The sequence below is a fragment of the Mirounga angustirostris genome, unplaced genomic scaffold (genome assembly GCF_029215605.1).
Source record: "Mirounga angustirostris isolate CCGP_5_RB_7025 unplaced genomic scaffold, mMirAng1.0.hap1 SCAF_4, whole genome shotgun sequence".
Taxonomy (NCBI): Eukaryota; Metazoa; Chordata; class Mammalia; order Carnivora; family Phocidae; genus Mirounga; species Mirounga angustirostris.
The window spans coordinates 92,348,647-92,471,661 of NW_026991712.1; the positions used below are offsets into that span (position 1 = coordinate 92,348,647).

Sequence of the window (123,015 nt, forward strand, 5' to 3'; positions counted from 1 at the left end):
AACATGAGGTTCTCTTGAGTGATTTTCCAGTTTAAGGGTATCATGATCCTTCTCTGGCCGTCATTTCTCTTAACTCTTCCACCCCTCCTTCTCTGCTCCCTTGCTTCTTCTTTCCTGGTTCAGGTGCTCTAAATATTTGGAGGAGAATAGAAGTCATAGAGTCATGGGTTTTTTTTGTCAGGTCACAGCGCCTCAGGACGGGTGGGCTAGGAGAAAAAAGGAATGTGAACGAGATTCTGAGATTAAGAGGAAGACCTTAATTACCTGCAGCTTGACTAATCACAGCTCTCTATTACTGAGAATGTTCTACCACATCTTTAGAAAGAAGAAAGCTGCAACCAAATAAGGTGTCATGACGGATTCACTCGAAAAATCATTTTCAGAAGCCTGCGACAGAGTGTCAGCCCGTTGGCTACTCTCTCAAGGGCATCCGGATACAGCCAGGTGTGATGGGATGGGTATTTCTCATAACGGGTCTGAGGCTGTCCTTTCGAACCTGCTCTACTTCTCCTTTATCAAAGTGGACACTTTCATATTAAGGGCAAATGGACTAAAATGTCCATTTTAAGGAACATATGCTAAAGAAATATTCTACAAATGTGCAAAGCTACAGGCATAAGGATGTTCTTTTTGGTGTTGTTTGCATCAGTAATAAAATTGGAAACAACATAACAGGCAGCAATAGGAAGAGGATGGAATAAAAAATATATAGCTTATCCGGGCACCTGGGTGGCTCAGTCGTCAAGTGTCTGCCTTCGGCTCAGGTCATGATCCTGGGGTCCTGGGATCAAGCCCCGCATCGGGCTCCCTGCTCCGCGGGAAGCCTGCTTCTCCCTCTCCCACTCCCCCTGCTTGTGTTCTCTCTCTTGCTGTGTCTCTCTCTGTCAAATAAATAAATAAAATCTTAAAAAAAAAAAAAAAGACTTTCTCTCCCTCTCCCTCTGCTCCTCCCGGCCCCCACACCCATGCATGCGCACGTGCTTGCTCACTCTCTCTCAAAAATAAATAAATCTTTAAAAATATATATATAGCTTATCATATGATAGAAGGAAAAGGTAGCCACTTCAAAGGAGATAGGTCTGAATGGATCGACCAGCAAAAATGTACATGATATTTTGTTAGCAAGATGATTGTATTTTTTACAAAAATGAACAATGGTGCTTATATATTTTTTTTCATATGCCTAGAAAAATAGTCTGGAAGGTTACAAATGAAATGATTAACAATGGTTGCCTCTGGGAAGTAGAATTAAGAGAGATGGGGGTAGATTTTCATATTTTATTTTATAGAATTCTATAGTGTTTGACATTTTTTTATAATCGTAGGAATCCACCGTGAGACAGGGATCTTCTTATCTTGCTGGTTGCCCTTTGATGAATAAAATATCGGAGCCATCAACAATAATAATATTAACAGGTATGTGCTAGGCACTGTCCTTTGGACTTTACGTATGTAAGTCTATCAAATTTTTGTAAATATGCTATGAAATAAGTACCATTACCATTTCCATTTTATAGATGGGGAGACAGAAGCACTGAGAGGGTAAGCAAGCTGCCCAAGGTAACCAAGTGATGGAACTGGGGTTGCATCCAGGCAGTTTGGCTCCAGAGACTGCTCTTACTCCTGTTGTACATTGATTAATTGGTGGAATGAATGAATGAATGAATGAATGCTAAAAGTAAAAAAAAAAAAATTCTGGCTCAGTCTTCGATAAGTAGAAGAATCAGTGAACCAGTAAAGCTCATTTCCAGAGCATTCTGCTTAATCAAGGTTCTACAATTTGTCTTTCATTGCAAGGTAATGGGCTGTTTATACTCAGAAACTTCCAATGCTGAAAAGACACTGATGTTAACAGTTGTTGATGAGTGGCTGGGAAAGGCTGAACATTTTAATTTAAAGTAAGTGAGAGAATTAATTGCCGGCAAATTAAAAGGCTTCATCTGCCATTTCTCTGCTCCTTGGTCTTCTGCCTTCCACCCAGAACAATAACAAGGGCGTTGTTGACTACAAGTGTGGGGGGCTGGTGTTTCTTTTCCAAGCCGCCTGGTTTTGCAGTTTGTGCTTACACCTGGGGACCTGGAAATGTGATAATGAATTCTGCACTCCAGAAGCACCTCGATTCCTTGAGGGGTGGTTGGGACTCCTCCCTCCGGGAAAAAGGCTAAAGTGTAGACAGTGAGTTCCTGCAACAGAGGAAGTAGATTTCATCCCGTTTATGTCCTCAGCAGCTGGAAGAGTGCCCGGCACATAGTAGGAGCTTTGCATAGGACCGGCTATCAGCACTGTTATCAGACATTTGGATGGTATAGAAGTTCTACGAAGAATGATAAACACTCCTTAATTGACATAGTGTTTTCTAAATTTACAAATTAACATTCATTCAGCAAATAGATACTAAGCATGTACTATGTGCAAAGCCCTGTGGGAGATACAGGTGAATACAAAATAGTCCCAGTCTTCCAGAAGCTTATAGTAGAATCTGAGAGATACATATACTATGTCAGCACCGTGACTTTAGAATAAGAAGAAGAATTTTTTAATCTGAAGTCAAGGAAAAAGAGCATTTCTCTCTCTCTTTTTCTCACACTCTCTTCCTCCCTCCCCCCGGCCGTCTGTCCCTAATCTTAGCTATTATACACGCGTCATTGTGTGGGTTACGCAATTTGTAAGCTTGCCTAAACTGAAGTTTTGTGGCACAGGGGGAACAAATAGAACCATTTCCCTAGGACAATCGAATGTGGTATCCTGGCAGAGTGGAGGCTGATTGGTGCACAATGGAGTTGAGGGTAAGTTTGCACATAAGCCAGGCACTCTTCCAGCTGCCGAGGTTACAAAAGGGAGGAAATCTACATCCTCTGTTCCAGGAACCCACAGTGTATTCTTTAGCCTTTTTCCCCAGTGGGGGAGCCTCAGCAGTTCCTTAAGAAATCGAGGTGCTTCTGGAATAAAGAATTCTTTCCCACATTTCCAGGTCCCAGGTGTGTAAGCACAAGCTGCAAAACCAGGCGGCTTAGAAAAGAAACACCAGCCCGCCACACTTGTAGTCAGCAACGCCCTTGTTATTGTTCTGGATGGAAGGCAGAAGACCAAGGAGCAGAGAAATGGCAGACGAAGCCTTTTAATTTGCTGGCAATCAATTCTTTCACTTACTTGAAATCTCTTCCGTGGGAAGTCGGAAGACAATCCCACAGGAAAGACGTTATCAACCTGTTTGATGGGACAAATGATCTATTTGGGGGAGAGGATAGGAGAGGATGCTTAAATGAACAATCGTGCTGGCTACCTGATCCTTAGCAGTCTTATAGAAAGGGTATAGAGCAGTGAGTAACTAAGACTCATAACTGCGGTGGAATTAAAAAGATACTTGGCCCAAATTTGGACTACACACACCTCTGTCTTTCTCAGAGTGGATGTGCTCAAGTGCCAAAGTCCTGAACTACAACAAGCCAGGGATATTGCAATTCTCCGTTTGTTTCCAATCCAGAAATCGTAACACGTCGTCGAATATTTCTGATGAATGTTTGCGTTTTGGGGAAGACGGTATAGCACAGTGGTAAGAAGAGCAAGTGTTGGTGTCGGGCTACCAGTGTTCAAAGTGCATCGTCTGTGCTACCGTGGATAAGGAGACCCTATGTGGACAGTAAGAAGGTCAAAGAGGACTGGCATTAAGCTTAAATGAGATAACATTTGTGAAATACACAGTACATCGCAAGCACTCAATAATCGCTAGCTATTATCATGTTCCATAGGAACAGCAAGAAGGGAAGCGTGCAAAACCCGAGTTTGCCAAGTGTTTTCACATGCATGTTCTGGGGTGAAGCATGGTTCTTAAGAGTCAAGCTTCTGGGATCATACAGATGTGAGCTCAAATACTGGTTTCCTTCTCACCAACTTTCCAAACACAGGCAACTCAGTTAACCTCTGAGCCTCAGTTTCTTCATCTATAAAATGGGATAGTAGCGGCACGTGAGGAGTATAAGAGAGTAGTGAAGGTGAAATTAAATAATGTAGGTAAGTTGTTCAGCACATATTAAGTGCTCGGTAAGTGTTAGCAATTATTTATGATCCTATTTCTCCTCCTAACAGCTTTAGTATGAGGAACCTTAAACTCTGTATGTCAGAATGTCTCATGTTTAGGGCACCTGGGTGGCTCAGTTGGTTGAGTGACTGCCTTCGGCTCAGGTCATGATCCTGGAGTCCCAGGATCGAGTCCCGCATCGGGCTCCCTGCTCAGTGGGGGGTCTGCTTCTCCCTCTGACCCTCCCCCCTCTCATGCTCTCTCTATCTCATTCTCTCTCAAATAAATAAATAAAATATTAAAAAAAAAAAAAAGAATGTCTCATGTTTAGCTGGAAGCATTCCAGATCAGGACTGAGATCACACTCCAGTGCAAGCAGAACACCTGACTGAGAACATTTTCCAGTGGTGACATAAGGGAGGTGTTTCAGAAAAATGAGTTAGAGGCTTCAAATAGACGCACCCTGTACCTGAGCCAGGAATGAAGATTCTAGCCCCAGAAGCCTTAAAGCCAACAAAGGAAATCTGAAGGGAGGAGTCCCTTTGAATCTGGCACAGTGCCACAGTGACCCCTTCACCTCCCTAAATGGGGTCCTTACAGTGCACATTCTCTTCTGGTCTTAGCTCTGGTTATCAGGAGTAAAGGGTGGAGAGATCCCGATAGGTCTTGATGTGCCCAGAAGGGTTTTGGCTGTCCTCGGAACTCTGCGGATGTGCTTCACATTGAAGAGCATGCAGAATGTGGACTCATCCGGGTGGGGCCGGCTGGGCACTCTTGGATGAGCCCCCACGATGCTGCAGAACCGGGTGACTCCCCTCTGAGATCTGCTGAGTCAGAGAAGATTGTCTCCTTGCAGGCACCGGCAGCAATTGTAGCAACAGACGTGAAGGGACAGAATCCTATTTCCATTGAGCCCATCCTCCCCCGGCCTGTTCACCTTCTCTTTTCTCTCCAGTTACCTCCCAACTCACACTTCCTCAGACCCCGCATTCTTCCTCTGTAGAGATGCCCACTCACTCAACTCTATTTTTGAGTTCTGTGTATGCGACCTCGATGAGTGTCTACACGTGTTGATGTATAGTATCTACCCCCATGTGCTTGTTAATATGCGTATCTGTGTGGTCTTAAACCAAAGTCATGAAGCCAAACCTAAAGGAAACATGCTGGTTTGCTGAACTAAGGCAAATCTGAAGATTAAATTCTTCTTAGAAGGAAATAACTTGGTTTGGTTTAAGACAAGCAATAGAATTTTTCAAAAATCAATCTTGTAAGTAGATGATACATTTATAGGATTCAAAGTTAAATAAATATATATACATCAATGTCTGTGTTCTATCCTTGTCCTCAATGTATCCAGTTCCATCCCACCTCTCCAAACTGATAACCATGTCAATATTTCCTATGCATTATTCCAGAGATTTTAAATACAAGCACAAGCAAATACAAATTTACAATGCATTCTCTTCCTTTCTACACATGAGAGCATGTTCTACATATTATTTTGCAGCTTACTTTTTATTTTTCACTTCAGAATCCATTTTGGAAATCTTTTAACTCAATTCACAAGAAGGGCCCACATTCTCTTTTTACAACTACACGGTATTCCACTGTATGGATGTACCATAGTAGATATAACCAATCCCCTATTGCTGGACATTTAGGTTGTTGCCAATTTCTTGCAATAGCAAACAATACTGCAATGAATAACCAGTTCTGATGGTTATTACTAAATTGCCCACCTATGGGTGGCACCAACTGAAGTTTGCAAGAGCAGCATAAGAGAATGCCCATTTCCCTTTTCCTTGCTAATACCAGACATTAATACACTTAGATTTTTACTAAGTTGATAGTGAAAAATGGTATTTCATTGTAGTTTGAACTTGTGCTTCTCTTAAAACATGAAGGACATTAAACTTTGTGAAATGAGTACCAAATAATTCGCTCCCAATTTGTTATCTGTAGTTTAACTTTGTTCAAGGAGTTTTTTGCTAAGCAAAGTTTTTTACTTTTATGAAATTTAATTTTTAAATATTTTACTTCATGCCTTCTAGATTTTGTATCATAGTTTAAAAAGGTCTTCTCTAGTCTAAATTTATACAGGAACTTTCCTTTTAGGATTTATTTTTTTACATTCAATATTTGATTCATTTGGAATGGATCCTAGTATAATGCATTTCACAAATTCAGTGTAAACCTGAAGGACAAGGAAGGAAGTCAGAAGGATGTTCCCATGTGGGCTGAAGGCTGGAATCAAAAACATCCAGAAGATTCTCATAGATTCGTCATGTTTTTCATGTGTCCCTGCCCTTCCAACCATAATTCTTTGGCCCAGAGGTGAGTATCTCACCCAATACAGGTCAATCCAAGCCCTCCTTAGGCATATTTGAACTTGGGAACAGAACAAGAATCAGGCAGTTCTTGGTGGAGATAGCCATTAAAGGTAAACCCTGGGACTTCCACAGGCCAGGCTTCCTTCCACAGGAGATAGCAAGGTAGTAGTGAAAGAGTAAAATTAACACAGAGGAAAAGGGCAGAGATGATGGAATACTACTCAGCAACAAAAAGGAATGAACAATAGATATACGCAACAGCATGAACCAACCTGAGCGAAAGAAGCTAGACAAAAATAAGAACCTACTATAGGATTCCATTGACACAAAACTCTTAAAAATGTAAACCAATCTAGAGTGACAGAACTTAGATCACTCAATGCCAGGAAGAGGAGGGTGAGGAGAGGCAGAATGGGGTGGGAGAAAGGAATTACAAAGAGGCATACGGAAAACTGGAGAGTGATGGATATGTTACTATATTAATTGTGGTGATGGTTCCATGGGTGGGTACATACTTTAAAACGTTTCAAATAGTACATTGTACACTTATGCAGTTCATTCTCCCAGTGATACGTCAACAAGGGTGTTTTTTAAAAAGCAGAGATGAGAGGAAAAATTAACACAGAAAGAAGCAGAGAGTATGTGTAGGAAGGAGGGAAAACAAAAGAAAGAATGAATTTAGATAGTATCTAGTTGTCCTGTTGGAAATGCCCAGCTGCTTTCCAGCTTGCTATCTTAACCCGCTTGTATTCTTGGGGTAATATATTTATCACTTTGCCCAAGCTGAGTTTCTATGCTCTGCAGACAGAATAATAGAACCATACCCTCCTTCTTCCTGAGAAATAACTCAAAGATTCCACTTTGGCCCATTTTCTTCCTTACCTTTTACATCCAGTTTAGCACCAAGTACAACCAATACCACCTGTGAGCATTTCTTGACTTGTTCTCTCCCATCCAGACCTGCTGAGAGTCGAAGCTCTCATTCTCCAGTTAGACTCTTCACGTCTCTCAACTAGGCTCTATCCTCCATATTGTTTCCAAAGTTGCATATTCAAAGCATGGATCTGATCCTTCCATCCTCCCTTCTTAAAATGGTAGTATCAACAACTGGTGATGACTTAACATGTTGCCCACTGCAGCTCCCAGCCTGGCCCCAGTGTCCCCCGCCAGAGCACCTCTGCCATTCCCCACTTCCTGGCAGGCAGCTAACTCCAGCGCCACCAGGCATGTTTGCCCTTGAGTGCTCCTATCCTGTTTGTCCACCTGACAAACCTCTAACAGACTTAAAGTCTGACTCAAACGTTACCTTTTTATAGCTTTATTTGGCTATCTCAGGCTGAATTAATTGCTCCTTCATCTGTGTTCCCATAGCTCTTATCACCTCTGCTGTGGTGATTGATGAGTCTGTCTTTCCTAGAGGATGATAAACTTCTAAAGAGCAGGAAGTATGTCTTATCCATCTTTATAAACCCGGAAACTAGCCCAATTCACAAAATTGTAGCAGGTGCTTAATTAATGTCTTTTAATTGATTTAAATTGAGGGAATCAAAATAGATCGGTGGTTTTCAAGTCTTTTTGAACACTCCTCAATTCAGCTCTTATTAAAAACAAAACATTACAAGGAATCTCAATTTATAATTTGGATAAAGGTGGAAGTCATCTGGTTGAAGAGTAAATTAATGAATTTGATCCTGAGGCTATTTTGGCATTCAAGTTTTCTTTCTATCTGCATTCATGCATAAGAGATTTGCTTTTCTGCCACCTTCCCCTGTCTCTACATCTTTTCCACCACCTGATGAAGACTCCACTGCCCTCTCTAGAAGTATCCTTGACCTTCCTCTATCACAAAAAGACCCCCAAAAGACAACTCCCCTGTGTTACCAGGTGCCCCTGCTCAACAGCTTTCCTGTGCCATAACAAATTCCCAATTATGGGGGGTTAGGGGTGGAAGATGTTTTTGGACAATGAGATTCCTAACCACAAAGAAAATTCTTACAGAGAGGTCTCTCGCTATTCGCTCAGATTACTAAGCTAGTTTCCAAAAAGTTACATGAAAGAATAAGTGTATCTCCAAAGTGCCAAGGAGTCTGGGAATTAAGCCATTTCTGTTGGGTCATCTCCCATTTATTCTTCCGGTATGCAGAGTCTTAATTTAAAATTTGGAGTCTCTGGTCTTTTATTTCCATAATTTCAATTTATAGAGTTGATTCCCATACCATATCAGTCTAGTATTATTTAAAGAGTTACCATGTTTTAATCCCCCCCACAGTTTTATAAACAAAGCTGGTTCAACATAAAAACCAATAGTCTACAATTGGAACCCAGAGGAAGCATTCAGAACATTTGTGGCATATAGAATTTATGATAAGGATAAAACTGAAGCAATTTCATTGTTTGTAGGCAAAGTGAGGGCATTGGGCCAGATGATCTCTGAGGGTTCCTCCAACCTGTGAGTTTATGACTTCTGGGCAGATGAGAACAACAACATAGGTTTCAAGTGAACTGTGTAAGAAAAGAATTGTTCATTGCACAAACAAATAGCATACAATGACAATAAACCTCAGAAAGAACATTTTGAAAATTATCTTCAGTGCCTCATTATACGTACAGTTTCATTTTTGTCTTACTTTTCTTACTTCCTAAGAAATGCCACTTGTATGAGGTCTCAACTGTGATTCAGCAAACGGTATGTGTATTTGTGATATCTCCCACACCCCAGGATAGAGGCCACAGGATCTAGAGCCATTTTGCAAGGTCAATAGGACTAAATTAAGAGAGGAAAGGACTCTCTCAGCTGCTTAAAAATGTGAAGAAAGAGGGTCTTTCAAAAGTGGATATGTTGGCAAGAATTCAAAATCCATTTGCCCAAACCATTACATGGCTAGTTTACCAGGCTAAACCCCAAAGGCTATTAACCCAAAATATAATACAAAAGGACCATTAACAGCCTTATTTTGATATACTTAGCTTCATTTATAGAATTTATAGAATCATTTTCTTAGGGGAAAAAAAAACCCATCCTGTATTCCCTGCTGCGACACCGTGGACATACCTCCCTCGGTCCAGTGGTTGAAACAGACCTGCTGCAGTGGGGACGATCGTGGTGGTGGTGGTGCCATCAGCCACCCAGAGTTCATTCAAGCTTTACATCTGCCTAAGAGAAGGTACAGTTGGTCCAAACTAGGGAATAAGGAAAAGGCATCTAGAAGGACGGAGTTGTGAATGTCAACTCTCCCCATTCTTATTGCGTAAGTTCTTCCATAAATTGAATATTCACAACAGACTGCTTGTCTTTGCTTTAATTCAGAATCCTGTTTTGTGACCATGATTGAGAGCTTAAATGCTCTTTGCTATTATTAGTAAATGGTTTTATGTACCTTGATTATAATAAATTTGTTTTTGAATTTCATTATAATACCTAAATTGATCATTATCACAAATGGATGTCAGTATTTGGCTGTCAGTGTTTTTCTTCTAGCAGAAACGAATGATACACATTTTTTGAATTAGTGTGTTGTGGGTTTCTTTCTTAACTACTTGAAGAGGAAAAAAACACATAGTGATAAAGTGTATTTTGAACCAAACACGAGATCAGTCATTCATCCAACAAACATTCATTGAGTACCGACTATTGGGCTGAATCCTCTGGAGTATACTAAGATGAATAAATCACATTTCCTGGATTCATGGAACTTATGAATTACAGCAAATAACACAGATAAATAAATAGCCCTACTAAAGGTAAAATGAATAAGTATTGTAAGAGATGACAGTTCTTTGGGCAACAAAAGAGGGGGAAAGGATATTCAACTGAGACAAGAGAAGTTTCTTGGAGAAATTGGTGCATAAATTGATCCTTGTTGGAGAATCAAGACCCAAAAAGTGATGAGAGGGGACCCCAAGGAGGAGGGAATGGAAAACCACTGATGGTTCTAGAAAGGGGAAGTGTCGTGGGTTAGCTGAGTGGTTTCGAAAGCAGACAGACACTAGCTCAACAAGGATTGCAGTGATTCAAATGAACTTTACATGCCTGGACCATATGAAACTGGTATGAACAGAGCACACAGATTCAAGAGATGCTAAAGAAGCCAAGTCAACAAGCCTTGGGGATCCTTTAGAGACAAGTGGAAACACAGATCTGGAAATCAGTAAAGGGAATTACTGAAATTATAGAATAGTGGTTCTCAAGCTTATTAAGCAGAAGAATTACCCAGAAAGCTTACTTAATGCAGGTTTCTGGCTCTGCCCTGTGGATGTAGAAATTGAGTAAGATTTAAGTTTGGGCTTAGGATCTGTGTTCTTAAGTAGCATCCCAGATCATTTGGATGCATGTGGTGCACTGATCACACATGAGAAAACAGTGCTATGGACTTAGGGATTTCCAAGAGAGTGTACAAAGAACAAAAGGTGGCTGAGGATGGCTATTTAAGGAAATGAGGGAGAGAATCTGCCCACTGGCGCTCCTACCATGTGCCACATGTTTCTCCATGTCCTGGGATCAAAGATCTTGCTTCCTTGGAGCTTCTAAAGTAAAAGAATACATACACAGAAATTAAATGGCTTTAAATACAGCCATGGAGAAAATAAAGCAGAATAAGGGCTAGAGAGTGAGGAGGTTTGGGGGAGTGAAGGGAGGCGGAAAGGATAGTGTGGGAAGCACTTTTTGATTGAATAAGGAAAAGCTCTCAGAAAGTGACATTTGAGTGGAAAGCTGAGAAGAGAAAGGGCCATAAGAAGGTCTGGGAGGAGGGGCGCCTGGGTGGCTCAATTGTTAAGCGTCTGCCTTCAGCTCAGATCATGATCCCAGGGTCCTGGGATCGAGCCCCGCATCGGGCTCCCTGCTCAGCCAGGAGCCTGCTTCTCCTTCTCCCACTCACCCCTGCTTGTGTTTCCTCTCTAGCTGTCCTTCTCTCTCTGTCAAATAAATAAAGTCTTTAAAAACAAGAAAAGAAGCTCTGGGAGGAGAGCATTGCAGGCACATATGTAAAGCTTATGATGTGTAAGGCAGATGTGTCAGGATTAGGAGTTGGAAGCAGCTTGGTGTGTTCAGAGAATGGCTGCGGGACCAGGGTGCAATGTGGGCTGGCGCAGAGTGAGTGAGTGGAGGAATGGTACGAGATGAGGACAGAGAAGCCAGCAGGAGCCAAGTCATGCCCTTGTAGACTAGGGCAAGGATTTTGGAGTTTAAGGTTGTGTGGCGAATTCCCTGGAAGTTTCGAATAGGAGAATGACAGCATCTGACTTGCTTTTTGGAAGGCTCACATTGCTTTTGCCATGAAGTGTAGAGAGCAGGTGTGGAAGCAAGAGCCCAGTGAGGAGGCTACTGAAGGGGTCCAGGTGGTGGTTATGGTGGTTGGGACATGGATGGTGGTGGCAGAGATGGTAAGAGGAGGGCAAACCTGACATCTGTTATGAAGGTAGAAATGACATAATTTGCTGATGGATTAGCTGCGAGATCTGAGGGAAATTTCTAGGTGTTTTTGCTTGGTTTTTGGTAGAAGGAACAATTAAACATTTAAGAGATGAAGACGACATAGTATGAAAACAAAAGGGAAGTGGGCTGCCGGGTCTCTTTGGTTTTGGTATCCCTAATGCCTTGAACCATGATGACACAGAGGAAGAGCTTAACGAAAGTTTCTTGAATGAGGGGCACCTGGGTGGCTCAGTAAGTTGAGCGTCTGACTCTTGGTTTCAGCTCAGGTCATGATCTCAGGGTCGTGAGATAGAGTTCAGCATCAGGCTCCATGCTTAGTGCAAAGTCTGCTGGAGATTCTCTTTCCCTCTCCCTCTACCCCTCCCCCCACTGAAATAAATAAATAAATAAAATCTTCTTAAAAAGGTATTTCTTGAATTACTGAAAGACTCAACGCTGTAAAATAGCTAAGAAAGTGAGGACTAGAAAAAGCCATTAGATGGTATAATTAAGAGGTTGCTGGGAGGAAGGGCAGAGGGTGGGTAATTAACATAGAGGAAGTTGCAGTTTGGGGGCCAGGAAATAACAGTAGTTGGAGGCAATGGGGAAGGTCAGCGGTGGAGAATGGACGTTGGTAGGGCTGAGCCAATACAGATGACAGAAAGGAGGAGCTTGTGCCTTGGGTGGAACCAAGACAGTTGAATAATGACTGACATCTGAAAGAAGTGCCATAATTACGTGTTAAATGATTCTTTTTCAATCTCTTATAGGGATGTGTGTGAGTATGTGTAGATGAATGTTCACGCTTACACAGTTGTGGGGGTTTGGACTCACAAGAGTAGCATCTGTTAGGAGGAAAGCATGCTCATATCTACAGGGATATATAGCTGTGCCAGCAAATTGCAGTTGCTTAAACAGCTTTCTCCCTCATTCCCTTCCTCCCCTCCTCCCGTCCCTCTCTTCTTCCTTCTCTCTTTCCTTCCTTTCTCTCATTCTTTGATGCAGGTTTTTATTTTATTTTAAAGATTTTATTTGGGGCGCCTGGGTGGCTTAGGCGGTTAAGCGGCTGCCTTCGGCTCAGGTCATGATCCCGGGGTCCTGGGATCAAGTCCCACATCGGGCTCCCTACTCAGCAGAGAGCTGCTTCTCCCTCTCCCTCTGCCTGCCACTCTGCCTACTTGTGCTATCTCTCTGTCAAATAAATAAATAAAATCTAGAGAGACACAACGAGAGAGGGAACACAAGCAGGGGGAGTGGGAGAGGGAGAAGCAGGCTTCCCGCTGAGCAGGGAGCTCGAAGCGGGACTCGATCCCAGGACCCTGAGATTATGACCTGAGCCGAAGGCAGACGCTTAACCGCCTAAGCCACCCAAGCGCCCCAAATGCAGGTTTTTAAGGACCTTGAATAGATGAGCTGAGATACTCCCTTGAAAAAAAGATTCTAATTTAAATATCCTGGTAATCAAGAACAGAATAAAGGAATTCTGACCAATGTCATACCTTAACGAATGAGAGGGGACATTATCTTTCCAACCTGAATTTGTGATGTAAAGTGTATTTCAAAAGAGCCTGAAGCTACTTTCTAACTGATATGTTGGTGGACTGCTCTTCGCACAAGTGTGTTTCTAGGTGGAGGTGAGCCTTACGTTCCCTCCCACCTGTGCCCTCTTTGAACTATTTTGGTCAGAAAATGTGGTTGTGAAAGGCTTGAGTTATCACTTGATGGATAAAATCCTAAAGAAGTAGTTCAATATGTGTAACATTTAATCTTTTTCAGAGTGGTCCATGAAATTAGTTTTAAGCATCTCATAAAACAGGGACACATTCCAAGTTTGTATTGTTATAAGATTATCTTTAAATAAAATATCATGAAGACGTTTTATCTTGACATAACAAACTACCTTCCACCCATATTTTAATACAATTTCCTGATTTTCAGTACATGCCATACCTAATAGAGTAATAATTTCTAAGCAGTCAATCTGCCTGTTCTTTGCAGACTTACGATAGCACAGCTAATACTACGCTAGAGTAATGCCCTGCCTGTTTTTAATGACCTTGAGCCAACTAGCTAAGATCCTCCTTTGGAAAGAAGTTCTAATTTAAATACCCTGTTAATCAAGAAGGGCGTATTTACATTTAATTTAGAAAGTTCTTAGCAACCTTAAATCGCAGTTCTTGACTATAGACACAGCCCCTTGGGGTTGGGAGGGGGGGTTGGAAATGCATAGAGGCACTTTTGGTTGTCATGATGACTGGGAGATGCTATTGTCCCTAATCACCTCCAATCTCCGGAAGGCCCCTACCAGGCAGGTTCAGGCCTGCATGTATTTGTGTGTTATTCCTTCTTCCTGCAATGATCTGCCCCATCCCTGCGTCAACTGTATATGTGTGTTTATTATTGACTATTTGTGCAACCATTATCACTACCTAGTTCCAGAACATTTCCATCACCCCAAGAGGAAACCCTGTGCCTACGAAGCAGTTACTCCCCATTTCCAATCACCAGCCCCATCCCATGGAAACCACTAGGCTTTCTGTCTTTATAGATATTTCTTTTGATGGAATCACACAATCTGTTACCTTTGTGTCTGGCTTCATTCATTATGTTTTCAAGGTTCATCCACATTGTAGAATGTATCAGCACATCATTTCATTTTATGGGTAAATCATATTCCACTGTATGGATATACGATATTTTGTTTATCCGTTCACCTGTAGATGCACATTTGTGTTGTTCCTACATTTCTGGCTCTTGTGAATAGTGCTAGTATGAATATTTGTGTACAGATTTTTGTTTCCACCTGTTATCAGTTTGGGGGGCTATACACCCAGGAGTGGAATTGCTGAACCATATGGTGATTTGATGTTTAACAATGGATTGAGCATCTTCTAAGAAATCCCCTCTGAAGTCTTTCTGGGCCTGTCTATTCCCTTCACCCAACTTATCCTTCCTTCTGTGTATGACCACTGTTGCCAATGTATACACCTCTCCTGGCGCCTGAACTTGAGGTTAACAATCTTATATTTCCTGCCTCCTGCTAGTAGATTATAAACTCCTGAGGGCAGAACCCAGGTCTTATTTTTCTTTGTATTGCTTACTGCAGCTCCATTTATTTTTGGTGAATTATAAGCTGTTGATCTTTGCTGGGAAAATGACTGTTTTCTGGGTGCAGAAAAAACTTAGCTTCCAACAGGGTGACTTCTCATTTGGAGAACCAAGAACTTTAGATGCTATAAAGTAGTAATTGCTGTTTTTAACTGTAATTGCTTGGGCTGTGCTGGCACACCCAGGTTGCTATTATATTTATTTAGGCAAAGAAAGAGAGGGCGTATGTGTGTATATGTGTGGGGAAGAAGAGGCTATATTCTTGATGTTGCAGCTTTTTGACAGTAAGCTACATTTGCAAAATCTGTCTACCAGCCAATGACCTCAACCAATGTAGGAGGAACTTCTCAGAACTTCATCTCTGAACAATTCTGAATTGCTGGGCTCCTCCACTGTTATGCTGATATCTGAAAATGCTGCGTTTTATAAGTCACAGGTCTGCCTAGAGCTACTAGCATTTTTGGCAATCTTGCAAAATCACAAGGGTTTTAATTAAATAGCTTTCAGAGTAGCTTTACTTAATGGGTCATAGGACGAAATGTTGAATTAACACAAAGAATTTCCTAATGGAGTGAAAACAAATGGGGGGTGGCTTCTCATGTGAGCTTCCTGTAATTGGAACCACCAATCAGAAGTGTCGCATGAGGGCTCCCTAATGGAATACGTTTTGTCTCTGAATCAGCATTCAACATTAAATGCTGATAAAGCGTTGACTTTCCAAATGCAAAAGCACTGAGGGTCAGACAGAGGCATGGCATGGCTTCTTCTTACTAAAAACATATAATCTAGCTGGAGAGGTGAGAAATAGACACATAAAAGATAATTAGCCAGGTAGGTAACATGTAGGAGCTAGAGGAGCAGTATAAACACTTGGCAATATTAGGTGAGGCAGGGGGGTAAGGAGAGATGCTACTTGAGCAGTCCATGAAGTGTGGAGAAGTGCTTAAGATAGGCAGAGAGGTTGTGTGTTCCAACTGAAGAGCATGATGCATGTCAAGAGCATGCAATGGTTAAGGACCACTGAGCAAATTAGTCTAAATGGAGCAGGATAGGGAATAAAGGGACACAGGAATGGCATGGGTACATTGGGAATCAGATTGAAAAGAGCCTTGAAAATAAAAATAAGTTTAGACTTGATCCTGGAGGGATTGAGAAGCAGTTTGGGCTTCTGAGCAGGAGAGTGACACATTGACGGTTATATTTACAGAAAATAATCTAACGAGGTTTTATAGACTGGCTTAAAGGGAGAAAATAATGGAAAAGAGAAATAAGTCAAGAGACTCTTGAAATAGTCCAGCCAAGAACTGAGAATTTGAACTAGAGCAGTGGCAACGGTGATATGAAGAAGGGTGTGGGTAGGAGGTAGATTCATAAGTAAAATTGGGTTTTCTTTTGTTTAGACAGACATTAAAAAGTGTTCGTTTTATGTTTAATTTATCTATTCCTACTTTATAGTTTCCACACACCGCTCTGTTGGAAATCAGGACCTCCTTAACTGATGAAGGAGATCAGAATATGACACCCTAAAATATGCCACTTTGGTTTAAGGATTATTTTGAGCTGAAGGCAATTAAAACATTGCAGACACAGAAGGAACTCTGCCCTCCCCTTACTGCCTAAAAGGAGGGGATAAATTTTCCTTTGCAAAGGAAGCACAAATTTCCGTTTGTAAAGATGTCTCCCTTTCTAGCACCAGGAAGAGGAGAATACTTTTAATCACTGGAGATGACTCTTATCACCGGAGACAGCACTAACTTCAATCTTCATAACAAACCTTATTGAGTAAACAGCTTTTATCTACCATGCATTTCCTAGTTAACTTCCGACAATTTACTGCGCCTAGAAGCCCAAACTGCCCCCTTCTTTCCTTTGTCTAGTCACTTCTCCACCATTTATCACCCTTTGTTAAAGTGGTATATAAACCCCAGGGTCTAACCTGTTTTTTGGATTTTCACTTCTTTTCTGGAAAACCCCATGGGCAGACTAAATAAACCTTTCTCCTGTTAATCTGTCTTTTTGTCATTTTAATTTGCAGGCTCTGCGAACTGAATCTAAGAGGGTATAGGAAGTTTTTTTGTCCCCTACACTGACCATTCAATGATGCCCTTGAACAACTGACCAATAATCAGTCATGTGACCTATTTTATTTATAGTACGATGCCAAATCTCAGGTGGATTTTAAGTGCTGCCTGACAATCTGAATATATTTCTCTAGTAAATTTACTGGAGTGTGAGCTCTAAGTAGGCAAGGATTTCTGTTCTGCTCACTGGTCTATCGCAAGAGCCTAGAACAGAGCCTGGTACATAGCATGTACAGTGAATGTTATGGACAAGTATTTCACACTTTCTTCTCTTTTCAAAGACCTCAGACCCTTTCAGTGCAATTCACACTGAGCTTTTTAGTTCACTGAGAAAAGAGAATTGGGGCACCGGGGTGGCTCAGTCGGTTAAGCATCTGCCTTCAGTTCAGGTCATGATCTCGGGGTCCTGGGATCGAGCCCTGCATCAGGCTCCCTGCCCAGCAGGGGAGTCTGCTTCTCCCTCTCCCTCTGCCCCTGCTCGTGCTCTCTCTCTCATTCACTCTCTCTCTCTCAAATAAATAAATAAAATCTTAAAAAAAAAAGAGAGAGAGAATAGAATTAATCTGAGGAGAATATCCACATACTCCTACAGCAAAGGCAGCCACCCCCTTGTAAACTTACCCATATTTGCTCCTTTCCACTATCACAAAGAACAATTTCTCCCAGCTTCTATCCAAGGCTGACTCTTCCAACTGTACATGGTACCCTGGCCCCTGGGATAGACTTTGCTCCTGCAGTTGGCTCTTCTCTCTCCTACATCACCAGTTTTTCCTCTCAGCTGGATGATTCCCAGCAGCATTCAGACTGGGTTAGGAGAAAGCTCTGAGCAGAAAAGCAAAGAGATGCTTTGGCATGTGCTGGGTGCTAGCAACCTGCACAGCACAGTCCAACAAAACTGCCTTTAGGTGGCCTGCAGGCACCCAAAGCATCTGTTGAAGGAGCTGACTACAGTTTTTCTAATGCATAATTTTGTACCTGACAATTAGCAGGTGTTAAATAAATATTCACTGAGGAATGGATAATATCTCCCATCTTAAATTGTCCCTCTTTTGGCTATAATCCCTCCAATTACCACCTCATTCCTCTTCACTTTTTTTTTTTTTTTAAGATTTATTTCTTTGACAGAGAGAGAGCACAAGCAGGGGGAGTGGCAGGCAGAGGGACAGGGAGAAGCAGGCTCCCCGCTGAGCAGGGGGAGCCGATGTGGGACTCCATCCCAAGACCCCGGGATCATGACCTGAGCCGAAGGCAGTCTCTCAACCAGCTGAGCCACTCAGGTGCCCCTCCTCTTCACTTTTATAGCCAAATCCACAAGAGCATTGTTTATATACTTGTTGTCTCCACTTCCTATCCTCTTTGTCTCTCTTGATCTCACTCCAATCCTACTTTCATCTCTACCATTCTACTGCAATTTTGAGATCACTAACGACCTCCATTTTGCCAAATTCAATTCTTAGACCTCATCTTACCTGACCTGTCGAGCAATCATTTGACCCAGGGAATCATGCCTCCTTCCCTTTTCCTCATTGGCCCCTTCTTTTCAATCACATTTGCTGGTTCCTACTCAGCAATTAATTTTGGAATATTCCTTCTTCTGCCTTCAGACATCTCTTTTCTATCATACTGACTCCCATACTTTATGTCCTATCTATATGCTGATGACTAAAATTTATATCCAGGCCCTAAATTTGAGACTCATGTATTCAACATCTCCTCTTAGATTTCAAATAGACATTTCTTTTTCTCTCTCTTTTTTCTTTTAAATTTTAGGTGCATAGAAATGAATTAATCACAACCTTTGGTTGATGAGACACTCATTTTTGGTCAATGTTTGGTCTTCTTTAAAATTTTTTTATTAATTGTTTTAAATAATATAATAAATACCTATGAATTCACAGCCCAATACAGAATATAGAATGTTGACAATAATGTAAATCATACTCTATGGTCTTCCTCCATCCCATCCCTGTACCGCCCCACTCCCCTTGAACCCCTTCTCACCATCTCCATCACTATAATTGTCCCATATGTCATCAGCTGTCTCCTGGACTTACACAGTAGTCTTCTAACCAATCTCCGGGCTTCTTCTTTTGCATCTCACTCCCACCCCCAGCCAATCAATTCTTTTTGTTGTATCTGGGGTGATTCTTCATGATCTGCTCACATAAATTCTCTCTTCATAACTTCCAGTGGCTTCCCATCTCATGCAGGATAAAATCCAAAATCCTTACAATGAATTACCAGGACCTGTTTGACCTGACTCTTGGTTCTGATCTGCTATCATCCTCCTCACTGTTCCTTTGGCCTAAAGTCTTGGAAGTTGCTGTTCCAACTGCCTAGAGTACTCTTTCCCGAAATATCTTGTCCCTTTCTCTTATTTTATTCAGGTTGTTGCTCACCAGTTACTCCTCAGTTTTCATTAGGAACAGTATTCCTCATCCATTTCCCAAGTCATTTTCCAACTCCCTTATTCTATTCATGACACCCTTTAGCCTCTTATATGCATATTTGTTTATTGTCTGTCTTGTCTCCTTAGAGTGAATGCTCCATGAGGGCAGGGGCCTGGTCGTGTTCACCACTCTAATCCCACCACCTAGAACAATATCTGGCACTTGTTATAGGCTGGGGTCCCTGGAAAGCAGACTCTGAGATAGGTTTTGGTGTGCATGACTTCTATTAGGGAGTATTCTTGGGATGAACAGCTATAAAAGGGAAGAGAAAGAAACAGAATTGGTCAGAGGGAGAAGTTGGGCGATGATACAGTCTTCATGAAGGCCTTAGCCAATCCCACAGGAAACTCTCAAGCTGGGATGGCCTTTTAGAGTTGTACCAAATTGGGGTGACAAACCTGGGCCTTTGTAGGCCCATGTAGATCAGTCGTTACGGGGGTTGCCCTAGGAAGGGGGCATGACCTTGGAGGAAGGGCTCTCTAGCTAGGCAATTGAGTCGTGGGCTGACAGCTGAGTGTTTACTGCCAGCAATACTGCCAGGAGCTGGGGAAATAATTCCTTTATTTCTAAAGGAAGATCTGGGTGGCATATCACAATACCCACTATAGCACTCAATAAGTTGAACAAATAAACTTATTGAGATCCAAGAAGAGAACAGATGGGGTGAGGGTTCATGACATGCAAAAAAGGAAAGAAAGGAAGACCAGGTCAGTGAATCCTCATGCCTAAAGTCCCCCATTTGCCTACTCTGGGGAAGGCCCTGTGCTGGCACTCTGTGGGATATAATGTCAAAAACAATGTGCCTCCTGCCCTTGAGAAAGAGAATGAAACAAAAGCACAAACATCCATGGCACCGAGCAGTGTGTTTTAACTTCCATGCGTAGCACAAACTAGTGCTCATAGTGGGAAAAGAGGAAGAGGATAATAGATGTAATGAGCATCACTAGTGTAACCTTACAGATGAAGAAACTGAGCACAGAAAGATGAAAGGACTTCGCAGGGTCATGCTGCAGATCAGTGTCAGAAGTAAAACCTAACGATAAACGCATAGCCCCCATGCCCCTTAAACGACTGCCTAAATATTTGGCCAGAGCCCCTTATGTGTTGCCTGCTTCCCCCTTCTTTAATTAATACAATGGGAGTCACTGGCCAACCCAGTTGCAGGGTCAAGAGGACACTCTCACCTAACTGTTACCACTGCAAAGAGGAATGACATCACTTGAGTCAGCTTGGGGTCTGTTTTCCTGTAGCTCCTGAATAGCAAGTGGAGAAATAAACTATGGGCATTATTGTTGGGGTAAGAGAACAATTTGCAAGGCTCCAGCAGAGGTCATTAGCCTTGGCTGTGATGGAAAAAAGAAAATACTCTACGGTGGTGATATCAGAGAGTGACAAATAGTGACTTAAAACCATGGTTTCAGCTTGAGGTTCCAACGTGGCTTTGTGTTTTCCCTCAAGTTAACCAATTTCCATTTGCCTAATCTAATCAACCTGAATAGCAACCTGCCAAACTACCCTCTGTTGGATTATACTCCTGCTTGCAAAGCCTGAGGGTGCCTGTTTACCCAAACCCTTGACAACCCTTGTTGTCAAATCCTTGTACTGTTGCCAAGCTGACAGATGAAAACAGCATCTCACTGTAGTTTTAATTTGAATTGATCTTATTATAAATGAGTTGAAGCAGGTATTTTAAAAGCTATTTTTATTTTATTTACTATAAACCGTATGTTCATATCCTTTGCCCCCTTTCCATTGGGTAGCTGAACTTCTATATTTATAATAAGGAAACTTCTGTAAGGAATATTTTAGAAATAGAAGCCCTTCATTTGTAGTATGAGTTGCAAATAACTTTCTCAATTTGTCATTTGCCTTTTGATCTTGCTTATAGCATCAGTTTTGTGTGTGTCTGTGTGTGTCTGTGTGTGTGTGTGTGTGTCTGTGTATGTGTAAGAAACCATCCCAAAACATATTGGCTTAACACAACAGGCATTTATTTACTCATAATGTTATGGTCTGGCCTCAGCTGAGACCACTGATGTCTGTTCCACGAGGTGTCAGCTGGGTTCACCTACGCTTTAAAGTCACCCAGTGGTTGATGGCCTCAATCACAGGTCTGGTGGTTGACTGTCAGTAGAGATAATGGAGATCACTAGCCATTCAGCAGGCTAACCTCGTATTCATGGTGGTCACAGGTTCTAAAACATAGCAAGAGAGCAAGCACCAATGCCCAGGTATTTTTAAGTTTCTGCTTGTGTCACATTTGTTATTGTCCCAATGGTCAAAGCAAGTAACACAGCTAAGGCTAGAGTCAGGGTAGGAAAGCAATACCCAGGGGTGTGAATAAAGGGAAGAAATTTGGGGCACCTGGGTGGCATAATCAGTTAAGTGTCCAAATCTTGCTTTCGGCTCAGGTCCTGATCTCAAAGTTGTGGGATCAAGGCCCATGTCAGGGTCCATGCTCACGGTGGCGTCTGCTTGAGATTCTCTCTCCCTCTTCTTCTGCCCCTCCCAGTTGTGCGCGCTCTCTCTCTCTCTCTCTCTGAAATAAATAAAATAAATCTTTAAAAATAGGGGCTCCTGGGTGGCTCCGTCGGTTAAGCATCGGCCTTTGGCTCAGGTCATGATCTCAGGGTCCTTGGATCGAGCCCCATGATGGGCTCCCTGCTCAGTGGGGAGCCTGCTTTTCCCTCTCCCTTTGTTCCTCTCCCCTTGCCCCTCTCCCCGCTCATTCTCTCTCTCTCTTTCTCTCTCTCTCATAAATAAATAAAATCTTTAAAAAATAATAATATATCTTTAAAAATAAACAAAAGGAAGAAATTTGTGGCCATTTTGCAAATAATCTACCACACTTATGGGATTTGTTTGTTTTGGGTTTTGGTTCTTTATCTTGGTGTTACTATTTGTCAGTTTGTTTTTCTATACAGTTTTTAATTTTTATATAATACAATTTCATGGATTCTGAATCTTGAGTCATAGGTAGAAAGCCCTTCCCCACTCTAAGATTATAAAGGTAATCCCTATTTTCTTCTTTTATGACTTCATTGCTTACATTTAAACTTTGATTCATTTGAAATTTATCCTTGTGTTTACTCCACATTTTTACATATATATATACATATACATATATATATATATTTTTTTTTTTTTTTTTTAAGAGAGAGAGTGTAAGTGGGGGCGAGAGGGAGAGGGAGAGAGAGAATCTCAAGCAGGCTCCACGCCCAGTGTGGAGCTCAACATAGGGCTTGATCTCACAATCCTGAGATGGTGACCTTAGCCAAAATCAAGAGTTGGATGTTTAACTGACTGAGCCACCCAGGGCCCCCACATTTATATTCTTAACTAACAAAGAGTCCTCCTCAATTTGGAAGGTTGTTGTATCAGTCAGGATAGAAAAAGTTATACCCAATTACAAGCAAATCCTAATCTTACTGGCTTTTAACAAGAAAAATGTATTTCATGCTACATGTCCATCAGGGTTTGGCATAAGCTCTGCTCCACATCAACTTTACTCTGGGGCCCAGACTGATGAACCTTCCTCCATCTAGAACATTCCCAGTCTTGCACAGGAGAAAGACCATGAGCAAACACAGACTGCCTCTTCCACCCTCCTCTTGGAAGTCACACACGTCCCTTCCACTCTCACTTCATTGGCTAAAACAAGTTGCACAACCAATCATGATGCCAATGAGATCTTCCCCTGAGGAGGGGCAGCAAATATTTGGGAACAACATTTACAACATTTCAGTCTTTCAAAATTGTCCTTTCTGCTAATGTACAGCTCTGGAAAGAAACACACATGGAGCCTGAAGCAGGCTGGGGACCCCGTCTCACCAGCTAGCGCAGGAACATCACTGCTAGCCTGTGGTTATACCTGCCAGAGGCATTTGGTCCCCAGATCTTGTATCCTGCTCAGATCAGAGGGAACAAATGTAGTCTAGAGCAACAAAGGACAGAAAGGGAGGACCAGTGGGCCTCACCTAGGGGACTGTTATAAGTTGAATTATGCCTCCCTTAAAAGAAATATATTGGAGTACTAACCCCCACCCCCGGTACCTCAGAATGTTACCTTATTCAGAGCTGAGGTCTTTACAGAGATACTCAAGTTAAAATGAGCTCATTAGGATGAGTCCTGATCCAATATGACTGGTATACAAAATGGGAAATTTGGACACACACATGTACAGAGGGAAGATGATGTGAATGCACAGGGAAAAGCCAGCCATCCACAAGCCAAGGAGGGAGGCTTGGAACAGACCCCTCCTTCAGAGCCCATGAAGGAACCGACCCTGCCAACACCTTAGTGTCGGACTTCCAGCCTCCAGGACTGTGAGATGGTAAGTGTCTGCGGCACGAGCCTCTGGTTCTCGGGGATGGCAGCCCAAGCAAACAAATACAGGGAACATCTCCAGTTGCTTGGGAGGGGCCTCCTGGATGCTCTTTTGAAAGGGTTTCTGGTGCCCCAGCAGACGAGCAGGAAAGAAACCTGTGACCGGCTCGCAATGCTGTCCATGAACGTGGGGTGGGGAGCAGTACTGAATTTGAACTCAGCTGGCCAGGATATGCGGCCGGGCTCCAGCACGTTGGGCCCTTGCCAGGAAAACGGGGGCTTTGCTGAAAGATGAGGAAGGGGGCACAGAGAGCCAGCACAGCGTCCGCGGGGATCCTGGTCCCTAGCCTGCCCAGCAAGAAAGCAATCGGCCCTTTACTAATAAGACAGCACTAGCCACTAACAAGAGAAAGTCCAAGTCTCAAACAAAATGATAGCTCCTTAATATTTTACCAGATGTCAGCATCCCCTTCAATTATCCTTTTTGAAGTTTGCTATATTAAGACTGCATTAGCTGCTTTCCCCAGCTCTGCGGAGCATTATGAGATCTCTTCACCTCCAGCAGAGTATCATAAGATTCCAAAGCCCTGCTAACCGCAAGGTGTCTATCACAACAGGTCTTAAAGTGTACTGGTGTATAAGAGAAAGCCTGAAATAGGCGTGAATAGGCCCAGAGAGGCATGGGTGTAAGAGTGGCTTTGGGCAGCTGAGGACCCCTCTTTATTTCTCTCCTGATGGCACATTCAACTACAAACTTCTGGATGTTAAACCTGAGGCATCAGTGCGTGTGTGTGTGTGTGTGTGTGTGTGTGTGTGTGTGTGTGTGTGAGAGAGAGAGAGAGAGAGAGAGACATGACTCAGCATACCAGGTGCTCCATGGAACACCACTCCAATTTGGAAGCAAGATACCGTTTTTGCTATTGACATCAGGATTGACTCCACAGGCCCCGGAAGTAGTAACCACAGTGAGAGGACATCGGAAGGGACTCCAGAGGCAGCGATCACCACAAAGAAACACAGAGCAGAATAAAACGAAAGACATCAGCCTATCGCTGATGTAACAAACCACGCCCAAACTGTGGCCTGAAACCACAACCATTTTATTTGTTCATGATTATGGGGGTCAGTAATTTGGGCTGGGCTCAGCTGGGTGATTCTTCTAGTCACCCAAGGTCATTCACGTGGCGGTAGCCAACTGGCTGGTCTAAAGGGGCCTGGTTGACGTAGGGAATGTCAGCTGGTTTGGCTTTCCTCTGCTCCACAGGCTTTATCACAAGCTAGCAGAGGAGTCCTCAGCAGCCAGAGAAGGCAAGTGCTGATGCATTAGCCCTTCTCAGGCCTCTGCTTACATCACACTTGCTAATGTCCTGGTGGCCAAGCCCAGAGCCGGTGTGGAACGGGATTGCACAAGGGCTTAGATCCACAAAGCCATGATTCCTTGGGGGTCTTTCACTGTAAAAATCTTCCACGCTTTCACTACATCTAAAACAAATGATGTAATGTATGGTGATTAACATAACAATAAAAAAAAAGAATCTTCCATGCTTTGCTTTTCTGAGAACTTTGTAAAAGGTGCAGAGATTCTCCAAGGTAAAATTTGCAGACAGCTGGAGCTTCTGCTGTAGAAGGTAGTGATATCTTTATTACTCTCATTACTGTGATCCCATCTATACACACGGGCGAGTGGGCCTGGGGAAACTCAAATTATGGACCTCGGTCAAATCCCTTAATCTCTGAGCCTCAGTTTCCCATTTGTAAATCTCACCCCATAGGGTTATGGTAAGGATCGTGTGAGCTCATGGCCTTTCTGGAAAGTACAAAGCCATCAGTGGGTCTTCTATCAGCCAGGAGAAACTTTAAGGTAGGTGCCCAGGGAAATGTGCAGATACTCAATGAGAAAAGAGAGTTCTGAGAGACTGGGCTGTTTAATGAATTTTTTAAAAAATTAATGAGAAAAACTTTTGATTCGAGAGACATGAAGTTGGTCTTGGTCTCTGTGTCTCTCTCCCCAAGATCGACAAGGAGAAAACAGCTTTTGTCTTTGTTTCACACATCTGCTTTCCTTCTGTGCTAATTCTAAATTGTTCCTCTATCTCAAATGCAAGCAACGTGTTCTCTCCTGCTCTGTATAGTGTTGGTCCATCTCCCAAGACATCTCCTCCAGAAAGGGTTTGATGGATTGCACCCCAAGTTGATCCCTGCTCACCCATCCATCAAACATTACCATATCCTTTTTATGTGTCTGGCACGGTGTTAGGACCCAGCGACACAAAGATGAATGAGGCATAGTTTTTATCCTCGAGCTGCTCACAGACTAGTGATGAGATAGATGCATAAACAGGAGATAGCACTATCATTGTGTGCTGTGAAAGAAAAATGTGCATTTTTTCAACAAACATGTAATGGTCTCTTATGCGGCGCATGCCTAATACCGGGGTGAAATGCAAAAAATGACTAAGATGACTTTTCTATTTTTAAGGGGCATCTAGTGCAGGAGTCAGTCGAGTCAACAGTCACAATTCCAGAACATAGACGCAAGCACGAGGCTCACATGGGAGCCCCAAGCCTGGCACCTGCTAGATTGAAGCAGTCGGGGGAAGTTTCCCATAGAATTTCTATCAAACAAGAAAAAGCAGGGGGTGGATTCCAGGCAGACAGAGCTGCATGCACAAAGGCAGAGTGGCTTGGGGGAATGTGGCATTTTGGAGAAACCCAAAGCAGCTCAGAATGCCTGGTATGCAGAGTGAGCAGGGGGAAGGTGAGAGCAAAGTAGCAAAGTCTGGAGAGGTGGGCAGAGGCCAGACCCTAGCTACTGGGGAACCACTGATCATTTTAACCTGGCAAGTGGTCCGGTTGGATTTGCATTTTAGAAAGATCATTCTAGCAGAGGTGGGTAGATCGCCACATACAGGGGCAGTCTGGGGATAAGACAGTGACAATTAAGAGACTGTTTAAAATTCACTTCAAATGGGAAATTATGAGGGATTGAATTTAGGTAATACTACTGAGGACAGAGAGAAAGGGGTGGACAGGAAGCCATAAAGCAGTGTTATAGGCTGAATTGTGTTCTCCCCTGAAAAAAATCATGTGTTGACGTCCTAACCTCTGGTACCTCAAAATGTGACTGTGTTTGGGGAGAAGGTCTTTAAAGATGTGATAAAGTTAAAGGTCATTAGGGTGAGCTCAAATCCTATACGATTGTTGTGCTTGTAAGATTAGGACACGGAGGCTTACAGAAGGAAGACCACGTGAAGACCCAGGGAGAAGACAGCTCTCCACAAACCAAGGAGAGTGGCCTCAGAAGAAACCAATCCTGCTGATACAGTGTCTCAGTTTCCAGCCTCCAGAATCATGAGATAATAGATTTCTATTGTTTCAGCCACCCCATCTGTAGTACTTCACTATGGCAACCCGAGCAAACGAATACAGGAAGGAAGAGTCGGGAGACCTGGGGGGAGATGGATGTAGGGGCTGAGGGAAGAGAGGAGAGGGTGGCTTTCAGGTTTCTGACTTGGCCACCTGGCAGGTGATGCCGCTGCTTTGCAAGAGGTATAACTCAGGAGGAGCAGTGGGGTAGGAGATGGAAGATGGTGCATTCGAGCTTGGCCATGTTGGGTTCCAGCTGGGACGTGTTCATGGTCCCTGTAGAACAATGAGTGGAGATGCCCACTAAGCACCTGGACGTGTGGGGCTGGAGCTCACACAGGAGCGGGGGGGATCCAGATGATGGCATCTTCAGACACAGGGGCAGTTGAAGCAGAGGACAGCCGAGGTCCCCCCAGGAACACGTGTGCTCTGAGAAGAGGAGGCCGAGGCCAGAATCACAGAGAACCCCACTGCTTATAGGAGAAGTGCAGAAAGATGGCCTGGGCACAGGACAAAGCGAGAGGCTTCGGCATTTCTCAGAGAAGAAAATGTTAAGAGAGGCTCTTGAATCCTGGAGAGATCAATGTCTCAAAGTCTCTCTCTCTCTTTCACACACACACACACACACACACACACACACCCCCTCACACACCACACAGACAAATTTATGTTGTTCTACTGTCTTGCAATATTGGTCTGTTGCTTTGCAATGATTGTCCCACTATTTTATGTGCATTGCTTTTCAGGTTTTAGAGTCAGAAGCAGAGCAATGTCTCTCGACTTCTGGGAGGCAGCAGAATGTCTTCAGCTCTAGCCCCCTCCCTGTTAGTGCTTGCCCTCGTGGCTGGGGGGGTCCTCCAGCCATCCCCCAAACAGAAGCTGCCCCTTGGTCACTTTCTCTCTCCCGCAGGGGCATTTCAGTGGGCCCTCTTGCTTTTTCCGGCAGGGCCTTCTTAGCCCATCCTGTAGCAATGATGGGTGGCTGGAGGACACAGATGCAGTGGCCCTGCTCCAGGGTGTTTGAGGTGAGGCGGCTCTTTTTAAGGCTTTTTGAGGAGTCGGGCAGAAACCTTGTGCCTTCGGGGTGGGGTCAGTTGTATAGGAATTGTGGAAATCACTGCTCTCACTTACCGCAGCCGCCCAGACCCGGGACCCCTAGCGGGAAACGCTAGGTAGCTCAGGCACTTCCTAGGTCCCAGGCGTTCCCTTTATTTCCACTGGGGAAAGGGAAGGCACATGGACCCCCTCTCATGGACTCCTCACTCCAATCAAGATGCCTTGCAGAAAGGTAATTTGCCCAGAGTTGCATGATTAATTAAGAACTCAGGAGGGGGGCGCGCCTGGTGGTTTAGTCGGAAGAGCACGCAACTCTTGATCCCGGGGTCGCGAGTTCAAGCCCCACGTGGGGTGTAGAGACTACTAAAAATAAATAAGAACCCAGAATGTGGACCTGTCTCTGGGTGACTCTAAAGATGTGTCCACTGCTGAACGACCGTCTCCCCTGTTGTCTCCCCCCACCCCCACCTGGTTCTGCCTTCCTGTCCCAGCATCCTGCATGCTTGTTCCAGCAGCCCACACACCAACGCTGGAATCATGCTGCTGAAATCCTGGGGCGCTTTACCCCAAAATCAGCAGTCAGGCAGGCTGGATGTTTACCCTCCAGGGCCCTCCTCCGGGGTATGGAGGGTATGGACGAAGCAACAGGAGGAGAGCAAGAGAAAGAGCTTTATGCCCGAAGAACTTCCTGCCTCCTTGGAAATCAGAGTGCTGGGTAAAATGTCAGAGATCAGTTTTTCTCACCCACTCACCCGACAGCACTAGCTTCTGGGGAATGCCAGTCAGTGTGTCTCAGGGCTGTGAAAGTCGTGGTGGGGTGGGCAGGTGTCCCCCTTTCGCTGAGAAGAAGCCTGAAGAGGTCTGCCCACCGGGCTGGACTGTCTCAGGGGCCCAGGGCCAGCTCCATCCTCGGTGACAAATTCAGCACTCTTGTCATCCGGGCTCACAGCCCTCCTGAGGTCCGCCCCCCCCCCCCCCCCCCCCAGATACCACACCGGTGGTGACCAGCGTCTGTCTGAGCATCCACTGCCCCCTGAGGGAGGGACTCCAGCCTCCTCGCTTCCTGGCACATGCCCTGACACTTTGAGCTGTTCCAGGCCTTTCTTATTTGGAGATTAAATCGCCATCCCTGCTGCTGCCTTCCAGAGGCAGGAGGAAAAGACGTGCGCTGCATCCAGACCCTGAAGCAAGCCCCCCACCCCACCCCCCGACCCCCGCCCCGGTCCGCTGTGGCCTCCGCCCTCTGGCCTGGTCGAGGCCCGGAAAGGCAGCTCTGCGAGCCCGGCCTCCCCGGCTGGCTGGGAGCGGGCAGCCTCCGTGCCTGCGGGGACTTCTGCCCGGCAGCCCTGCTTCCTCATACCTGAGCCGGCCGCCGCCGCCCCACTCCCGGCCCCAGCACCCTATTTAAGGCCAGCCGGCGGGCGCTGGCTGTGAGTCACGGCGCCGGGAGGGCGGCCGCAGCTCCGCGTCCCCCAGCACCCAACACGCCGCGGGAAGGGACCCTTCCCCTCGCCATGGCTTCCCTGGGGCAGATCATCTTCTGGAGGTAGTGTACTCTTCCCTAGGTTGGCCGGGGAAGGGAGCAGGGGTGAGGGCTTTGGGGGAGGTGCCGAGGACTCGTGGGCTCCCTGTGCCCTCGTCTGACCCAGCCCTGGGCTGGCAAGGAGCCCGGCGGCACAGAGCCCAGCCGGACTTGACCGAGCGTCGCAGCCCAGCCACTCGGGGTCAGGCTGGTTTTCTGCCATGGAGGGCTGCCACCTGCCCCGGGCAGCTCTGGGTCAGGGGACTGCGTGCGCCAGGCCGAGAGCATCCCGAGACATCGAGGCTCTTGGGGCGCACCGAGCAGGGCGGCATGGAGCTGCGTGCTGGGAATGGAAGGCACCAGTGACTGATGATGGGTGGGATGCAGGGGAGCCTGCTATAGGGTCCCGGGGATGAAGCAGGTGAGCCTGTTCTGACCCTTCTCTGGGGGTGTGACTTCCCGGTACTGCTGTGTAACCCACACCAACACCCTCCCTCCACCCCCAGCTCCAGGAGGGGTCCCTCATTCTCCTGGGGGCTCCCTGGAGAGGAGATTCCTGCAGCTGCTGCTGAGAAAGCAGGGATTTGCTAAACCCTCCCCCCTCCCCCCCCCCCCAGTCTGCTCACCCTGGGGGCTGGGGCGGAGCAGGGAAGGACACTGGAAGGAAGAGCTTGGGAGGCACAAATGCAGAAGGCAAGTAGAGCTGACGGGATGGAGAGCCCAGAGCTGAGAGGAGGGGCCCCCATACATGAAGAAAGAAGAAAGCCTAGCCCTGACATTTTGCTCCTCTCACTTAGCGGCCTCTAGTTGCCTCCTTTCCCCTCAGGACATCACTTCCCTTTCTGCAAAGAAAGAGATGGAAAGTGAAGGAAGGGTTTTCCCGGAGAGGGTTGGTGATTCAGTGTCGGTCACAACTCATGATGGTGTTTAGGAAGGCAGGAAGGCTGGTACCTGTCGGTTCTAGGGGTTGTTTGCGAGACCAATTCTCTTAATTTCTAGGTGTCTTTTCCGCAGAGAGGAAAAGAAGGGAGAGAGGGAGGAAAAGAAAGCTCAGCTTAACAGTGAAGTTTGTCAAGAGGCTGAGGAACATTACTTCCCAGGGGCAGCCTGGAAAATTCTCTCCCTTCAAACAAAATGACAGCTCCCACCCTCGTGTCCATCTGGAATAACTAGTCCTGCTGCAGGGGTTGGGGGGGGGGGGGGCCTGCGTGGCCAGTAAGGGTGTAGGGCAGCACTCCCCTTCCGACAAGGACACTGCTCCCAGGAGAAGCAGCAGGTAGAGGGGGGCATGCACTGGGGTTTCCTGCCCTGCAAGAACGCCCCAGGAAGCACCGACGTCAGAGGAACTGGTGTTTTGCTAGCACCTTCTATCTCCATGCCCTGGGCTAGGTGCCACACAGAAGTCTCCTTTAATCCTTGCCAGAGCCTGTGAGAGTTCATTATCACCTCAGAGAAGTTAAGTCATGTGCTCAAGGCCACACAGCGTGCAGGGGGCAGGGCAGCGTTTAAATCCACTCTACCTAACTCTGAAACCCAAGCTCTCTCCTCTGGGCCAGGCTTGCGCCCCCCACCCCCTCCCTGACCTGCCTGTCCCAGCTCCCCCCGCCCCCCCACCCCCATTCCTCCATTCTGGTTCCATAGATGTGAAACACTCATGCAACAGAAGTGATTCTGTTGTTCCAAAGATGGATGTGTGGGCTTTCTAATAATACATTACAACCAGCCCGACTGGTTTGGTGGGAGGATTAGCAGGAAGTGGGTGTTCAAAATGCATACTCCCCCACCCTTTAGAGACCAAATGGAATCCACAGAGGCTCCTCTCCTTGGCCCCAGCATGCCTCATTAGCTATTCATGCTCTGCAGTGGCAAAAGCAGTGACAAGGCACAGAACAGCAGAGCTTTTGTGACAAAGAGACCACCGGGAAGAGGGTCAATGGGCGGGCTGGGTGGGAAGCAGGGTCTGGAGAATTCATCCCACGGAGCCCTGGGAGCCCACCTGGGGGAACCCCGTGTCTACTTTTGGCCCTAACAAACCCTCTTTCTTTGCCATAATTGTCTTAATTCATAATAATTCCTTTTATTGAGGCGATCATGACCGTTGGTGATGTGGGAGAGCTTATGAGAGGGCCTGCCCATCCTCTGCAGGCCTGGTGGTGGATTACTTCCTTAAATAATTACCAGAGAGCTTAATACCTTCCAATCTCATGCAAAAAGATGCAGGCCACTCAGGGATGGAATACCGATGTGCGGTTTCTACTGTGCCTGACCTCCTTGGGCTATTTAAGTACTGTGTGATCAGACTTTTCCTCCCCTCCTCCCATTATAGCTGTCAACGGGAACAGCATTTGCCCATGAAACATTTGTTGAGTACCTGCTGGGAGTCCAAGGGTGGAAAAGTCATGACCCCTGCTCAACGAGGTTATGTTCTGGTCAACAACGTTAACTGAGTACCTACTATATGCTGGGCATTGGACTGGGCACTGGGGCAAAAGCAGCTAAGACATTGATGAGATTATAGCCTAATGAAGGAGGACTCCCAAACAGATCATTCCAACCTGCTCTTCATAGGTCAAGAGATAATAAGAGCAGGAGGCAACAGCAACACTTCCTTAACCTAAGGCTTTGGGGAAGGTTTCCTGAGCCAGGCGATGGCTGGATGGCTGGGTTAAGTCTTGAAGGATGAGTTAGTGTGATCCAGGTGAAGAAGGGTGGGAAGGACACCCTGTGCAGAGAAAAGAATAGAATAGAACTCATGAACCAGCATGGAGTGTTGGAAAGCTACAAGCTACTCTCCTATCATCATCAGAGTATGAAGCATGAGGGAGGGAGTGGGATGAGGCAGGAGAAGCAGAGCCAGGTCATGCTAGGCCTTATCTACCAGGCTCCAAGTTAGGAATTTGTTGTTGTGATGAGGAGCCAATGAAGGCTCTCAAGCAGGGGAATCTTGGTGGTTTTCGTCTTAGGTGGGTTACTCCCATGGTAGCATGGAGGATGGATAGGAGGGCACTGAGCCTGGAGGCCAGGAGAAACAGTAGGGAAACAGTTGCGGTCAGAAGTATAAGGAATAATGAAGACCTGAAGTAGAGAATGATAGCGGGGATCTAGAGGGGAAAATCAATTCCAGAAACGTTTAGAACTGAAAGTCAGTAATATATGATAAATCAATAGAGGGGGAGTTAGGGTGGTGCAGAGTAGGAGTAGATGAGGCAAAGGAAGGAGCCTGGAATGCCCCATGTTTCTGCATTGGACAGAGTGAATAGGGAAGAGTGAGGAGAGATGGGAGTTAGTTAACTCTGGTACATGATGAATTTGAGGTTCCCCTGGGACCTCCAGTTGGAGATGCTCAACAGGCAGTGGAAGGCATGGGGCTGAAACCGGGAGAAGTCAGGCCTGGAGATAGCAATTGAGAGTCATTGACTCATAGGCAGGGAATGATCACTTGGGATGTCTTCTAAGGAAAACACATAGAGAGGGGCAAGGAGGCAGGGATGGCAAGCTAAAGAAAACCAACTTTCAAGGGTGGGCAGAGGAAGATGAGTCAAAGAAAGAGCTGGGAGTACATGGTGGGAGAGGTAGGAAGAGAGCAGGATAGACAAGTCTCAGGGATGTCAACAGAGCAAAGTTTCAGAGAGGTCCCAGGGCTGGAAGGGGTGTCATTCAGGCTCAGTAAGGTCTGGTGCTGATAGAGAGATCCACTCCAGATAAAAATATGACCTATGCAGCATTTCAGCTGGCATTGCCCAGAAAATGAAGAGAACATACTGCCAAGGAGATCCTGCACCCATATGAGGCCAAGAAGGGACAGGGATGGCTCTGAGTCCAGCCTGAAGAAGGGCTCATGGGTGCACAGTCAGCAGAGAACACCAGATAGCTGTAACATCTGGTAGCTCTCCTTCCTGAAAACAGAGACACGACTACAGCAGAAATGAGGCCCAGCTCACACAGATTTCAAATATTTATTCTGCTTTCCCTCCCTTCATCCTCCTCTCCCCCCCACCCTTCTTTCCTTCCTTTTCTCTGGATCCTTCATCTATTCTTATTCTGACTCTTCTATCTCAAGTGAGTTCTTCGGAGCATTTAAGACTGGGGGAAATCACCAGCTACGATGGGATTAATGAAGACATGTCAAAGGAAGGAAATTACTGGGTGGAGAAAGAACAGGCATCTTTTTACCAGAAGAAGGTACATGAAACACAAAATGAGGGAGGCTAGAACAAGAGCAGCTCAAGGAGCTTTGCTCTGCAGTCTTGCTTCCCATTGTCCCATGTTTTCAAGCTGGTGGCTGGCTCAAACATAGCGGACATTAATGGCCAGAGAAGACAGTGCTTGGCAACACAATGAAAGTTTGCCTGATGAGAAAATCACGCAAGGGCTGGCGTGGAGAGCATCTCAGCACGGGTCATGATGATACTTGCAACCCCACTGAGGTATGAGATGGGCCCAACTTTCAGACTCTCTGAGCCTACAAAATCTAAGGCTTCAGGGCCCATCCCCCATGAACAGGATAGGAGGTTAGAAAATGAGATAAAACTGCACATTAGAAGAAAGACTTAAATAGGTGGCACCTGTGTTCCTGCCCCCATCAGAAGTACATCATCTTCTGAGCCTGGCACTCTTTCCCCATTTCCACCTCTTACAATGCCACTCCCCTCTTGCAACATTCAGCTCAAATGGTGTCTCCACTTTGAAGTCTTCCTGGATCTTTCTGGTTGCAATCAATTCCTCCTTTTATGTTCGTGGTTGGCCATGTTGATGGATTTTTGTTCCTGGTGCCCATCTGTTTCCCTCCGTAGAGTTAGCCCCTTGAGGTTCTGGCCTTTGTCTTGTTCACTGTTGTATGAAGGCCGTGTTGCACCATGGCTACATATCTGGGCTCTGGGATAGACTATCTGGATTCAAATCCTCCTGTCACCTTGAACACTTATCCCACTGGAATTAGTCGGACTAATTAGCCTCTGTGAGCCTCAATTTCCCTATCTCTAAGATGGGGTGACAGTGGTACCTAACTCCTAGGGTTATGGGAATGACATGTAATGATTATATGTCTGGCACACCCTAAGAGCTCTATAAATATTAGCTATTGCTAGAGTTATTACTTGCAATTCTACAATGCCCAATACATGACTAGTTCTCTGTAAGAACTTATTAACCTCAACTCCATGAGCCCACTGACCCTCCTGTCTCTTGAATAGATGTTCTCGTGAGACTATACTTTGGATAAATTGCCAGTGGGGTCTCCTAAAGACAGTTAACTCTAACAACGGTCTGGAGAATAGTCAGAGTTTGCTAGATTCTTGTTTTGAAAAAAAAAAAAAAATCAAGTCCACCTCACCTTCTATTGTTTATGAATCTGACACATGATCCATCTCTCAACCTGAGAATGACTAGTTTAGAATAAATGTCTGGCTCTGTCAGTATTAAGCATGAAGACAAATGAGGTGAGCTGGGGAGATCCCTGTGTATACAAGCTCAGCAGGTAGATCTTACTGATCAGGCACTTCTGACATCAAGAGCCACAACCTCCAGGGGGCAGTTGGAGCTACGGAGACCTGACCAAGCACTAGGTAATGGTTAACCAGCTAAACCGCCCCACACTCCTAATTAACTCCATTTCACAGATGCAAATGTTGAGGCAAGACGACTTGCTCAATGTCTCCTACCCAGCCAATGGCAGGAACCAACTAGTTCCCACCTAGACTGCCATACTGACTGTTATTGGAAAAGTATCTTTCTAATCAGCTCTGCCTCATCTCCTGCCACTTGAAGCAAAACCCATCTCATCACTGGCAAAACTCACTTCCTCTGGGACAAGTGACTGCCAGGGTTCTTAACCATGGAGGAGGGAGCTGTCCCCAGAACAGGCTGGAGCCTGGGGATTATCCAGTCCTGGTTTGTGTTATTTCAAGTAGCACACAGCTACCTGAGCTCTAGATGAGTGAGCTGAGGAAGAAAAAGTGACTAAATCTCAGTGAGAATTACATACTTTCAGAACTTGAAAATTCAGACATTCATTGCTGAGACAATGAAAATAAATTGTGACTTGCCCAAGGTTATGCAGTTTAAAAAAGTGGGTACAACCGAGGTCTTTCAATAATCCTATATTGCTCAGTGTCCCTAGTGTTGGATGGCAGCCAACCACGATTTACCCAAACAACAAGGCTCCCTCAATCGGAGAGACCGAAGCTTCCTCCACATTTACCTTTGACATATAAAGAAGTAGAAAGGATGTTGGTACTAGAATTAAGCTGACGTGTGTTCATATTCCAGCTCTCCATATTCCTAGCTGGGTGACCTCAAGTACGTTACTGAACCCCTCTGTGTCTTCATTTCCTCCCCAGTCAGTTGGGGTTAATAACAGTACCTACCTCATAGAGTTGTTGTCGAGACTAAATGAGTTAACACGCAAGAGAGGTTGAGAGCGGCCCTTGGCAGGGTTAGCGCTTTCTGTAGGAGTTACTCTTATTCAATTATTCCCTCCCACTGTTTTTACAGAATAACAAAGTGATTTGGAGGGAGGGAGAGGAAGGACAAGTCCAACAGTGGCAGCTGGGGTTAAGAGACCTCAGCATCTGAATTGTTCTGGGGTTTCAGTCAACTGGAGATACCTTCTTTTCTAGTCCCCGTTTGGTGAGATACGGGAACAATCCTGGCCACCCGAGGGGCAACACACTCTACAACACTCCAAGCCAGTCTCCTGACGGCAGGGGCAGTAGCCCCACCTGGGCCTGTTAGAAATGCAAATTACTTCTGGTACCGCCCTCCCCCCCAAGACCCACTGAATCACAGCCTGGGGGTGGGGCCCGGCAATGTGTATTAACAAGCCATCCAGGTGATGCTGACGTGCTCTCAAGTTCCAGAAGCTCTGTACTAGCGTTCTCTCTGCGCTCTTGATTCCTCGGGGAAAGCAGGAGGATTTAATCCAGACAGAGATAAATTTCACCTGGGATCATTTATCATCCCACAGTTCTCCTTAAGAAATGTTCTAAAGAGGGACAGATGGGCCTTGATGAAAACAAAGGGAAAAACATGAAGTTTCTGCAGGTAGAAACCCAGGTCATATTTCCCTTTATATTAGCTTCCCGCAATCCCAAACCATCTGCCTAGAATGTTTCAGATTTACTAGCCGATCACTTCCAAATGTATTCCTACTACTCCCAGCACAGCAGTAATGGGAGAAAGGGCAGACAGTTTCCCCTCTTTCTTTTTCTGCAGATTTAGAATGAAAAATTTCATAGACTAAAAACCATGAAAGATTTGAGAAAGGGAGAGAACATCCATACAATTTAGGGGTATTGAATAGTCTCTTTTAGCTTCCTAAGGGCTCCTCATTGTGCTCTCTCCCACCCCCGCCTCCACCCAAAATGGCCATTTCATACCTCTCTTCTCTTCAGTCCTCTTGCAAGTCACCACCCCCAGCCCACCCCACCCCCGCCCACACACACCTCCCGCCCCAGTCTCAGATGATTGTCTTGCTATATCCTTCGCTGAGAAAAGAGGAGTCAGCAGACAGGTACTCCTTCATCTTTCCATTTCCAAAACTACCTGCTATACTCACCTGTGCCCTTTTTCTCTGCCTCCCTTCCTGGTACGGAGGATGAGTCCAGCTCCTATCAAAGAGCAACCCCTCTGTGCCCTGGATCCACGGGATCCATCTGATCTCGCCTGCTCCTCGAAAATGCTTCTACCAGCCAGCATCCGCAGTCCTCCCTCTGCTCATCTTGTATCCCTGTCAGCATGCAGCCCACAGTCAGTGTTTGCTATCTTCAAGGGGAAAACCTCTCGAAGCCTTACAGCCTCTCCAGCAGCCGCCCCCCCCGCCCCGACCCGGCCCCCATGCCCCCATGTCTCTTTTCCCTTCTCCGCAAACTTGCCAAGAGAGAGCTGTCTGGAGTTACTGCTCTGAGATTTGCAGCATCGTGGAGGGAGTATGATGTGGTTCCTAGCACAGTCTGGAGCCAGGTTGCCACTTTCTAGCCATGTGGCCTTGGGCAGGTTATTTTTTCTCTCCGTGCCTGGGTTCCTCATCTGTAAAATGAGGATGATGTTAGAATCTGCATAATAAGACTGTGAATTAATACATATAAAGCACTTAGCAGACCCTTACTGTAAACCATGATTTTGTCCCCACTATACCAAGATATTGCTCCTGTCAATGCCAAACCTAATGTTGACTTCTCTGTTCCTATTTTCACAACAGCATTCAATGCAGATATCCCACTACCTACTTCTTGATCTCTTTTCTTGGTTTCCATGATACTACACTCCCCTAATTCCACTCCCCCTTCCCCTGTGATACTGGTATGATCTCTTGGGGTTCACCTCTGCTTCTCTATGCCTGGTCCTGGTTTGGGGATAGCTACACCCTCCCCTGCCTCCCCATACAACTGAAAACCAACCAGGTCTTCCTCTGGGGAACCTGCTCCGGTATGAGGCCTTTCATTCATTTCCTATATTTGATGATTGGTTCTACTCTGCTAAAAAGCCTCAGGGTCCAGGAACAAAATATAACAGTATAGGGACAATTATCCTTTAAAGGGGCTGGCATAAGCTTCAGGGTTGGGATAGAGTCCCATAAGGATGCTAGGGTGAGCCGTGTCCTAGCAAGTGCGGTGTAGGAGGATGGCCACATTGGGCCACCCTTCTTGGAAACAGCCTCAGTGCCTAGCAGGATTCCCCCATCTGCCTGCTTCTCATTCTGCTCAACCCATTATCCTGTCGCATCAGAGCATCATGGAGTCCAAGCAACATGCACGATTCAAATACCTAATAATCTCTGTGTTTAAGTACCTAAGACAGTGGCTCCCAAAGTGAGGCCAGCGGACACTGATACTGCAAAAAAATTTTCCCCAGAAGAGTTCGGTAGTCCAGCAAATTTGGAAGCGTTGAATATTATTAGGTTGGACCATATGAAATTGTCAATGTTCAATTGTTTTCGACCTACAGAAATGGTAATTTCAAAAGGTTCAACCTAAAATGTACCCTTCTGGGACATTCACTTAGGCATATTAGCATATTAAAGTCCTAAAGGTAAAGAAACTGATTGTGATTGATGCAATGTTATGAAAATGTAATCCTTTTTAAAATAATACTTATTAATAAACATCAGGACACACTTCGGGAATCTAGGGGCCCGAGTAATTAGGCAAGAACAGAAGTCATGAATAGAAAAGAGCCTGGGAGTAGCATCAGGGACTGAGCAAATGCACGGGAGGAAAAGAGCAGGCTGGTATTTTCCATCCTGGGAATGCCCGCTCATCTTTGATATCCAAAGTCATATTTTTCAGACCTTCCCCTTATACAATAATTCTTCCCTGATTAACCTTCTTCCAAATAGGCTTTTTTGTAACTGACTTCTGCCCTTTTCTCCCTCGTAAAGTATAGGGAGGATTCGTGAGGTGACATCAACAGCTCACCCCATATTCCTCAAATGACAGATACTAAATAAACATGGGTATTATGTTGACTGCCCTCTCATTATTATAATTATTAATTAGGTTATCTTTTCCGGGTATTAGCATCATCTCAGTTCATAGGTGCTCATCTAATACACTTACAACTGTGAGGTGAGTTCAGCTAATCTGGATGCTGGGAGGAGTCTCAGCGCTGATGTCCCCAGGGACCATCTCACATATGCTCTATGAAGAACGTGGGCACGTAGCCGATCTGAATTTGTTGCTCTCCAGGCACCAGAGCCGAATGTCCGTGACAGAGAATGAAATTGTTGGACAGGGTAGATTCAGGTAGAAGAGAGTGAGACACGGGGCTTGGCCAGGACTACGTCCTCAGTGCTTTCACCCTTCCCACCCCCCCATCCCACCGTCTGGAGTTCTTCCCCTGAGAGAGCCTTTAACAGGCTTCTCCTTCATTCATATACAACCTAATGGCCATCACTGTGACAGACCCTGTGTGGAGCCACTAGGCATTTTGACATCTGTCAGCCCCTGTAGTCATCTAGCAGGTGTTAGGTGCAGGTAGGTATTGTCTAATACTCTGGGGAAGTGCGGGATGAGAGCTGATAGGTAGGGTGTTGCTTCCCTATGAGAGCAGAGAGTTCATTAAAGTAGCTAATTGTAGCCTGGCGGGACTTAAGTGACATTGAATGGGGCCCTGGCAGTTTCGTGTCCTGCGATGGAAGACACTGCCCAGAGTGGGCAGGCTTACAAAAGAAATGCTTCGCCTGCCAGGGGCATTGCTACAAACAGTTGCCAGGAAGGGTAAAAACAAGCCTTTTTGATTTCTCATGATGTAAGTGAAAACAAAGCCTTTGACTTAGGCATGCTGAAAGCGCGAGCACGGATAAGCCTTGAGCAAGCCACATCATCTTTCAGATCCTCACGTCTCATGTGTCTTCTACCCGTAAAGTCAAATGATCTCCGTGATATTTGGAGAGCTCTCAGAGCCATGGGAAGGGAAGGGGCACGGACGTTTCTACTTCTCTTCAGCTGCATGATAGATGGGAAAAGGGTGGGATATGGAACCACAGGGGCCTGACTCGACTTCCCTTTCCAAATCTATATTGTGTAATAGGCCAGTCACTTAATTTCTCCTGTTAAGCAAGGACAATACATGGACCTCCCAAAACCGCCCTGAGGATCAAAGGTGATGAGGCAGAGTAGACGATCATGGCAGTGACATTGATGGTAACACATAGCTCTCTTGTATTACTTGACATGTCTACATCTTTAATTGGAAGCTGTCTCACCCATTTGAAGAAGACAACTTTTAAAAAGCACCAAGACCCATACACTGTGGACTTTAAAATAGGCAGAAGTATTAAAAGCAAGGGTCATACATGTCCTATTGTCCATTTCCTGTTGGGTCCAGCTTTCAAAGGGTCTGTCCGTGTTAGGGATGTAGCCCCACATTTTGGATCTCTCAGACCACAACTTATATCAGTTCTGGTGTTGGCCTTCCTGTAGGATCACCTTACAGTCCCACGACCTTATAATCAAGGCCTCCAGTATTGGGTTCTTCCTGTGTCAATACGGTTCTACAAGTTCTGCATACACTACTGATTAATTTGACAAATATTTATTGATCATCTCTTTTGTACCTGGCACCAGAGATCCTAGGGTTTCAGTCATGTACTAGGTGTAGGGCCTAACATCATTTGGAGTACAGATGAGAAGAGGCAGATAAATAAGCATGTGATTATCATACAGTACTCTATATGCCACTGCAGGCCAGTTTCTGAATGCTTTGAAATCAACTTCTAATCCAGCGCTGGTGATTGGAGAGACCTTTCGAAGGAGGTGGCTTCTAAATGGGAATTAGTGAAGCAAGGAGAAGTGGGAAGAACATCCAGGCAAAGTGCAAGGCCTATGAGGTGGGGCAGGAAGGGAAGACGAGTGGGAAGGCAGAGCAGGGACCAGAGTGGCATCGGGAGAGACCAGCGTGGGCTAGATTTAACCTTCTCAACAACTGAAGGGACGCCTGGGTGGCTCAGTCGGTTAAGCATCTGCCTTTGGCTCAGGTCATGATTCCAGGGTCCTGGGATCAAGTCCCGCGTTGGGCTTGCTCGGTGGGAGTGTGCTTCTCCCTCTGCCTGCTGCCCCCCTGCTCATTTTCTCTCTCTCTCTAATAAATACATAAAATTTTTTAAAAAATGATTGAAGAAGTTGACTTTTATCCTCCCATTTTGCAGCTGAGTAAATTAAGGCTTAGGGTGCTGTGAGAAAGTGAAGGGAGATGTCCGGTGGAAAGACAAGAAGATGTACAAAACCAGCAGAGGAGATCAAATCACTTTTGAGAACGATTTTCAAATGAGTGAGGAGAGATGATGAGGTCAAGAAGCCTTTGGTTAATGGCAGGACTCTGTGAGGCCCATTACTTACACTTTCTGCAGGGGATCATAAATTTCACTACTTAACCATGATCACAACTGTTGAATATAATATATGCAAAGGGAATCGAAAATAGAGTCTAGATCTATCTGCCTCCAAAGTCTATACCCTTTCCTAGTTTAGAAAGAAATTTATTTTATTTTTGATGCTAAGAATAAGTGGTTGCAGCAGCTGGGGAAGTCAGGGTGCCCAGGCTGGTGGCAAGGTGACTCTTATGAGGTCAATCTCTTTAGGTCCAAAGGCTTGATGGCTATACTGTGTCAAGAACCTAGCTCGCCAGGAGCCTCAGTGCCAAGACCCCAAATGCCATGTTCCACTGCCTTTCTTTAAAAGCCCTTTGAAGTAAAACTGTAAGTGTCAGCAAAGAGGGATATTGGTATGAGAAGGTGTTTTGATACTGCAAAGCTATCAGGTCCTTGGCCCTTTTGAGGCACCAGAGGGACTTTTTTCCTTAAAGAGGTCCCCCAAAACCTCTGTGCTTAAACTGTATGAGAAGACTAAAATTTTGAAAGCTTTTGCGGCACCTGGCTGGCTCTGTCAGTGGCGCATGTGACCCTTGATCTTGAGGTTGTGGGTTCAAGTCCCACACTGGGTGTAGAGATTACTTAAAAATAAAATCTTGTGGGGCGCCTGAGTGGCTCAGTCGTTAAGCGTCTGCCTTCGGCTCAGGTCATGATCTCAGGGTCCTGGGATCGAGCCCCGCATCGGGCTTCCTGCTCCACGGGAAGCCTGCTTTTCCCTCTCCCACTCCCTCTGCCTTGTGTTCCCTCTCTCGCTGTCTCTCTCTGTCAAATAAATAAATAAAATCTTTAATAAATAAATAAATAAATAAATAAATAAATAAATAAATAAATAAATAAAATAAAAAAAAATAAAATCTTGAAAGCAAACAAACTTTGAAAGCTTTTGACCATGACCAAAGCTGGAAAAGGAAAAAAGATAAATCTGGCTGTTTTCTCATATTTCCAGGTTGACATTTTCTCATAGACAAATTCCTAGATCAACAAAATGCTCAACTTCATTAGATTTAGCAAATAGGTAACTATAGTTGCCCTAACGCTGACCCCAATATATTCCGTTTATTCCAATAAAGGTGTTATCTGAATGTAAATGCTAATTTTCTGAGGCAGAAAATATGGGGCTTACAAGAGAATCTGTTTAATATGTGTGTAGAGGATCCTGCTACTTCCCCGTTTCCTACGCTTAAGGCAAGTACAGCTGTAAAGAGGGGAGTTGCAAGATGGTGGGCTTTCACTGGCATTCCCCAAAGGTGCCAAACTGTGAAGGAAGTGTTTTTCATTTATCTGAAAATTCTGGGAGCTCCTGGTGCTGCCCACCTGGGCTTCCTGGAACTGAGGTTTTTCTCGAACCATCATGTTGGGCAGGTGTGAACAGCCTATCACGTTATGAACATTTCTGCTCCCTTAAGTTGAAGACAAACCAGTTCTGTATGACTTCTAGTCCGTATGCACTGGGTCCCGGCTCTGACTCTGACAGTGTGAACCACTGACCCCCTGTTTTAACTGTTTCTGTTTTAACAGCATCACGTTGAAAGAAGCCTGTTCGCCCGCCATCTAAAAGACAGGTCAAACCTAAAGAAAATAGAGTTTTCTTTGCAAAATGTGTTTTCCTTATTTGTTTACATATGCAAAGTGGTATTAGTGTGGAAACGTTGGGAAATACAGAAAAGCACAAAAGAAAAAAAATCAAAATCTTTATCATCCCTAACCGAGGGATAATCCCCATTACTATGTCCTTCCAGTCTTTTTCCTCGGTATTTATATTTAATAAATGATATCATACAGTGCATATTATTTTAGATACTTTCAGGACGCCTGGCTGGCTCAGTGGGTGGAGCGTCCAACTCTTGATCTCGGGGTCGTGAGTTCAAGCCCCATGTTGGGAGTGGAGATTATGTATAAAATCTTAAAAAAGAAACTACTTTCTATTCGCTGGCTTTGGGAACATGTTTCATATAAATAAATATTCTTGGGTGATGTGATTCTTTATGACTACATAGTACTGCCTCTAATAATGAGCCTTAATTCACTCACTCAGTTCTCTGTTCTTGGACATGTAGGCTGCTTTCAGTGATTTGCCCACAATTACTATGTTAATTTTAACTAACCCTGTAGTTGCCATCCTTGGGAATGCATCCCTTTGGTTCTTTAGAATGAGTTCTTAGAAGTAGAATTACTGGTTGGAAGCTTGCTAGGTACATTGTAAGCCTTCTGATGCACATGGACAAATTGTCCCCCTCTCCTAACCCTAAAGTTTGCACCCACTCACACCCCTACCAGCCATCTAGTCTTCCCAAAATAATAGTGTCTGCCTAGGCCTTTTCCAGGAGCAGCACTAACCCCTTGCCAATGTTTTGATAAAGAAAAAGCCAAATTTTCTAGCTAATGTTCCCACTTCCAAGGCTTTCTTTTTCATGCCTTAGCCTCCTTAATTTACCCACCATCCCTACTCTCAGTAAAGTAACTAATACACTCATTTACACCCAGGTCTCAGTGACTAATGAGATAAAATATTATACTACACATTTTAATCAGTAACAAAACCAAAGGGCTAAATTTCTTATAGGATTTCACTTGATTATCAAGCTACTGATGGGAGAGATTGTGGAGTAGTGAAACCCCAGAGGTAGTAAAACAGAGGGTCACCTCTTCCCCTTACTCCCAGGGTTGCCCTTTGCCGAGTCTCTTATATGGAGTGACAGAGGAAACAATGAAATATTCACAGCCCCTTCCTTCTCTACCCAACCCCTCAGGAAAATCTTGGGTGTTTTCTGCTAAATCTCCCCACCCTCCAGCTCATAATGATGAATTCAATGGAGTAAGCCAAGCAGAGAACGCTGGGAAAGGTCTAAGAGAGAGGAGAGAGGATTTGCTGGTGAGGATGGACTTAAAGTTATGGGGAGAAGAAACCAGGGAGTGGACTTCAGAGAGAGTTCTGGGGAAATTTCAAGAAGGAAAAGCTTGGGTAAGCTCATAAGGAGGATAGAAGTTGCAAAAGAGGATTTTTTGGGGTGGTATTTCTTTGGTAGTGGCACTGTCAAAAACTAGACCACAGGATATTTGGGCTTTCCATAGGTTATAATGAGATCATGTCTTTAGGCGCACCTGGGTGGCTCAGTCAGTGAAGTGTCCGACTCTTGATCTCGGCTCAGGTCTTGATCTCAGAGTCATGAGATTGAGCCCCGTGTGAGGCTCCATGGGGAGCCTACTTAAAAAAAAAAAAGATCGTGTCTCTGGAGCTAGACAATACTTATGCATAACAATGAGGAGCTGATTTCTAAATGTGTATTTATATTTAGCTACTCATTTTAATTATTCATATAAAGTCTTTCCAAAAAGGTTATTTGAGGAGAGAGAACCCTGAAATAAAATATGGACTGCCATTCAGTTGGGCTGCCTCGTGGACATATTTTGGCTCAGTAGAAGAAGAATATGTTCCAAAATCAGATCAGCTCGGTTTGGTATTTATCAAATGCCTAGGATGAGTCAGGAACTATGTCTGACACTCAGGGGAATAAATGTGACTGATATATTGATTCAGCATGACCAGTAGGTTCTAATCAAAGCAAAATTTTATTTTTATCTCTCTCTGACCTTTTAAAGTGCATTCAGTAGGGAAATACATGACAAAACTTCCGAAGGATCCGATGAAAACTTGGCCTCTCCTCAGCCCCCAGTCCTGGAAAGGTGCACTTCTCACATGACTCAACGCTCAAATCCCCTCCCCCTGGTATTCCTACTGCTGAGGACTCACCATGACTTGAGGATATCTGGCCTGTTGGACAAACTCCTGTATTCCTTGCCTCATACAAGGGCAAATGACCTCCAAATGCAGCCCTGTGTTCCTTCTGTCCCCTATCCCCCCCACCTGAACCCCCGTCTCTGTCTCTTTCTCTCTCACTGACCTGTTCTAGACCACATTAAATTTCTCCAGCATGATTTAGGGTCTAGCACATGGTGTCACCAGCACACGCCAACTTTGTGCTTTGTGCATCGGTGACGGGGAGGAGTTATATTCTCAGAAACAACCTCACAAATCTTCTCTCCCTACTCTGAGCCCCTGTTATATCCTTTATCTGATTGAGGTGTCTTGGAATCCTGGGCCTGGCTGTCAAAGATCCCCTTTTAAAAATCTGCACAGTGGCGTGGGATCTTGCTTTGGTATGCAGCATCTATTGTATCTTGGAACCCCAGCTGAAATTTTAAACTTAACATTCTATTACGCAAAAAGGAAAAGGGACAGTGCCTGTTACTGAGAAGTTTAGAGGAGACCAGGGGAGACACAAATGTGCAAACAGATCATTTCAATTTGATGTGACAAGCATCGGGATAGAAACACATACTGGGGACAGCGAGGACACAGACACAGCTTCTGATACATATCGTCGCCACTTTCCCTCAAACATTATCTGGAGGAAGGCCATAAGCCGAAGAATGAGGAGTCCATGTGGCTTACAAGGGAGCTCAAAGAATATGGTGTCTTCCTGGGAACTTCATGCTTCAGAACAAAAGCTACTGAGGTGCCCCCTTGTTGCCCAAGTGCCTGGGGAAATGGAAAGATTACAGGTTTGCGGGAATAGTGTATAATTGGTTAATGTGGCTAGGAAAAGGGTCCTTTTCTAAGTATTTGAAAGGAGGCCCGGAAATCTTAGCAGCTAAATAGTAATCCTCTCTGAATCTGCCTCGAGAATGTATAGACACAGGGCCAGTTCTGGGTCCAAGGCGACTCTGATGCGTGTCACTGTGTGTCCCCGGCTCCGTGGCATCCGTGAACACGGAGGACACATCTGCCCAAACACAGCCCCGGCTATTAGGAGTGGAAAGGGAAAATAAGGGGCCCTGTCCACTAAAGCTTCCTTCTCATTCTCTGCACGTTATCTCCCCTCCAATTTCCTTCTTTTCCTTTGTAATAAATAGCTCATTGCACTTTCTCAGCCCCTAACCCCAACCCAAAACCTGGCCTTAACAACTGTCAGGAAAATACTGAATGGCTAAGAATGAGCTTACTCTTCTAAGACTGCTGAGGCAGGGGACAAGTGTGCTATGACCAGTTAGGGCCTCAACTGAACTTTTTTTTTTTTTTTTAAATATTTTATTTATTTATTTGACAGAGAGAGACATAGTGAGAGCAGGAACACAAGCAGGGGGAGTGGGAGAGGGAGAAGCAGGCTTCCCGCAGAGCAGGGAGCCCGATGTGGGGCTTGATCCCAGGACCCTGGGATCATGACCTGAGCCGAAGGCAGACGCTTAACGACTGAGCCACCCAGGCGCCCTCAACTGAACTTTATGCTGCCGAGCCCAGAACCCTAGAGATGCCCCACCCAGCTGTCCAAACAGGTCCAATCCACCTCCCACATGGAGAGGAACCTACCATGGCCACATGTCCACAGGCCTGTTATACTTTTAGTTATGTTACCTATTGTCCCTCCGAGCCATTGACAGAGCCCAGAAATTCAAGTAGTTATGAATCTAAACTACCCCTTTCAGACCTCTCACACATGTCAAACCACCGTTCCCATTTTTGGAAGGATCACTTCTCCCAACCAGAGACCATTTTGGAGTAGTGAAGCAGCATTCCATGCCCAGGGGATTCCCCCACCCTGTTAGAGTCTGACTCCTCTGGCAGGCCCTGGAAACCTCCTTTGGGAGAATGGGGCTGGGTTTCACTGGGTAGTAGGAAACCTGGCCGAATGGAGAGGTTCCAACATCCCCACCAGTCATCCCTGCCTCTTGTCTTCTGCGCCCCCGGTCTACGTTGCCCCATCCCTGCGGCCATCCTGGGTTTCTCAGCTCTGGTGGCCACCGGAATTTGACTGAAATGTGACAGATCGTTTCTGTCCTTGGTTTGGGTAAGATATGCCTAGAAAAGGGGGAAAAAAACTAAGAAGCCATTGTAAATATGAAACTAACAAGGCTAGTTTCTTATCCTGACTTCTGAAATCTAAGTCAAGATAGATGTGGCTGGGGCAGCTTTAAGAACTTTGGCATTACTTCCTTTTCTCATCTCCATCCAGACTAGTGAGAAACAAAGCTAATCAGTTTCTAGACCAAGGGAAAATCGGGGAGGCATTTCCCCCAGGCCTGGTAGGATTCTTGGTACTCGACAGAATCTGCTTCTAACTGTTTCCTCAGGAGACCTTCCTCTCCTGATTCTACCCTCCACCCCTTTGGCCTGGAGAACAACACAGTTTGTATCCACCATCACCCTGCTCCTTCACATGGGCCTTGGCCTCTTGGGAGAGGAAAGGAATATAATATTTTTAGAGCCTTTGCTACATACCAGGCATTATCCTACAGGTGTTATATACACAACGAAGAAAGGCACCAAGTGAAGAAGGTAGTTCCCTCCCTGGCCTTCAACTATTTCTCCCTCGTGTTCAGAGCATTAGAAAGATGGTAGTGGTACCCACTAATGCCCCACCAACCAGCAGGTAATCCAAAGTACAAAAAATTACGAAACCTTAACACTCACACACAAAAAAAACGTATACACGAATTAAAATTAAAACCACTTCCCTCCACTTTCCCTGATTGGAGGACAAACTGAAACTTAACTTTGATCTCTGGTCCCATTGTGAGTGTTGGTCAGGGGTGGGAGGGACAGGTTGCCATTTCAGCTGTGCTAATGCCGCAAGGTCATGCTCATGAAGAGCCCAGGGCTGCCTGGGCTTTAGGGGTTGCCCAATAGAGTTTGCTTTCGCCCATCTCTTGAAGTTCTGATAGCTTGGACCCCTGGACAGCAAAGCTCTGTCTGTCACTTGTTTCTCTAACTTGTTCAATATTGCCTGAAACGATTTTCTGGATGACCATTAAGACTGAGTCTTCCCCGTAGTGGAGGTATAAATCTTACTTTTCAGTTCTTGTAGCATCATCTAGTAGTCTGTCAGTGGGCATGAAGGCTTCATGTTGGGTGCCATATTCTCTCTATATCATATCTGTGTCTGCAATCCCTGTTGGGCACTAGAACTATGCTTCATATCTCGCATTTCCTGTTCTCTTAGCACGCTGAAGATATCATTCCATCATTTTTTTCTGACATCCCTTGTGACTTTAGAAAGCAAGCTATTAGTTTGTCATTCCTTTCTGGGTAATCTGTCTTCTCTCTTACCGTTTTTAAGATCGTTTTGGTCTTTGCTCATCAGCTGCGTTATGGAGTGTCTTGTAGCTTTCATTTACCCTACTTGAGATTCACTGAGCTTCCTGAATCTGAAAATTGGGATCTTTCATAAATACTAAAAAATACTCGGTCTTTTTCTCTTCGGATATTGCCTCTCTCTCTCTCTCTCTCTCCCTCTCTCACATTCTTTACCTCTGATATTATATTAAAATTTCTCATTTTGGCCTTGGTGTGTCTTACCTCTTTTTCATATTTTTCATCTCTTTGTTTCTCTATACCACATCATGGGTAATTCTTCAGCTCTTATTTCTGCTTAACCGAGTCTTCCTTCCAGTTGTATACAGTTGTAACTGAATTTGCCCCAGAGCTTTAAGTTTCAATGATTTATTTTCCATTTCTAGACGTTCTGTTTAGTTGTCTTTCAAACCTTTATCCGGTCAGATTGCGTCTTTTTCTCCTTCCTCAAGCTTCCCATTCTCTCCTTCCTTCATTTGAACACATTGAAAAGTCTTATTTTATATTCTGTACTCCGTGGTTTCAGTATCTGAAGTCTTTTCATTCCATATCTGCTGCTTGTTTCTACCAATTCTTGTTCACGGTACCTTTTTCCTTGTGATTTTTTATTATGAGCTTATATAGTCCGGGAAATTTCACCTGCTGAAATCCGTTGAGGCTTGGATTGAGAGCGTATGTCTTCAGAGAAGGTTTGCTTTTGCTTTATTAGCCCATTAGCAACGAGGAACCCTTTCCACTTGATTCTTAGTTTAGGTGCCTTTGGAACCAGAGGCCTTGTGAAATCAGGCCTCAGACCTGCGTGACAACTGGCAGGTATACACACCATCTCAGGGTAGTGCTGCCTTCTCGTCCCCCGAAACCAAGACCAGATGAGGTGGTCGCCCTTTGGAGGAGTGGGGGGTCCTGGATTATGTGAGTCTCTAATTCAGAGCCCCCAGCTTGCGTGGCCCCTTAGCTTTGCCTCCGTCTTCAGCATGGCTCTTAAGATGGAAGCTTTTGGCCACTAGACGGCATAGAAACCACCACGTGCTGCCCCTACCTGTCTGGATTCATGAGTCTCTTTCGTTTTAGCCTCTGCAAACCTCTCCTATGCTCCTGCCAGCAAAACCAGTGTTCAAAAAACGTGTGTGCGGTTTTGGGTTTGATTCAGCATGTAGAGCATTTTTAAAGCAAGATTGTTATTTTTAAAGGATATTTATATCCACTGTTGCTGGAAATTTAAATTTTCCATTCCCCAATGAGTTCCTTTTTCTTGTGGAGGGACACCTCTATTTTGTAAATCACTGGTGGAGAGAAATGACTGAAAGGACCCAAGTTTAACAAGTGATCAAGCACAGCAGTGATCAATTAATTCCATCTCCAGGTTCACTTCCTGTCCCCCCCACCCCCACTCCTGCCAACTAGGTCTTCTCCTATTTCCTGCCCTCCCAGGCAGTGTGTTAGAATTCATGGCACCAGCAAGATTTCATAGACCCTAATTTTTCAAAAGATTATCTTCCTTTAGAGAGGAATATAAATGATAATTTCTCCCATAAAAGGCTGTTCGAAAGTTAAGACTGCATTAGTTTCCCTTAGTAACACAGCATGGATATTTGATTTATTCATTAATTCAACAACTTTTAAATACTACACGCTCGATACTCTGAGAGAAGCATTCTCTAAGGTGAAGCATTTATTCAACAAACGTTTATTAAGTCCCTACCATGTTCTAAGAACTGGGAGAATAGCAGGAATAAAACACGGAGGCAAGAAACAGCCTGACATCTTTAGGGGCCCGGAGTAGTTTAGAACAGTTGAAACACGGAGGTAGGGGGCCAGAAATGGGGCAAGAAATGGAATGAAGTATCCAACATTTATGTAAATTCTTCTTGAGCTTGTATTTGTGTTCGAACTGTTTAAACTTTCCAGAATTCATATACATTCTTTACTTTTTATGCTCAAATCAATATTTTATATTTAGATTTACATTTTAAGCTTTTACTAAAATACGATATTTGAATATGTAGAAGTCTACACCAGAAGATAAAACAGAAATTTTGTGTTTCCTAGTAGCCCTGTTACCGATTAATCCCTGGGTTACTGCCAAACCCTGGGCCAGCCATGGGTTACGCTCACAGAGGATTTTCTTTTTTTTTAATTCAATTAATTAACATATAATGTATTATTGGTTTCAGAGGTAGAGGTCAGTGATTCATCAGTCTTACCTAATACCCAGTGCTCATTACATCACCCTCTGTCCTTAATGTCTATCACCCAGTTACCCCCTCCCCCCCCTCCCCCACCCCTCCAGCAACCCTCAGCTTGTTTCCTAGAGTTAAGAGTCTCTCATGGCTTGTCTCCATCTCTGGTTTCGTCTTGTTTTATTTTTTTCTTCTCTTCCCCTGTGTTCCTCTGTTTTGTTTCTTAAATTCCACGTAGCAGTGAGATCATCTGAGAGTTGTCTTTCTCTCACAGAGGAGTTTAACTCAAGGATGGATCCGAGGACAGGGTTTGCCTCCACTCCCATCCTTGGTGTGAGCAGCCCAGGTCTGTGGCTGAGGAGCATGACTCCAACAGGCCGGGCCCTCAAGGAGCGGGCCAGGCTGTCTAACTGCCACACGTCCATCCTCCCGAGCTTTCTGCATCCACACCTGCAGAACCATGCCCACGTCTACACAATGAGAATGTGCGTCCTAGCAGGTGAGGTTTTGTGGTGGAACTCGGGGTCGGACTTTAGGAAGATGGAACAGCATATCCCTTTTGATTTCCGGGATACACTGGTCTGCCTTTCACTGGGGAGCTTTCCTGCTATGACTGAGATAGAGTGAATGACAGATGCCTTAGGGGGGTACAAATATGACACTGTATCCCATTTCAGAACACAGGGGTGTCAGACCGCCTGACAGGTATATATATGCTCCAGTAAAGTTCTGAGGGTGACAGATAGACTTGTTTCCAGCTTTCTTAATGAATAAACAATGAGCTGATCCCAGGACTAGGCTTTCTGAGAGAAGACAGCCCAAGCACTTCTCTGAATCTCTTTTGTGACAGTGTGGCTTTCCTGAAGGCAAGAAAGGAATGAAAAGTCGCCACAGTCACTGTGGCTTTCGGGTGTTGCAAAGGTAATCTAGACTCCAGGTCATTTGCTCTGTGGGCCATCCATCTGCCAGAGCCCAGGTCACCATGACTGATGGGGAGAAAGGCTTATGGGAAACGTACTCGCCCCAGAGGGAGACTGTCCTGTCCTCCCCCATCCAGCTTCTCAGTTCCATCTCCTGTGTCCTAGCCCCCATCCTAAACCCCAGTGCCTGGCCCTCCTCCCCTCTCTCGGGCCCTGCCCCCTGTGGTTCCCCTTCCTGCCTCACCCCCTGAAATCCACTAAGGAAAGAGAAAGGAGAGCCCGCTCTGGGCTGGGCCTTCAGGAAAGGTGTCAGAGAAAAGGCAGAGCTGAGCCGGGCTTTGAATGGGGCCCGCCCTTCATAGCCAGAGAAGTGGTAGAAGAATGTTATAGGCAGAGGGCAACGGAGGGCAATGCACAGATCATTTTGCTAAGAATTCACAGCTCCAGAAGGGGAGAAGGGTCACATAGATAATATGGGGCCTTTCATGATGGTCTCAGATTCTAAGCAAAATTTGAACTTTGATCTACAAGCAATGAGAAGCCACTTAAATTGAAGGATACTGAGAAGGTCTAAAAATAAGAATGAACATTAATAATTTAAGAACAATAAGTAATATCTGTACAAAGCGTAGTTTGTTTCTGTGACCCTAACAGCGATCCTGTGGAGACAGTAGTGCTTAATGTGGACATAGGTATAGGATGAATTGCAGCGTCACTCAATTATACAAGCCCCCTGCTCCCATCAAGGCTTCGTTAGGAAAAGAACGCCGGGTTCTCCGTGGAGCTGATAAGGCGAGAGGTACAGCAGCACCTTCTCTTTGTTCCATCCATTCTAGAAGTGACCAGGCTGTCACCGAGCAGTGCTCCCGCCCTCCTGTGGACCGGGCTGGCGCACTGGGAAGGAGGCCATGCATGCGAGAAGAGCAGCCGAAAAAACCACCACCCATCATGACAAGGATGTGCTTATTAGCGGCCCAACCTCACTGCAGGTGCCGTGAGCGCCCCTGGAAATCTCTCCCAGGCTTTGGTTTGGGAGACTTACAATTAGGCTGTTTCAGTTGAGCCCACACAGATGGCTCAAGGGCTACCTGCTTTTTCTGACATTACAGACCCTTCATGGGAGGTTCATAAACTGTCTGCAGTGTGTCTGTTATTAAACACAATGGGATCGGTTATATGGCTGGAGACATCTTCTGGAAACGTTTTTCTTTGCTCTGCAGTGAGAATAGGGAGGAATGGGAAACACAGGTATGATTAGGGAAAGACTAGCAATCAACCTTATCCTGACTTTTGTCTCGCTCTGCTTGCATCACTGGGAAACAGTATGCACAAGGCCGATGAAATGCTCGTGTGTGCTTCATGGGCAATCAGGGGGCAGGTATAAATAGAGCGGGCCGAAGAATAAAATAGAATGGTTTGCTGCAAACTCAAATATTGTTTAGGGAAGGGTGTCTGTCTGTTCACGTTCTGCATTTTTCCACCTGTTACTACTCCGCCTTTCGGCTTTCCTTCCAGAGTCTCAAACCAAAGATACCACCTAGAGAGGTGAACTTCTTCCATCTATGGAAGATAGGGCATGGTGTCTGTCCAGAGGTTACAACTGGACACAAAACATGAGCCTGGAACTGACCTGAACCCCGGGGTTTAAAAAACTTTGGATTTATATAACATACAGTGTAATAATTACGGCCATGGGTGATGGAGTATTAGACCCAAGTCTAATCCTGCTATAATTCAATAATCTAGGGGTGAGCCCTTGGATGAGTTCCTTAACACCAAAAAGAAAGATAATAGTACCCATCTCGTAGGGTCGTTGTGGGGATTAAGTGAGATAAATGAGGCCATGCACTCGGGAAGTATTAGCTATCACTGTTATGTTATTAATAAAGGCTTTAGGAGACATAGACAGAATGTACAACTGAGGCAGGGGAAGGGCCAGAGCAAATCCTGAGGAACATCGAGTTATGGAATCCTTTCACTTTTTGAAAGGGACTTTCAAAACTCTCCCAACTCCTATCTGTGCGCACATGTCCCGTGGCGGGAAACTCTGCAGTCTCAGGCCAGGACCAGGGAGCTCTGCCGGAAAGTTTCTCTGTATACCGAATCTCAATCTCACCTCCTAGAACTTTGACCTATTGCCTTTGTTTCTTCCAGAGTGATAGAGAATAGGCCCATATGGCACCTTTCAATTTCTGACATGATCGTCACTATATTTCGACTCCTCTAAATTAAACGACCCCAGTTCCTTCAACTCCTCTTCAAAGGCAATGTCTTCTAATCACAACACCATTGCTGGTCCCACTTCTCTTAGATCAGTGGTTCTCAACCGGAGTGACATGTCTGGAGACATTTTAGGTTGTCCCAGAAGGGCAGGACGACTGTCGGCATCGAGAGGCCAGGGATGCTGCTAAAGATCCTACAATGCACAGGACAGCCCCCAGCAGCAAAGAATTATCTGGCCCAGATGGTCAATAGGGCTGAGCCGGAGAAACCCTGTCCTAAACAAACACGTGCATCAGTGTTCTTCTTAAAGTGCGGGCCAAAAACGCACACAGACGAGTGTTCACCATTTTACTGTCATTACTCTTGGATAAACTTAGCCTAAGACTCTGGTAGTTGGTGGCTAGTGGCTAGTTAAAGCCCCCTTTCCTGTGTTGCTGCTAGCCCAGAGATGGCACTCACGGGGCCTCCATGCTCACTCAGAAGTCACTCATCATGAATGGTACTCTCTGCTGCTGAGCCCGGAGGCAGCCTTGCAATCTTCTCCAACGCAATATCCGAGGCCATTACTATCGATCATTCAGAAGAAGCTGGCATGCGAGATGCAATCCATTTGCTGGTCGTGTCTCCCTGGTTTTGTGGCATTGAGGCCCAGGTAGGATGTAATCCTGGGGCCTGTGCTCTGGAGGACCCCCATAATACCGTGTCATGATTCTTAGTGGCATCTTAAAGGAAGACAGGGTGCCTCAACCTGATACTCAAAAGCACCCACGTATCTCCCATGCAGTTTTCTAAAATGTCTTTCCCAAACAGAAAGCCATGCTGTCCACCACCATGAGAGCAGTGTGGACAGGGCAGGGCTGCCCAGAAGGGCGCCCCCCACCCCACACCCACTGCTGAAGCTCACGTAGCAGTCTCCTCTTTGCCAATTGCTTCCTGACCTTCCATTTACCACTCACAAATGCTCATGCTCGCAGTTCCCTAGATCAATACCGGCCTTGGATTTTACCAATATAAAGAGATAAAGCAGGAGACTGTAGAGATGGGGAAAAAGTGTTTGAGGGGACAATAATCTAAGCCTCTCAGAAACTTAAAACCTGTACTAATCGATATCTAGAAGATAGATAATTTTACCTTAAAGCCCAATGCTCTGTTCCACATAGTATTTAAAAATAATTCCTTTTCACCTTTGATGGGGGGAAAAAAGAGAGAAATGTTTTGGATAGGCTGAAATAAATGTCTTCAATTTCAGTGTTCTTTATAAACTCAGTCGCTTGGTTAGTTTATGAACAAAGTAATATGTTCGATTTATTCAAATATTTACTTGATTTACTCAAATATTCTGGTTGGTATATTTAATTTAAAAGTATAATTTATTCAGATTAATCATATGTGTGTTAACTTAATCTACTTTTCAGAGTCTTAATCATTTATCATTTATTCAAGTGGAGGTAAGCTGATGATCTTAAGGAATGTGGCATCTCTCGGTTCTGTCAGTATTTGGGAAGGAGGCAGAAATTAGAGAACATAGAAACCATTAATGTTTGGATAAAACAAAGAGCGCTTATGTCTTCCAGAATGAGTGCTTTACACACTGCGTAGCAGATCCAGAAATCCCTTGTTTTTGGAAACGGAGCTAGAGCTGATATGCAGGGGTGGGGATGAGGGGAGCCTTCTGAACTTGTGGCCTCTTGCCACATGGGAATTTTGTGGCTTGGTGTGGCTTTCAGGTTTGTTTGGCGCTTTTATTTTCTTTTTAATTTTAAATAAATACCTGCCCTTGGAGCTCCCTCCCCAAAAAGGCACGTCCTAGGCTCCCCTCCCCATGTACCCATCTTTCCAGAAAACTCACTGGCGCACAGCACCCTCAGTCTGTGTCTGCTCAATTGTTTCTGTGCATTTTTAATAGCCCCTGAAGCAGCTTCTGGCCCTACTGAGCTGCCCGCTTTGGCTGTCAGAGTTATCCCCCCACATACCAAGTAGTATTTCTGTTAGTAGATCAATTACGAAGTCACCTAGGTTGTGAGTGGTCTGCCCTTAACCCTGTTTTTCCCCATAAGCCTTGCTCCTGTGTTGTGTGATTTGGTACAGTGTGAGCCTTTTCTGGAACCCACATATCATGTCTTCACAGAAATGCCTAATTTCTTTTTTTTTTTTAAAGATTTTATTTATTTATTTGACAGAGAGAGACACAGCGAGAGAGGGAACACAAGCAGGGGGAGCGGGAGAGGGAGAAGCAGGCTTCCCGCGGAGCAGGGAGCCCGATGCGGGGCTTGATCCCAGGACCCCGGGATCATGACCTGAGCTGAAGGCAGACGCTTAACCGACTGAGCCACTCAGGCACCCTTTTTTTTTTTTTTTTAAAGATTATTTATTTATTTATTCATGAGAGACAGAGGCAGAGGGAGAAGCAGGCTTCCCGCTGAGCAGGGAGCCCGATGCGGGGCTCGATCCCAGGACCCTAGGATCATGACCTGAGCCAAAGGCAGACGCTTAATGACTGAGCCACCCAGGCGCCCAGAAATGCCTAATTTCTTTCAAGGCGGTGGCAGCAGAAGGAAAGACATGTGAGAGAACTACCATCCTCGGGTAGTCCATACTACATGTTTGGCAGAATCCAAGTCTGTCCCCTGCAAGGCTCTGAGTCCTGCAGCCCCTGAAAGCCCCTTCTCCCAGCCCAGAGCCCTGCGCAAGATGCTTGGGTCCTGACCCTGTCCGTGCAACAGAAATACCACTTTTCTTCGGGTTTCCGCCTTAGAGAGCATGAGCAGCATGAATTGGCCAAATATATTTCTCAGTGAAGCCTTTCTCTTTACTTTATTTGAAATTTGTTCATGGAAATACACTTCGATTCTCCCTGTTTCTCTCAGATTTAACCATCTGAGCCACCCAGGTGCCCCCTTGTTTCCCTCAGATTTATTTATTTTTTTTAAAGATTTTTTATTTATTTGAGAGAGAGAATGAGATAGAGACAGAGAGAGCATGAGAGGGGGGAGCGTCAGAGGGAGAAGCAGACTTCCTGCCAAGCAGGGAGCCCGATGCAGGACTTGATCCCGGGACTCCAGGATCATGACCTGAGCTGAAGGCAGTTGCTTAACCAACTGAGCCACCTAGGCGCCCTCCCTCAGATTTAAAATACACCCTACTCCCTAGAATTCCTGTGAGATTTTGTTCCTCTCTTTACTGAAGCCCTGACCACACGTGTCTTGTGTTATTACAGTGTGTGTGTGTGTTTGTGTGTGTCTGTGTATGTTGTACGTGCATGTGTGTGTGTTTTACCTCAGTTACACTATAAGCTCCTTGGGGCGGGGTGTACCTGGGTGGCTCAGTCGGTTAAGCGTCTGCCTTCGGCTCAGGTCATGATCTCAGGGTCCTGGGATCGAGTCCCACGTCAGGTTCTCGGCTCAGTGGGGAGTCGGCTTCTCCCTCTCCCTCTGCCCCTCCCCCCTGCTCATTGTCTCTCTCTCTTTCTCTCTCTCCAATAAATAAAGTCTTTAAAAAAGAAAAGCTGCTTGAGGGCAGGCACTTCATCTCTACAATGTCCTCCCAGCAATATCTTCCACACAAGAAATAATAAATGTTTCCTAAATGAACAAATCCTCCAAAAGCATTGGTTTTCATCTGGGCCCCTTGTAAGGAGTGTCTAACAAATGTGCACTGTGAATTCCAATGCAGTGGTTAAAAGACAGCTTAGCATTAAAAATTTCCTGCAGCATCGTTATCGGAAATTATGCTGGAAAAGTAAAAACTAAAAAGCAATGTAAGAACACCTTATGTGATGATTTCACTCAACTTTTTAAAAAATTAATAAGCAGCAGGCAGGAACTAGGTAATTTGGCTGCTCTGAGAGTTTCTGCTTCTCTCTCCGAGGCTCTGGAGGGTGAGCTATTTCCCAAGGGATCGGCAGCTCCGAAGCAAACCTCGAGGTGATTGCCACTAAGAGAAATCGCTGATAGCCAGGAGGGTTCTGCTTCCACAATTGGGGGAACATGTGGGTCTGCGGGTGACGGAGCTGGGCTCGGCCACTCTGATGGGTACACACAAGCCCCACCGTCCCCTTCCTGTCGGTGAGCGGCCAGGTATCCATTCCGTTGTCTTTGCTTTGCCTGAGAGAGGGCAGAGGATGGCATAAGGGAGGGCCTGTGGCCGGGGGGCGGGGGGGTCTGCAATCTTCGAGGGGAAATGTGCGGAGAGGCAAAGACTGGGGAGAAGGCAAGGTACCCCTTTGAAAGGCCATGTGGGCCACATCAAAGAGTGAATCTCCCATGGGGGAGATGACAGGGTGCTCAAAGTTTTAAGCAGAGGACTATGATGACTGCATTACAGTCTGGTAATCATTCTTACAAAGAGCTCAGTAGCTGAGCCAAGGGGCTCACCCCCACACCGGCTCCCATGGGCACCACCAAGGAAACATACATTCTAACTTAGAAGCATGTTGGTTACATCCCTGCAGCAGAAAAATAAGAACCGGAATACCTAGGACTTACTGAAGCTTCCCGGGTGCCAGGCGCTATTCGAAGTGATTTTAGAAATCACCGAACTCGTGGTAACGCTGCGGTAACTCATTTAATCTGAACAAGAAGGAATGGGAACTTGAAGTCACACATCTAGAGGCGGTGGCGCCGGGGCTCAAACCCACGCGGGCTCGGTCTGGGAGCCACGCTCGGGACCTCAGCATGTCCACTGTCCCCCTCATCACCCCAGCTTCCACTTGCCACTGGGTTGTCTCCCCTCGGCCGCTCCTGTATAGAAATCCTGGACTGCAAACAGGGGAAACTGTGAGGAGGGCACCGGAAAGATGCTGGGGAGACGCAGTGGTGACCGGGGACAGTGAAGACAGAAATGAAGAGGTGTGAGAGAAATGAAGGAGCTACTCAGCAGGACTTGATAAAGGGAAAAATGCTCATTGGACACCATTGGACACCAGCCCGGAGCCTGCTTCTCCCTCTCCCTCTGCCGCTCCCGGTGCTGTGCTCTCTCAGTATCAAATAAATAAAATCTTAAAAAAAGTAATATGTATTTCTTACAGAAAGTTTAGAAACTACAAATAAGTTTAAAAAAAGGACAATAAAATAACCTGCAATTCCATCATCCAGACACAACCATGGTTAGCTTCTTGAGATGTATCCCTGCCCTTTTTCAATGAACAGATTAACAAATGACATTGGGGGGAAAAAATACTATAATGTTGCTATTATTACCAGTTGGGCTAGTCCCCAGGATTAAGTCATAGCTTTTTTTTTTTAAGATTTTATTTATTTATCTGTCAGAGAGAGAGAGAGAGAGCACAAGCAGGGAGAGTGGGAGGCAGAAGGAGAAGCAGGCTCCCCGCTGAGCAGGGAGCCCGATGTGGGGCTCAATTCCAGGACCCCGGGATCATGACCTGAGCCGAAGGCAGATGCTTAACTGACTGAGCCACCCAGGAGCCCCCAAGTCATAGCTTTTAATAACAAAAGTACAGCAAAGAGCTGCAGGTAAACTTTTTTATGGTAAAAAGCAATATGTGAATGGCCCTTTATGGAGTATGCCACCCACTGCTGTCTACTTTGATCTGAAAACAACCCTTTTATATTAGTTTGTTCGGGCCGCTGTAACAAAGACCCACTGACTGGATGGCCTAACCAGCAGAAACGTGCTCTCTCACAGCTCCAGAGATGAGCACTCCACGCGTCGGCAGGGTCACTTCCTTCAGAGGATGAGGGGGAGTCTGCTCCAGGCCTCCCCTCCAGCTCCTGGTGGTTTGTGCTCCATCTTTGATGTTCCTTGGCTTATAATCTCTGCATTCATCTTCATGTAGTGTTTTCCTGGGTGTGTGTGCATGTCTGTGGCTAAATTTCCCCTTTTTATAAGGACACTAGTCCTATTGGACTAGGGGCCCACCCTACTCTGGTATGACCTCATCGAACGAATTACATCTACAAAGACCCTATTTCCAAATCAAGGGACATTCTGAAGGACTCGGGGTTTGGACTTCAAAATGTAACTTTGGGGGGTGGGGGCGGACACAGTCCCTAACACCCTTAGAGCAGGTAAAGCAGGAATTACTCTTATTCCCATTTTAAAGATAAAGAAACCGAGTCTCAGAGACATGAAGTAATTGAAGGTAAGTGAGACCCCAGGTCCCAAAGTCAAGTCCGCTCTCTGGCTCAGCAGTCCGTGCCTCTTGCTGAGATTGTGTAGCTGTTCTCCCACACTCAGAGCAGTGAGAACCAAGGCTGTCCCGAGGCGTAGAGAGAGGGGGGAAGTTGTCCAATGTGGTCTCCTCTTAGAATCAATGGCAGATACCCAATTATTAGAAGCATCATTTGGCTTATTCAATTGCTGCCCCCACAGCTGCACCTCACGAGGGCTTGACCTCCAGGGAAACTGTTTACTCAAATGGTTTCTTGTACGTCTGTTGTTTCTCTCCGGTGGGCCCATCCCTGAGCCAGGGGGAGCTGGGTACAATGAGCCTATTCAGGGCAGAAAGGCAAACGTCCCGCGCTTCCCTGTTCTCTCTGTGGCACCATTCTTTGCCTCCCTGCGCCTCTCTTTTGTCCTGCTATTGAGTAACATCAGTGTGGGCGTGGGGACTGTGTGAATTGCCAGCAGGGAGAGAGTGTGGCCCAGGACACCTGCCTGACGACTTGTGCACAAGGGCGGGCAGCGATGGGCCAGCTTCCCAGGAGCCGCTCTGCCAACACACCAGCGCCAACCTGGGCCTTCTGTTCCGCCTGAGTCACTCTCAGCAGCTAAAGCTGGTGCCGCTCGAGGAGCCTGTGGGGAATAGACAAGTGCAGATTCCAGAGACAGATGCCATTCCCAGCTCGGCCACTGACCAACAATGTGCACTGAGGGAAGATGCTTAATCTCCCTGTGTCATTTCCTCATCTGTAAAATGCGGATGATAAATGTGTTTACCTCGTAAAGTTATTGAACAGATAAATGATATCATCCATAAATGGTGCCCAGAACAACATGTCTGCCAAGTAATTCTAGCACTCAGCAAATGTAAACAGTACTTCCTTATTTTTCCCCCCAATGTCATTTGTTAATCTGTTCATTGAAAAAGGGCAGGGATACATCTCAAGAAGCTAACCATGGTTGTGTCTGGATGATGGAATTGCAGGTTATTTTATTGTCCTTTTTTTTAAACTTATTTGTAGTTTCTAAACTTTCTGTAAGAAATACGTATTACTTTTTTTAAGATTTTATTTATTTGATACAGAGAGAGCACAGCACGGGGAGCGGCAGAGGGAGAGGGAGAAGCAGGCTCCCCGAGGAGCAGGGAGCCCGATGCGGGACTCGATCCCAGGACCCTGGGATCATGACCTGAGCCGAAGGCAGACATTTAACCGACTGAGCCACCCAGGCACCCCTGTATTACTTTCTTTTTTGTTATTGTTGTTAAAGATTTATTTATTTGACAGAGAGAGACACAGTGAGAGGGGGAACACAAGCAGGGGGGAGTGGGAGAGGGAGAAGCAGGTTTCCCGCCGAGCAGGGAGCCCGATGTGGGGCTCGATCCCAGGACCCTGAGATCATGACCTGAGCCGAAGGCAGACGCTTAACGACTGAGCCACCCAGGTGCCACCCTGTATTACTTTCTTAATAAGAGAAAACAAACTCCCACCGAGGATCTACAGGGCTCAGGGAACTAGGGACAAGTGGGTACAGGCGAAGACATGACTGTTGTCCTTAGTGTAGTGTGAAGTCTATGGAAGGAGACAAGACAGGTAGATCAATGATGGGCATTGATGCTCCGTGTGGGCTGAGTATGGGACCCGTCCCCCTCAAGTCGCACTTAGCACTCCAGACATGTCATCAGTTTTGCCCCAACCATCTTTGTACGGGGTCTTTCCCGATCTGGAAATAGGACAGTGAGATGATACACGACGTCAGATAAAGGGGTCACTCCTTTCATCTCTCCCAGCACCCGGGGAGATGGGGATTGTTGAGATCCCTGCCTAAGGCACCTCTTTCTAGGAGAGGGCTTACGGTGCGGACAGAGGTCAAGATGCTTTTAGTAGCACTTCTGACAAACGACACACATGAAACCCAGTCGCCAGGCAGCATGTCAAGTGAAATGAAGAGTAACTTCCTGTTTCTCTATCTCTCCATAGCATTATTAGCATCATCATTATTTTGGCTGGAGCCATTGCCCTTATCATCGGTTTTGGTATTTCAGGTATGTGATTTCTCGCGTTACCGTGACCCACTCACCCCTCACCATTCTGGCCCAACCACTCCATGGGGCCGAATGGAAAGAGTGCAGAAAAATCTCAGAGTAGAACACTGGTTCTTCTGCTTACTGGCTATGCTCTCTTCACCTTAGTCGTTTCACCCCCCTGGGCCTCGGTTTCCTCAGCTATAGGGCCGGGAGATAATGTCACCAGGTAGTTGAGAGAACCAAACAGTGTCCGAGGGAGAGGGCTATGGCTGAGCCATTCTACCAGGGGTTGGCCTGGAGGATTCCTGCTCGGTGAAGCTTCTGCTGACGTGTCCAAGAGTACGAGGTCTTTGCACACCGGGGTCTTAGGGAAAGAGAATACTGGTTGTGACCAGTGGAGGGTGAGTCTCTGAGTGCAGCTGTCAGTTGCAGGAAGAGTTTTGTCTTTCCTCTTCTGTGCGGACCACGTCTTGGAAGCATCTGTTGTGGAGGCACCTTAAGTAAGACATTGAGTGAGGTAGGCCAGCAGCCATCTTCTCTGAGGCAGACATGTTTGCTCCATTTCCCTTAAACCGCCTGACTCCAGCCAACATTTCTATTTTAACGTAGCCCGCGGCCAAAGCTGTCCCTTTGCGACTTTAGTTTTTATAGTTCCAGCTGCCTTTTCTCTCTGTCCCTCTCCCCTGGCATGGGTGTGCGGCCACCAAATCGTGGTCACAAGGCCTAAATGAAGAAAACACATGGTAGATGTGTTTGCCTCAAAAACGCATTAGCCCCCTTCCTCCCTTTCTTTATCAAAAATAGGTATTTCGGGGCACCTGGCTGGCTCAGTCAGTACAGCACGTGACTCTTGATCTAAATGATATCATCATTTAGATGAGCCCCACGTTGGGTGTAGAGATTACTTAAAAAAATAAAATCTTTAAAAAAAGTTATTTTGTCTTTCATCCATTTTTCAATGGGATTATCTGTCTTTCTCTTTTTGATTTGTAGGAATTCTTTTTTTTTTTTTAAGATTTTATTTATTTATTTGAGAGAGAGAGAATGAGATAGAGAGAGCATGAGATGGGGAAGGGTCAGAGGGAGAAGCAGACCCCCTGCCGAGCAGGGAGCCCGATGCGGGACTCGATCCTGGGACTCTAGGATCATGACCTGAGCCGAAGGCAGTCGCTTAACCAACTGAGCCACCCAGGCGCCCGATTTGTAGGAATTCTTTATATGTTTTGGATGCAGTTTGGTGATATGCATTGTAAAATCTCTTCTACTCTATGGCTTTTCACTCTCTTAGTGAAGTCTTTCAATGAGCAGAAGCTCTTAATATCAATCTAGTCCATTTAATCCATCTTTTCCGTTATACTGGAGCTTTTCATAACCTGTTTGGTTAAGAAGTGTTTGTCTATCCCAAGGTCATGAAGAAGTTTTTCTAGGTTATCTTATAGAAGCCTTATTGTTTTACCTTTCACATTTATATCTATTAAGCATCCAGAAGTAATTTTGGGTATGGTGCAAGATAGTGGTCAAGATTCACATGTTCCATGTGGCTCTCCAGTTGACCTAGTGCCATTTTTTAAAACCACTGCCCTTCCCCCACTGCTCATCAGGTGCCATTTTTATCAGAAACCAAGTATCTAAATGTGTATGGATCTGTTTCTGAATGTACTTGCCTGTTTCATGCTAAGATCCCTTTATAATTCATTTTCTTTCTTATGTTATCTCTTTACCTATTCCTAATCTTGGGCACTGTGTGTGTGTATGTGTGTGTGTGTGTCTCCGTCTCCTCTTAAAAAGCAGGTTTATGAGGTCAACAGTGGTTTTGAAAGAACCAGGTTTACGTTTTTTACTTTCTCTGATTGTTTTCCTATTAATTTTGGCTTTTATCTTTTTTAACGTCCCTCTTTCTGCTTTGTTTGCTGTCTTTTAATTCTTTTTTCTAAAATCTTAAAACTAAGCACTTTGGAAAAGAGTATGTCAAAGAAGGCAATAAATAGCTTTTAGTAGATATTGTCATTCAGTTTTCCAAAATGATTTACCAATTTACTCTTCACCAGAGGTGTATGAGAGATCCGGTGCTCCATGTCCTCACCAACACTCGATATTGTGGAATCTTGTTGTGGCTTTAATTTCTATTTCCTAGTGACTGAGGAGAGTGAGTACATGTCCATATGAGAAACATAATGGAGAGTGACAGAGCCAGACACAAAATAGTACATTCTGTATAATTCCATGTATATATAGTTCAAAAACAGGCAAATGAATCTCTGCTATTAGAAAGGCAGGGGCAGAGGGAGGGGGTAGCCATTAGGAGCATGAGGGGACTTGTGAGGGATAATAAAGTCCTAGTTCTTGGTGTGGGTGGTAATTACGTGGGATGAAATTGCGGTAATTCTTCAAACTGCACAGTTACGATGTGTACATTTTTATGTATGTATGTTATACTTTAATAACTCCTATATGTACACACATAGGACAAATATATATTATAAAACATGTGTATATATATTTTTGGAAATAAAATATTAATAAAGCAAATATTTGGGCTAACTTTTAAAGATATAAGTGCATACATTTCGGTGCCTTCCTCACTAATGCTTAATTAATCCTTCCTTAGTTATAATTTACCCTATTCTGGATCTTATATACTACCTTGAATTAAAACCCTAGTGCCTGTCCTTCACTCTAAATCTTAGTGACTAAGCTTTTTGGGCATAGGGCTAAATGGCTTGGCATCGGAGCCCCTCTGGAATTATGTCTTGCTTGTCAGGGGCTTTGACTACCCGAGCAAGAATGTTCATATTGTCCCAGCTTCCCTGGGAAAGTCAACACTTTGCCACTCACACTTTTTCCTGTTGAGTAACTACGGTGACCTCAGGTACTTAGCTCAATTCCCGGAAGAGGGTACTCCCTAAGTGGTTTTTGAATGGACAAGTGAAGGGATGCTTGGAGAGGCAGATACATAGATAAAAGCTAGTCTATTCAGTTCAGCAATATTCCACCAATAATATTAAAAGCCTACCACCAATGAAGAGGTTTTCCGCCTCCTTCCTATTTCATGGGGGTAAGAGCTGGTTGTTCTGGATAAAATGGGTTGTTTATTAATTTAACACTCTTTAGTTGGATTTTTCTCATTTGCTTTTATTAAAAAGACCATAACCCTTACCTGAGAGCATCATATTATCACACTTTAGATAAATTCAATAAAATGTTAGCTGGCTTAATACTAAGGCAGTGAAATTAAGGAAATGGCATTATGTAAGTGATGATGATGGTATCTTTTGAATCCTTCGTATGTGTACTTCACTGTATTAAATAACTCGGCATACATTATCTGATTTAACTCACAACAAATAGGAGATAAGCATTATTACTACATCCTGATAAGTACTCACCCAAGGTTGCACACATCTAGCAGGTGGGACAGTAGTTCCAAGCCCTGGTAATTTGCTTCCAGAATGCACACTCCTCCCTGCTACCCTGTGCTGATAATAACATTCATACAGAATTGTGGCAGAGAAGGATGTTTTCTGATTTGCACTATTTTCTGATAGGCATTATTCCTGAGACCACAGCTTTTAAAGACATAGAGATATTCCTAAATACAGAAAAAAATTCAATGTCTTTGAAACTCTCCTCAGGCCATATATGTCACTTTCTCATAGCCATCCTACTCCTTATAAGTACAAAATAGGGATGCCATAAAACATAAAATGCATTTGAGGTGGACTGTTTGAGAGGATCCCATTAACCCCTGCTTATAGGACAGCGTTTGTGGATGACCCTTCGAGAAGGGGGGAGATATGTGGAAAGAGCCCTGACCCTATTTAGCCCAGTCCTTGTGCTATCACTCACTCACCGCATGACCTCAAACGGCTCCGTGTAAGGGAAGAGTTTAGGAATCAGACAGAGACCTTCTAATCTCAGGTCTGACACTAACTGTATGTCCTTTGGGACATAACTTAACTTTCCAGAAATAGTTTCCTCGCTGGTAAAAGAGTCAGAGCCGTTGTGGGAATTAAATGAGAAAAGTGTTTGTGAAGGACCTGGCACGTGAGCATAGAAAATGGCTGCCACCGCTATTTATATTGCCATTAATAATCATTTGTGATTATTAATGCATTTATATAGCACTTCCTAAAACTTGCACAATTTCCTGGCCACACCAGGGCCGACTTCCTTTGAAGTTAGAGAGGCCAGGGCAGGAGGCCTCAGGACACTGCCTCAGAATCGATGCTGCATCTTTGGACGCTGGATAAGCCAACCAGGCATGTGCTTATGGAACCAAAACAGAAGACTGAACAGATTGTTGGAAGAGCGAGAGATTTTTTTTTTTTAATTGTAATCATCTGAGAAATAGCTGTTGGCCTTTCGTACTTTGGTTTTATGGTTTTCAGTTGTTTTCGTTTTTACGTAAGGTGGGGATACCAGTCTCTACGTATCTCAATCTGCCCATGCATACCAGCAGAACGTGGTAGAAAGAGGACAGGCTTAGTTCCAGACAAGACCGTGTTCAGTACTGGCTCCGCGACTTGCTAGATACAGGGCTGTAGGCAGCGCTTTGCTCCCACGGAGCCTCTTTATCCTCATTTATAAAATGGGTATCATGGTAATTCTTACCTCTCCTGGTTCTTACCAGGCTTAGAACGAGTCACTCTAACTGAAGCACTTAATAAAGCGTTCCTCTCTGCCTGCTGCTCTGATCTGCAATCTTTCCAAATGATTCTAGTTAATAATGGTCATCGATACCATTAAGACCGCTAATACGTGGCAAGTCAGGTACTGTGTTAAGCTCTTTACCTGTGTTGTATCATTTAGGCCTTTCAGGGACCAGCTGAGGGAGCCTCTAACTATCATTAACATCTTCATTTTATAGATGAAAAAAATGATGAAATAAAGCAGTTAGAAAACGTGCCCGAAGTTACATATCCAGGAAGTGATACCGCTGAAACTCGAACCCAGACCACCTGACACCTGTTCTCAAACACCAGCTGCTTCCCACATTGTTCCTTCCTCGAGCCCGGCCCAGCATCCTTCCTAATTTCTTCTCACGGAAGCAACGATTACCCCCAAACCTGCTCTCTTCTCGGGCACAAATGGCACTCATATTGGAGCCGGCTTAAGCCTATGTGTTACCACCGTTAAGCCTTGTGCTATGGTGTCTAACTAGACGCCTGGGCTCCAGCAGGTGCTCAGTGGCCACTGCTGAACGCCTCCAGTATGTTCTCTAGGCTGCTGGAATGTACAGGACTTGTCTTACGGAACTTCTATCTTACAGAAGAAAGTTCATTTTCCAGATTAAATCCAGCGCTACTGGGACATTCCAGATTAATAATCTCTGTGAAGAATTCTTGCTTTGGTTACCTGTAACCTCACTTTTCCAAGAGACTTCTGCTCCTACTGCACAGGGCAATTGAATGTCGCTCAGCCCCTCTGAAAACAGAACACTCTGGATTTTGGCTTGCTCCTCTTTTCCCATGCAAACCAGAGCTGTCATAGTAATTAGCCCTCAAGGGCTAGAGAATATATTTTCAGTAAGTAGCTGGGTCTTCCGACTTTAAAGTTCAAATCTGTGCCTGTTTCAATTAACAGAATTCTGTCAAGAGATAACTGCCTTGAACCCACCTCCTATAGCCTTTTTTTTTTTAAGATTTTATTTCTTTATTTGACAGAGAGAGACACAGCGAGAGAGGCAACACAAGCAGGGGGAGTGGGAGAGGGAGAAGCAGGCTTCCCGCCGAGTGGGGAGCCCAATGCGGGGCTCGATCCCAGGACCCTGGGACCATGACCTAAGCCGAAGGCAGACGCTTAATGACTGAGCCACCCAGGCACCCCTCCTAGAGCCCTTTGCCCTATGGCTCACCACACAAGAGCCACTGGTGGTTAAGAGGTCTGGAGAATCCTACCAGGCCAGATTGTGTTTCCTAGAACATAGCTCTTTGAGCCAATATTTGTTTGCAAGTTTGAATACAGATATCTTTTTTTTTTTTTGAGAAGCAATTCTATATGCTGTTGCTTGCTAATTACATTTCATTTAATCAGTTTTGATCATCATTTATTCACCTAACAAGCATTTATTGATTGCTTTCTGGGTGCAAAGCAACAGTGAGGTCCTCCTGGTTTTCTCAGTTCTCACTGGCTTTTATTCCTCCTTTCGATTTGATAAAGGAGGGGAGGATTTAATAGACATTATATCCTTCCATCTGCCACATCTTTAATGCAACCTTAAATGGGCTAGAGTCTGCAGCAGGTCCCTGGGGCACTCCACACTTGCCTACTTTCAGTCATTAAGTTCTCTAAGAGATATTTCAGTAAATTCTCTACCTTTGGGCTCAGGGCCAACACATTAAAATTAATTCAGTAGCAAAATTACCAAACTAAGATATGTCATTACCATTTCATTCCCCCCATAAACTGTGTCAATCATGTATTTTTTCTGAAAAGTAATTTTTCAATTCAACTTTAATGGCACTTTATAAACTACAACCAAACTTATTCTTACTCTAACACAGTTACACTTGCTCCATGATTTTATTGGGACTCTCTGTATTTTCATTGCCTTCTTTTTCACTGGCTCACGTTTCCCCGAAATTTAGGTGGGATAATCCCACCGAATGTTCCTTACTCCCACAATCATTTTGGATAGAACCGTTATCTCAAATAGTGCTTTGATTTCTACTGCTCTCCATTCATTCATTCATTTATTCATTCACTCAACAAATACTATTTTTCTTTGTAGAAATGTAGCACTAGGCACTTGTCTTACTTTGCTCAGGCTGCCATAACAAAATATCATAGACTGGGTGGCTAAAAACACAGAAATTTATTTTCTCACATTTCTGGAGGCTGGAAAGTCCTCCCCAGGCTTCAGGTAGCCCCATCTCTAAGGCTACCATCAGTGACCCTCTGTCTGGCCTGTTGAACAGAGGCGGTGGCCCCCATCCTTTGAAACCAAGAAGGTTTCAAGGAGCCCTGATGATCTCTGAATCACCTTCAGGGTTATTCTTCCCTTTTCTGGAGGAATAGCACGCATTTATGTCTGAATAGCTCTATTGTCCTGTCCTGCAGGATCTAGGAAATCTGACAGCCTTCCTTCATTTTGTCTCATTTGTTCTAACCCCTTTAGTTTTTCTGTCCCCTGCTGGTGGTGTTGCTGCTGGTACAATCCCCATCTCTATTCCTGGCTTCTGCTGAGGTGGCTGCTTAAGCCCAGGAGAAGCACCTATGATCTCCTTGTCAAATGGCTGTACAGCCATACCCTGAGTGTTCTCTTCGGAACAGATTTCTCATTTTTGGCAATACGGATAGGCTGAGAATTTCCCAAATCTTCATGTTATGGTTCTTTTTTTTTTTTTAAGATTTATTTATTTACTTACTTACTTATTTAGAGAGAGAGAGCAGGGTGTGGGGGAGAAGCAAAGGGAGAGGGAGAGAAATCCTCTAGCAGACTCCCCTCTGAGCCCAGAGCCTGACACAGGGCTCGATCCCAGGACGCTGAGATCATGACCTGAGGCAAAACCAAGAGTCAGCTGCTTAACTGACTGAGCCACCCAGGCATCCCAGGTTCTTCTTTACTTAACAATTCCTTCTTCAATTCATCTCTCTCCTTTCCCACACTTTACTATAAGCAGTCAGGAGTAACCAAGATACTCCTTCCAACCTTTGCTAGACATCTCCTCAGCTAAATATCTAATTCCATCACTTGTAAATTCAACCTTCCACAAAATACTAGAACATAGTTCAGCCAAGTTCTTTGCCACTTTATAACAGAATGGCCTTTCCTCCAGTTCCCAATAACATGTTCCTCATTTCCACCGGTGACCTCACCAGAATCACCCTTAACATCCCTATCTCTAGTATGCCCCTTAAAACTTTTCCAGCCCCTACCCATTACCCAGTACCAAAGCTTCTTCCACATGCTTAGGTATCTATTACAGCAGCAACCCCCTTCTCAGTACCAAAATTTGTATTAGTCGGGGTTATCCAGAGAAACAGAACCAACAGGGTTTTGCATGAGTGTGTGTGTGTGTGTGTGTGTGTGATGAGAGAGAGACAGAGAGAGATTTAGAAAGAATTGGCTCACATGATTATGGAGGCTGAGAATCCCAAGATCTGTTGTCAGCAAGCTGGAGACCCAGATGGTTTAGTTCCAATCTGAGCCCAAAGGCTTGAGAACCAGGAATGTTAAGGGTGTAGTTCCAGTCCCCAAGCTGGCAGGCTCAAGATCCAAGAAGACAGTGTTTCAGTTCTAGTCCAAAGGCAGGAAAAGACTAATGCCCCAGCTGAAAGCAGTCAGGTGGTAGGAGCTCCCTCTTACTCCCTCTTTTTGTTCTATTCAGGTCTTCCACTGATTGGATGATCCCCCCCCCCCCCATTTTAAGGAGAGTGATCTGCTTTACTCAGTCTCCTGATTCACATGTTAATCTTATCCAGACACATCCTCACAGATACCTCGGAATGTTTGACCAAATATCACCAAGGCATCCCATGGCCCAGTCAAATCGACAAATACAATGAACCATTGTAGCCTCATAGGACTTACAAAAATCATTAAGACAGTTTCTGTCCTTGAAAAGCTTACAAATTTGTGCCAGGGCCAGACTAGACACAAGGTAGAAGGAGACAGCTGCTATAATAAAGGCAAGGGAAAGTGTTATGGGAGAGTAGAGAATCTATTAATTTTGTCTTGGCAGATCAAAAGAGGGTTTCATGCAAGGGCTGCCATCTGAACAGCCTTGAATATAGGTAGAATTTGGCTAACTGGTGCTAAAGGAGAGGAGAGAACTACAAATTTTAGGTGCAAGATGAACGGGGGTGTGAAGATGCGTAGTATAATTGTATAACCAGCATGTATAACCTGGAATGTCTTGGATATTAGTCTGTCAAGTAAAAATAATTGAAAAGCAAATTAAATCTTTAACGCATGTTCAAGAAAATGCCAAGGCAGGGGATGGGGTGTGCTGCATTCATATTACACAGCAAAACATCATACTATCCTCTTTTATCATTTCTCTCCCAAATCTCGCATATAATTCTCTCCCAAATCTCTCCACCATGCATAGCAGCTGCTCCCAAGTCTCTCCTCTCTCACACTCTAAAGCCCCCAAAACATCCTCCCAAGCCAGCCCATGTACAGGTTTTCTTTCCTCTGCCTCTTTTTTAACCTATAATTTTTCTCCCATCAGTAACTCTTTGTTCTTTCTAATATAAATCCATCTGGCTTAGCTTCTCCAGCTCTGTCCCTCATCCATTACCTTTACCTACTTTCCAAAGGCCTAGGAGCCAATTAGTTCCAATCCCTAAGGGGCTAGAAGAGGTGAAATGTCAAGATATCCTTGTGTTCATGTTTATCTCTGAAATCTGAAAAATAGCATGTACACTTTGCTTATGTATCTTTCCAGTGAAAGCAGAAAATCAATAAATCACTTGATATACATAAACAGTAGAGACTATGAAAGGACGTGGTAGGAAATGAGGCCGGAAAGGTAGCAATAAGAGCTAATGTCTAGGGGGCATTCACTATGTTCCATGCAGTATTCGCGCCATGTAGCATTTAGCTTTGAAGGCCATGCTAGTCGTGTCTGAATTTTAGTCCACAGCCCTTGGGAACCATGGAAGATTAGTGATTATAAAACTGACATGTCCAGATTGTATTTTAAGGTCTACCTATAAGATTAATGCAATTTTACAAAATAGATTGGACGGAGACAAAGATCAGAGGCAGGAATAGCAATAAGGAAGCTAAGAAGTACAGCTGAGAAGTGCTCAGGACTCGTCAATTTGGACTTTTTGGGTTGTAAGAAAGAGAGGTTTGTGCAGACTGTTTTAATATAAAGTGTCTGTGTAAAGGATATTCCGAGATTGGGACAGGAACTAGGCTTGAAAACCCTCAGGATCTAAGACAGCTCTAGGGATGGAGGACTCTCTTCATCTTTCTCTTTCATGTTCTCTCCCTCACACTTCTTTCTAACTGCTCCATTCTCCTCTTGGGCTCAAATACCCCTCCTCTCCTTCACTTCACATCCAATCACAGAAGGAGCCTCTCAAGAAGATTCGGTTAATTAAATCACCCCTATAGGCATCCCCAGCCAGCAGCCTCCAGTGAGGAAAGAACAGTTGGCTAATCCTTCACAGACTGCCCAGGCCATCCAGTGGGCAAGTGGGGGAGAGGCCGTGGACACGGCTGACATCATAATTAATATTTCTACTGGTGATATGTTTGGAGAGGAGGGGATGGCTTCTAACTTAAGCCAAAAAATTAATTTAATTAAGTACCATTCTTCATTTTACCATTGCTCGCACTATAACCTTGACCAAGGCACTTATCTCTTCTCTGCTTTGGTTTCTTTATCATTCAAATGGAGATATAAGTAACAGCACTCTAGAACTTAGCATTCTTCCAATTTGCTAGCCACATTTAGTTAACATGAGGTTTCACTTCTGGTTAACTAAGAATAACAATACCTTATGTATGTAATTACAGTTTGCAAATCAAGTTCACATCCATTTGATTTGATCCTCACAAGAACCCTTTAAGGTAGGTAAGACAGATATTACCTCAATTTTTCTGAGACCCAGAGAGGTTACATGACTTATCCAAGGTCACACAGCTATCAAGTGACAAAGCTAGGACTTGAATTCTCATCTTCAATCTCCAAGATCAGTATGTTCTCTTCTTGGTGCCTCTCAAGGGTTTGGTTGCCTATTCTCAAGGAGCAGATCTGCTGTAGACTCAAGACTACTGTCTTCCTGTTCTTTCTATTCTTATGTCTCCTTTTTTTTTTTTTTATGCCTCTCCTGTTCTTCTATATTTCTAGTTTATTACAGAAGTCTCTGTTTTGGCTTTGGTAATGAAGGGTTTGGTTGTAGACATTCGACAACTTCCCTGGGCATTGACCCTTGCTTCCTGAATTGCAGGGAGACACTCCATTACAGTCACTACTCTGACCTCAGCTGGAAACATCGGGGAGGATGGAATCCTAAGCTGCACTTTTGAACCTGACATCAAGCTTTCTGATATCGTGATACAGTGGCTGAAGGAAGGTGTTATAGGCTTGGTACATGAGTTCAAAGAAGGCAAAGACGACCTGTCAGACCAAGATGAAATGTTCAGAGGCCGGACAGCAGTGTTTGCTGATCAAGTGATAGGTGGCAATGCCTCTCTGAGGCTGAAAAACGTGCAACTCACAGATGCTGGCACCTACAAATGTTACATCATCACTTCCAAAGGCAAGGGGAATGCCAACCTTGAGTATAAAACTGGAGGTGAGTTACTTTTGGCAAGGGGGAAAGAGAGCGCCCAAAGGTATTTGGGGCTAAGAACCACGGATGCTGCTGAAATAATTTATGCTCATGAGTGACCAGTAAGACAAAGACCATCCTGCCACCAGTCATCCTTGCTGTCCAAGACCTGCACCAACTCCAAAAATAGCCCCCCTATAAGATTAGGTCTTAAAGTCTTCTGTTCTGGACTCTACTCTTCTCTGGATTTTCAGGTATATTCCCTGAAATAGTTTGCCAAAATAAATGTGGTCTCTTTTATGGTAGCCTTTGTTGTTGCTAGTAAGAGAAACCTATGATCTGGCCTGAGATTTTTCTGTGCTAAGTAGGCTCTAGCCTAAGTCTGAAATCAGTCTCCAGAGACTCATGGCAGTGGAACCTATTTTAGGAGAAGTTCAAAAGGAACTAACCAAAAACAATAATGTTCTATAAACACTAATCCTCCCCCAGTGAAATCCCACCCTTCCTTATCAACTCAGCTTGATGAATTTATGTATAAGAAACTCAGAGGTACTGTGAGGAGTAAAAGGATGATTAAGAAAACTAGATGATGGTCCCTCCTCTTGCAGAGCTCACAGGACACAGCTTATAGAGTTGAGGGCTGGGGTGGAGATAAGAAAATAGATAAATACCTATCATAATCGATAAAGTCTATCAATGTTTTAAGATAAATATAGAATGATTTGGGGATGCAGAGGGAGAGAAGGATCACATCCAAATGCACAGGGAGGGAAGGGATAGGAGAGCCCCCATGGAGAATTTGGCATTTGAGAAAGGCCTTACAAAATAGGCAGAAAGTATCCTGAGGCCTCCTGGCCTACACTAGTCTGCACAGGCCTTCCTTGGACACTTTATAATATGTGTTTCTATTGGTGATCTAGAGCCAGACCTGGGCAAGTACTGGGGCCTGGGCAAGGCAAACTCACTGAGCCTCAGTTTCTTCATCTTAAAATGGGGATTAATAGGGTCATGTCAAAGGGACCCTGGAGCCAACTGAAAGGGCTTCCAATGACAAAGCTGGAACAATCTGAGCAACAAAACAAACAGCATAGTAGTAAATGAAAACTCCAAGTATGAAATAAATACACATGAATCCATACTTCCATAAATATGAGGGAGATGACACAAATCTTCCTTACAGAAGAATTCCAAATAATGTATTTAGATCTCCCCACTCCAGCAGGTGGAGCTTAGTACTTCCTCCCTTCTCCTTGACCACACTCAGGGTGTGTTTTTCTTAGTGAAGTCCAACTTCCAGAGAAACCTGGCAAACACTGCCTCAGCAAGGTGATCAAAGTTAACATCATCAATGATAAGTCATGTCAATAGTATGCATTCTGATGTGATACGATGAGAAGGGCACTTTTCCTTCTATGGCCTTCCTCACCAAAACGCATAGCTTCAATCTAATCATGAGAAAAACCCCAGACAAATTCCAGTAGAGGGGCACCCTACAAAATACCTGACCTGGACCACTCAAACTGTCAAGATCATGAAAAACATGGGAAGACTGCGAAACTGACATAGACCAGAGGAACCTAAGAGGACAAGCCAACTAAATGCAATATGGGATCCTGGGAAGAAAAAGGACATTGGTGGAAAAATTGGTAAAATACAGATAAAGTCTGGAGATGAGTTAATAGTTATATACCAAAGGTGGTTTCTCAGTTTTGACAAATGTACCATGGTTGTTTAAGATGTTAACATTAGGGAAAATGGTGAGGTGTATACAAAAACTCTCTGTGTTATCTTGGCAGTGTTTCTGTAAATCTAAAATTATTCCAAAATTAAAAACTTGTTTTTTAAATGGTGATAATAATAGAGATCCCTCAAACAGTTGTGAGGATCAAATGAAATAATGTCTGGAATTTGGTACCTGGCACGGAGTGCACCCTCCATGGTGGTTCATTGTCATGTATACTCAGCTCCTTACATCATCTCCCAGGAGCTCATTCCCTGCCTACTGTGAGCAGATGAGTCTCATCTCCCCTGCTAGATGGAAGATTCTTTAAGGGCAAAGCAAGGGCTTTCCTTTCACTGCTCACTCAGTCCCAGCATACTCACAGTCAAAGGAAAGTGCTAAATAAATTAACAACTTGGATCTTGCCATTTGGCATAATAAGCATTTTATAGTCAAAAGTCCAGGCCTTAACATTTTTCCACAAATGTCTCACTGCCTGGATATTAGAGGAAGCTAGTCTTAATTTCAAAGTTCATTTACCTCCCCAATGAGGAGGATTATCTTAGAAGAAAACAAATGACTGTCTCTACCCGTGGAAACCAGGGCTGGAGAGTCTCCACCCAAGCAAAATCCAAACCCCCGTGATGACAAGGCCTGTGTATGGAATTTCTGTGGGTGACGGGTGAACGCTGTTTGTTTGTTCCTTCTCCCTCTCCCTCCCCACCCTAACTTTATCCTCCAGGCAGAAAAATACATAAAATCCAAGAGGCTTCTCAGGTGCCTGAGAAAATGTCCAAAATCCTTAAGGAATAAACATTTTGTGATCAACTTTATCCCTTATCTTTAAGGGTTGAACTGGAACTCCTCTTAGTTGGAGAAATTTATCTGTTATAACAATTATACCTAGAACTTAGGTCCTTAGAGTTTGTGATTTTGGCCAAAGCGTTGTCCAAATCATTATTTGCATCTACAATACAATTGGTCATACATAGACGGCCCACTGGGGGAAGTACTGAGTCACTTCAATGGTGGAAATGACTATGTTTTTAAGACCTAGCACTTCAGGGGCGCCTGGGTGGCTCAGTCGTTAAGCGTCTGCCTTCAGCTCAGGTCATGATTCCAGGTCCTGGGATCGAGCCCCACATTGGGCTCCCTGCTCTGCGGGAAGCCTGCTTCTCCCTCTCCCACTTCCCCTGCTTGTGTTCCCTCTCTTGCTGTGTCTCTCTCTGTCAAATGAATAAATAAAATCTTTAAAAAAAAGAAAAAAAGACCTAGCACTTCAAAGCCTATATTGTTTTATCTGTATGACCTTGACATCTGCCCCTCTTCACTTCCAACCCTGCAGCCTTCAGCATCCCAGAGGTGAATGTGGACTATAATGCCAGCTCAGAGAGCTTACGGTGTGAGGCTCCCCGATGGTTCCCCCAGCCCACAGTGGTCTGGGCATCCCAAGCTGACCAGGGAGCCAACTTCTCAGAAGTCTCCAATACCAGCTTTGAGCTGAACTCTGAGAATGTGACCATGAAGGTTGTGTCTGTACTCTACAATGTCACGATCAACAACACATACTCCTGTATGATTGAGAACAACATTGCCAAAGCCACGGGGGATATCAAAGTGACAGGTGGGTTTCCCCACGCTTTTTGCATGGTTTATTGGGCTAAAATCAAATACAAATTAAAATCTAATTGGTTTAACAGATATATTATGTATCGGGTTATAGAAAGCTTGAGAGTCCTCTTCATGGAGAACTTGAGCACAGTTATAGTTGGGATTGCATTACATAAGAAGACTAATACAAAACAATATTTATGGACTATAGGTCAAAAATCACAATGAGGCTTCATCTTGTACGCCTTCTCATTGACTGGGGGTAGTTGCCCGGAGAGCAGTATTTAGGATTCTGTGGTCCTAACTCAATAAGACCGCTTTGGTGAAACAATGAGGACAATGACAAATATTGGATATCTTTGATATATTCAGTGGGTGATCTACATCCCAAGCCCCCCAACCAAAACTGATTTGGTTCTAGCCTGCCTTGGAGAAGATTTTCGATCTGAAGACTAAAAGTCTTAAGGTCCGACTCCAACTTAGTCTTATTCAACCCATCTAGGACTGGCTCATGATCCCACTAATATTGGCCCAGGATTAGTCAGAAAGCTCTAGATTGAACTGGCCTCCCAGGCTAAAAAAAACTAGGACTCAGAGTGGCCCAGCACCCTAGTTTCCCTACCTTAGTGCATAAAAAAAACTAGGGTTGAGCTAGTGTCAAGAAAATGTACAGACTGGATTATGACTTTTAAGACCATCCCTACTGCAGCTGAATTAAATTCAATCTATAGTGGAAGGAGTATGCCAGGAGAACTGCTGTCTTATATCAAGCCCAGAACCAGGTGGAATACCTTGTACATTTAAGTGCCTTATAAATGTTTGCTGAATTTAACTGAATAAATCATATTTTTTCAGCTTACTTTTTAATTTAAAAGTATATATATGAAAAGGCAACCTATGAAATGGGAGAAAGTATTTGCAAATCATATATTTGATATCCAGAATATATAAAGAATTCCTACACTCGACAACAAAAAAATCAAATAACCCAATTAAAAAATGGACAAAGGCCTTGAATAGACATTTCTCCAAGAAGACAAATGGCCAACAAACATGAAAAGATGCTCAAGATCACTAATCATCAGAGAAATGCAAATCAAAATCACAGTATCACCTCACAAGCATTAGGATAGCTAGTATTTAAAAAAATGGAAAATAACAAGTATTGGTGAGGATGTGAAGAAATTGGAACACTTACGTGTGTTGATGAAATTGTAAAATGGTGCAACTGCTATGGAAAACAGTATGGAGATGCCTCAAAGAATTTTAAAAATAGAACTACCATATGATCTAACAATACCATTTCTGTGTATATATCCCAAAGAATTGAAAGCAGGTTCTCAAAGAGATATTTGTACACCCATGTTCATAGTTGCATGATTCACAATAGACAAGAGATGGAAGCAACCCAAAATGTCCATAGCAGATGAATGAATAAACTAAATGTGGTATATTGGGGCATCTGGGTGGCTCAGTTTGTTGTGTCCAGCTCTCCATTTCATCTCAGGTCATGATCTCAGGGTTGTGATATGGAGCCCCATGTCGGGCTCCATGCCAGGTGTGGAACCTGCTTAAGATTCTCTCTCTCCCTCCCCCTCTGCCTCTCCCCACCATCCTCCACTCAGGCATACTCTCTCTTTCTCTCTCTCTAAAAAAAAAGGTGGTATATATATACAATGGAATATTATTCACCCTTAAAAAGGAAGGAAATTCACATGCTACAACATAAATAAATTTTCAGGATACCATGCTAAGTGAAATAAGCCAGTCGTAGACAAATACTCTATGATTCTACTTATATGAGATATCTAAAGTAGTAGTCAAATTCAGAGGAACAGAAAGTACAATGGTGGTTACCAGCACTTTGTGGGGGAGGGAAAAGCAAAGAAAGTTGTTTAATGGGTATAGAGTTTCAGATTTGCAAAATGAAAAAGTTTTGGAAATCTGTTCCATAATAATGTGAATACACTTAAAACTACTGAACTGTACATTTAAAAATGGTAAAGATGGTAAATTTTATGTTTTTTACCACCAAAAAAAAAAAACCCAACAAACAAATCATACATATGAGAAAAAGAGAGCTCTTCCACCATCCTGAGGAACAAATTGGTGACTAGTGACTAGAATGCTCTTAATTGATTGTAACAGAAAACCAACTCAAAATAGCCTAAGCTAAACAGAGAATTTAATAAAAGTGCATTAGGATAGCTCATGGAACCAAGAACAGAAAGAGTAATTTGGCTTCAGGAACTGCTGGAACCAGGAATTTAAACTCCACTGGGATTTTCAACTCTCTACTTTATTCTCTTGTTACTCTCTAATTTAGTTTCTCTTGTTTTAGTCTATAGGGCAGAATGTGATTCCCAAGAGTTCCTAGCTTTAAAAGTCTCTCTCACTCGATAGAGGAACCAGAGTCAGCCTTACTCCCACAGTCTTATTCTACATTCTCAGAAAGGCTCAACTTGCGTCAGTTGCCCACACATAGACCAATCAGGCAGTACCTGCTGGAAGGCCTTTCCTGAAGAAAAGGGGGAAATGAAGCATTGGGCATTTAGAAGGATGGGTGTGGACAATAGTATCTCAGTTCAGATCTCAATAAATATCTCCAAACTGGATAACTAAAGCCTTCCAGTACAAAGGACAATAACTGAATAAACCACAGATATGGAGCACACCTTTTATTCAGTGAGCAGATTCTTCTTCCATACATGCTTATTGGATACATCAGGACAAGTGTCCCATGTATCAGTACTAGGACTAAATACAATATGGTAGCAAGACATAGCTCAAAATTCAGAAAATAACACAATTCCTTCTTGCCACGTACAAAGTACTCCATACATGTTTTTAAACCATTGGATGAGATGGCAGAGTTTACATCCTGTGTTCTCTGACTCTACTGCTAATTTAGGTCATTCGTTCAATAAGTATCTATTGTGCGCCAAATATGTACAAAGCAATTTTTAAGTCCCATGAAATATGGAGGTGAATAGCATAAATGTCATAAGAGGAATTAATCCCAGTGTAGATGTGGTGTTTAGGGGAAAGAATTGTTAATTATGACTGTGGCTCAGTAGATGAGGCAGAGTTGAAGCTGGGCTTTGAAGGAGAAAAGAATGGTTTTGATAGAATGGGAAGTTGTGAAGTCAAGAGCCTATGTCGATGGTCCAGGGGAGAAATTAGGAGGGCTTTCACTGGGACAGTGGCAATGGAAAGGAAAGGGGAAGAGTCAAAAGCTAATGAAAAAAATCATCTTGGTTACACAAATATGTAGGACAAGAGAAAGAGGAAGTCAAAATGGGTCTAAACCCCAGTTGCTTAGGAGGTTAGTAATGCTATCAACCCAAATTAAAACAGGAGAAGCAACATGAAGGTGAGGGTTTTGGAGATGCTGAGTTGAATTGTGCACATAGGTAGAGATGTCTAATGCATGGCACATTGCCCAGCATGTGACAGCATTCTCCCCATAACCTTCAACCCTCCCCTCCACATTTCCTTCCATGAGAAAGGATTCCCCACCAATGTAACCCTTCTAGCCTCTCCCGTCTCCCTTCTTCCCCTTCTCCCCAAAGGAGAAAGAGTTAATTTACCTGATTAGGGACTTTTGTAGGAGAAGCTAGACACAAAGAGTTTGGCTCCTTCTTTTCCCTTTCTCTCTAGCTAACCCTCAGAAAGTGTGCTCCTCTAAGCCATCAGTTCTTCAGAAGAAGAACCTGCTCTTGCGGCAGGAAGCCTGCCCCAGTCTGGTGCTGCCTGTCACTGGGAAAGTCTGGGGGGCAGCCTATCTGCAGACAAAGCTTCATCTTTTATTATCAGACTTAACCAATGATAAAGGTGACATTTGGGTCTTCCAGTTGCCTCACTCGTTTTATCTTATCCTTTAATTGGTTCAGAACTCAGCTGGGGAAGAGGGTGTTCCTTACTGGACTCCTTTGAACCCCAACAGCAGGTGCTCAAAAATATTTGCTGAATAATTAAATTTTTAATTGACATATACAGTGGCAACCATAAATCCAGGTGTGGAACTCAGGACAGAGCTTAGACTAAGGAGGTGGGTTTGGAGATGGTCAGATTAGTGAAAATAATGCTTATTGGGCTCGAGTGGGGTCCCTCTTATTGTTGTTACAGGGGATACTTGAGTGCTTATTACGTGCCAGGTCCTGTTCTAAGTGCTTTACATCCTCAAAAGAACTCTACGAAGTCCATTATTACCTTAGCCTTATTTTCTAGGTGAAGAAACTGAGGCACGTATAGGTTGAGTAACCTGCCTCAAGTCACACAGCTAGTAAGTGTCAAAGCTGAAACAAACTAAATGAGATTGGATTGTCTAGGAAGCAAATAGAGTAAAAGAAGAGTCATCTCATGTCTTCACTTCTATCTTTCTCGACTTCAAATGAGAACAATACTTTCACATTGCTTTGTAGTGGTGTGATGAAGCAAATGACACAGAACCTGTAAAGGTCACTGCCTACAGGAAAAAAATGTGTCCGAAGCCAAGGACTGGCCATGACCGCTTATCTTATTCTTTCTTTGGTAAGCAATAACAGTCTCTTTATTGGTCTAGTTTTTCATTTGGCTGAGTGTTCACTGGAGTGGACAAGAGAAAGGAACTTCCTTTGAAGAAAGAGAAAGCTCTGATTTTAAGCCAGTTACAGAGAGGTAGAGAATAGGGTGCAAAATTGCCCCCAAATTGGGGTATAAGTTGTATTAGGATCAACTTGTTCTGTTTTTCAGGTACCTTTCTTTGCCAAGCAGCCACGTGAGGAAGACATCCAGCTTTTCCTCTGTGACCCTGAACTTTTTTCTCTCCCTTTGCAGACTCTGAGATTAAAAGGCGGAGTCACCTACAGCTGCTGAACTCAAAGGCGTCCCTGGGTGTCTCTTCTTTCTTCACCATCAGCTGGGTACTCCTGCCTCTCTCCCCTTACCTGATGCTAAAATAATGTGCCCTGGACACACAGAAACACGCAAAGTCATTGGTACGACAGGTGAGATGAATCACGAATGGTGTGGGGATCGGATCTATGTGTCCTTGCGTTCCTAACAAGAGTCAAGCAACCTCCAGCATCAGCCTCAGAAAGAAACATTTGATAATGCCAGGGCAGTGGGCACTCTTCCTGCTGGTCTTGTGAAAGGTAAATATGTGTGAACAAAGAGTGTAGATCTCATCGATATACTTCCAGCAAAAACAACTCTGCAATTCAAATATTTGTGTAAATTCAAACATCTTTTCATTGACCGAGTTATCCATCCACAAGGCATAAAGACAAAGAGATGTTTAGGCCCGATAGTTCCTCTGGATTTCACTGTTATCTTACAAAACCTCATGACATGCACATAATTACTCACACAGGTGACCTCTTCCTAGCCCCCCAACAAAGCTCCTATTGACCAGAAGTTTGACAAATGACTCCCCAACTAGCCCTGCCCCTGCTGAGACTTCTGTCACTTCAGTCCTCTGGTTCCCATTATTAGTAGGACATTGCTTTCTGAATATTCTTCTTGTATGGCATCTGCGTACAGCTGAGCTCATGAAGCTCCAGTCAGCACTATCACATGACTCAGCGGCATCGCCACCATGCATCCAGGCTCGCAACCTTAGAGCTATTTCTGTCCCCGCTCTGTCCTTGATGTCCATTTGTTACTAAGCCCCAGAGCATTTTCCCTGGGTTGTCCCTCAGACTGACCCTAATCCAGCCTCCACTGTTTCACACACCAGACTAGTTCTAAAACCTTATACTTGCTCCTTCCTCTCCCTGTGTCCATCAATAGGAAATAAGATGCCAAAATTAAATGATTTCAGTGCTATTTTCATCACAGCATTCCTTTGCTCTGGAACCGAACGTGACTCTCTGGGCACTACTGTGTCAAAGTCAAAGTCCTCAGCCATGTGGTCACAACTCTCTGAGAGTTTCTTTCCTTGCGCTTCCTGCTTCTCTCAGCTGCCTGCTCCTCTCTCTGGCCTTGCTCCCTCTCTCACTGCCCCTTTCTGAAAGTCTCCTCAACTCTATGGCTATTCAAAGCCACCCTTCCTTCACCCATTTCAATCAAGTGCTTCCCAGCTCTTAGCCCACTTTCCTGATGGTCCCTTCATTCCCCATCCCCTTGGCATGCATGAATAATTTATGATCTCTTACACTCTCGAAGGCACATATATTCCTCGCCTAGATTGTTAAGTAGGGCAGGCAAAGATCTGTTGATCTGCCTTTCATTCTTTCTCCTGTTCTCCAAACACAACAGTGCAGTGCACAAAAGGGATTCTTTGTAAGGAAACCCGCCCGGGGCCCACCTCCATGGTTGACAGTGGAGGGAGATTTCCCTGAGGAAACTCTCTCTTGAGGATCTCACTAATAGAAAAGGAACACACTTTCTTCTTTCCTTGATTCCCCACAACACTGTAAATGAATTTTTAATATCCTGCAACTAGATAATCTAGCCTATAAAGTATAGCTGATTCATCTTTATCTTTTATTTCCTTTGAGCAGTCATTTGCAGCCTTTTTTAAAAGACATGACATCCGGGCGCCTGGGTGGCTCAGTCGTTAAGCGTCTGCCTTTGGCTCAGGTCATGATCCCAGGGTCCTGGGATCGAGTCCCACATCGGGCTCCCTCCTCAAGGGGAAGCCTTCTTCTCCCTCTCCCACTCCCGCTGCTTGTGTTCCTGCTCTCGCTGTCTCTGTCTCTGTCAAATAAATAAATAAAATCTTTAAAAAAAAAGACATGACATCCGTGTAAGGGACCATGTTCACATGCAGTATGCATAGGTTATATACAGTTACCTGATTAGCTACAGCTCCACCTCTTTCTCCCTACAACTACAGAGGCATAACCTTAAATCAATTTTTAAAAATAAATAAGTAGATCATTACTTGTGAAACCCATAAGGGACTGTGGGGGAAGGTCATTGAAAAGATGTGAGTGACTGTCAGTTGACCCATGAGCTAGACCCGGGTGATCAGAGGCTCCTCACCTCCACCCCTGTCCTTGGGACAAGGGTCCCACTTGCCTGTCTCGCTCCCAGAGGTTGCTCCAAGGACACGGCCTTGAGATAATGATGTGGCGTTGAGAACACCTTGCACGGTGTATGTGACCGAACCTAGTGATGGCCCCTATATAGAATTTTAAGACTTGCAAGGATCTACTCGTCCTCTTGCTGCCCAGGACGAGCCTCATGTATAAGTGCCCTTTGCTCAGAGACTGCCACCCACCAACCTGGAGTGGTCTGCCTCTTTCTTCTGTCTCTCCCTGCTCTACAAGGAAGGGGGCGCAGTTTCAGACTATTCCCAGGGAGCTCCTCCTGGGAGAGTTGTGAACCAACGCTGAGCACAACATTTTAGGTCACACACATTCCTTGGTTGGACACTCAAGGAGAAGTCATCTTTCTACTTCTACCCAGAAGCCTGCTCCTAGCTCATCTCTCAGTTCCTGTCTTCTCTAAGCACAATCCCCTTCCTGAAGAAGAGACTCAAGCCATCTTCTTTCCCCCAAGCAACCCATGGTAGCATGTGATCTTTATAGAACATCATCCAAATACAGAAAAAGGAGCCCATCTCTGAACAAGAGAAACCCTCATACAGGGGCAGAGACAATTGGTGCTCCATAATGTTTGCTGAATGGTTGTAAGGACATCCTATTTCTGTTATTTTCAGAATCCCAGGAATCTGCAGAACTATTTCACCATAAGATATGACCTAGTTTTGTATTTCTGGGGGGAAATGAATTCATGTCTAGAAGTTTGGAGTGAACAAATAAGATCAAGAAGCAAAAAAAAAAAAAAAAGTCAAAAGCAACCCACAGAAGACTCCAATATGAACCAAATAAATCTATTTTCAAAGACCTATATTAAAAGCTGGGAACATAATTCATCTGAACTGGATATGTGTTAGGACTAAGTCAATTGCAAGTGGAGACAAGTGGATCTCTGTACCTCAGGGACCTCCCCTTACAACCACCCCCCTCATCCAGGGAGTGAGAGGATGGGATATTGCCTCTCCTTTGTCTCTGAATCTTTATATTGCTGTAATGTTGCTCTAAGTTCCCAGAAATTTTTGATTTGCAATACCTCCACATCTTATAATCCATAAATTAAGCCACAGTGGATACAGTAAGAAGCTGCTAATTAACTGCCACTTCACAATTCAGAGGTGGCTGAATTTTAGTGATGGGTCAAATAATTCACTTTTCGTTAGGATGTTTCCCAAAGTGCCTTGGAATCTCCTCCCACCTGACAAATGCTAAAGAAATGTGGGCAAGGTCATAATTTTAACTTAAAACATGTAGTTGGGAGACACCAGTTTTCCAAATTATCCAAACATCTTCTTTTTTAAACAAACAAATGCTATTTTATTTCTCAGATGACATGCATCCTTGACTGGTCCAGGAAAGGACCTCTCGTCATCACTGCATAAGGCATTAGGTCAACACAAGTGTTTCAGGCTTCTCCTTTCTGTCTTGCATGGACAGTGATAACCTCAGCTTTCAACAGCACCTAGAGCAGCGGGACTCAATCGGGGTGATTTTTCACACCCCTCCCCACACAGAGCCGACATCTGACAACGTTTGGAGACAATTCTAGTTGTCACAACTCGGGGGAGAGAGGAGGGTGCTAATGTTATGGATAGGACCCAGGGATGCTGCTCAACATCCTACAGTGTATAGGATTACCCACCCACAACAAAGAATTACCCAGCCCCAAATGTCAGTCCTAGAAGAGGATGTAGAGAAGAGGGGGGATAAACAAAACCTGTTTGCTTCCTACAGAGAAGGCACCATCCTCTGTCTCTCTGGCTGCTGTCACAACACAGAGAGTCAGAGCTCAGTTTCAGGGAAACAGGAATTCCTGATGGGGCTGTATCTGGTGGGTTTTCCCTTCCTTCTACGGTACAAATTAGGTTCTGTGAGAGCTGCCTGAGGTCTATCTCAAGTTCTCTTGCTCCAAATTCAGATCTCAGGACCCTGCCTAGTCATAATTCCGATGAAGACAACGAAAACTTGTCCCCTCCTTGAAACATACAGAGACTTCTGAAAGCAGGGGCAATGGACCTTTGAAATGAGACCCTAAAGAATAAAGTTTTAATCGAAAAGAATGCTTTGTTCACACACACACCCCCTTTCCATACTTTTCCCTTGTTGAGGTCTGCCTCCCTGACACTTTGGACCCACCATGACTGTATTACATTTTGTTATAGAAAACTCAGTTTTTGAGCTCTGAGCATTCAAGAGAATGATTAAATGCACATTTCCTATACTGTTGTCTCCCTGGTTTGTCAAAGAAAGTGAGCATAGGGAAGATGGATAAAAAGCCATGGATCAAGTTCTAAAGATTGGCACCTAGCACATAACAGGCCTTCAATAAATGTTTGTTGAATGAAGAGATAAATGAATAGGAGTGGCTGGGCCTAGTTTCTGAAGGAAACTCCATAGACTTTGCCAAGCCTGCCATGTGTCCATCTGGGAAAGGTCTCAGTGGCTTGAGGCAGATAACATTTGGGAGAATACATATAGGTTGACAAACCCATTGCTCTAGTGTCAAAAAATCTGATGTTTACTATTCAGGAATTGTCAAATTCTCAAATCTTAGAGGTGAAGGACCTCAAAATCATCTTGCCTAGTCCTTTCACTTGTCAGATGAAGACCCAGAGGCCCAGGGTGAAGTGTGTGTCATGGCCTCAGGTTATGTGACTTGCCAAAAATTGCACTGATAGTTGGTAGAGGGATAAAAATCTATAGAAAATTTAATTGCCAAAGGACAAATTCTCGGGGACTTTCAGAACAACTCTTCCCTGCTGTATTTCCAGCTTGGTCCTAATTGGCCTTTTACAAGGCGGGACCAATCCTGAACCAAATTGAAAAAGCAAACTGTGAGAGCATAAACATTCCCAACCCAGGTTAATTCTTTGGCCTTGTCCATGAGCACACGGCAGATGCATTAGACAACAGTATTGTATCAGCTAAAGTGAAAGAACCAGAATATGATGCACACCACAAACATTTGGGGAAGCTCAAACCTGGATGCCAACGGCTAAAAAGTTTCAGAAGTGTTACACATTTGACCGAACAAGTCCAATTTCAAGGTGCAGTATCAGCTCCCAGCTATCCCCAGGTTGTCTGAAGATTTGTTTTCGGTGCACATTGACCTCAATCTGTGCATTATTAATTGGGGGAAAGGGTGTGCATGGTTCACTATTGCATAATAAAGCTTCTGCTTGATGGCATATGTGGTATGTTTCGGTTCTGTTGATGAAACGGAATTCCCAATCTCCCTCCGGCTGGTGAAGTCTCCACACATCCAACTGGCTGTTCTAATCCAGACTGTCTTACCATGTGCCTGAGCCCCTGCTCCTTCTGACTTTGTCCTATTTCCTCTTTCACGTCAGTCATCTCCAGGAGTTCCAGTATGCAAACCATGAATGAGAATTAACTGTCACAAAATAGAGCCTTAGCTATGCTCTCTCCTGTCTTTCTTTAAATTCTACCTACCCTCCAGCAAAATTCTTTCCCCATGAAGCTGTTTCTGAGCAGTTCTACATAACATGATTTTACTCTTGTCTTTGGTCTATGCATGCAATTTAGCATGGTTTTCACTGCTGTGTGCTTGGACTCCCTTGAAGATGATGACAAAATAAGGATGGGGGTCCAGGCAGGTAGCCCTTGGAAGTCTACTCTTAGAAGAGGGTCAAACAGATACACCCAAGAAGCCTTGTTTTCCTGATGGCGTTTGCTGGGACAAAGCAGTTAAATCGCAGCCTAGAAGGGGGCTCTGCACTTACCACTACAGGAGCCCCTGTGTCTACTGAAAGGTCGGGCTCCCCCAGAAAATGATATGTCTGTGGCTTCTCAAAGTCATAACTTGACCTTCAGCATTACCTTGTCTCTTCAGTTCAAATCTAAACATCCTGCCTAAGGAGTGTCCTTAGCATTTTCAATCAGAAGATCCCTTACCCAAAACTCTAAACAACATTTCAAATAAGAACTTTATGAATATCTCCCTTCTTTAGAAGAAGCCAAAAGTGATGCTCAGTTAATCTAGCCTGTGAGCAGTTCATAGCAGAGTGAGAGCATTTCCCTTCTCTTTGCCCTCTATATCTGCAGTTACCAAATGTTATTTGTAACTACTTATGTGTCATTCTAGAGAGAATGATTTAGGTTTTGACAGATACAATTCCAGGACCTTATGGTACATAATATGACTTTGATGAGTTGGTTCAGGTAGCCATATAGGACTCCAGTGGTGGGTTCAGGCCTCACACCTAGGGTAGGTGAGACTAGAAGTATGACAGGGATACAGCATACACATAACAGCTTCTATTGAGAGGCAGTGGTGCCCCAGAAGAAGCCAAGTCACAGCCTGCTAAATGAGGATCTAGGAGAAAAATAATAATTGTCTTCAGTTTCCTCTCCCTTCCCTTTTATCCATTTTCTCCCACATGGCCCAATCAACCCTCCTGTAGGCCCTGAATACTCTCTGTGTTTCCACCATTCTTTCCATTAACTGCCCCACCTACCACTGCCCAATAAAGAAAATGCTTCCTGGCACCTAGCTATACATGAGAAGGTAATTTATGGACTACCTTTTTCATTAGCTTAATGTCTTGCCCTCCCATGAAGGCAAGTCCTTACTTTATTGAAATAAAGCCGTGATTGAAAATATCAAACAAAAATATTAAACTACTGAGAGATACTTGGGATATCAAAGTGTAGACCAGTGATTCTCGGCAGGGAAGTCTGGGGGCAGGGGGTGGTGGGGCTTTTTAACAATACAGACATCACTACCTCCTTCCCATCACTGCAGTGAGGAATCATTGTGTGACATGAGACAGATTTGAAGAGAATATGTTACCTTTATACACAGGGGACTATTGTGGAAGTCTTGAGGTCAACTGAGGCAAATAGGTACCTTTAGAGAAGGAAAGGAAATCGAGCGCCTCCTATGTGTCAAATGTCTGACTAGGTCTTTTTTCTCATTCAAGCCTTATCCTATATGGCAGGTATCACCTTGCCCCATCACCATCACCATCACCATTTTACAGAGGAGAAAACAGGTCCTGAGAGGTTAAGTAACTTATTTAAGATCACACAGCCAACAGGTTGAACCAGAATTCAAGCTCAAATCTATCATCACAACCCATACTATTTCTGAAAGAGTCTGGTCATGTGTAAAAGCGCTATCAGAGGCTTAAAATATAATATAAATATTGGCCATCATGTAATTATATGTATTAAAATATGAGGAGTCCTTGAGAGCGTTCAGCTTCGTTGCTCCTGTGGGTTTGCAGCTATCTGTGAGGACGGCTCTTCTCCCTGGAGGAGACTGCAATACTGCCTCAGTTACACTTGGGGCCCTTTCCCACCGCAGCCTCTCCCTGGGTCACTGAGGGGCTGCCAGTGGAATCGCAAGCCTCTCCCACCGGCTCTGGCGACACCACCTTGTTGTGTTCCCAACAGTCCTTCTGGGACTACCTCTGAGACTTCAGAAGAGAACTGTGATCTGTTGAAGTGAAGCCTTTTCCAGTTGATCCAAAATGTTTTCTGAGACCAGTTTATATGGTCATTCTTGTCCAACCTCAAGTACACCTGGAAAGAACACATTTAATTACTATAACTTCTCCCCTGGGTCCACTAATGTTGAGCACTGGATCACACATGACCCCTTCTCCTCTGTCATGACCAACCGTACTGCTTTTATGCAATCAAATCTATCAGTTTTTCCACTTTTGTTTCTTCTTTTAGTACTTCTGTTTATGTATGTTTAAATATAAACTTCTGGGGGCGCCTGGGTGGCTCAGATGGTTGAGCGTCTGCCTTCGGCTCAGGTCATGATCCCAGCGTCCTGGGATCGAGCCCCGCGTCGGGCTCCCTGCTCAGTGGGGAGCCTGCTTCTCCCTCTGCCTCTGCCTGCCGCTCCCCCTGCTTGTGCTCTCTGTCAAATAAATAAATAAAATCTTTATAAAAAATAAATAAATAAATAAATAAATAAATAAATATAAACTTCTGCACCCCTGGATTAGGTCAAGCTATTCATCTTTACATTATAATATTTCCATGTTTCTTTTTTAACATTTAAAACTTTACTCCAGGGGTGCCTGGGTGGCTCAGTCGGTTAAGCGTCTGCCTTTGGCTCAGGTCATAATCTCAGGGTCCTGGGATCGAGTCCCTCGTGGAGCTCCCTGCTCAGCGGGAAGCCTGCCTCTCCCTCTCCCTCTCCCGCTGCCGCTCCCTGTGCTTGTGCTCGCTCTCTGTCAATAAATAAATATTTTAAAAAATAAATAAATAAAACTTTACTCCATCTTAATTTTTGGTATAATCTGTGAGGTAAGGGAGTTAACCACTGTTTTTTCAAATTATTCTCCAATACTATTTGTGAATTAATCCTTACCTCCACTAACTTTTTCAAATATTACATCGCATGTTTCTATATATACTTGTGTCTGTTCCTGAACTTTTGATAACCTTTGAGACCTACCATTTTAACAAGACTATACAGGGAAGGAAAAAGAATAGTTATATGCAAATACAGCTTTCCCAGCTATTCCCTGGAGATGGGTAAGAAAGAGACCAAAACAGGGGGGGAAAATCAGAAATGAATAGTGAATGATCAGAAGGGACTTATCAGTTCAATAAATAAACCCTTGTAAGAATTTGCCCTGGTGTAAAGGAAGGTGTTACTATTCTCCCTTAATGTAGTGAGCAAGGAGGAAGCATAATCAGGATAGAGATACACCTGTCAGAAAAATGCTTGCCTCCATTTAATTCCTCTCCCCACCTCACCCATTTATGAGCCAAAGTATTCTACTTACTTACCTACCTTCAGGGTCAGGCCTGGGCATAGTCTGAACAGAGTTCCTGCTGTGGGCAAAAATCATATTGGGAGTCCCTGTCTCAATAGGACCTACCCCATTCGGTAACTGCAACTATTAAAGAGATAATTCATGAAAAGCAGTTACTACATTGCCTGGCTGTACGAGTTTGCTAGAAAACTGACATAACAAAGTACCACAGACTTGGGGGCTTACACAACAGAAATTAATTTCCTCACAGTTCTGAGGGCTGGCAATCCCAGATCAAAGTGTCGCTGGTTTCGTTTCTCCTGAGGCCCATCTTCATGGCTTGCAGATGGCACCTTCTCGCTGTGTGAAAAGGCACTAGCCTTTTCTCAGTACACATGCATCCCTGGTGTCTCTCCCTCTTCTTATAAGGACCAGTCATATTGGGTTAGGGCCCATTCATACAACTTCATTTAACCTTAATTCTCTCTTTAAAGGCCCTATCTCCAAAGAGTCACATTCTGAGGTGTACTGGGGGTTAGGACTTCAACGTACGAATTGGGGGGAGGATACACAGTTCACACAGTAACACTGGCATATATGAAGGAACTAATAAAAAGAAGCTATTCGTAAGTACATGTGTTGGGCAAGGCAAATAAACATCGATGCAACCGTAACAGGAAATAGATGAACAACTTCGCTTTTTCTTCCTTTCTGACCAAGAATAGATGTCCAATGCTTGAAACAGCTGGGACACAACAGAAAGCCTTGTGCAAATAGCTACCTATTCCAACCAGGTCAGAGGATACTTGAAGGCTAGAGCACAATGGCTCAGCAGGTGGATGCTGCTAAGGGAACTGAATTGGCTAATGGCCTCCCCAAAACCATAGGTTACTATTTTAAATGTTACAAAAGACCGTAGAGCATGAAAAGATGAAAAATAAAACCAGCGTGGGTCCAACCTTCAAAGGAGGAGAACTGAGTTGATAGGGGCAGTTTGGCTGCATGAGACTAAACTAAACTGCTGAGTACTAAGCTGTCTGGGGGCTAGGGGGAGATCACAATCTTTTCTGTCCTGGGGCTCTCAGGACAGAAAATAGCCTTTTCCTTTTTTCTTTCCTTTTCACTAAAATCCTTTTTGCAGTCCTTGAAGATGGAAAATGGCTGTGTGCTGGCCAAAATCATGCAAAAGGGACACAAACACACTTACCCCTAGTGCTACATAATGTAAATGTAAAAGAGGGCTTATTTGGGGAAAAAACCTCCCAAGCAGATTTGAAGGAGCAGGGCGAGCCTCTGCGCTTCTGTAAGAGCAGCATGCTTAGGCAGGGCATAGCTGCACGAGAGCCAGCAGGGCCAAGCGTTCAAGTAGAGGGTAGTCACCCACCACCATTACAGTGCCAAGTGACCCTCCCCCCAACAATGCTCTGTGTATTTGTGGAAAAAGAACAGTAGGTAACTATAATGCCATGGAAGCCCCCAATTGAGGAAAGGCCTTGTTACAAAGGGGATCACCCAAAGCTCAGGAGCTAGTATTTCTTTTTAAGATTTATTTATTTATTTTTATTTTGAGAGAGACCGAGCATGGGGGGAGGGGCAAAGGGAGAGAGAGTGTTAAGCCGACTCCACATAGAGCACAGAGCCTGACATGTGGCTCGATCTCAGGACCCTGAGATCACGACCTGAGCCGGAACCAAGGTCAGCTGCTTAACCGACTACACCACCCAGGTGCCCCCGCTGGAGCTAGTATTATGTCATTCTCCGCCCGAGGGCTTTCAGGGCCCTCCAGATGCACATCTACTCAGTCAAGGAAAAGGAATATGTACCAGCCATTGTAGGGAGGGCAATCCTCGCTACATATAGATGTCATTGGACTACTGGTCAGTTGAAATGGCAGCACCAAGTGGGACTGATTTTCTTTACGAGCTCTTCTATAGGTGTGGTCTTTAAGAGCCAGGACTCTGCAGGACTCTTATTTTTTGCATTAGGGCCCAAATTGTGATTGAAAAACAAACAAACAAAAACAAGAAAACCCTCTGGAGTTACACTGCCAGAAAGGACCATGAACATGGGCTCTCTAAATTTCTTTGTGTCATCTGAAGACCACCAACAGCCTCTTATCCCCAGGGCAGAGACAGCCCTCTGAGTTCACTGAGGGATGAAGTCTTTTCTTTTGACTTTCTGCTTCATGTGCTCAGTTGCTCCCTGGACGAATGGTGGTCCAAATTTTATCATTAACGCTATGAAAATAGTAAAAATGTCTCAAACATCTATTGTAGAGCAGATGTAATTTACACCACAGGAAGAGGGTCACTTTAGTCAAAAGATTGCAGACATTTTTGGTAGTTACCAAACAAACAAAAATCTGATGATTCTCAAATTTTTATCTCCAGCTTTCATCACTCTCTCCCAATCGGGACACGTTCCCAACTACTGACCAGGCACCTCCATCCGAAGCTACCTTATTCTAAACACATCCAAAACAAGCTCATTTTTGTGGGTTATACTATCTACTTAAGTCATCCACGTTAGAGCTTTCAGTCTTTGAAAACTTTGACCCCTAACTCCTAATTAACTGGTCATCAATTTTTATCAATTATACTGCCAAAATGCCTATATCCTTATTGTTCCACTGTTCTTTATCCTTACTGTTCCTTAGTTCAGTATTTTCTCTCAAGTGAACAACTGCCCAACCTCTAATCTTCCTGCCTCCAGTTTCATTTTGATTTTTGATCTGAGAACCATCCCTTTGAGACATGGTGGATGGGAATACAAGCTTGACCTCTCCTGAACAGGAGGAAAAAAGCAAGAATCCCTTAGGTCCAACTCACAATAGAAGAGTGACAGAGCTGAGAAACAGAGGAACAAGTCTTTCCCCGTCAATGTGGCATGATGCTGTGGTTTGATCCAATGATTGTGGCAGGGTTCTATGCATTTTCTTGAGAGGAGATGGGAAGGAGATGTTCTTGATGGAAGATGGGAAGACAGAGGGAAAATGGCTACTCAACTGAGGGGGTTAAATTAGCCAAGAATCTATTAGGACTCAAGATAGGTGATCCTTAGTTTTCCTTAAGTAATATGCAAAAGAACTTGGGTATGTACACACTCTAAAAATTATAGGCAAATTTTAATTTTTAGAGAAAACAATTACTCCTAAATCTACCACCCTGATAATGACTATCAAATCTATACATATCCTTCTAGCCTCTTCCCACTGCATACGTATTTAACATAGCTGCAATCACAGCCTTTGTCTTTTTTTTTTTTTTTTAAGATTTTATTTATTTATTTGACAGAGAGAGACACAGCGAGAGAGGGAACACAAGCAGGGGGAGTGGGAGAGGGAGAAGCAGGCTCCCCGCAGAGCAGGGAGCCCGATGCGGGACTCGATCCCAGGACCCTGGGATCATGACCTGAGCTGAAGGCAGTCGCTTAACCAACTGAGCCACCCAGGCGCCCACACAGCCTTTGTCTTGAGTAAATATATAGAATTATATACCTAAAGATGTGCTAAGTTAGAAAAACAATTGACCTGGGGCGCCTGGCTGGCTCAGTCAGAAGAGCATGCCACTCTTGATCTCAGGGTCGTGAGTTCAAGCCCCACGTTGGGTTTAGAGTTACTAAAATAAATAAACCTAAAAAAAAAAAAAAAAAAGGAAAACAATTGACATTACTTAATCTCATGCATTTCACTTGAGGACTTTTCAATCTGGTGTATATCATTCATTAGAGAGTAGCTCCTAATGGTGAAGGGTGACGTTGGAGCCTGGTTGTACCTACACAATTTTACACAAAAGGAAGGGTGCCGAATTTGGTAAAGTTCTAGCCATTTAATATCAGTGGACCTCAGATATGGGGAAAATGCCTAAAGTCTAGGAAATAAACAAGAGGGTCTCTTACCTTCATAGCACATTCTGGCACTTAACTAGCAGCATCCTTAAAATGGGGTTAATAATACCTGCTTTCCAGGGCTTTTGTGAGGAATAAAGTATGTGAAATTACATTGTAAACTATTAAAAAATGATACAAATTTAAGGAAAAACTATTAGTATCACTCCTAAGTCTGTATCTCTCACTAAACTCCAAATTCCTTAAGAAACAACACCCTTACTTCTTATCTTTGTATCTCCCCACTCCACCCCCCAGAATCCTATAATATAGAAGCAGAAACCGAGCTCTTTTGGAGCCGAGAGAAAAATTTTTCCCAGAATTGTCAGGGGCATCTCACCAAGAGTTTTACAGGGGTAATAATAGGGATCTGGGAGCTATTTTTAATATTATGAAAGTCCAACCTGATATTATACTGTTATCAGTAGTAAAGCTTTACAAGCTAAAAAAAAAAAAAATCAGTATTTTCCCTAATTTTTCTTGTTTTCCCTTTAAATGGAATTATATAAAACAAATATGTATCTCATAGAAAAATTAATTGTTGCTTTATTTAATAAATATTGTGTGAGGCCCTGTGGTAACTGCCAAGGAAGAAAAGATGAATAAAAGAAGCCGTAATCCTTGCCTTTATGGAACTCACAATCCAGTGAGGACAGACAAGTTCAATGTGCAAGTATAATATTATATGACAAGGGCAACAATAAGGACAATCACAATAAAGGGAATATATGCAGGACTGTTAACCTAGACTTAAGTGGGCTGGGTGGTCACGAAAGGCTTCCTGGAGGAAGTAAAACCTGAAAAGACTTCTGGGAGTTATCCAGGCAAAGGCTGGGTATAAAGGAAGAAAAGGAGGCCGCACAATATGTCCAGACAGAGGGAGCAATATATGCACAAGATTAAAGGTGACAGAAAATATGTCACCAAGAAATTATAGTTCAACAGGGCCCCAATGTAGAATCAGGGTATAGGAGTAGATAAAGAGAAGGATGGCATTTTACCCCTACTTTTATTTTGAAAATATTCACACCTAGAAAACACTTGAAAAAATAGTGTAATGAATACCTATATACTTTGACCTAAATAATCCAGGGAGTGGTGGGGAGGGTTGGTGGGGAGAGGAAGAGATAGGATGAATGAATGAATGAATGAATGAGGCAAAATATTAATAATTGGTGATCAACTGATGGTAGAGATTTCTAACACTCTTCTGATGCTCCCTCTCCCCCAATCTGTAAATGTAAATCTTTCTACAGCTTCCCTCTATTTTTTCCTCCTCTCCCTACTTGGGAAACTTTGAAGATTAACTGGTCATAAAAACATTCTGCTGTAATATGAGGTGACTGTTACTGTATAGTGTCTCTGTTCCTTTCTGGTCTATGTTACTTTTAGGCTCTCTCTTAAAGCTGCAGGAATTTCTTGTCCAGATAAACCAGTATTTCTCAATGTGTTTCATAACCAAGCCCCTAAGGAACACTTTCAGACTTTTTTTTCTAATTGCCTCTTCGGGAAACTTTAATATGCAGATATACTGTATATTTGGCTTTATAATGTGTGTGTGTGTGTTATATACATATGTATTATACATACTATGTATAAGTAATATATATGCTTTATACTTAAAAGAGTAAAATTTGGGGGGCACTTAGGTGGCTCAGTTGGTTAAGTATCTGGCAAGTGTCTTGGTTTTGGCTCAGGTCATGATCTCAGAGTCTCGAGATCAAGCCCTGCGTTGGGCTCTGTGCTCAATGGTGAGTCTGCTTGAGCTTCTCTTTCTCCCTGTGCCCCTGTCCCACCCCTCCCCCACTCTCTCTCTCTAAGATAAATAAATCTTTAAAAAAAAACAAAAAGGAGTAAGATATTTTCGTACTCCGAGAACAAATTTTTGCCCACTTGTGGGCAATATCACTCCCACTGAGAATGCATGAGATAAACTGATCTAACATAAAGAGGAATAAATCAGATTATAATAGAATGAGCTCCCATTCCAACTAGTTTTTATAAACAATATTAATGTATTAGTCACTTATATAAAGTAAAGTAAGATAAATTCAAAGATTTCTAACAAAAAATAAGTTAATTCCTAAGGCTTTGTGTCAGATCTTCTACAAAAAACTTTTTATTATAAGCCACTTGGTCATAGACACCATATTTAATATGCTCCAGCGAACCTAGTGCAGTGATAAAGGACTTAATTCACCAACTGTCACCTTCCTGACAAAATGAATACCGTAAGTCTCTTTTGGGAAAGGTAGGGGAGGACCACTGCAATCTCAAGTAGCTTGGGGGCAACAGAGAGGAACCAACCCAAAGCAGACAAGTCCTAGAGAAGGAGAATGCTCTTTATAGGAGGCAGCAAAACTTAGGCAGGTGTTGGAATGAGAAGGTTGTTTTGAAGATAAACTACCAACAACATCATTTTACCAAGGTCTACAGCAGCGCTGTTCTGTAGAAATTTAATGTAAGCAGTGTATACAATTTTATTTTAGAAGCCACATTACATAAGTAAAAAGGAATGAGTAAAAATAATTTTAATAATAGATTTTATTTAATAGAATTTTATTAAAATATTATCACTTTTAGATAAATAAACTGTAGTAGATTCACATATTGGAATAGCATCCAGTGCAAAAAAGAAATAAGCTATCGAACTATGAAAAAATGTGAAGGAATCTTAAATGTCTATTACTAAGTGAAAGAAGCCAATCTGAAAAGGCTACATACTGTATGATTCCAGCGATATGACATTCTGGAAAGGATAAGATGATAGACAATAAAAAGATCAGGGGTTGCCAGGAGTTTGAGGAGAGGAAGAGGTGAGTAAGTAAAGCACCAGGGATTTTTAGGACAGTGAAACTACTCTGTGTGATACTATAAGGATGGATACATGTCATTATACATTTGTCAAAACCTATAGAATGTACAACACCAAGAGTGACCCACTTAATGAAAACTATGGACTTGGGTGATAATGATGTATCAATATTGGTTCAGTTATACCAAATGTAACTCCCCGGTGCAGGATGTTGATGGTAGGGAGGCTGTGCATGTGTGAGGAGAGGGGACATATGAGAACTCTCTGCACTTTCTGCTCAGGTTTTTTTTTAATAATGAAATTTTTTTTAAGTTTTAGATTATTGTTTTTCTAGAAGTTTATTCTTTTTTTTAAGACTTTATTTATTTATTTGTCAGAGAGAAAGAGGGAGAGAGCGAGCACAAGCAGGGGGAGCGGCAGGCAGAGGGAGAAGCAGGCTCCCCGCTGAGCAAGGAGCCGGATGTGGGGCTCGATTCCAGGACCCTGGGATCATGACCTGAGCTGAAGGTAGACACTTAACTGACTGAACCACCCAGGTGTCCTTCTGCTCAATTTTGATGTGAATCTAAAACTACTTTAAAAAATAAAGTCTGTATTTTAAAATATGTATTTATAATATGTATCATTTTCAACATGCAATCAATATAAAACATTATTAATGATGGGACTCTGTCTAAAAGAGAGGCACTGAATACTGAAGAATATAAGGGATTTATCACACCAGAGTTTCCTGAAAACACCATGTACTCCTCATTAATAAAAAGAGAAAAAGCTTTCAGGTCCTGCACACTGTGCAAAAAAAAAAAATGAAGAATTTATTAAAATGCAGTGCAGATTTATTTATTTATTTATTTTAAGATTTTATTTATTTGCGAGAGAGAGAATGAGAGACAGAGAGCACGAGAGGGAGGAGGGTCAGAGGGAGAAGCAGACTCCCCGCTGAGCAGGGAGCCTGATGCGGGACTCGATCCCGGGACTCCAGGATCATGACCTGAGCCGAAGGCAGTCGCTTAACCAACTGAGCCACCCAGGTGCCCTGCAGTGCAGATTTAAATACTACCTAGAAAATAAGTACTTAAGAAAAAAAGAGTTGTTGTCAATACAGAAATAAATAACTTGGCTTTGCCTCAGTTGGTGGGGATTATATATATTTCTATGCAACTAGGAACATTATTTATGTATATTTCCTAGCCACATTCCTGGAACTAATGTATAGACTTCTCTATAAACCATGATATATTATAATCTACTCATGCTCTAGATGCTATTACCAAGATGTGGGTGCACTTCAACTCAGAAAAGTTAGCTGTCATTTGAGTTAGAAAGGCACTACATTAAATCATAGTCTGCCCTTTTATATTCATCATCTTCAGGTTCTATCACTCAGAGAAGTGAGACAAAAAGGCATTTATTTGCTTACCATTTTGAATAGCTCCTCCAAAAGACAGGAAAAGACAAAAAACAGAAAGTGGCCTGCACAGTCCCACAGAATCCTGAGAAAAAAACAGTGTGATATAACACAGGCTGCATACAAATACATATTTATAGTCACAGAAATCATTATTAAATGCCCAGCTCCCACCTGAGTCCTTTTTAAAAGGAAGGAGGGAATTCTAAAATAAAACAAATAAAATTGGTATTTAACTGTGTATGGTATTTTTAAAATTAAGACTTCCACATGAAAAGTCAAAATATTTTCATTATAACTAAACATTTTCAAATAGGTATCTTAATATAATCTTAATATATATATATATATTTTAAAGATTTTATTTATTTAGTTATAGGACAGAGAGAGACACAGCGAGAGAGGGAACACAAGCAGGGGGAGTAGGAGAGGCAGAAGCAGGCTTCCCGCCGAGCAGGGAGCCCGATGCGGGGCTCGACTCCAGGACCCTGGGATCATGACCTGAGCCGAAGGCAGACGCTTAACGACTGAGCCACCCAGGCGCCCCTATAATCTTAATATATTAATAATATATATAATCTTAATATATTAAATTTAATAAAATAACATGATATCTAGGATTTGATTGAAAATACTCCAACAAATGAAAATGATAATAAAAGTAAAAGTTGAAATAAAAATGACACTGAATGAGAGATACTTGGGAGGTTCATTATACTCTCTCCACTGTGTATAGCTTATATCTAAAGTTTTCCAAATAAAACAGTTGTAACTTGCTCGTAGTAAGTTTTAAAATATGTGGGTATCTTTAACAAAAGAAATTGTTAACTAGTCATTTCTGATTCAGGGCGTGGCACAGGAGGTTTACTATTTACTTACATTCTTTTAAATTAGTCACATGTTTTTATCAAACATTATTTTCTCAATAAAAAAATCTATATATACACATATATATACACACACATACACACACATTAGTGTTTTGTTAAGTGTAGAGCACTCTATACTTCCTGAAGAAACTGGTTATGCATTGAGCTCTGCACCTGATTAGTTGTGGGTCCTTAAGCAAGTTACTTCTGAGCCTTATTGAGTAAGAATAACATTTAAATGAGAAAATACATTTGAAAATACCCAGCACAGTGTCTGGCACAATATAGGTGTTGATTGTCGGTTTAAACAACATTTAATACATAGGGAGAACTAGATTTACTATGGAGATAGGTCCACCCCTAACATTTGAGGGGCCATGAGCAAAAGGAGAAAAAGAGTCATTTGCCCATATTGTTTTTCTCTTTCCACCCAATACAGGACACCCCAACAAACTCCATCAAGCTCCACCCCCCCCCCCAACAGCTGCCCTTTGACCGCTTCCAAGGCCAAAGTGGAGGGGGTGGACTGGGATAATGTACTTAGTATTCCTTGTCCCCTGGGTAGGGATGTGACTGGAGAGGGGCCTGAGTAGGTCCTTCCAAACCAAAGACCCCAGAGCAGGGGACTCAGGTGCCTGGACTAAAAGCTGTACTGATTAGAGACCAGGTGTTACACTGAACCACTCAACAAGAATAGCAGTCAGAAGACATGGATTCATGCCCCAGTTCTTCCAGAAACTCCATGTGACTTCAGGCCATGTCTTTACTTAGCTGTGCCTCAATTTTCTCATATATCCATGTAATAAGTATTTATTGGGCTCCAACTTCGGGCCAGGCATGCATCTAGATACCATGAATACACAGAGAATACAATAGATAATAGTCCTTGCGTTCAAAGACTTACCATTCTGATAGGAAACAAGCCAAGAAGATATCTGGGGGCAAATGTATTCCAGACAAAGGGTCTCTTCTAAATCCAAATTTCCATGATTAATCTTGCAAGCTGGCATGTTCATTAAATAAAAATAACAAAAGAAGCCTAAGGGAAAAAATAGCATAAGTTAAATTATAATGCAATATTATAGAGTGTAAAACATGTCTTTTTTCTTTTTTATTAACTTTTTAAAATTTATTTTTTTCAGATTTCATTTATTCAAGAGAGAGAACACGAGAGCAAGTGAGCGAGCAAGCACAAGCGCGGGAGGGAGGGCAGAGGGAGAAGCAGGCTCCCCACTGAGCAGGGAGCCCACCATGGGGCTTGATCCCAGGACCCTGGGATCACAACCAGAGCTGAAGGCAGACGCTTAACCAACTGAGCCACCCAGAAGCCCCGTTTTTTTTTTTTTTTTAATTTTTTTGAGTGTCGTTCAATGTTATGTTAGTTTCGGGTACAACATAGCCATTTGACAAGTTTAACCATTAAGCTGTGCTCACCACAAGTGTAGCTACCATCTGTCACCATACAACACTATTACAATATCATTGACTACATTCCTTATGCTGTGCCTTTTATTCCCGTGACTTATTCCCTCCATGACTGGAAGCCTGTATCTCCCACTCCCCTTCACCCATTTTGTCTATCCCCCCACCCCCCACCCCCCACCCTTCTGGCAATCACCAGTTTGTTCTCTGTGTGTAACAGGTGTGATTCTGCTTTTTGTTTGTTTATTCATTTAAAACATGCCTTTTATTTATTTATTTTTTAAGATTTTATTTATTTATTTGTCAGAGAGAGAGCACAAGCGGGGGGGGTGGCAGGCAGAGCAGGCAGAGCAGGCAGAGGGAGAAGCAGACCCCCCACTGAGCAGGGAGCCCGATGCGGGACTCGATCCCAGGACCCTGGGATCATGACCTGAGCCGAAGGCAGACGCTTAACCGACTGAGCCACCCAGGCGCCCCTAAAACATGCCTTTTAATATCTGTTCTCTAATACACCAGTATGAGCACGCCACAAGGGCTGCTCTAATTTTAATCACAAGATTTATCACCATATGCAGTACAAAATCCAATCTCTAAATGTGCCATTTTCTTTATATTATTACCCAGTTTATGTATATTTTATGTGGAAGATAAATTTATATAAAAGATAATGTAATCACGAAGCATTTATCCACATTAATTTTTTAGTAAGTACGTTAATGTATCAGGCGCTTCATGAAGCATTTATTTCAAAAAAGGTTAATAATGAGCTTTATTATTTGATAAACATAAAAAAGGAATTCACAGAAAAAGATGAATAAAGTGTGTAATAAAGTACAGTCTAAGAATAGTTTATATTTATGCCAAACCAATTAAGATTGGGTGCAGCTTTCTGACTATATCAACTCTGGAATGTTCAGGGTCAGGGCAGAGTATCTGGTCAGACTAGTGGTCAGGTGAGAAGAGCTAGAAGATCTTAAAGAAGACTGTGGAGAATTCTTTCTGAAAGGGTGGGTAGTTAAGTAATAATGGAACTTATGTCTCATTTAGTTCCAGTCTGACCTGAAAGAAGTTACACAAGGAGAGCTCCAAGGCTCAGATCATTCTAGCCATTTCATCCTACACCTTCTCAAGGTTGAAGAGTTGCCCACTTAACATAAAATATCAGTTCTAAGGAACTACTTATACTTGTTAGATCTCACAATTAGAATACAAATAACAAAAGGTACAGTGAATTTCTAGATAAAATGCAAAGCTGCCATAATGCAATGCAACCAAGTTTTCTCTTGTCCACCTCAGTTCAAAAGAAGAAAAATAGAAGGGTGCACAGTCCAAGCTTTCTTAGTATAGCATTTTATTGCAGCTACTTCCACTAGATGGCACTAAAGACTCTTTTAGGAATCAGGCGCTTTAAAAAAAAAAAAAAGTCTGGGTGGGGCAGTAGAAGAAATGAGGTTACCTAGGCTGGCAGAGGTAGAGCTAAGGGAAGCCCCTACTAGAAGATAGCTTCCATGAAAGGAGGGATTTTTGCTTGTTCTACACAATGATATATCCTGGCACACAGTCAAAAGCCCCTGCCTTCATCACTATTCTAGGCGGGGAGCAAGCCACGAAGACATTCTGGGAAAACACATTCCAGGTGCTTAAAGAATAGTTGACGGAATAAATGAAGGTCTTGGAAGAGCCACTGAAAATCATGATCAAATTGGAGTTTCAGAAAGATCTCTGACAGGATTATAGAGAATGGACTGGAAACAGGGACACCAGTTAGTAATCCAAACAAAGTATAATAAGGACTTGAACTTGACTTGAAAGCAGGAATAGTGGGGATGGATGGGAAGGAGTAAATTCAGAGATATGGTGTGGATAATAATGATAACAGTAAAAAGAGCCCCCCATATCAAACACGGGCTAATGCTCTAGAAACACCACCTCCAAATCTCACAACAATCAAGGGAAGATGAAGGTTTTTTTTAAATAGGGCTGAGGACCCTGGGAAATACCAATGTTTAAGAGCTGGGTGGGAGAAATCATGCTCTGCAGGGAGAAAGAAAAGGAGTGGTTAGAGGGGCAGGAAGTAGAGGGAAATTCAAGAATAGTGTTATGGCAGCCAAGGGAGGAGAGAGTTTTGAGAAGAAACTTGTCAATGTCACAAGCAGGGCTGACTGGCTGGTTCAGTTGGTAGAGCCACTTGGTGTGACTCTTGATCTCCAGGTTGTGAATTCCAGCCCCACGGTGATCACAGAACTTACTTAAAACAAAATAATACTATAGCAAATTCTGTTCGATAACAACTGAAAAGGATCCACTGGATTTAACAAGTAGGACGTTATCAGGGACTTTGGAAAAAGCAATTTTCAGAGGAGTGGTGACCGCAAAAGCCAGATCCGAGTGTTTAGGAGTAAAATGCAAGAAGAATTAGAGAAGCAAGTGTAGACTATTCTTTTTAAGAGGCCAAGGGAAATCCGGAGCTAGAGAGGGGCATAGGGTAGGGGACTTAAGTATGAGTATGAATTGAAAGAAAAATCCACCAGAAAGCAAAGGATGAAGACAGAGGAGAGGGAGGAGGCAGATGACGCTGGTCTTCAGAGCACAGAACCTAGGAGATAGGATTCTCTTTCCTTTAAAGTGAGGAAGCAAGAGGGATGGCGAGTGAGAAAAATGTGCAGTGGTAAAAGGTAAGTCTGACATAGCTCTCTGGTTCACTTTCTATGTACTCACTCAGTCTCTGGTGGGGCTAGTCGATCACTATGTCCGATCAAGACCTGCCTGATTTCTTCCTGGTCATCCTGCCCTCCCGTCCTTCCTGCCTTTGGTATTTTCTCTATCTTGGGCTACAAGGGTGGGCTGAAACTCTTTAGACACCTTGATGGACCTGATCACTTTCATCAGTCCCATTCCTCTGATCCTGTGATTTCTGTACTTCTCTATACTATTTGCTGCCTGGGGTCCCCAAAAAGATGAAGCAATATGTGAGCATGGAACAAAACACTGAACTGATTCTGGGAAAGGAGAATCCCTAACTAATGATCTCCTGTGACTTCACCCCGTTATCACCTATGGTCTGCGTGACCCACAAAACTCTTGGCTGCATGTAGTCCTGTTTATTCTCCTTTATTGGCGATCATCATTCCCTGCCTCATCAATAACAAGCCTTTATTACAGGTCTACTGATTAGGCACTAGGTTAGTTGCTAAGAGTTTCTCATCTTCATACAGAGACAGCGTGTTTGTGTGTGTAGTGTATACATATAAACATGCCCCGTATATACATATACACACATACAAACTAAATAGAAACACTTAACACCACAATATAACACAAACTGAAACGAGAAAATTATAGGAAAAGAGCTCCTGGAGCTCAAATCTGGAACCCTGAAGTTACAGGGAGTTTCAAGGAGGTAATGTAAAGCAGGCCTGACATCCAAGGAAGGGTAGGTTTAAATAATAAAGGTGGAAGGATTCTGCAGACAAAACTGGCCAAAAAAAAAGAAGTGTGTTTGGCAATGCTTAGGGGATAACTAAAAGGCCAGTGTTTGAATGTATTAGGGAATCCAGGTTTTATCCTATGGAGATAGGGAGCTACTGAAACTTTTAGAATGAAGCCTGCCTTGTACCATGTTTTCCCAATTAATTTGGGGGAAATTGTAGGATTGATTGAAAAAAAAAATGTGACGGCAGGGATAATTCAGAGACTATTACAATATCTGAGGTGAGGGTGTAATACTACAGGTCAGAGTCCTGTACCATCCTAAAATTCTATGCAGTAAGATGTCGGCAGTGGGGATGGAAAAAGATTGGTACCTGCCTGGATATGGAAAAAGAGAAAGGAAGCCAGGAGCACTATAAGGTTTCAAGCTGGAGAGAAGGGGGGATAATGATATCCTTGAGAGAATAAAATAGAAAAATTCAGAGAGCACAGTTTAGTGAGCAAAAAAGTTCAGCGAAGTTTAAGGTAGGTGGGCCTAAAGATGATAGGGACACATTTGGGTGCAGATTTAGAATTGAGAGTTGTGACCAAAGCTCAGGGCAGAAAGTGTGGATCTGGGAATCATCTGTGTAAGAGGGCATGTAGAGAGAAAAAGTAGGGTATAAAGAGGATGAAGGGGAACCAGTGAGGAAGGAGAGTGTGAGAAGCAGCCCAAGAGATCAGAAGGCCAGGAGAGTAGGGCATTTCAGAAGTCAAGTAGGAAGCAAGTCTGAAGGATGAGGAAGTAGGTAACAATAGGGAGTACTAAACAGACTGTATATTGAGAAAAGGCCAGTGACTTGGTCACTGGTAATCTACAAGAGAAAAGCTTCAATAGAAGCAAGAGTTGGAAGTTAGTTTATGTGAGGGAGGAAAAAAATGGGTAATGATGGTGACAAACACAGAAAGTGGGACTACTCTTTTGAGAAATGTAGGGGTGAGAGTCACAAAAGTCAGTAAGTGGAAAGCCAGCTCAGTCAAGGGAGGATTTGCTTCCCCCTTTAGGGCTTGATCATAACTCTTAACAGACAGAAAGAACATGCTGGTAAAGGAGTGATTGAAAATGTAGGAGCAGCAAGGTTTTGAAGTGCCAGGAGAGGTTGGAATAAAGAGCAAAGGTGTTGAGGAACAGAAGAAAGGCAGTCAGGATGGGTATGAGAGGAGGTGTGACAAACCATAGATTTGGGGGGAGGGGTAGAGGGAGATCCCCAACAGCCAGACTTGATCTCACAACCCTGAGATCATGACCTGAGCCAAAATCAAGAGTCAGATGCTTAACCCACTGAGCCACCCAGGCTTCCTGATAAACCATAGATTTTTAAGTAGAAAGTGAGGGAGTTCTCCAGATAGCCTTGCTCTTCTCACTCAATTAAAGGCAGTTACCTGCTGAGTATATAAGTGATTAGATGCTTAAGAAGCTAAGAAAGGAAAGGGAGGTTGGAGTCGAATCTTAAACACGGCATCATAAGACAGGAGTTCAAGTCTCAGATGTGTTACCTTGGGCTGCCCACCAGATCTCTCTGACTCCGTTTTCCTCATAGAGTTGTTAAAAGATTAAGTGAAATAATGCACATGTCACTTATAAAGCACTTCTTAAACAAGAGAAACTTGGAACACCTACCATGGGAAATGTGATAGAGCATGAGTAAGAGATGAAGCAAAGCATCACCAAGCATCAGGTGAAGTTCAGAGCAAGAATATATAGCAGGGCGCCTGGGTGGCTCAGTCGTTAAGTGTCTGCCTTCGGCCCAGGTCATGATCCCAGGGTCCTGGGATCGAGTCCCACATCGGGCTCCCTGCTCAGCGGGAAGCCTGCTTCTCCCTTTCCCACTCCCCACGCTTGTGTTCCTGCTCTCGCTCTCTGTCAAATAAATAAATAAAATCTTAAAAAAAAAAAAAAAAAAGAATATATAGCAAACACAAGTCTGCACAGTTTTTACGACTTATTCCAGCACACCAGAGTGTAACAAGCAGATTCTGAGTCAGAGCAGGTGAGGAAAAGGAGGAGAAGCTGAAGAAATCTAGGTGAGGACTATTTTAAGACCTTTGTAGGCACATTTATTTTTGGAAATCACATGTAATTTTATATAAAAGTGGCCTTTGGGGATGCCTGGGTGGCTCAGTCAGTTGGGCGACCAACTCTTGACTTTGGCTGGGGTCGTGATCTCGGGGTCCTGGGATCGAGCCCCACGTTGGGCTCGGTGCTTGGCGGGGGGGTCTGCTTGAGGATTCTCCCTCTCCCTTTCCCTCTGCCCCTCCCCCCGCTTTGCTCGTGCATGCTCGCTCGCTCGCTCTCTCTCATAAATAAATAAATCTTAAAAATAAATTTTAAAAAGTGGCATTTGACTCATTAACATGTTATATTTTGGAAATGGCCAAACACTTCAATTTCTAAAAATTTGTATCGTTTTCATATTTTATTCACAAGTTTTATTTTGTTTGGTGTTTCAGATGTCCCTATTTTTGGAAGCTTAGGCTCCAGGCACTGTGCCTATGACACGAGATGAGTAATGGAGACATCAGTGAAAGAGCTGCATCAAGTAGGGAAGGTGATAAAACCAGCAGCGAGAGACTCGGGCATACCTGACAGGCTTAAGCGACCAGAAATCATAGGAACAGCGGAGGGTAAGGAGCTAGAGTGTTACCATTTCTGGACATTGTGGAGTTACCGGTCCCAGATCCCAGGTGTGGCAAAGCCCCCACGGGGCCGAATCAGGAGACTCCAGGAGACAAGAAACTGTCAAGGCTGCCGGACGCGTTCATCCTCCCCATCAGTTTGTGAGCCCACAAAGGGCTCATCCCTCTTCGACATCCTCCACTCCCACTGCGACCAGCCACGGGCCCTCCCCCGTGATCAAAACGGCGGGACGAGCGTGCTCCGTTTCTGGTATCCAGAACTGTAGAATTCTGGGTGACAAATCCTTAAGCCCTCAGGTCTTCCGCGCCCCCGACCCCGAAGGGCAACAACGGCTTCTCCAGCCCCGGCGAACCGCGAGCCGAGCTCCCCGACGGCCAGGCCTCGGTTCAACGGTCAACCGGACGGGTCCCCGGAACCAGGGCCGCAGAGCCCTTAGTCCCGGGAAACGAAGCTCTCGTAGCCCGTGCCTAGGCCTGACGGATTCCTGAACTAAAATAAGCTGGGGAGGCCCAGAGGGGAACTCGCGGGCTCCCACCGGCTGAGCAGAAACGTCGTCTGTTGGCACGTCCGAAGCCTCCCGGACGAGGAGGACGCCTCGTCCTACAACTCCCAGCAAGCTGTGCGCGGAGCTCGGGGGCCCACTGACAGCGCCACCCACCAATGGGAAAGCCCGGTCTGGGTTCGTGGGCCCAATCCGAGGGCCCAAAGGAGGTCGTCCCCGGGGCGTATCAGCGCGGCTTTTTAAGGGGGTCCTCTGGCCTCTCTGGTCGCTACAGCGATAGAGAGACAGTCCCCGTAAAAGGGTGACGCTGGCTATACTATGCCGCTCACTCCCAGCCTCGCTCTTTTCCTCCCCTCGGCCCAAGCCCTCCGGCCGCCCGACTACCCCCCCAACCCCTCGCCGTTAGCTTGGTCCCTCCCCCCCCGTCGGAGTGGACTGGCGAAGATGTGGAATTTCCAAACCTTATTGGATACTGGTGGTGTCACTCTGGTGGGAGGCGGGGCCCCCAGCGGCGAGGGCCGCCCTTCTCGGACGGTGATTGGACTCCCCTGAGTAGACTCGGACTGGGATTGGTGCGAGGAGGGGCCAGAGCCTTCGGGCACCGTGGGCTGCGGTGTTGGGGAGGCGGTGGTCACCCAGGAGCCGGCGGGTCGCACAGCTCCTTTGCAGGCCGTGTGCGGTTCGCGCACGGCCGGGTCGGGGGAAGGAGCAAGAGGCCCTCCCCGACTTCATCACGCGGGGGCGGGAGTGGCGCTTGTCGCGTGTCGGGCCGGGGCCAGTGGGGCGGGCGGCGGGAGGGCGGTGGTAGTGGAAGGAGTGAGAGGTGCAGGGGTCTGGGAGTTGGCGGCGGCAGGACCAGCTCAAGACTTAGACCTGGCAGCGCTTCCGGGGAGGAGGACTTGGGGGGCACAGGAGGGCGTGGGCGCGTCTGGTATGGGATGCCATGGAAAGGAGGGGGCCCTCCTAAGTAGATCTGTGGATGGTTCTTTTGACGACTCCTCTTCTACCATTTTGCCCTTTGAATTGCCGAAGAGAGAGTCCCCATGGTCTCTGCTCAAATTCTGCAAACTTTCTCTTTGGGTGGGCTTAATCACCTACTACTTCATTATAGAGCTGCCCACCGCCTTTTGTGATACTGGGCACAAACGTGGGGAATATGTCAGAAAAGAGGAAGCCGCTGCTGGGCTTCGTGGGCAAACTCCCCGGTGGGACTGCGCTTGGGAACTCAGGCAAGACTCACTGCCCTTTGTGCATGGGGCTTTTCAAAGCCCCCAGGCTCTTGCCTTGTTTGCACACAGTTTGCACCACGTGTCTGGAGCAGCTGGAACCCTTCTCAGTAGTGGACATCAGAGGGGGAGACTCTGACACAAGCTCTGAGGGGTCAATATTCCAGGAACTCAAGCCTCCCAGTCTGCAGCCGCAGATCGGCATCCTCTGTCCGGTATGTGATGCTCAGGTGGACCTGCCCATGGGTGGAGTGAAGGCTTTAACCATAGACCACCTGGCCATGAATGACGTGATGCTGGAGAGTCTTCAAGGGGAAGGCCAGGGCCTGGTGTGTGACCTGTGCAGCGACAGAGAAGTGGAGAAGAGATGTCAGACCTGCAAAGCCAATCTCTGTCACTTCTGCTGCCAGGCGCATAGGTAAAGTCGGGCTCCCCCACCCCCACCCCCCTCCTTGCAGCTTAAGAGCAGAATACAAAGAGGTGTCAAGCCAGAAATCCCTGGGTGAGCAGATGGGAAGGAAAGCTCTCTCAGATGCCCTGTAAGGCCAAAGAGCAGTATACACTGTGATAAATACTCCAGAGTGGTAGTTAACTCCTGCAGCCTTACATAATACCCCTAGTAATAATAGAAGCAAAGGTTTGTGTAGCCCTTTTCAGTTTGCAAAGCACACTCACTGTTTCCTTGGATCATCAGTCCTTTGTATGGTGAATAATTGTAGTGGGTGCTGGATAAACAGAGAAGAATGAATATAATAGCATAGCCCCTGGCCTTGATCGCATTTGATGCCTTGCAGCTCTTATAGAAAAGCAAGCACTGTTTTCACTCCCGTTTATTATTTGAGGAAACTGAAGCTCAGCAAAATGTGATTTGCCAAGGTTCCACAGCTGGTATGTAGTGTATAACAGAACCCAGGTTTGGTTTTGTTTTTATTTATTTATTTGACAAAGAGAGACACAGCGAGAGAGGGAACACAAGCAGGGGGAGAGGAAGAGGGAGAAGCAGGCTTCCCCCTGAGCAGGGAGCCCAATGCAGGGCTCCATCCCAGGACGCTGGGATCATGACCTGAGCTGAAGGCAGACGCTTAATGACTGAGCCAACCAGGCGCCCCCAGAACTCAGTTTTAAATCCAGGTCTTCTGACTGCATTCTGTGCTCTTTCTAGTAATCCATGCTGCCTTCCCAGTATAAGGTGCTGTTTGGCTGGGCCCCACTGCAGCCTTAGCCTTGTACCCTAGAGTGACTCTGGAGCTTGGTGAGGTGGGCCTATAGGTGCTTGTTGGGGTGCAGATTTATGTCTTTTATGGCATTTGGTGAATAGCCGGTCACATGAATCACTCTTTGTCCCTTCTCCGCCCCCTCCCCCATTCCAGGACATCTGAATTTAAAATAGCCAAGATTTTGGATTTAGCTTAAAATAGTTTTTAAATTCTGTCCTCCATTTGGTTTCTGGTCTCACCAACAGAACAAGTTAGTCTTAAGTCTTCCTATTTTTAACTTGTAGTTATGACTACCTTGCTGCCAGCTAATCAGCTGACCCTGTTTTCTCTACAGCCACTCTTCTGGTGCTGGAATAGGCATGCCAGCTCCGAGGTGGTCTGCTATCGGGGGATCTCTCAACAGTCACTGGGTTTCCTGGGGAGTCCCCTGAATCTCTAGAGGGCTACAGAAAAGGGGAATTAACAGAGAGTTGTGATCCTACTGACCATTGATTTCAGTCTTTCTAATAATGCCAATGACTCTTGGGGAAAATTCTAGCTTGCTGCTTTGGGTGATGCAATCTCTGGGCAAAGGAAATGCTTTACCAAAATCTCAAGTGAAAGTGGACGGAGACTCTCTGTCGGGGCCAGCTGGACACTTTTTCATTGCTGGGGGTTTATCGCTGTGCCACGTGGCACAGTTTCTGTCTCTTGGTGCTGGATTCCCACCATGCTCTCACCTCTAGCTTGCTGAAGGAGTAGGCCGTGGCTCTTGTCTCAACTTGCCAAACTAATGCTTCAGAGAAAGTTCCAGGCCATAGCCTTAGTGTTGCAACCTTTGGCAAAGTCCCGTCCCAGGCCAGAGAGCTTTTATTCAAGGTAGTAGCCTTTTCGAGTAGGTGTTATTCACTCCCCATACAGATGAGGAGGAACTGGAATCCGAGAGGATCGCATAGTTAAGAGGTCAGAGCAAGGGGCTGAACTCAGATCTCTTTGACTTCCCGAGCCATGCTGTGAAAACTGCCAGATCATTTCCCAACCGAATCGTCCCCTAATTTCCTGTCCCTGACTCTGTCCCCAGGCGGCAGAAGAAGACAACTTACCATACGATGGTGGACCTAAAAGACTTAAAAGGCTGCAGCAGGATTGGGAAGCCCATTCTGTGTCCTGCGCACCCTGCAGAGGACCTGAGGCTGTTCTGTGAGCTCTGCGACCGGCCCGTGTGTCGGGACTGTGTGGTGGGGGAGCACCGGGAGCACCCCTGTGACTTCACAAGCAATGTTATCCACAAGCATGGGGACGCGGTGCGGGAGCTCCTCAAAGGCACCCAGCCCCACGTGGAGGTGTTGGAGGAAGCCCTCGCACAGATCAAAGGGATGAACAGTGCCCTCCAGGAGCAGGTGGGGGCTGTGGCCGCCGACGTGCACGCATTCTCTGAGGGCTACATCAAGGCCATTGAGGAGCACCGGGACAAGCTGCTGAAGCAGCTGGAAGACATACGGGTCCAGAAGGAAAACTCCCTGCAGCTGCAGAAGGCCCAGCTGGAGCAGCTGCTAGCTGACCTGCGGACTGGTGTGGAGTTCACAGAGCACCTGCTGACCAGTGGTTCAGACCTGGAGATCCTCATCACCAAGGGGGTGGTAGTAGAACGGCTCACAAAGCTGAACAAAGTCAAATATAGTGTCCATCCTGGAGTAAACGATAAGATATGCTTCTCTCCTCAGCAGAAAGCAGGCCGGTGCCGTGGCTATGAAGTTTATGGGGCCATCCATACCAAAGAGGTCGATCCAGCCAAATGTGTCCTTCAAGGAGAAGGTAGGAGGCATTTCCTGCTGGCCTTGAGAGGGCAGTGGACGGGGACATGGTGTTTAAAGAGGTGTGGCTTTTTTTCGCTGGGGCCTTCATCCAGCTAGGAAGAGTTTCCTCCCGACCAGTTTACCAAGGGAGAGAGCCATACTGATCTGAAGGACGGTGACCCCTCCCTCGCCCTTTCTTTCTGTTTCATTCTGGCCAGGGTACAGTTAGTACTCATACACGGGTGAGGCTTGACCCTTTTCCAGTTGAGCAAAGTAGTAACTAGCAAGGACCTCAAAGGAGCATGCTGTTTCTATCAGATGATAGAACAGAGACAGTGCCCGAAGACGATCCCAGGATGGGCCGCGGTGAAATCCTGCCTGCCCGTAGAGGAGCGTGGCAGGGCCCCAGAGGGCTCGGATCATTCCGAAGAGAGTTTCAGAGGAGTGAGGAAGACAAGGGTAGAGCGTCCTTTCTTCTGTGCCCCTCTTGGTTTATGTAAGCCACATCTTGACATTTAAAAGATGATGGTAGGCATTTCACTTCGGTTGGGGGAGAAACAACTTCCTTTGGCCCTTCTATTCCTAAAGGAGGCAGTTATTGGAACAGAGATACGTCCGAGATCAGTCCTGATGGGCAGACTGTACTGTAGATGCAGCCTGACTCCGGCACGGGCATTCTCAGCCTTTTGGAGGTCAGAGATGCCTTTGAGAATGATCCCTCCCCAAGAACATCCACTAATTTGGGCACCGCACTTCTGGAGATTCTTGGACCCCTCATAAGCCTCTCCAGAGACCACATGGTAGTTCATGAGCCCCAAGTTAAGAAGCCCCGTTGCATCTGCTGGCCCAGAGGCTGCACCTACTGAATATTTCCCTAGCAGCTTGGCTCAAGTGCTGAAGGGTCTGGTCTGATCAGCTGTACCCCCTGCCCATTCCAGCATGATCTGCATCTCAGAGAGGGTAGTTTGGGGCTTATGAGCTTCCCTCACAGGGTCTAGAGGTTTTCTGCTCTGAATATGTAGGTCTATCCTGAGTATTTTCAGAGCTCCCTTTAGGGCTGCAGTTAAGGTTCAGGATCCTGTGTGATCCAAGGCAGCAACTGGCTGAGAGACAGCCAGGCTCGCCAGGAGGGACTCCCAGGAAGTATGCTCTGGGGGCCAGAGCAGGAAGAGAAGAGAAAGGGAGCAGGGCAATTACGGTAAACGGGAAGCATGACCTTTTGCTCTAAAGAGAAGCAGCAAGATGGTGTCTGATCTGGGGATGCAGTCACCCTGGCTGGCCTTTGAGGTGAGGACTGAATGTTTATCTTCCGCAGATCTCCACCGAGCCCGGGAGAAACAGACAGCCTCTTTCACCCTGCTGTGTAAGGATGCGGCAGGAGAGAGCATGGGCCGGGGAGGAGACAGCGTGCGAGTCGCGGTCATCCCTAAAGATAAGAAAGACAGGTGTGTATTACACAGCCAGGTGTCAAGGGTAATAAGCAGTGACAAAACTGGACACTTGAGGCCCCTTTGCAGTTGGGGAGGTGTACCTGGAGTAGTTACATCCTACCCCCCGCCCCCCAGCTGCTATTAAAAAATGTGATACGACCAGCTGGAGCAGATGTGTTTTCTTGCGCGGGTTTTATGCCAGTACTCCATTCTCTCCCAAAGGTCTGCTCCGCCCCTCAGCTTGTCTGAAAAATACTCTACGTTAGACCGCATGGGCCCCTTCTCAAAATTCAGCCCCACTTTGCTACTCCACTAGGCTGGGAATATATTCATGTGCCTCTGAGATCAGAGGAGGAAGGAGAGCAAGAGGGTACAGCAAGCCCATCAAAGAGGACACAGTAACTCTTTCAAGGAATTCCTCTGTACATCAGATTAAATCGACATTTACGTTGCTTCCCTTCTGTTGTAAAATTAATTTCCGAGACCAATGGAAGGAGCATCCTGCTTGGGGTACAATTTCAAGTGAATGTTGGGTGGAATGGTGTAGGGTTCACACCTCAAGTGGTGGGCGGCCCCAGCAGACCTGTGAGTGGTTTTCTGAACCCCGTCTGCATTCAGTCCAGTCAGAGCGCTGGTGCAAGATAACAAGGATGGGACGTACTACGTCTCCTACACCCCCAAGGAGCCTGGTGTCTATACCGTGTTGGTCTGCGTCAAAGAGCAGCATGTGCGGGTGAGTAGGACCTATGCCTGTCCTCCCTGGCCTTCTCTCTCCCTGCTTCCTCTGGCTTCTACCATCTCAGGATGCGGAGACATGTCTCGTGGGATCAGCTGTATGGAGGGATTGAATAGGATCCTCTTTCTTCCTTCTCCTCACTTGAGAAATGACCCAGATTTTGCTGGTGACCATAACTCTGTGCCTATTCCTCCTCCTGGCTGTTGGCTTGTATTTTATCATTCTCCCCTTCGGGGAATTCTTAATTTGGGAAAGATACCTTCATCCCAGGGGGCATTCCGCCAGGGGACAAGCATACACATTCAAGCAATATCCTCTAGCTCGGGATTGTTCAGACTGTGACCAGACAGACTGGAACTTACTGGAACACAATTTGGGAGAGTTATGCCCTCTTCCCCTCAATTGACCAGTCATCTATCTACCTGACCCATCTGTCCTCGTAACTCTTTCGCCTGTTTCCATATGTGCTTAGCTCTTACCAGGGTTACTGCATCAGCCCCCCCAGACAAGACTGGTCTAGAGATTGCGTATTTTTTTAAAATCGGGCAATACTCAGCAGGCCCGACGGAATCTCGAGTAATCACAGATTTTCCCCAACCAGAAAGCAACACTGACAGGGATGATAAAGTACCATAGTGTCATGATGTGTCAGGCTTGTGATGTGTGCAAGAAGGAAGACTCCTGTTCAACTCCACTTACTGCCTAATTACATTGGCCGGAGTGGGCTGCGTCCCTCTGCATACATTCTTAGGCCTTTCTTCCAGGCCATTCGGGCCTAGGGATCATCGCGCAATTGGACTGAGAAACAAACGTGCTGAGGTACACAGTCCCTGTAGAGCAAAACCAGAACTTGAACCCATTTCTTTGAACTCCAAGTTGTTTTTAAAGTGGACCATAAACTCTTGAAAGGAGGAGAGATCGAACACGTGAAAGGCTTTTAAGGTGCCAGACTCTCTGTTTTGTGCTCCTGCAGACTGTGTGCTTCTCAGTCAGGGACAGGCCCATAAGCTACACTTATTAGATGCTGACTACCTAACATAGGACAAGAAGTGGAGAACGGAAGTTGTCCTGGAAGGAGAGGGGCAGGTGGGAGAGTTTCGAATTTGAGGATTATCAACCACGCGCTCTTCACCTTTCTGCCTGTATCCTCACGGGCCGAGACTAAGTGGATGGGGAAACAGAAACATCCAGGATGGAGGGGTGGGAGGAGGGGAGCGAGACTCAGCATGTGAGGGAAGGAGGTGCGTGACTGAGACATTGGAGAAGGGATCACGGGACGGCCTAGCCTTGTGGTTGCGGCGCTCTACTAACGAGCCCTGAGACTCTTCCAGAAGGGAGATGGAGACACCAGTGACACGAAACACAGCTTGGGTTTATTCGTGTATCAGGCGGGCTCTGTGCTAGAGGGGCTGCACAGATTCCTTGACTCTCACGCATTTGTATCTGGCGCCACACAGCTGAGCACCCAGCTGTCACTGTCCCCTCGTCCGTTTCCCTCTGCTGTCCTCGTCTCTCCGGGGCCAGGCCCTGTGACTGCGTTTAAGCACATGGGATGCTTAGCACATCCCTGTTGACTCATAAGGTGCTGTTCTTTGCTCTTGGTCTGAACACTGAAGGGCTCGCCGTTCACCGTGACCGTGAGGAAAAAGCATCGGCCACACGCGGGCGTGTTTCACTGCTGCACGTTCTGCTCCAGCGGAGGCCAGAAGACTGCTCGCTGTGCTTGTGGAGGCACCATGCCAGGTGAGGGGACACTCGAAAGTCTCCCAGCAATGGGGCTCAACTACCGCACAGCCACTAGGTTTAGGAGATTCAGACTTAGGCTTTCTTTCTGGGAATATAATCCATGCGTATCAGTACACCACAGTTCTGAAAGTTTCACTTTAAAGCTTTTTTGTTCTGAAAAGTGAGATAGTAAGCTTAAAAGTTCTGAGTTCTTTCCGTTCTGATCCAGTTCACCAATCTTATGAGCCCTGTGCTTCTCCCCGGGATGCTCGATGTCCATCTGTACCCTTTCCACCAGCCTGGCAGTGTAAAAAAAAAAAATCCAAACCCACTCTGTTCCTTTTAAAACCTTAAAGAAATTCCAAGCAAGTCAGGGATGGGGAAGTGGATGATTAAATCAGTTGACCAGGTCTGGCTCTTTTTGGGGGAAGGAGGGTCGACTCAGGCAGGAGATCTAATTTTTTCTTTTTTTAAGTAGGCTCCACTCCAAGCATAGAGCCAGCCCAACGTGGGGCTTGAACTCACAACCCTGAGATCAAGACCTGAGCTGAGATCAAGAGTCGGACGCTTAACCAACTGAGCCACCCAGGCGCTCCTCTAATTATTTTTTTAAAAGTATTCTGTTGTGTTCCTACTCTGATGGTGAGCCTTAAGAGGCTCGTGCATGGGGCGCCTGGGTGGCTTAGTCGTTAAGCGTCTGCCTTCAGCTCAGGTCATGGTCCCAGGGTCCTGGGATCGATTCCCGCATCGGGCTCCCTGCTCCGTGGGGAGCCTGCTTCTCCCTCTCCCACTCTCCCTGCTTGTGTTCCTGCTGTCTCTGTGTCTCTGTCAAATAAATAAAATCTTAAAAAAAAAAAAAAAGGCTCGTGCACCCTTTTGCATAAACACTTTAGGAACTACCTTCTTTATTTCAGCCACTCTACCCTTCTCTTTTATTTCAATTATTTTTCAGTTAAAACTCAAAACAGTTCATCTCCTTGAGTTAGCAGAATGTTAAAACAACACTCTTCTTAGAACTTCAGCGAATCTTAATTGATTTGCTGTCTTCAGTCCTTGGGAGTCCTCCTCCTACAGAGGCACCAGATAGCTTGTTTCTCTCGCTGGGTTTTTATTACATGTTTTTACATCCATGAGTCTAAATGTTGTCAGAAACGTTAGTTTCCATGGTAAACTGCTGGACTTCACTCTTAATGGTTGTCTTCTGTCTCCTCTTGGTACCACACAGGTGGGTACCTAGGCTGCGGCCACGGACACAAAGGCCACCCGGGTCGCCCGCACTGGTCATGCTGTGGGAAGTTTGCCGAGAAGTCGGAATGCACGTGGACAGGTGGGCAGAACGCACCAAGGAGTCTCCTCAGGACTGTGGCACTCTGATGCCTTCCTGGGTACGTGGCCAGCCCGTTAGCTGCAGCCAGTTCAACTTCCAATTACCAGAGGACCCCAGACCTGGATTAATTCTGAAGAAACGGATAGAATTAAAAACAGAGTGCCTTATCTTACACTCTCAATTTCCAGTCTTTTCTTGTGAGTCACTCACTGATGGTATGTACAGACGATTGAGCACCAGAGACCACGTTTCTCTTCCTGATGGTTGGCAGGGTTCATTCTACACTGAGGCTCCCTTTTCTTGTGCAGGAACGGAGCAATCTACGCTGTTGGAACTTAGCGATCATGGGGAGAGTTCAGTTCCTGACTTCTGGATATGTAACTCGCTTATTTCTCCCTAAGCCACATGTTTGCTGTTTCCCTCAAAGAATTAAAAACTGCTTTTCATCATATCTACTTTTTGCTAGTACACTTTAAATGGATTATAATGGGATCTTGCTGTTTTGGTGGAGGTCCCCGGCTTCACCCCCAGGCCACGTTCATCTCCTACTCGCCAGCCTAGATTACTGTTTGGTCAAGGGCATACAAGTAGTAAGTAAATAAAGGGAAACTGTTGAAATACCACTTCAGAAATTTGTTACAGGTCTACTCTTGCCAGGCACTCTGGATACTTTCATCCTCCTCACATCTCCCAACCCTCTGTTATTTAGAGAGCAGTCTTCCCTTCTGTCTGTAGAGCTAGAAAGTTCAGTAGAAGCTCTGAGTCCTAGTGTGCCTGCTTAGCTGTCAGAGCCTGAAAGAACTCTGGGAAGAGGCAGCACGCAGCGCTGGTGCTGCATCCCTGCCGAGGGCTTCCCTGCATATAGTCGGTGTGTTCTTCTGGGACTCCTGATTTCAGTGTGTATTAGCTATCACTACTGAAATCGGCATTGCAAGAGCCATTAAGAAGCAGGTGACTCATTTGAGCAGTGAATTGGGTCAGGCAAAGGAAGTGAAGTAAGCAGACGCAACATGGACTGTCGGGTCATCATGGGATACATTTCTTTCCTCCTTAGGGCTGATAGATGTGAGCTACATCATTGCCGTAAATCCTAAGATACTCACTGTATTCCCACCCTTTTCTGGGAAGATTCCCTTCGGTGCTCTCTAACCCAAATCTGATCTTCCCAGAAGACAGTGATGGCCCTGCGAGCCTCGCAAAGTGTTAGTTAGCTACTTGCTCTTCCTCACTCCGCTGGGCCCCAAGTCAGGTAGGTGTCCTGTGAGCTCATCACTGCTGCTTTAGGATCAGCATTTCTCAGCCAGGAGCGGTCTTTCCCCACCAGGGACATTTAGTCAAGTCTTAGAGACATTTTTCCTTGTACAGCTGGAGGCTGGTGCTACATCTGTTGTGTAGAAGTCTGGAATGCTGCCCATCTCAGGACAGCCTTCTGCAACAGGGAATTACCCAGCCCAAAATACTCACCGTGCCACTGTTGAGAAACCCTGTTCCGGACCATTCTCTCTCTTTTTTCAGAAAATGGCCAGCCTTGAGGCTCATGCCTCTCTACAACTTGCTGCACCCCCTCCCCCCCGTGGTTCAGCCATCCACACAGCCCCGCATCATTCCCCCGCATTCCTTAAGGATTTTAGCCTGAGCTTGCTGCCACGGCAGAACCATGCCCTTGGTCTCAGAGTAATTCAGTATCCACATAGGCTTCTTAATTCCGTGACCAATTCTCTGCTCCTTTTCCCCTACCTTAGCCTACAGTCAGTCATCCCTGAGAGCTGGCTAGATTCCAGTTGTACCCTCTGCATCCTTTCCATTTCAAGCATCCCATGACCACAAGCTCCCATCTCTCCAGCTTACCCATGATAATAACCCGACTCTTCCTGGAACCCACAATGCAGTGATTCCCTCACCTTCTCGTGGTTCCCCCTCATGCCCGCATGTGCTTTCCTTCATTCTCTCTCAGCTTAGATTCTACAGACCATCATTATAATCACTCTCTTGTATGTGGTCTCCCTGCCATTCTTGAAAAAACCCCCAGTTGGATCCATCTCTCCCTCTAACCCGACTGGATGATCCTGGAGAAAAACACAAGAGCACGAGGACTTAGCCTCACTTTAAATCTACGACCACTAATGTCAGTGGGCTCTTAGCATCACTTAGTTGTTTGACAACATCTCTCTTGTCAGTTGGTTCCCCTGCTCTGCCAGACAATTATTTCATACTTTCTTCTCAAACTCCACTTTCCACCCAGCTTCCCCTCTCCACTTAACGACCTTGCTTTTTATTTCACCAAGAAAATAAAAGGATTCAGAAGAGAATTCTCCTACCTTCTCACCACATCTACAAATCTGCCTATAGCCTTATCAAAAGCAAACCTCTGGGGCCGCCTGGGTGGCTCAGTGGGTTAAGTGTCTGCCTTCCGCTCAGGTCATGATCCCGGGGTCCTGAGACTGAGCCCCACACTGGGCTCCCTGCTCAGCAGGGAGTCTGCCTCTCCCTCTGCTTGTGTTCTCTCCCTCACTCTCTCACTCACTGTCTCAAGTAAATAAAATCTAAAAACAAAACAAAACAAAAAACAAACCTCTATACTTGTATGCCAGACCGCATTGCATCTCCACAACCCAGGAACATAGCTCCAGGAATTCCCTCAGGAACATGTACAATATTCCCCCCTCTTTAAAAAAAACAGATTTCCTTTGATTTCTGTACTAGTCTGCTCGTGCTGCCATGACCAAATACCACACACTATGGGGCTCCAACAACAGAAATTTATTTCTCTCAGTTCTGGAGGCTGGAAGTCCAAGGTGAAGGTGTCTCTCGAGGCCCCTCTCTTGGCTTCCAGGTGGCCGCTCCCTCCTGTGTCCTCACGTGGTCTTGCCTCCGTGCAGACACATCCCCGGTGTCTCTTTCTCTTCTTACAAGGACACCGGTCCTACTGAGTTAGGGCCCACACTTCTGACCTCATTTGACCTCAGTTATCTCCTTAAAAGCCCAGTCTCCAAATACTGTCACACTGGGGATTGGGCTTCAGTCTATGAATTGGGGGGGTAACAAAATTCAGTCCATAACATGTTTCACCCCTCTGACAACCACTCCATTTTCTGCTTCCCTTTAAAAAACTGCAAAAATAATTGTTTGCTATCTCTACTTCTCCTTGCGTCCTCTTAGATCGAACCCAGTCAGCCTTTCTTCCACACCACTCCACTGCTCATCAAGGTCCCCAGGAATGTCCACATTATTGAACCTCATGATCAGTTCCTGATGTTTCCATCAACCGCATTTAACACAGCTGATCACTTTCCCCTCCTTGAAACATTCCCTTCGCTTGTTTCGCATGGCATCACTCTCCATTCTGTCTCACTGACTTCTGACTCTTCCTCTTTGCTAGTTCCTTCTCATCTCCCCCGGTCCTACATGTTGGACAGCCCTAAGGATCCGTTCTTGCATTTCTTTGTCGTCCCCCCTCCCTAGATGATCCCCTCCTCTCTTGACTCTAAATACCATTTAGACACTGAAAACTCCTACATTTACCTCCCGCTCCAAATTCCAACAGCTTAACACCTCCACTTGGAGGCATTCCAGGCGCCTCAAATTTCAGATGTCCACAACAGAACTCTCAGTTTCCCATTCTCGCTTCCCACCTGCCTATACTAGCAAACTGCTTCTCCTGCAGTCTACTCCACCTCTTTAAGAGGAAAGTCCAAATCCATTCTTACAGGTGGTAGAGTCAGTGGCCTGGTAAACGTGCTTGCCTCCCCTCTCACGCACCACATCCAATCCATGGGTGAGTCCGTTCGGCTTTCCCTTCAAAATACATCTGCCGAGCACGGCTTTCCACCTCCACGGCCACTATCCTGGTGTAAGACACCAAGATTTCTCCCCTGCCTCCTAGATGGTCTCCCTGCTCCCACCCTTCCCCTCCTGTGGCCTGTTCTCCCCTCCAGAGTCAGAGAGGTCCTTCTGAAATACCTCAGATCATGTCACTCTGCCGCTCAACACCCAACATCTTCCCATCTTACTCAGAACAAAGCCAGCGTTTACATCAGCATGTAAGAGCCTGTATCCCGGCTCCCCGTTCTCTCATTTCCTCCCCCTCACCCCAGTCACTCATTCCAGCCCAACCTGCCTGCCTGGGGCTCTGCAAACTCTGCACATACTCTGTGTAGCAGCCTTTATGATCACTGCCCTGCCGTCTGGAATGTTCTTCTCACAGATATTTAATGACTGATTCTCTTTCTCCTCAGGTTTCGGCTCCTACCTCAATCATCATCTTACGGGAGAGGTCCCTAACTACCCTCCATAAAATAGCACCTCCCCACCCCAGGGCCCCGCATCACCCTCACTCAGCTTCATCACTGTCTCACATACATATTCTATTTGTTTAATGTTTGTTCTCTCATATTAGACTGTCAGCCCCATGAAGGCAGGGACTTGACATTTATTGACCACATTGTCCCCATGTTCCTGGAACATAGTAGAGGCTTAATCAGTGTTTTGTTGAATAAAAAAAAGATATAATGTGGTACAAGTTTTAGTTTGGATCTCCTTGGTATCTGCTTCTATAAGCCAGACTTTCCTTCCCCCAAACGCCAATAGTTGTCATTTAACCAAATACCACTTGGAAAAAAAAAAAAAAAATCTCCGCCTTCTGTCAAACCTGCTGGATAAATGGTACGCACTTTAGGGACCAGCCTTGAATTTTCCAATTACCTCAGACATCCAGGGAATTGCTTTGCCGTGAAGAAGTTTATTGTATTACATCATTTATCCCCGTGTGTCTTTTAACGCATCAGACTTCAGAACTGAGGATTAAAAGCTTTTCATTTATTTCGGTTGGAAAAGGGTTTTGGTAATTGCAGAACTCTACCGTAGATGAAGCTCGACTGCAACAGAGAAGTTCCGTCACACATCCAGGTTCTGGCGCTTGTCCCAGCCTTAAAGCAGTACTCACAGTAGCCATGCCGTCATAGACATTGAGATAGTTGGTGTGGCAGGAGGGGTAGGCTGTTCGTTGGGCTGCCATACGACGGAGTCTACGTTCAGTGCGGCTGTCCTGCCAGCTGACAGGCCCTGCAAAGTTAAGAGTGATCTGCAGAGCCCCAGACTCCCGAGCTGAGAGGAAAAAAAAGATCTGAGGGTTTAGGACTTGTCCCCAGTGTCGCAAAATGCTTCAGAAATCACCCCGGAGTCGTGAGCACTGAAGCATCAACAAGGTGCAGCATTATGATGTAAGTTTTATCTCCCATGTTACAGGTAAGGCAAAAGGGCCACGAATTACTGCCTCTGTCCTCTGGGAGGTCGTCACAGGATAAACACCTTGGCTGTCTTGGATGACAAACACACACACACACACACACACACACACCGGTCAGCCCCGCCCACTCTAATCTCTGAGATGCAGTCCTCAGTCAGCTTCACTCCCGGGGACGCAGGCCTGCTGTTTGTCCCAGAGGGGGCTGGGTGAAGTGACCGCTAATGGAAGCGGGATATAGGAAGAGGCATTTCACTCTGCCTTGTTAGCATCTATGTACGGACTTCACTTTAGCTCCTTGTTCTAAGCCCTCCCAGCAACCACAGCACCTGACACCACTGTCCCTCCACAGCCATCCAGGATGGGATTAATGCCCATCTCCCTAGGAGACTGTAAGCCTCAGGGAGGACAGGGATGCTTTCAGGTTTTGCTTTTACCCAGCAGTGCCCGGCACATTTAATATAGATTTTTGAACTGATGTACAAATGATTTAGCAGTGGATGTATTCTCGCCATCCTACCTTGCATACATCAGCTCTACCTACCCTCAGATTAGCTAAGGATTCTGGGTAAAAGGACTCAAGCCCGGAGAGAGGTCGTGTAGCCGTGGGTCTGTCTGCCCGGTTCCCTCCCTAGGGGTGAGGCTCTTCCTCACTTCCATCTCCATCCGCACCTACTGACTCTTAGGGTGCTTGGTGCTCTAACTGGCCCCAATTTCATTTTTATTTCTGAAAACATTTTCTTCTGGGTTACATGCTTAGGAATTCTAAGTTCCTATTATAATTCTTTGTGCTGGCAGCTACGCTCTTTAGATCCTTTCTGCCCTTTCTTAGGACAAGATGCTAGACAGCAAATAGCAGTGTAATAT

At 44.8% G+C, this 123,015-nt stretch overlaps 2 protein-coding genes and 1 long non-coding RNA gene across 5 annotated transcripts; 2 read left to right on the forward strand and 1 right to left on the reverse strand.

Annotated features, from left to right (window-relative positions):
- The first annotated feature begins 29,501 nt into the window (after positions 1-29,501).
- On the forward strand, positions 29,502-81,653 carry VTCN1 (V-set domain containing T cell activation inhibitor 1). 2 transcript variants are annotated; one of them, XM_045896864.3, is made up of 5 exons: positions 29,502-29,695; positions 62,089-62,153; positions 73,044-73,391; positions 76,433-76,711; positions 81,517-81,653. In XM_045896864.3, the coding sequence occupies exons 1-5, from the start codon at positions 29,664-29,666 to the stop codon at positions 81,639-81,641; spliced, it is 849 nt and encodes a 282-aa protein (XP_045752820.1). In that variant the 5' UTR covers positions 29,502-29,663; the 3' UTR covers positions 81,642-81,653. The 2 variants fall into 2 exon arrangements, with proteins under 2 accessions (XP_045752820.1, XP_064444640.1); XM_064588570.1 differs by lacking the exon at positions 62,089-62,153 and having other exon boundaries at positions 29,543-29,695.
- A 108-nt stretch (positions 81,654-81,761) lies between these two features.
- LOC123859216 (uncharacterized) lies at positions 81,762-107,697 on the reverse strand. The gene is made up of 4 exons (XR_006794385.3): positions 106,976-107,697; positions 100,345-100,479; positions 98,584-98,656; positions 81,762-89,270 (listed from the first exon to the last, which is right to left on the reverse strand). It is a non-coding gene; the product is annotated as an uncharacterized LOC123859216 (long non-coding RNA).
- Positions 107,698-107,996: 299 nt separating this feature from the next.
- Positions 107,997-121,404, forward strand: TRIM45 (tripartite motif containing 45). 2 transcript variants are annotated; one of them, XR_006794384.3, is made up of 7 exons: positions 107,997-109,114; positions 110,974-111,707; positions 113,004-113,133; positions 113,737-113,851; positions 115,471-115,597; positions 116,805-117,121; positions 117,215-121,404. XR_006794384.3 is itself a non-coding variant. In XM_045896862.3 (6 exons), exons 1-6 carry the CDS (start codon positions 108,627-108,629, stop codon positions 116,951-116,953), a joined length of 1,743 nt encoding a protein of 580 aa, XP_045752818.1. In that variant the 5' UTR covers positions 107,997-108,626; the 3' UTR covers positions 116,954-121,403. The 2 variants fall into 2 exon arrangements, 1 of the variants encoding a protein (XP_045752818.1); XM_045896862.3 differs by having other exon boundaries at positions 116,805-121,403.
- The last annotated feature ends 1,611 nt before the right edge of the window (positions 121,405-123,015 follow it).

What these genes read in the sequence shown, in the direction of transcription:
- VTCN1 (XM_045896864.3), top strand. Translation starts at nt 29,664, where the DNA reads ATGGCTTCCCTGGGGCAGATCATCTTCTGGAG. An exon ending in GGGCAGATCATCTTCTGGAG is followed by an intron (nt 29,696 to 62,088) that starts GTAGTGTACTCT and finishes ATCTCTCCATAG; the next exon opens with CATTATTAGCATCATCATTA. An exon ending in GGGGGATATCAAAGTGACAG is followed by an intron (nt 76,712 to 81,516) that starts GTGGGTTTCCCC and finishes CTCCCTTTGCAG; the next exon opens with ACTCTGAGATTAAAAGGCGG.
- TRIM45 (XM_045896862.3), top strand. Translation starts at nt 108,627, where the DNA reads ATGTCAGAAAAGAGGAAGCCGCTGCTGGGCTTCGTGGGCAAACTCCCC. An exon ending in ATGTGTCCTTCAAGGAGAAG is followed by an intron (nt 111,708 to 113,003) that starts GTAGGAGGCATT and finishes TATCTTCCGCAG; the next exon opens with ATCTCCACCGAGCCCGGGAG. An exon ending in TTGTGGAGGCACCATGCCAG is followed by an intron (nt 115,598 to 116,804) that starts GTGAGGGGACAC and finishes GGTACCACACAG; the next exon opens with GTGGGTACCTAGGCTGCGGC.